Raw genomic sequence first — 144179 nt, 5'->3', positions numbered from 1 at the left:
CGCGGTAGTTTCGAATGGGGCGACTTTTAAGAAACGGGACTTCTTATTTTTTCCCTATTTTTACAGCGAGATATCATTGATAGCTGGACCGAAACAGGCGCGAAAATGAGTATTCAAAATTATTCAAGTCCAGCTAATAGTGCTCTCAGGTGAGAGAATTTGGCAACTTAAACTGCCAAACGAAAAATTAAAATCGGCGCCGCGCACAGGCCTTGATTAACGTAGGCAACGCTTAGCGGATAGGCAGTTTATCCGATATACACTCTGTTCCATAACGTAGCTTTGCGCGTGCTCACAAGATTCACAGTATCTGAAATCTCCGCGACTTTTTTTATTCAAAGGCACTGACCTCTAGGCCTTAGTTTCAAATACGTTTTGTAGCCACACATCATATGAAGATTGTATAAATTGACGAATATTTCAAACTGAAACCATGTTCTAAAAACCTAAAAATTATTTTATTGAAAACCCTAAAAAAATGAAATCGTTAAATATCATTTAAAAATAACGTGGGAAATGCGTTTTTAACTAAAACCTAAATGGGGACAAAATTAACAGAGGCAGAAGCTGTGATAAATTCACCTCCCGTAAGTTATTGTTATAAAGATCACTAATTAAACCGAGTAAATTCATTCCCCCATTTCAAAATGAAAATCGGCTACTAGATTAGAATTAAACAAAATACTCAAATATTGATTAAATATAGCAAGTAAACTTCGGAAATGTTATAACAGCAAATACTTAATAGCACTGCAGACTATGGATTAAAATTTAGTGATTTAAAGTGCCTGACTAAAAATTGAAAAATAAAACAAGCAACTGTTGAAAAATGTAACTAAAACTGAAAAGTAAGCTAATACCTCGGAATACTTCTAATAACCAGCCACAGTGCTAAGAAACTAAACACTGGACTCTTTAAACTTAAAAATAATAAAAAAAATCAAAATAATCCTAACCCTAGAAATTATTGTCACGAACTTTCACCTCTTTATAATACATCTCCACCTTTTCGATGAGAAAAATATTATTCTAAACTATTGTTCTAATTTTAAAACAATATGTGAACCCCAACTTCTATCTTATCGAGCCTTAAGGACCCATAACTTCACCAAAAAACCAGCACACCATAAAAATTAATAAAAAAAAATTAAAACCTGAAATCTATTGACTCTCTCCTGCAAAAAGGAGCCTCAAGAAAAATTGGTGGACTAAGCACCGAAAAGAGAGGTTGGAGGCAACCCAAAATAATTTTACATTAGTATAACTTTTGGTTGACTTGGTTCAACCCTAAACATTGGCAGATTTTCATTGGTAATATTTTATTGAACCATAGGATTCAAATATACAGAGTGGCATAGTTATTTGAGGAACCTATCGTAAGTCTTGGCTCTAAGAGACAGCATTTCTACTTCTTGAAGCTTGGGGAAATAAATTTCACAGCGTGATTGATGTCGTTATATAACAGAATTTATATCGGCAATAGCTGTCTAATCTCTGGGTAAGATTTGGGTGAGACTCAGTCAATAACGACATCAGTCAAGTGGTGAAATTTTATTTTCCAAGCTCAAACAAGAAGCAGTCTCTTTAAAGCCAAGGCTAACGATTTCGCGAACGATAGAAAATGGATAGATTGATGATTATAGACGCTATTGGGCCTCCTCAAAAAACTATGCCACTCTGTAGTATTTGAATGCCATGGCTCACCCCAATATTAACAATGAAAACCCGCCAATGTTTAGGGTTGAACCAAGTCAACCAATGATCATACTATTGTAAAATTATTTAGCATTAATTGTAACACACTCTTCTTTAAAGCAATTAAAAATCATGATAACATCTTTTTTGGAAATAATTCGACAAAAACAAATGGCAGCCAACACTTTTGTTTGGTGTGCTAAGTATTTTTACGTATCCTATTTATACAGTATTTCATAATCACACTATAGTCTGTCAAACGAAAGACGAGCCCTGAGAAATTTGTCCCAATTGGTGTCGCCACCATCGACCCCATAGTACTTTATCAACTTGTTTTGTTTTGTCAATAGTCGTCTGTAATATAGTCTGCTATATGACAAGTACTTTAACTTATGTCATTAAAATATATTGCAATGCTAATTCAACAAAGATAAAACTGGTGTCTTGTCGTTAATTTTATTTTATATTCTTTAATACTCGATGATCGTTAAAAACCATGAAACATAAACATATTAAATATATATTGCAAAATGTATTGGTTCTATTGCGATTAAGCCTATCTGTTTATAGCAGACTATATTACAGACGACTATTGACAAAACAAAACAAGTTGATTAAGTACTATGGGGTCGATGGTGGCGACACCAATTTGGACAAATTTCTCAGGGCTCTTCTTTCGTTTGACAGACTATAAGATGATTTTAGATTGAACAAGTTGGGAAAACCAAAATATTACCTCTCCGAGTCAAGAGGTCTACTATTACAAACTGATTTACCTAGATATGGAATTATTTCTCTTTTTTGAAGTAAAAATTTACGAAATATTGAAGCAGTATTCCAAGCATAGCGAATAATACAGTAAAGCAGACGACATTTTACATCCAATAAGGAGAAATCTTGGACACATGGAAATCAGTCAATGGGGAAAAGAACAGGGAATGAAGTCTACGCTTCAGCTGTTTACCGTATATTCTGATAGCTACATTCACAACTGGTTTGCAATGTAAACACTATCGTCTCGTCTCACCTCAACAATATTCTTAGTTTGCCAACATGAATGTTAACGTTAAATAACACCAAAGCTAAATTGTAGCTAGACGCACTAATAGTCAATGCGCACCATAAAGAGAATAAAAAGTCTGTAGCTACTACCCGTTTACCATTAGCCCTTTTACTATTCTAATTGCCACTATGATCTTTTCCTCTGTTATAAAATCTTCACCTGATTATTTAATAGTATATTTAACTATCGGCTAACTCTGAACCGTTGATGTCTCTTCATTTCAGACACGAAAATCAAAGCCCAAAGTTTACTTCACCTCAGGCCTCAATTATTTACTATTTGTTTCACAAAGCCTATTGCAGATAGTACTTGATATACCCGACGGAGTCTAGGACTTAGTTTTCTTCATGTAATCACTAAACCAAGGACTATTCTATATACAGATGTAGTATAGCTTAAGTAATATATAAACAGCCATTTCAAATAACAATATTAAAAAAATCTTTGGAATATCAAAATGAAACAGAGCTTTAAAGCTACAAAAGTACTAAATGCATCATAATTACGAAAAATACTTCCACATATTCACTTTATATTATGGAAAAAGGGAATATTAAGGTTCTGTATGATTTCTTAACACATCAACACAAGGCTAACTGCTAACGCGACGCACTAGTGTAACAATGGACGGACACACACAGACAAAAACATAGACTGCTTTTTAACTCTTTCCGTATTAATTTTGAGTTGAGAAACAAGATTATCTTTAATATTTAAATAAATATAATTATTTTTAATTATTTTAATCTTCAATAATTAACATTAATAATAGTTAAATTGTTTAAAATAAAGTTATATCTATTATCATCTCAAACTTTGCTAATGTTGACGTATAAAGGGAAGGGTACCCCTCTTGCCCGCTTTCTTCAAATTTTGGGGTATATATACGATTCGTTTCCATTACAATAGTAAGGAAAAAGCGCAATTGCGAAAACCTTTGGTGGTGATCCCACCTTAGACGTTTCTCGTAACCCTAGCTGATCGCCGCGTATATCCTAAAACCAAACGATGATAATGGAGTAGAAGCCAATGATACAGATTGGTGTCTATGTGGAATAGACGGAAGACCAGTAGATGGTGGTGTTAGAAGCCAGAATGTACAGACTGGTGTCCAAGTGGGATGGACAAAGACCAGAAGATGGTGGTGATTAGAAGCCAGTATGTACAGACTGGTGTCCAAGTGAAATGGACGAAGACCAGAAGATGGTGGTGATTAAAAGCCAGTATGTAAAGACTGGTGTCCATGTGGGATGGACGAAGACCATAAGATGGTGGTGATTAGAAGCCAGTATGTACAGACTGGTGTCCATGTGGGATGGACGAAGACCAAAAGATGGTGTTGACTAGAAGCCAGTATGTACAGACTGGTGTCCAAGTGGAATGGACGAAGACCAGAAGATGGTGGTGATTAGAAGCCAGTATGTAAAGACTGGTGTCCATGTGGGATGGACGAAGACCAAAAGATGGTGATGATTAGAAGCCAGTAAGTACAGACTGGTGTCCGTGTGGGATGGGCAAAGACCAGAAGATGGTGGTGTGTGAACTCAAGTAGAGGAGCCATTTCCGTGACTGTGATTGCAGATCGGAAATGGCGAACACGTTTGCTCCGATTTGGAAACTGCGAACGCGGTCACGTGGGTGTAACAACAGACACACAAACACACAGACAGACACACACAGACACACACACCGACAGACACGGCCGTTACAGAACCTCTCCTGGACTACGTCACACGGAGAGGTAAAAATTACCACATAACGTAATATGTGTAAGGAATTATGCTTAAAATGTAATATTATGGACTTCTGTCTTTAAGAAACTTCGTTATATTTTTTATTTTGAGAGAGAACCCGAGAGCGTTAGAGCCCAAAAGAAGGAAAGTAACCAACCCCCGGGGCTTTAAATCCCCCTTAAAATACAACAAAGGTAGCGTGAAAAACGGGAAATCACCTCTTCGAACGAAAAGAACGACTCTCGCGTTCTCTCTTTTTCAGTGTCAATTTAGTTTTCGTAGCGAAAGGATAAGCGAATAGCGTTGTAGTTTTTTTGGATACTAAAAAGGTTTTGTTGTCGTTCAAAATACTTTGTTCCACTAACTTAGCGTCTCCCACACAATTAAAGTGAGAGTTATTTCAATATGTAAGCTTATCTATAGGTAATGTAACTTACTCAACGTTTATCCGAATGGATACAGTTGATTGATATGGGCTTGCAAACAGTACATTTTTCAACCTACAACCGCTTAGGCCAACTTATAAAATAGAAGCTACTATATTTTATATCTGGTTAAATTAAAAGCAAATAATTTGTAGACATAAAGGTGAATAACAAACGATAATGGATATCCAATTCCGAGCTCTACTTGTAAGTCCATTGTATATTTCGCTTGCCGCCGGGACTGTCAATCCTAGCTATAGTTTTCAAATTTCAAGTTCCTACCATTTATACTTTTCGAAATATCGAGGGTGAAATTTACCTTATTTTATCACTCACTCAATCACCGATCATCAAAATTCTAAGGTACAGTCAGCCTAAATGAAAACTTTCTCTCTTGCGACAACTCGTTCATTAATAAGCAGTCCAAATATTGGGTGTGATATCAATGAATTAAAACATTGCTGTAATATTTTTTAAAATATTCGAATAAACCCTGTTTTTTGACCTAGTCAACTAAGAGTAGTATGTTTCCAACTATAGTGGAGGGTTGCCAATGATGACATGGATAAACACAACATGAATGTTACGAATAATGTTTAGAAACCATAATTTTCTCTAGTAGTGGCGTCAAACCTCCATTCCAAGGCTGTCATTTAACTTAAAGGTTGAATGACATTTTTTTTGCTCCGTTGTGTATGACGAGCTAGGGCTTTACAAAGCCTTACAGCTCCAAATCCGTGGGGAGATAAATTATAGACCTAAGAATTTTTTGGTAGCCAATTTGAATTGAGAAATCGAACGTAGGGAAACGACTTCTTCAGGAAGGGAGTTCCAAACGGGTATAGTTCTCCTGAAGAAAGAGTGCTTTAGTGGGTCTTTGCAGGATGGCGGGAGAAAGAGTTGGCGACTGTGACCGCCGGTATAGTGCGTGTGAGGGGAGAAAATAAAGTAGGTCTGATCGGAGGAGTGTAGGACACGAAAGAGGCTTATTAGATCCATGTAGGTGCGCCGACTGGACAGGGGGGCCCAACCGAGGGAAGCGAGTCTGCTTTTGCGAGGTAAAGTTGCGTAGAGACTTAGGGATTTTTGAAGCGCGACCCTGCACGTCGTTATGGAGTTTTATATCACCACTAGAGGAGGGGTTCCATAGTTGGCAACCAAATTCAAGGGTCGGACGAACATAGCAGTTGAAAAGACTCGTAAGAAATCGGTGGGAGAGATTTGTAAAATTGGCTTTGATGGTCGCGAGTAGCCCATTGGCGCGACTACATGTCCTAGCAATATGGGTGTGGAATTTAAGGTTATGGGAGACTTGCACTCCTAAATCACGACATTCGTTTACTCGACGGATAGGTTGACCACTAAGGTAGTATGGAGAGGGTAGGTCTTCATCAGATTTAGTATACGGTTAATGGTTAGCAATAAGGACTTTTGGCTGTTGAAAGAGAGGCCATTACGCAAGGTCAAAGCCTCAAGCCGAGTTAGGTCGGACTGGAGGGTTTGGATACATCGTCGTAAGAGTGGATCACACGAAAGATTTTGAGATCGTCCGCAAAGAGGCACAACTTAGAGGATAATTGAGAGGGGAGGTCATTTATGAAGATAAGGAACAGGAGAGGGCCAAGAACGCTACCCTGAGGGACGCCACTAGTAACTGGTAGGAAAGTATACATAGGGAATCGCCAACGCGGACTGACTGAGTGCGAGCAAGTAAGTAGGATTTAATCCACTGGTAGATATTATTATTTATACCCAAAACCCTAAGTTTGGCCAACAAACGTTGGTGGGGAACCGAGTCAAAGGCCTTAGCTATGTCTAGATAGATGACGTCAACCCTATGTCCCTCATCAAAAGCTGAGAGCCACGTAGAAAACGCCGAAAGGAGGTTTGACTCTACAGATCTGTTGTTTAGAAAACCATGTTGGAACTTGCTTAGATGGGGGGTTATAAACTGTAAGAGAGGCGTACGGATGCTTTTTCAAGGACTTTGCAAACCGTAGATGTTAAGCTGATGGGTCTGTAATTGATGGCATCGCTTTTGCTATACCTTTACCTTTGTATATGGGTGTGACGTGGGCAACACGCCAGTCCGAGGGGAGGGTCCATTCAGTTAAGGTGAGAGAAAAAAGGATTAGAAGAGGTTTGGCAAGCGAGGAGGCACAATTCTTCAGGAGGCGGTTTGGAATTCCATCAGGACCCGAAGCACGTTTTGAATCAAGGTTGCGGAGAAAACGCTTAAGATCGACTAAGTTTGGTAGGAAATCAGGCATTTGAGCTATAAGACTTTGGGGTAATACAGTTAGATCAGTGGGATTTGTATTAAATTTTTTGGTTAAAGTGTCATTTAAAGTGTTCGCCATGGCTTCATCCGAGTCGGTTTGTGCACCATTACTGAGCCGAATATTTAGACGAGTCGGGAGGGAACGTATTTGACGGCGTACGAAACGGTAGAAGGCACGTGGGTGTGTCTTGATTGTGGATAGTTTACGAGCATGGGACTGCGAAGTTGCTTTGCGTAACAGAGATTTGACTAGGCAGACTTGAGATTTATAGAGGGGTCGGAGACGGAGTTGTGCGTGACTGTGGTTAGTGGAAATGGCGTGGCTTAGTTTCTTCCATAGTCGTTCTTTTTTGCGTATGGCACGTTTCGTAGAACGAGTAATCCAAGACCGGAGTGGCGCGACACAGAGTGATCGTAAAGCGGAATTGCCTGAGAGACACAAGCAAAGAGTTTTTCCTTAAAAAGCAACCAAGCCTCTTCGGTAGGCAGCTGAGAGAGAGTGGACCAGTCCGTAGCTGCCAACAGGGTGTTTAGTTTGATAAAGTCTCCCCGACTATAGTCGAAGTCACGAGTAAATTTGATAGGAGATAGTCGTGGGCTAGTCAATGGGTATACTGCGCAGAGCGTGACATGGTCACTACCACCAACTGGTGGTAATGAAGATATATTCGGGGTGACGTTAGCCTTGGTTAAGATTAAGTCCAGGGTGTTGTGAGATAGAGAGTTGCTTTGGCTAAATCTGGTCGGGAAATTGACATGCTTTCTCAGAGCCGAAGAGTGAAGTAGTTCGAGAAAGTCATTATGGACTGACGAGGCACTGAGAGTGGGGGTAATGGTTGTCCAACAGATTGAAGGCAGGTTAAAGTCCCCGGTGATAATGATTTCAGAGCGTTGCGCAGATATTAGTGTGAGATCTTGGAAGAGTTTGGATGTTTCAGTCGGGGACGTGTTTGGGGGGCGGTAAATGCAGCCTAGCGTTATCCAAGTGCGAGAAGATTCTGGCTTGAAGTCAATCCATAAGGATTCTGGGTAGGTCGTTGGAACGGGTAATAAGTGGTGAACAAGAATATGACGAATATAGACGATAATACCGCCACCCGCGCGATTTGCACGATCTTGACGTAAAAGTGTGTAACCTGGAAGATTAAAGATGGCGTCATTTTGTGAGGGAGAAGCCCAGGTCTCCGTAATGCAAATACAGTCAGCATTCCAGGTCGGGGAGAGGGAAATAAGTTCATCGCGTTTGCCAAAAAGATGCTGTGCCATTAAAGAGGATGACGGTGAGACCCGGGGCTGAAGTTATTTTGTTTGGGCAGAACAAGCATGAGGTTGTTGCACGTTGGCAGAGTAAACCAAATGTGAGACTGGGATGTTGTTGGGATTTGAGAGGACTTGAGGTCCACCCTGGACAGAATAGCTAGTAGACATATAGACAAAGAAGGACTGAAAGATCAAGATATGTTTATCTGTTAAACCTTCTGGGCGCTTTAAGTGTAAAATATTGCACTTCCGGCGAAGCCATCGTCACGTCGTCGACATAGTGCCGTGGTGTGTCTAGGCAGATATAACCAACATAACCTTAAAACTTTTGTGTGTATTATCTACGACAATTGCCTTTACAAGAATCCGTGCATTTGTTGGTTACATCCGTGAAACAGGAAATCACCATGTCTCATTTTCCAAACTGTGTTCACCTTCATTAATCAAGATAACGATAACAGTGGTCAAGTATAACATTATTTATTGACTTAATTTGACACGTATGTTATTGAAATATCATTTGAAAAATGAAAGCTTATTGTTATTTTGAAAGTAATTATTATATTTATTAAGTAATATAGCTAGATTTAGATAAATTATTAACTGGTATAGTTATAATACTCGCTAATTATCGTTATATTTTTATCGCACTCAGTATTTAGTCATCTTCCCATTGGCGTCGATGACCTTTTGCATTCTGGAGGGCATGGAGGAATAGAGATTTTGCGTATAATTTTCCTTCTCGTCCAACATTTCCCAAGCGGCCTGTATCAGGTTCCACAAGTCATCTGCGTCATCCGGCGTAACGTTGGCCTTCGCCATCTCTTTCTTCATTTCGGCCCACACGTTCTCTATTGGGGACAAGTCCGGTGAGGTGGATGGTCATCTTAAAAGTTCCATGTATGGATGGCGTTCTTGTAAGAATTCCATGGTGGCTCTTGACGTGTGATTTCGTGAATTATCTTGCTGAAAAATAAATAGGCCCTCTGGAAAGTAATTGTCCAGAACGTGAGGGAAAAACGTGTGTTCGAGAATGTCAATATATTTTTCGGAGTTTAGGTGGCCGTTGATTCGCGTTAAAGATCCCAGACCTTCTTTGCAAATATACCCCCATACAGGAACTGAAAGCGCCCACTGTTCCTCAGGGACTGTATGTTTTGAGATTCAAACCGACAACCTTTTTGACGCCAAACCTTGCGCTTGTGGGTAATACTAGAACAGAAACTGGACTCGTCGCTGATGATGACCGAGTCCCATTCATTGTTCCAGTGCAGATGGTCTTGGGCGAACACCATTCTTACATGTTCTTGTTCTTCCTTTAAATAGGGTTTCTGAGCGGCGACACGACTGCTGAAACCAGCTTCGCGAACTCTGTTGGCGATGGTGCTTTCACAGGCCTGGAGTTCCATGATAGATTTGATCGAACGCATTGTAGTGGTGGGATGGTTAACAATAAGAGATCCAATTATCTTGTCCTCGTCTCTCGTTGTGGCACGTTCGGCTCCTGGTCTTGGCTTGTCAACTAGTCGTCCATTTTCTGCATACGCCGCCAACCACGAACGAACAATTGGCTTTGAGCATCTCAGATGTTGCGAAATATATTGGACACTTCGCCCAGCATCGTTGAGTGCTATTAACTTCGCACCGTTCCAACGACCTACCCAGAATCCATATGGATTGACTTCAAGCCAGAATCTTCTCGCACTTGGATAACGCTAAGCTGCATTTACCGCCCCCCAAACACGTCCCCGACTGAAACATCCAAACTCTTCCAAGATCTCACACTAATATCTGCGCAACGCTCTGAAATCATTATCACCGGGGACTTTAACCTGCCTTCAATCTGTTGGACAATCATTACCCCCACTCTCAGTGCCTCGTCAGTCCATAATGACTTTCTCGAACTACTTCACTCTTCGGCTCTGAGCCAGCATGTCAATTTCCCGACCAGATTTAGCCAAAGCAACTCTCTATCTCACAACACCCTGGACTTAATCTTAACCAAGGCTAACGTCACCCCGAATATATCTTCATTACCACCAGTTGGTGGTAGTGACCATGTCACGCTCTGCGCAGTATACCCATTGACTAGCCCACGACTATCTCCTATCAAATTTACTCGTGACTTCGACTATAGTCGGGGAGACATTATCAAACTAAACACCCTGTTGGCAGCTACGGACTGGTCCACTCTCTCTCAGCTGCCTACCGAAGAGGCTTGGTTGCTTTTTAAGGAAAAACTCTTTGCTTGTGTCTCTCAGGCAATTCCGCTTTACGATCACTCTGTGTCGCGCCATTCCCGGTCTTGGATTACTCGTTCTACGAAACGTGCCATACGCAAAAAAGAACGACTATGGAAGAAACTGAGCCACGCCATTTCCACTAACCACAGTCACGCACAACTCCGTCTCCGACCCCTCTACAAATCTCAGGTCTGCGTAGTCAAATCTCTGTTACGCAAAGCAACTTCGCAGTCCCATGCTCGTAAACTATCCACAATCAAGACACACCCACGTGCCTTCTACCGTTTCGTACGCCGTCAAATACGTTCCCTCCCGACTCGTCTCAATATTCGGCTCAGTAATGGTGCACAAACCGACTCGGATGAAGCCATGGCGAACACTTTAAATGACACTTTAACCAAAAACTTTAATACAAATCCCACTGATCTAACTGTATTACCCCAAAGTCTTATAGCTCAAATGCCTGATTTCCTACCAAACTTAGTCGATCTTAAGCGTATTCTCCGCAACCTTGATTCAAAACGTGCTTCGGGTCCTGATGGAATTCCAAACCGCCTCCTGAAGAATTGTGCCTCCTCGCTTGCCAAACCTCTTCTAATCCTTTTTTTCTCTCACCTTAACTGAAGGGACCCTCCCCTCGGACTGGCGTTTTGCCCACGTCACACCCATATACAAAGGTAAAGGTATAGCAAAAGCGATGCCATCAATTACAGACCCATCAGCTTAACATCTACGGTTTGCAAAGTCCTTGAAAAGTGCATCCGTACGCCTCTCTTACAGTTTATAACCCCCCATCTAAGCAAGTTCCAACATGGTTTTCTAAACAACAGATCTGTAGAGTCAAACCTCCTTTCGGCGTTTTCTACGTGGCTCTCAGCTTTTGATGAGGGACATAGGGTTGACGTCATCTATCTAGACATAGCTAAGGCCTTTGACTCGGTTCCCCACCAACGTTTGTTGGCCAAACTTAGGGTTTTGGGTATAAATAATAATATCTACCAGTGGATTAAATCCTACTTACTTGCTCGCACTCAGTCAGTCCGCGTTGGCGATTCTCTAAGTATACTTTCCTACCAGTTACTAGTGGCGTCCCTCAGGGTAGCGTTCTTGGCCCTCTCCTGTTCCTTATCTTCATAAATGACCTCCCCTCTCAATTATCCTCTAAGTTGTGCCTCTTTGCGGACGATCTCAAAATCTTTCGTGTGATCCACTCTTATGACGATGTATCCAAACCCTCCAGTCCGACCTAACTCGGCTTGAGGCTTGGACCTCGCGTAATGGCCTCTCTTTCAACAGCCAAAAGTACTTATTGCTAACCATTAACCGTATACTAAATCTGATGAAGACCTACCCTCTCCATACTACCTTAGTGGTCAACCTATCCGTCGAGTAAATGAATGTCGTGATTTGGGAGTGCAAGTCTCCCATAACCTTAAATTCCACACCCATATTGCTAGGACATGTAGTCGCGCCAATGGGCTACTCGCGACCATCAAAGCCAATTTTCCAAATCTCTCCCACCGATTTCTTACGCGTCTTTTCAACTGCTATGTTCGTCCGACCCTTGAATTTGGTTGCCAACTATGGAACCCCTCCTCTAGTGGTGATATAAAACTCCTTAACGACGTGCAGGGTCGCGCTTCAAAAATCCCTAAGTCTCTACGCAACTTTACCTCGCGAAAGCAGACTCGCTTCCCTCAGGGCCGTCTTAAGGCATGGGCTATATGGGCTATAGCCCAGGGCCCCGCGTGAATTGGGGGCCCCAAAATTCTTGTTCAAAAAGTAGGCAATAAATAATTATGGCCTTCACCCTTCGAAGAACAAACTTTCTAACCAAAATCTCTGCGAACCCACTTTCAAAAGAGGTTCATAGCCTACACTAGGTTTCATGTCCACAACCACCCTTTTCAGATAGATTCGCACATGTGTACAGAGAGAAAAGTATACCAAGCCCAAGCTGCAGCCATGTCATCGTCCTATTCTCTTACTACTTTGGCATTAATTTGGGAGAGCTAAACTTTTTTATTGTTCCAACCGACTGAAAAATCAAAACCTTAGTTCCCGTTCGTCACATCAAAGAAACACTCTGATTAGTAACAAGTTACCTAATTTTGATTTAGCGGTTAGCCAAATTCAAACGGTTTATTATATCTAATCAACTCAATGTCTTTCAATCTAAACTGTATTTTCACTTTACTTAATCTGTTACTTTATATGTTTACTACGTTCATCAAGGCCTGTGCACGGCTTCGATTTTCACTTCTCGTTTGGCAATTTAAGTTATCGGATTCCCTCATCGGATTCCGAGAGCGCTGTTAGCTAGACTTAAGGAATTTGAAATGTTCATTTTCTCGCTCTTCGAATTAGAAATGCTAATTTCTCGCGGTAAAATAGATAAAAAGCCCCAATTCTTTCCGAAGTCGATGCTCACAAGTTTTATTCTCGTGAGAACCGGTCCCTTCGGTCATGGCCAACTTAGATTACCGGTGGTAGAAGGCCTGCCAGCTTTACCCGAGCCCATGTTAAAAAACGACGAGCAAAATCGCCCATAGTTCCGACTTTCGCCGTTAGGTGCGCTACCAACCCAGTTTTCGTCATAATGCTTTTTCTATGGGAAAAAAAATTCGGAAGTGGACTCGGTTTAAGAGCATTTTTAATATATTTACCGATTTGTTTCGTGGCCGAATTTTAAATGAGAAGTCAGGAAGGTTTTAATTTATATTTTGAGACAAATTTCATAGTTTTCCGTCCGTTATTTGACGAGTAATCAACATTCAAAGTTGGGGTTGTTTTTAAGGCGGAAAAATTGAATTTCTCGGAAAACCTAAGCCTTCGTCCAACGGCGCCACTAAATTTTAATGTAAACTTCCTTCAAGACCGAGGCTTAACTCTAAACGGCGTATTTCTCCGCCTTAAAAACAACCCCAACTTTGAATGTTGATTACTCGTCAAATAACGGACGGAAAATTGTGAAATAGGTCTTTAAAGGGTATGAGAATCTACAATTTCATATCATATTTTAGCACGAAAGTGGTATTATATTACACTTTCAAGTCTCTACTTTCAAAATATAAAGTTTTTAATATAATTGAACCAAAGTTTCTATTTTTAAAATCCATTTGAAAATAACGAAAACTCAGCTTCGATATATAAATTATTTTGTCTTGTCAACTTGTTCGGTTGGTTTATGACATCACACGGGGAGACCTATACGCCCGAGCGCGAGCGCGAGCTATACCCGTCTCGTGCTCTGTCTATGCTTTGATAGCGGAGAGAGTGGCACCATCTCGCGTGTGTGACGTCAAAAACAAGAAAACGTTGTAGCCTTTCTTAAAAACTTTTAACAAGTGGATTTTTAATAATTTCATATGAAGCATTTTCAAATGCATATTGCCAAATAACTAGAAATCGGAGAATTAAAAGCTTGATATTTTTGAATTCACAGTAATTAATTCTACCTTTTGCTATATAAATCAGAGGTTTTTCAAACGAAGCTTCTCATACCCTTTAAATATAAATTAAAACTAACTTGACTTCTCATTCAAAATTCGGCCACGAAAAAAATCGGTAAACATATTAAAAATGCTCTTAAACCGAGTCCACTGCCGAATTTTTTCCCATAGAAAAAGCATTATGACGAAAACTGGGTTGGTAGCGCACCTAACGGCGAAAGTCGGAACTAGGGGCGATTTTGCTTGTCGTTTTTTAACATGGGGCTCGGGTAAAGCTGGCAGGCCTTCTACCACCGGTAATCTAAGTTGGCCATGCTTCGGTCAAAGATTCTGTTTTAATTGTCATGATTACTCACATCTCCTCAAGCAGGCAGTTAAAGATATTTTACTATGGAAATTAATGAATTTTTTTTTTCACAATACCGGGGACATCATCATCGGATTCTCATTTACACCAAAAGGTTAATGTATCTCAGTAAGAGCCCTGATTAGCGTGAAATTGAAAGAGAATCAGAACTTATGAAAAGGCTAGAAAGAAAATGTTTTAAGCTTATCGCTACTGTATTAGAACATCATCTTGACGCTCTTCCTGGAATGTGTATATTTTTTATGAGTCTGATGACATGAAGTTATTTTGTTAAATGCTGTCTCAAGTGTTTTACAACTAAATACTTATTTTTTATGTTCCTGAAATAATTAGCCCTGGGCCCCATGACGCCTTAAGACGGCCCTGGCTTCCTTCGGTTGGGTCCCCCTGTCCAGTCGGCGCACCTACATGGATCTAATAAGCCTCTTTCGTGTCCTACACTCCTCCGATCAGACCTACTTTATTTTCTCCCCTCACACGCACTATACCCGCGGTCACAGTCGCCAACTCTTTCTCCCGCCATCCTGCAAAGACCCACTAAAGCACTCTTTCTTCAGGAGAACTATACCCGTTTGGAACTCCCTTCCTGAAGAAGTCGTTTCCCTACGTTCGATTTCTCAATTCAAATTGGCTACCAAAAAATTCTTAGGTCTATAATTTATCTCCCCACGGATTTGGAGCTGTAAGGCTTTGTAAAGCCCTAGCTCGTCATACACAACGGAGCAAAAAAAATGTCATTCAACCTTTAAGTTAAATGACAGCCTTGGAATGGAGGTTTGACGCCACTACTAGAGAAAATTATGGTTTCTAAACATTATTCGTAACATTCATGTTGTGTTTATCCATGTCATCATTGGCAACCCTCCACTATAGTTGGAAACATACTACTCTTAGTTGACTAGGTCAAAAAACAGGGTTTATTCGAATGTTTTAAGAAATATTACAGCAATGTTTTAATTCATTGATATCACACCCAATATTTGGACTGCTTATTAATGAACAAGTTGTCGCGAGAGAGAAAGTTTTCATTTAGGCTGACTGTACTTAATTAAGGGGAGATAGAAACTTAAAATTTATGATTAAATTTTCGTTTATTTTATAAAACACAGAAAAATTAAAACATCCTGAAATTTTTATAAAATATTTCTTTGGGATTTTGAAACTTTTCAACAGAAATATAGTGGGTTCTTGACGAAAGGTCGTAACGGTCCAGAGTGAACCGAATGTTAAATACATATTAAAGCTAATAACAGTATTAGTTTAACAGAAATGTTTCATAACTGATGCTAGAATATAAATTATTGAGATATAGCGTAAATCTTTTCTGCATATTCTCTGGGGTCGAAAGGGAAATTCAGCGTAAATATGGACAAACGTTAGCAATTATACTGGCAAAGGAATCGTAACGAGAGGGTCTTGTTTTAATTTAATTACTTAAGTATAACGAGAGAGTCTTGTTTTCCGATGTCGCCAAAAAAGGAGGGCTTCCTGAAAAAAAGTGAGAACCTATGAAAAACATTAACATGTACAAAATTGGGCCAAGCCTCGCTTCGTGTCCTCTCCGCCGTAAAACGTTCTGAGATCCCATGTAGAGCCAAGTCTGTCATTTTCATCTTATTCAATCGCCAATTGAACAATTATGTTATAAATTAAGTCCTTTTCCAAATTAATAACCAATATTCTTTGACTCTATCATTATTATACATCTTTGTTCGTATCAAAAATATCCTGACTTGGCAACCGCAGGTCAGTAATATTAAAAGTGAGTCGAGGGTGTTATAATAGGCCTAACTCAATAATAGAACTTAGATAAAAAAAGCAATGTTAGATAAGGAGCGGGTATATAAACTAGGCCCGCAGCGTCGAGTGCCACTCTTATCATGTTAGACTGAACTTAAATAAAGTGCTTACGTTTTAAACTACTTGTTGACCAACTTCAATTTATAACATGGTGATAAAGGTGGGATCTGACTACATCCTAGCCTCACTACTTATAAATTGCAACATTCCACATCAAGCACTAAAGACTTAGCATGACATCATTTAAGAGTCCCGCCCAGTTCGTACCAGGTGCCAACCCATCAGCCATCTGGCGTGAGTACAAGGAAGGATATGAAATCTATGCCATCGCAGCGAAATTAGCCGAGGAGGACATCGCAACACAACGAGCCACATTCTTGCACATCCTAGGACCAGCAGGACCCCACAAAGATGTGGGACGTGAGTATTCTGAAAAGCGACAACATTACCGCTTTTGGATGTTTCAATTTTTGTGACCAAAGTATTTTTATAGTTCGCACTGAATTTCCTAGATGTGGGATTATTATTCCAGCCACCTCTCTAACGAATGGTGTTAAAATATATTTCTAGGTGGTCCTGAGAAAGTTTGAAAGTCAAGATGTACCTTAAGAAATATATCTTAATTTACAAAACGTGGTTACAAAAGCTTAAAATAGTAAAAATAACTTTATACTTAATTGAAGCATCAAAGGGTGCAACATATTTATCCGCGATTCACAATACGCTTTGAATAGTCTTACCAAAATCCAAGATGGCCGTTTTCCTAACATTATGAAATATCAAGTTTCTTTCTAGGTGCGTTAAATGAAATAGGTAGCACAATGGCTAATCCCAAAATTTGGGGAACAAATACAACCGAAGGAGGACTGGTCCTATTAAAGAATCAAAAATGAAATATTTTATATCTAACTGTGATAGAACAATCACTGTGGAAGATATTAAAGAACATCTTTGTGATATTGGCTTAACGGTTCCTTTTACTATAACACCTCTATGAAAGCATTCAAGCCGGACTCAAAATTTTATCGTTGAAAGTGAAAGCCCCCTTAATAATACACTTGATCTAAAAAACTGGCCAAACCCTATTCGAGATCGTCGATATAGGGAAAGACCAAATGCAAACAATTGACTGCGACGTTCTTCGATACTGAGCTCCTTTGAAATATCTTGTAATAGTAACAGCAACCTTGATGGACGTAATAAAGGCCTATATATCACGCATGTTAACTTAAGGAGCTTAAAGGTCCACACAACTGACATTGCTAATATTCTATTTAGCAATGACATTGATGTAACGATTTTAGAAACATGGCTGAATCCCCCTTATGCCAGACATACTTTTTGCTATTAATGGTTCGAGAGTATAGACGCCTGTATACCAAACCAAGTTCGGTATACCGGCGTCAGCTGTGTGAGGGGGGATTTCGTTATTTCCCCCCTCTCTCTCTCTCCTCCTTAATTAACGAAGTATTCTACTAATCTCTTTAATTTATGTAGTATTCAACTAATCTCTTGAATTATTCCCGGAGTCAACGAATCTCTTAAATTTTAGCAGGCTACAACTACCTAATCTGTTTAGTTTTTCAAGGATTCAAGAAAGTTTTAAGGACAACACTAATCCCTTTCATTTTTCAAGATTCATGTTTCAACTAATTTCTATTTCGAATGGTTGGCGCTATGGCTCGTGTCTTGCTTGCTCAAGTAGCGGTGGAGCTAGAAGAACGGCGAAAAAGATATCGTCGAACGAGAGAGGAAGGGCGCGCATTTCTTATGCCAGATGCCGAGTTTTTGCGCCAATATCACATGACGAAGGCGAAAGTCACCGAGTTGTGCAATTTGTTAAGACCGGAGTTACACAAAAAATTAGAAGGCCGTAACCAATATGTTTTTCTGTCGAGGATGAAGTGCTAGTGACGTTACTCTTTTATGGTTCTGGTGGCTTCCAACATAGCCTCGCAAGTAATAACGAGCACGGAATGAGCCAGTCCTCCGTAAGCAGAGCTATTGAAAGAGTGACGAATGCCATTAATACCAGAATGAGGAACTTCATACGCTTCCCTACTGGTGATGCTGAAGTCGTTGAGGTTAAGGTTAGTGTCATATTAAATCATTGTACCGAATGTTGTGTGTTATATCTCTTATTTCCAAATGTCTTAGGAGTCACTCAGGCTTACTTGCTCTTTCCCTGAGGTACGCCATTGACTGCACGCATGTTGGAATTAGAGCCCCAGCTACAGATCCTAATGCATTCTTGGACAGGAAAGGAAATTATTCCATTAATGTGCAACTAGTAAGTAATATTTCATACTTGTCTAACAATATGCATATTAACAAGATTATCAACAGATTTGCGACAATGAATGCAAAATTACTGATGTCGTATCCATGTGGCCTGGTGGTACACATGATGCATTCATTTGGCGTTTCAGTGGAGTGTTGGAGCGATTTAAGGCTGGGGACATGCCGCGTGGCTATTTGCTTGGAGATAGTGGGTACCCGCTGCAATCATTTTTAATGACTCATCTGCTGCGAGCTGTTACACCCAATGAACAGCGTTATAATGAACGCCATATGTCAGGTATTAGAACATTTATTATTCCACAATGTTATACATAAATAATATTGTGCAGATAATTCTCTTATGATAAAGCATATAAAAGTACAAGAGTGTTAAGCAAATCTTATACCCAATTAGAAGATTTATAGACTAATAAGCTGTTAAAGGGAATCCAAAGAATACAGCGGCAGGTGCGTAAGAATTATTTGAAGGCACAACTTGAAACCAAGACTAAAAGACTGAAATTAAGTCGGACTGGACACTTCTTCCTTGTCTTCATGAGATTGCAGTGCCAAATCCCTAAGTCGAATAAAAACAACCTAAGTTTCTTTTAATCACGCCTCTCCTCGCTCACATGCCTCTGACGTATGTCAAATAATTTATATCCACCCACCATTGCATTCCTTGTAGTCCCTTTAAGTATGCATATGTTACACAAAGTGAGTTTTTTACATTCCCCCATGTTGCTCGGCCATTGATGAAGTGGAGACTTCAGAGAGAAGGATACAGTTTGATCCAGTACTTGACTAACCAGCCTCACCAAGGGCCTGACAACACTTAACTAAAATTAATGAAGAGAGAGAGGGGAGAAATATTCTGTAGCCCCTTTAGTGAAAACTATCAGTAGCAATGCCACAACTCTTTTTTTATCTCTTAAGTTGACTGATATGACGCTTTTTGATGAACCAAAACTAAAATAAATATGAGAGCGATTGAAATATCCGGATGGAATTGAATAAGGAAGATATTTTCCCACTTCTTGTAGGAAATTTTTCTTATTTTCTGTGCAAATTTTAAACTTTGTTTGTAAAACAGCGATTAGGACTTGACGTTGATTATCTCCAAGTCCGTCAAGACTTTGATTAACCTATACCTGTATAAGTGAAAGTCCCGACTGACTGGCAGATAATCAACTCCAAGCCCGAATCACTGTTCTACGAACAAAGTTTAAATTTTGCATAGACAATAGAAAGATGTTCGTAATCCACGTACATTTGGACAAATAGCGGACAGAAGGGGGAAATATCTTCATTATTCAATTCCGTCCCCATGTTTCAAACTCTGTCATTCATATTTGTTTACTTCGTGGTTTCATCCTATTGACAAAGTACTCCATTAGTTTTTTTTTTGGTTGAATATTCCACCAGGAAAAGTAAAAAAAGTGGCCTCACGGGAGTCATTTATTTATGGGATCATATTGGTATATTCCACTCAAAACCATAAACTGGTGTAAGCGCAATCATATTGATGTCACATACCAAACTAATATTGGGTTGTTCGCAGCGCTACATAATTCTTGTATTCAAAAGCCAATTTGCAACGCTTATCTAACCATTGTATTGCCCCTCTAAGATAATGTGACTTCTAAATGACCTAGGTTTTACTTAAGCCGTTGATTGATTATCTTTACCATTTAGGGCGCAATGTCATTGAACGTGTCAATGGCTTTTTAAAATGCGGTTCCGCTGCTTGGACACGACTGGAGGGACCCTTTGCTACATACCTGAAAAGGTATGCACGATCATTAGGGCTTGTTGTATTCTGCACAATTTCTGCGTGGAGCAGCCAATGCCTGCCAAGGGAGGTAGAATAAATGATTTTGAAATGTTAATTTGGCCATGAGGGCTTGAATCCAAACTTTCTCATTGTAGCTGCACCAAATCCAAATATAGGAGGTCCAATGAATGATGCTGAGCCTCCTAATTATAATGAGCTGCTTCAAGCTGAACGTTTGACTAGACAAGTCTTAATTTACCTTCCATGTAAGGCCCTTGAATATCTTTTACTAACGTGTAGTACCTGGTAGGGCTTTCCATAACATAACGACCAGCAAATTCAAACAAATCTTTATAAAAACAGACAGGGCCGTCGAGAGAGGGTGGCAATTCGATTCATTTTCCCAGGGCCCGTACGTCTCAGGGGGCCCTGCTGGGCCTCGACCTTTGTTAATTCTATTCGATAATGGTTGTGAAAATTTAAATATAATACTTTTAAAAAATGTTATCTTCAACTAGAGCTTTAACAGTAAAAGTAATAAATTGAATGAAAAGTGGTAGTTTCATAACTTGAGCCTTCTCTGAAAATGCTCTCAGTTCCTAATTCCCCCCCCCCTTTTCCCACTAAGCATGAATTACTGAAAGTAAAATATAAACTGAGGACCAAGTTTTGTTTCTCACAGGAATCACCCTAGGCCAAGAAAAAACATTTTTGCAGTTATTTCTTTTCTATGAACGATCGGTTAGGCATAAATAGTTCATAAGCCAATTAGTCATATACCAACAGCTTTCTGACTTCAGAGTTAATGGTTATGGGTTTAGGTAAAGAAGTTTGATAATTTAACAACACAACAAGTCTCGCAGTTTATCGTAAATGGTTTGCTTAGTTGTAAACCTAAAAAATATCATAATTTTAAGTATAATGAACTTTTAAACTAATTATCCGTACAAAAAAAACATGTAAAAGTATGACAAGCTTCGCCTTGAACCTGCTACACCGCAAAATGTTCTGACATGCAATTGACAGCCAAGTTACAAATAAAATTTTGTACACTTCGTTTATATAATGCATATCTTTAATTGTTTATAATATTGGTAATATTATTATTATCTCATTTTAGCTGTGCTAAAACATATTGCAAGTGACAATATGTTTCATAAAAAAGTGTATAAAATTCAAAAATATTTATATGAAACTTCGCTGTACATGGGTTTTCAGAACTTATGATGTAGCAGATCCAAAACGAAGCTTTTCATATTTTTGCACGTTAGTTTTTTTTTGGTTAGGATTTCACTTCTTTTTATAGTTAGTTTTTAAAGTGAGAACTAAAACACAATTTAAAGAAATTTCAGAATTTATAAATATTCTCTTACTTTATAAATTACAAGCTAAATAAATCCCAAATTTTAGGTTACTAGCACTTGCAGAAGTACCTTAGAATTTTCATAAATGAAATAGTAAAAATTTTACCTTCGTAAACTATATAAGGGACAAAATAGTAATTTGGCGATAGAAGTAGCCAAGTAAGTACTATTAGTTAATGAAATTTCAAACTTTTAACTTTAACCAAAACGAAGATACCGGGCTTTAAAGTGCCTAAGTTGATACGAGAAAAGCGTGTTTGAAATGCTTTTCACGAATGTACGGAGTGATTAATTTGGCAGACCCGCTGCTGTGCACCAGGATTAGGGTTTGAAAATTACGGTAGTTTTGGACAAGGGTAAATTACGCCGTAAATTTCAGCGTAAATTACCGTTCAAGGTAATTTATCAAAGATCAAAAATAAATTATATTGATAGGTTTTAAGCTAATCAATGGAAAATACATCAACTTTTCATAGCATTTTTGTTTCCTTTTTCAAATAAGAACGCATGCGCGGGTACAGCAAAATTTATAAGTGTAACACGATTTAAAACATTTAGCTTTTACACGATATTCTCTGCAAAAGAATTCCGTGGTAAATTACCACCCTATTTTCGTAATTTACAGGAGAAAATCGTAAATTACTATTACCCTGGTAAATTACCATGCCAATTTACCGATTAGAACCTTAAAAACGATATTTTGCATCCCAATGAGTTGGTGAATTTTTCTATGTATAAATATACCTAAGTGTAACACAAAACTGTGGTCAGACTTTTATTTGGATAAACTTGTAAAACTTAATCCTCTAGCACCCATACAAATAACTGCCAACAGATATAGAGATATCGACTTATTATTTCATTCTTTACTATTTATAAAAAACTATTTCAAAAAGAGGAAAAAGTGTTATCCTCATTCTATTTGTAATGTTGAACACATGATGAAAATGCTAAATTTAACTTAATTCCCAAATTGTTATATACAATCATGGAATATTTTTAATTGTACAGTTAGCTGTATATCTTAATTTAAGACACCGTGACCCATTGTGAAAAGCCTTCGGGTGTTATGAACACGTGATAAAGATTGATTTGATTATCAAATCTTCAATTAAATATTTTAGAAGCAATATATTCAATATATTAATTGGATCTTGGCAGGTGCTATTAATTGGATCTTGGCAGGTGTTATTAATTGGATCTCGGCGAGGGTTATTCATTGGATCTCGGCGGGGGTTATTCGTTGGATCTCGGCAAAGGTTATTCGTTGGATCTCGGCAGGGGTTATTCGTTGGATCTCGGCAGGGGTTATTCATTGGACCTCGGCAGGAGTTATTCATTGGATCTGGGCAGGGGTTATTCATTGGATCTCGGCAGGGTATATATTCATTGGATCTGGGCAGGGGTTATTCATTGGATCTCGGCAGGGGTTATTCGTTGGATCTCGGCAGGAGTTATTCAATGGATCTTGGCAGGGGTAATTCATTGGATCTCGGCAGGGGTTATAAATTGGATCTCGGCAGGGGTTATACATTGGATCTCGTCAGGGGTTATACATTGGACATCGGCAGGCGTTATTCATTGGATCTCGGCAGGGGTTATTCATTGGATCTCGGCAGGGGTTATTCATTGGATCTCGGCAGGGGTTATTCATTGGATCTCGGAAGGGGTTATTCATTGGATCTCGGCAGGGGTTATTCATTGGATCTCGGAAGGGGTTATTCATTGGATCTGGGCATGGGTTATTCATTGGATCTCGGCAGAAGTTATTCGTTGGGTCTCGGCAGGGGTTATTCAATGGATCTCGGCAGGGGTTATTCAATGGATCTCGGCAGGGGTTTGTCATTGGATCTCGGCAGGGGTTATTCATTGGATCTCGGCAGGGGTTATTCATTGGATCTCGGCAGGGGTTATACATTGGAACTCGTCAGTGGTTATACATTGGACCTCGGAAGGGGTTATTCATTGGATCTGGGCATGGGTTATTCATTGGATCTCGGCAGAAGTTATTCGTTGGGTCTCGGCAGGGGTTATTCAATGGATCTCGGCAGGGGTTATTCAATGGATCTCGGCAGGGGTTATTCATTGGATCTCGGCAGGGGTTATTCATTGGATCTCGGCAGGGGTTATTCATTGGATCTCGGCAGGGGTTATACATTGGAACTCGTCAGTGGTTATACATTGGACCTCGGCAGGGGTTATTCAATGGATCTCGGCAGGGGTTATTCATTGGATCTCGGCAGGGGTTATTCATTGGATCTCGGCAGGGGTTATTCATTGGACCTCGGCGGGGGTTATTCATTGGATCTCGGAAGGGGTTATTCATTGGATCTCGGCAGGGGTTATTCATTGGATCTCAGCAGGGGTTATTCATTGAATCTCGGCAGGGGTTATTCATTGGACCTCGGCAGGGGTTATTCATTGGATCTCGGCAGGGGTTATTCATTGGATCTCGGCAGGGGTTATTCAATGGATCTCGGCAGGGGTTATTCACTGGATCTCGGCAGGGGTTATACATTGGACCTCGGCAGGCGTTATTCATTGGATCTCGGCAGGGGTTATTCATTGGACCTGGGCAGGGGTTATTCATTGGATTTCGGCAGGGGTTATTCATTGGATCTCGGCAGGCGCTATCCGTTGGTACTTAGCTGAGAGGCATTTCGCGATTAAAGCTATTAACTTCATTAGGGTTTCCACAAATTATTTCTTAATTGAACATATATCGTATGTCTGAAGCAATTGTTTCAGGTTCATTAGAAGTAGAAATAGCAGAACCCGATAACTACAATTCATTTAAAAATTAGGAAATTTTTTTAAACCAGAAAAAAAAACAAATTGAACTCGCATGTGAACTGCCAATTTCGCTTGAGTCAACAAAATATTGGGCATACTGAAAATTGATTTCCTTATATCTGCATGTGCCTTTGATGTTATTGTCTCATTTTTTCTTTCTTCCTTTTGTCTGGCATTGCGTTGCTTATATCAACAACTTTCCGTTTCTTAGATTTATTTTCATTTGACAGTTCGTCACAAATTTTCACTCCAACAGCCAATTCTTCTTTCACTAGTTCTTCATGATCATCTATGTAATATTTATTAAATAAATACCTTCAGTACTGTTACAGGTATAGAATAGGATATGGTCTATCTATAGAAATTACCTAAAACATTATTAAGCTGTGAAAAAGGGAGCAAACATATTAATGTACGCCCCTATAGGCTGACTAATGTATTGTAGTTGCTAATTAATAGCAACCTAATATAAAACAAATTTAATGTAGACGTAATCCTCAATTACAAGTAATTTCAGAAGTAAATGAACCTGGTAATATTTATGACAAAGTTTAATAATATAATCAAAGTTTGCAAACCTGAAATCTGTACTTCTTCTCCATCGTAGAGTTTATTGTTATACATAATTTTAGTCCTTGCTCCTTCGTATCTTTTTGACTTATTTTAACCTCTGTAAGTGGCATAATTGTTGTATTCTTCTCTTCGATCCAGTATATAATGGCTTCCACTTCTTAAGGATGAGTTTTCTTCATGGTAGCTTTTGAAGAGTTACATTTTTTTTGCTGGAGCCATGGCTTCCCACACTCACCCCAGAAGTTTTGTTTTTGTTCAACTTTTCTTTGTTACTTATGTCTATCAAATTCTTAACATTAACGGGTACTCTTTCCATTTTTAAAAAGAGTTAAAATTAACCAAGAACGCAATTTTTGAATGACCGAAAAAACAAATAAGAATTAACATTAACAACTGAAGAACCTTCGAGATTATTCACAGGCAACGATCGTTAATTAGTAGCTACTAAACCAATTTAGAACCAGACAGGGAAAAATGTAAAAAGGGAGTAACTTTCCACCTCTTTGCTTTCTCGATGTCCCAGTGCAAAATATGAAGAGTGTTATAAGAGTATTCCCTCACAAACGTTGCTTGCAACAAGTGTTGTAACGCCTCGATTCCGTATAGGGAATTTATCCTACAGTCCCCGCGAACGCAAAACTGTCCCTGGGCCATCCCAAGTATAATAGCTGGGGACATAGATTTAGTCCCTGGGATGTTCCTATATCTGTTATATTTAGTTGTCGGATGTCCCTGGGATAGTCCGATGTCTTATAATACGATATACCCTGGTGATCCCCCGGATAAAACAAGGGATACCTCTAGGATATGTTAGGGATATACATTTAGCATCCGTGGAATATCCGAAGAACATTCATAAAATATACCCTGGTGATCCCCAGATAAAACAAGGGATACCTCTAGGATATGTTAGGGACATCCGTGGAATATCCGAAGAATATCCATAAAATATTCGCGCCCACATCCTAGGGTTATGAGCTGGAGATGTACGGGCAATATTTTAGGACGTTCATTGTATATTAATATCCGTTCTTCAATGAAATTAAAAATTATGAATTAATTAAAAATTCAAAATATGTTTAAACATTTATCGTCCATGGGTTTTAAAATTTAGCAATTTCGATTGCATAAAAAGATCACTTTTTCTAGTTAAATGTTTTTGAGATCCATTTTTAGCTAATTGATCATTCTTTAATTTTTTAAAATAATTGCATTTATGGTTTTTTTTTCTTGTCAATGTTTCCCTGGGCATGGCGAAGCCGAGATTTTATTTCGTCCTCAATATCCTTTTTGGTTGCCGATTTGTCAGATGACATCCCTGCCACTGTAAATTAAAAAACAAACAGGCTCAGAATTCTCACAGACCTATTATGAATATTTGATCAATCTCCCCCGTCATCCGCAGACTTTTAAACATAAGTTTCGTTTTGCGTCCCTCCCAATTGTAAAGCACGCAAACCTCGTCAGTTAAAATAGTTAAGAACACTCTCCTCACTGTGTTTTTTACATTTGACCCTCCAATTTTTTTCAGATATTGGAGCTTAAAATTTTACAACTCAAATTAGGTTAATGCAATGTAAAAGGCTCGTTAGGTTGCGTTATAAATTTACTTACAAATTGCGCCCTCAACTCGTCACTTTTCAGTTTTTCTTCAAGTTCCTGAAGGTCATCATTTGATGTTAAAGGTAATGAGAAGTCAAATTCCACCGCAGGTTCTTCAGACGTCAAGACATTTTTATCATTTTGAATGTGCCTCATTAAACTTTCCAACATGGACAACATTTCGATAGAGTTTACTTTTAAAATTTCAAAATTTCGGTTCACATTTCGATACCAATCTTGATCGAATAATAAAAAATTAAATATTTTTAGCCGTGTGGAGAATTAGTTAAAATTTATTATGTTTACCTTCTTTAACCAAAACCATTCCAAGTGGCAAATCTCGAGAACAGAATTTTTGCTTCTCGTTGCTATCTTCAGTGGGTCTTTTCATTCCAGGGTTTCGTCGCAGGTGACCTGTATAAAATTAAATATATTCTCAATCAACGAAGGTAAACATAATAAACAAATGAGTAAGAAAACTCGTTTTTGCATGATTTTCACTCACTATTTTTACTTCCTGAGCCAAACTCTTGATTATTGACGCACGTCACTCCTAAAAACGAAAGTGCATTAGTTAATTGTTTAAATTCAACATTACTTGAACCTTCAATTTGCCGTACTTAATGGAGACGAGTTGGAGTCTTTGCTAAGGTCTAGTCACAGGCTGAAGTTCTTGACATTTCAGATATTGTCGTATTAAGTAGAGTACCAGCAGGTACATTGTCAGAATTTTTATTTGAAGAATTACGCAGATCGACATTAAGTTCATTTTCAGATACACTTCCTCCTTTTTGACTTAAATGCGTTGGTGAATTGACTTGAAAATTAAAATAAAACTCATTATGAAAATGATTTGCAGGGTAAAACAATGAAAACTCACCAAGATTTAGGTTCTTAGTGTGAGGAGAAAATACAGGCATTTCAGGAATGGGTGAACAATGCGTTTGGTTTCCTCAGAACTTGAATAGGCTTGAGAAAAACGTTTTGATGGCTTCTTGTTTCTTAAGCCTCTACCCTTATCTACACCGCTGCTTGATTCATTATTCTCAACGCATTTCATTTTCTTTACAGCAACCTCGTATGTATCTGTATTTAACCAGAATGAAAAGAACATTTAAATTATAGTTATAAATGTTTGGAAAAGATGAGGACTAACCACAGCGATAAAGTATCCTAATATTATATGTTGGCTAATTTTCATTTGGCGATGCGTTTCGCTTTGCCAATTTTGATCCGTTACTTTTCGGAAACGAACAAACTTCGATTTCTTCATCAACCCAAGCCTTTGGTACGACAGCGACACTAGCCGTTCCCAAGAAATCCACAACAAGAAATTTGTCACCTGTATTAGTCATTTTCCTGGAAAGAATTGCGAAAAATGACTTTAAATAGTGGAAACAGAAGCATAAATATAGAATAATAAAAGCAAATGAATTTAGGTGGAAAAAGCTATAATGGTTTGTAGGAATGCTTCAAACCCATAGCTATATCCCTACCATTCTGATGCAAAAGATCGATGAGGAGCCACTCCTCAGCAGCACCGATAATTTGGTACTTCTGGACTTTTCGCAATACGTTGGAAACTTTCCACGGCTTTAAACTTGATGAAAGACCACTAGCCTTCAAAACACCAACAAGAGATGAGGCGCAAGGTTTTGAATAAAAGTCCTAAATTTTTTCAAATGTTCGGCCAATAATAACACTGACACCATCTTCATTCTTAGCAATGTTCTCTACTACAACATATGACTTATCTTCCACCACGCAACAGTTATCACATTCACGCACGCCTATGTCAAAGCCATTCAATTCGACGTTTTTAAATTGTGGACCACCACACCCAGGGAGAAGGGGACCATTACTGTGCCCCATTTTAAAAGCTGGACTTGCATCTTTAGGGACGTAATGCTTCTCTATGTTTCTTTCTTCGTGTATTCGGTTAATTATTTGTTTTAAAGGTCGACCTGAATTGCTCATTTTCTTTTTAATCGATTGTAAATAGTTCTCAAATACGAAGGCGCTAAACGTGTCTAGTGAGCCGTATGTTTTAACATCATTTGTTATGTGAGTAGGGCATTGAACGTTGTAGGAAACTAAATGTCTCCCATAGATGACTCCAAAGGTTTTGACAAAGTAATCCAACAGTTTTCTAGCGAAGTTCATCATAGCAACTGATAAAGTTGCAGATGCTAAAATACGAATTGCAACATGGAGACAAATATAGTGCTCATAGTATTTTTTCGGAAGTATATCTGCTAGAACTAAAGGTCCTGAGTACAGCAAGAACTGTCTGAATTCGGTGGCTTTCCAATAATTAATCTCCGTTAAAGAACTAGGCTTTCTAACGAACTCTGAACAAGTTATTCCAGAAAGTGACAGAAGCCGTAAAGATATCTCCAATATCTGAGCAGGCGTCAATTTAAAGATGGTACTTTTTCCTTTAATCCATAAGGTTAGCAACTTACGCATAACCCCAAGGCAAACCAAATGCATATAGTCTAACGTAAATCCTGATACCATTTTCAAGTCTGGTATTTCTTCTAATATTGAATAACCTACATGGTGTTCCTCCTGAGTCTTAGCTCGAAAATTATCATTTGTTCTAAGTTCAGCATTTATATGAGGGAAAGATAATCTTCCTTCCAAATGCTCCCCTCTAACCATACATTTATCGCAACCAAAATAACCCGAATGACCGTTAGTTTGGCAAATGAAAGAGCGCGCTGCGGTGTCACAAATAAACCCTGAAATGTTTAGAGGAAACGGTGCATTTTCATTGTTGATGCATTTTTCACAAAGCAACTTAACTTCTTCTACGAAGCGAGATAGAAAGGCGTTGCAATCGTCTGGCTTAGAACTCCCTTGGTGATACCAATTACAAAAGGCTTACTATTTTTAATAGATGCCAGCAGACCCAATATAGGCCAGAACTGACTGTTCGAACTATTTGTGATTGGCAATCCATCAAAATTTACTAATATTTCAACCCTTTCAAGGACAGAAGCAGTTTTCTCAATGGAGTGAATAATCCCCAATTCTACCCCAAAATTAAAATACCCTCCAGGAGAAACATCTTCTACGTTCAATTGTCTTGGTGTACCTAACAAGGAACGATAGTCGTCGGGCAAATCTGTATGGCAGTCTTGAGTCTTAAGCAAAGCTAATAACTTGTTTAGAGAAAATTTACTAATTCTACTTTCTGTTGCCCATTTTGCTAAACTAAAACAAAAGCTATTGTTGCTTTCTGCAGTTTAGTCTCGGCCGGTTAATTGTTCTGTACGATCAATTTCATTGTTTATTGGATTATTCTGCTCTAGATCACTTATGTTTCCATGCTTTAGTACAGTTTCAACCTCTAAAATATCACTATGATCAATGACAATTTCCTCCAAAAAAGTTTCATCAACAGAGTCGTTAGCATTTTCCTTTTTATCAAATTGCAGTTCATAATTTTGAATTAAGTCTGTGTCACGGACAATGGTTTGATGTAAATGGTTTTTAACAATTCTTGAGCGTTGACGAGTAGAAATAAATCTGTGTCGCTTACACTTGTGTCTATAAGACATGTTCAAATGTGTCCTAGAAACCAAAATAGTATATTTTAATAAATTTGCACCTATACGCGATTTACGAGGTTACCTCCCATTTCTTAATTGTTAGTAGTTTTTGGTACGGCTTTAGAAACCGACGTTTAAAGGCAAGCGCACACCTACCGTCATCGGACGTATCGCACGCATTGGATTTTATTATTATTACCACTGTTTCAAATAAGAACGCACTCATCTGTCCGCATCATACGTATCGAAGGTCGGCAATTCCGACGAGGATTACCGGTAGTGGCATACTTTCCGTATATAAGACAAAATCGCTCCGTGAATGCTGAAATTATATGTAGATGAAACATAAAATGGCGCTCTTTTAAGATTAGTCACATTTGCTAGGTTTACCAAATTTTTCCAAAAAAACACACCAAAATAATACTACTTTAAAAGTTGAAAGGTGTTTCCGGTAAGGTATTTAATATGGGAAAATCAGACAAAATGCTTATTTTCTAAACCAATAACAAAAAAACACTACTAGTCACTATGTTAAGCCTACTTTGAAATTTTGCGCATTTTGAAAATTCCCGAGTATTCCGTCGCGCATGTTCAATTGCTCATACGCGCGTTCGGAATTTCGGAAATCCGAATGCTCCGAATTTAGTGTGCGCAGTTGAAGAAAATTGTCCGATGCGTGCAATCCGTTCGATTTCGTTAGGTGTGCGCTTACCTTTAAGGGACGAAAATACAGAATTTTACGCTTTACATTTACGCTAGATGGTGGTTTTAGAAACTAGACTAACAATTTAGCAGTCTTGGAAATAAAGATTTTTTTTAAAAACTAGTCCTCGGGACCAGCGACACCCCTAGCGTCCACAATATTAAACTGGTCCTTAGAACTTGTCCCCCCTTATAGTTAACCAATAGATTAGCAATTAATAAATTGGTCCCGAGGACCAGTAACCCCCACTTCGTGAATTTAAAAACTAGTCCAAGCAATTAATAAACTGGGTTTTGATTATTTCACTTGTACGTGCTATTTCCAAGACTGCTAACAAGCAATGGCAGCACCCCTGGAATTTGCCTCGTAAACCGCGTATAGATAAAAACGTAAGTATGCAGCAAGGGGGCGGGAAAAACTGCAATGTTTTTTAATTTACTAATGTTTAACCAAGGCTTAGCTTAAAGGGATAGTCCAATAGAAAAGGCAATTTTTAATCGTAAAGTATGCATAAAAACATTAAAGGCAAGCGCACACCTAACGTCATCGGACGGACCGCCCGGATCGCACGCATCGGATAATTTTCTTCAACTGCGCACACTAAATTCGGAGTGTCATGTATGGGTTCAAAGTTGACTATTAGGGCTGCGCGCGCAACACCACTGTATGTATATAAACCGGTGTTATCAGTAACCCGGGGGTCAGATATGCTTATCGCGCTTTTGGAAACAGTTAATAAAAAGCTCAGTTGCAACTACTATTGTTATAATTTCCGGACTTGACATGGTGTCAGAAGTGGGGTCGAGGTTCATCGCCGCGTGTTACGCGTAGTTTTATTACCGTTTTTATATACCTACCATCGGTGGCATAAAGTCGTGTAGTTTTCGTCGTGATATCGGTAAATACCATCGTAATATAAGCATCGTAATATAAACATCGTAATATAAACATCGTAATATAAACATCGTAATATAAACATCGTAATATAAACATCGTAATATAAGCATCGTAATATAAACATCGTAATATAAACATCGACAGTGAATTAGTACATCGGACATTTCCCGCGTTTCGGAGTATATCAATTGTACATCAATAGTTAATCTTGTCATGGCTTTCTCAACATTATGCACACCGCCGCCACCCTTCGAACCAACTGCTACGCCAGCGGAAGACTGGGATGCTTGGAAATCTTCATTTACCTTGTATCAAAAAGCTATTGGAATTGGAACTTTACCAATAGCGCAACAGCGAGCCATTTTTCTCCATACCGCTGGTAAGCATGTGACTGATATTTACAAGTCCTTTGAGTTGGTCGAAACGGCCGTGGCCCCAACACTAGAGACTATTATTGATCGAATTGATAAACATTTCCTGCCACTAAAAAACGCTCATTTTTGGCGTAATGTATTTTTTACTACGGATCAAAAACCGGGGCAAACTATTGATGATTATGTCGTCGAGCTAAAGAATAAGGCTTCGGCCTGCGCGTTCGGGACTCTCAAGGATACCTTAATATTAGACAGACTTATAATTGGCATTGCGGATAAATCGGTAAAAGAAAAATTGCTAATGGATCCGTCCATTACACTAACTAAAGCAATAAACATCGCGCGTTCGTCCGCTTCGTCTAGAGAACTGGTTAAACGGTTAGACATGTTGCAAGCGCCCGCGCAGAACCCTCTTGTACAGGCTATAAATACTAATTACGCACCCCAGAGAGGTTTTACGCCAGGTTCTAACCGTAGCTATAACAATGCACTATCTTCACGCCCGGACTTCGGTACGCGACGGTTTCCAAGGCCCTTTCATGCTACTTATCAACCTAATAGCGGGAATTACGTACAGAGACAGTCGTGCTCTCGGTGTGGTACTCAACATGTCCCGCGACAATGTCCAGCTTTTGGAAAGGAATGTGTAAAATGTAGGCGCCTTCATCATTTCGCGAGAGTCTGCCGTCAAACTATGGGTGTCGAGGCAATTCATATGGCAGATCACGACCAACCCCAGCAACATGGTTATCCTCCGGATCAGTATTATAACTATAGCTATGTCCCGGGCGAGTTAGGAGCTTCGGTAACTATAGACACTACTCAAGATACTCCCTCCGCAACTTTAACCTCGTTGCAGAACGGGCCAGACACAGATGTCTTGTTCATTGGTACCCTCACAACGCATACAATAACTCCCCAACCAGAAAGTGAAGTTAAGGAATGGCTAGTAACAATGAGGATAGCAGGCGTACATGTTTCGTTGAAGATAGATACTGGTGCGCAGGCAAACGTCATCCCCTATAGTAAATTTCTTATCTTCGATTCTTCAATACAAGCGAGTCTGCAGCGTCCTACCACCAATTTATTTGTTTATAATGGCGATCCATTGCCTTTAGTGGGGTATTGCCACTTACCATGTACTTATAAGGGGGAAACATTGACAGTGCTTTTCTATATAGTGGACATTAACGCGTCTCCAATATTGGGCATACAGTCTAGCATTAACTTCAACCTCATTACAAGATTGGATAACATTAACACCACAACCAGTAATCTGGGGACAACTTCAGCGCGGATTGTAGCGGCGAACCAGGATGTCATTGACGGGCTGGGTTGTTTCGCAACCGAATATTCCATTAAATTGAAGGAGAACGCTGTTCCATGCATTCAAGCGGCCAGAAGGATTCCAAAAGCATTGCAAGAACCAGTCCGGAAGGAGCTTGACCGTATGGAGAAAATAGAATTGTCAGCCGGACAGTCGGTTTGGCCGCGAACTGACGAAGGATGGGTTCCGGCAACGGTTCGTTCAACATTGGCGTCACCGCCCCGATCATATGAGATCATCACTTCCACAGGGGCCTCTTATAGAAGAAACAGAAAGGATCTTCGGGTCCGCCTGGGCCGGAAGATAAATGCGGATGGTAGTATGCCTAGAGCGGTTCAGAATCCCTATTACAATCAGCCTATTGAGGTCATGAGCGGTGCTGTCTGTGGTGATGAAAGGTCCGCAGAAAAGGAGAACACTGAGCCCCAATCCCCCAGGAAAGGCATGGTCCGTGAAGTCAACCCGTACGTCACCAAGAGTAAGCCGAACCAGCGGTATTTACCTCGCTAAGTCAGGATTGCTGTTATATTGTTTAGATCCAAATTTAATGGGTTTCGTTTCCAATGTTATAGTTTTTGCTTAATACATGTTTAAAATATTTTAATTTATTTTACTCCATTGTGGAAAGGAGATGTCATGTATGGGTTCAAAGTTGACTATTAGGGCTGCGCCCGCAACACCACTGTATGTATATAAACCGGTGTTATCAGTAACCCGGGGGTCAGATATGCTTATCGCGCTTTTGGAAACAGTTAATAAAAAGCTCAGTTGCAACTACTATTGTTATAATTTCCGGACTTGGCACGGAGCATTCGGATTTCCAAGGTTCCGAACGCGCGTATGAGCAATTGAACATGCGCGACGGAATACTCGGGAATTTTCAAAATGCGCGAAAATTCAAAGTAGGCTTAACATAGTGGCTAGTAGTGTTTTTGGTTGTTGTTGGTTTAGAAAATAAGCATTTTTCCTGATTTTCCCATATTAAATTACTTACCGGAAACACCTTTCAACTTTCAAACTAGTATTATTTTGGTGGTTTTTTTGGGAAAAATGTGGTAAACCTTTCAAATTTGCCTAATCTTAAAAGAGCGCCATTTTATGTTTCATCTACATATAATCTGAGCATTGGCGGAGCGATTTTTTTCTTAGCTCCGTACGGACTATACGGAAAGTATAATCTCTATGGTAATTACACGGGATGCCATCCCGCGGAACACAAATATCTAGTGCAATTTTTACCATACGGTGCCGTTAAATAATAAATACATATTTCAAATTACTTTTAGGTCTTTTTAAATTTTCACAGATTTCAACTTACTTTTAGGTCTTTTTAAATTTTCACAGATCCTATGAAATGTTGATTTGCAGAATTAACGTGGGAGTCGAGAATATAGAACGCGACTTATCGTGTCAGGACGGAGAGTTTTGTTTTTAAATGGAGATCATTTAATATGTCAGTATGACAATATGATGATGATAATTACAATGTATGACTATGAGTTACAAATTTAGAAGTCAGAATAAACAATTTAAATTAAGAATTTAAAACTAAGGGGTTGTCTGGTTTTTTTAAATATAAACAATTGAAAAGGGGTAAAATAGTTACTAGGGGAAAGGAACTGGCGAACAGAAAAATCCCACGTGAAATTCCATGGATGTTAAGAAATTCAGGATCGTCACTCCCAGAGCGTAGAGCAGAAACTCTATCAATGGTAAGGCGACGATGCTTGGAAACAAGGCGGTCAACAAAAATTTCATAGTCCAAGGGGTTCAGGGTATTGTGCGGGATGGCGCTGTAGAACTCGTAAAAATCGCGTTTTAGTAAAATAAAGGCTAGGTTGCAAAAGTCGTGTTTCTTGCCTAAGGGAAGGAACCAGATATCAGCATCATCGTGAGCGTGATGTCGGACGTCGTGAACCCAAAAAAGGACGCGAGAGGAGACTGTCTCATAAAGCGGGCAAGTGAGATACATGTGATCTAATGACCCAACACATGGACAGAACGGGCACAAGGGCGTGGCGTAATCAGCATGGACATGGTACATAAGCGGAGGACAAGGTAAACTACCATGCATTAGGCGCCATTGAAGGGAGTTCTCCATTCGAGTGGTAAACTTCGAACGGCGTGACGGTTGCCATACTTCAAATATGTTAAAATGTGGTAAGCGTGTTGTAACCGTAAAATAAAACTGTAGGAAAGGGGGCCTAATTTCACGGCTCACAAAGAAATTTAAATAACAAGTTGGGAAACCAAAATAAACCTCTCCGAGCCGAGACGAATTTACTTTCCAAACACAGATCCGCCAGCCAATGAGACAAACCGGAAATACATAGTTCTAATCGGCGAGATATTGCCGTGATCATTTGTAAAGTCTAAAGCGTTTAATAGTTTCCTGCGTATCCTCAATAATTCTAATGAGGACCTAATATCTATCACTTAAATGTGTATTTAACTTTCGGCCCACTCTGAACCGTTAAGACCTCCTATAAGAGGTCATGAAACAAGGTCAATTCTGGTTAAAATCTAGGTTATCTTATCTCATAGACCCAGTCGTTTCAACACGTAAGGAGAGATGAAGTATTAACATCCTTATTATTTAATGAAGCTAAAAGTTACGTTTACACTATATATAAATGTAGTAAAGATGAATTAAAAAGTAAACACCAAATTTTAAATGTTAATATCAAAATATGTTCTTGGAATATTGAGATGAAACAGAGCTTTATACCTACACAACTACTATAAGAATAGTAATGCCGAAAAATATCTAAGTATTTCCATTTAATATTCTGCAAAAAGAAAATGTTATCGTTTTGTAAGAGATCTTTTCATCCTACTCGCTTTATATTAACTTTGATATGCGTGTAGTGTTTCGATTCAGATGCAATCTTCATTGCTCGTTCTATATTAACTCTCACTTGTGTCAGTACATAGAAATAAGTTTATCTTAAATAATTAATTAAATATAAATGATATTAATTATTTTAATCGCCAGTAAATAACTTTAAAAATAGTTAAATTGTTTAAAATAAAGTTGTTCCTATTATCTTTCGAAACTTTGCTAATATTGTCGTTTAAAGTGGAGGGTGCTCCTCCTGCCCGCTTTCTTCAAATTTTGGGGTATATATACGATTCGTTTCCATTATAATAATAGATAAAAACGCATTCTCGTGAACCGATGGTGGAAGCCCTGCCATTGGGAGGGTAGACGTTTCTCGTAACCCTAGCCGCTCGCCGCGTACATCTTAAGCCTAACGACGACGATGGAGTAGAAGCCAATGTTACGGATTGGTGTCTATGTGGTATAGACGAAAGACCAGTAGATGGTGGTGTTAGAAGCCAATGCTGCAGATTGGTGTCTATGTGGTATAGACGAAAGATCAGTAGATGGTGGTTGTTAGACGCCAATGAGGATAGATTAGTGTGTATGTGGTATACACAAACTAGTGCCCATGGGGAGTGGACGAAAACCAAAACTGGTGGTGTGGGAACTCAAGTAGAATAGCCAGAGGAGACAAACTCAAATTTCCGTGAACTGTCAATGCAGTCCGGAAATTGGGAACACGTTTGCTCCGATTCGCAAACTACGAACGCGGTCACGTGGGGCGTGACAGACAGACACACAGACACGTCCTGTGTAATACTCTCCGTGACGTCATCGTCACTCGGAGAGGTAAAATCTAGCAATTTAAGAGAACACTCAGAAGTTCCCAGGTCACCCGTTTAAAGGACTTATTGTCCATGACTAGCAATATTTACCAGGTAGTCCATCGTAGCAAGAATAACGCATTCGTAATAGAAATAATACTGGGTATCTTTATTTAACAAAAATAAACACGTCCAGACCGGAGCGCGAATAGAAAAGAACTACCTGCAACTGACAACTGACTACTGACAGATTGTAGGCGAGGGTTTTTATTCCCGCGACAAGATGTTTTTTTAATAGTTTGAACTGCAGTGGCGCTTAAGGCGCCACTTCGGGACTATTTGACATTATACAAAAATTAGTATAAAAAATAGAAAATGAGGTAAGCAGACGACGCGGTTTTTCTCCCGGCAAGGAGGTGCTTGGTGTGGACGGTTACATCCTCCCCCCAAAGAAAAGTCGTGTGCTGCGGCTCTCTTGTTCCCAATCCGCTGAGTCTTGAGCAGGCGGCGAGGAGGGCCTCTTGGCCTCGGCAGCAGTCTTCCCTCGCCGCTAATTCTCGCGATGGCGAATCCCATGGGCTGCGTCAAAACGTTATGTTGCGTTCCGAACAGTCTTCCATGGTTCTCGCGAGATTGCTTGACGGGCAAAATTAAAATCACTAGACGTCACATCTGTGATTGAATTCATGCGTAGATACTGTTCTACGTCTGAGAGAGACTTCAGAGTCCTATGCGGATATGTTGCTGGAGGGTGATAAAAAATGTCCAGTTCAGGGCCTCCAGGCTTTGGATTCTTCCTCAGCACTATCTCCCGTTTCCATCCTTTGCGAAAAGGATTGACAAATCTCATCGGATTTATGGGAACAGGGTTGGACAATTCCGTATCGTCTTCCTCAGATTCAGAGGAAGAACTGGAATCGTCGGGGTGAGATAGAGGAGAGGTTGGAGGGAGAGACTTCTCCCTCGAGCTCCTATCAGGAGTGGAAGGTGGAGAAAGGTCTGGCGGCATCCGATTCACTCGGAAGACCGCGGGAGGATCTGAGAATAAGGCGAATGCGTCTGGCTCAGACTCCTCGGGTAGATCAGAGACTTCTGGGAAGGACTCTGGAACATCTTCCGACGGGGAAACAGAGGATCCATAAGTGGATGAAGATGAGGTTGGATTGCCCCTCAGTTCTTCTCCAGACGACTCGGTCTGCACTTCTTGGTCTCTCAACAGTCGTTGTCTTCGTTCTCGTCGAGTCTCACGACGTTCGTCACCAGTACTGACTCCAGCGTCCCGAAGTTAAGGTACGAACTGTGACGTTGTAGAACTAGAAGAGGAACTGCTTGAAGTTGAGGATGACTGGCTTCCGTCCGGTTGGCAGACATCTTTGTTTGACCAATACAGCTTTAAATGAGCGATATTCTCGATCCCTTTAGTTTCTCCAGTCTCTGGGTCTTCTAATTGATATCGCAATCGATGTATCTTCTTTGCGATCTTGTAGGGACCATCCCACTTGGGACATAACTTAGCGGCGACATGACGTGCCGCTTGAGACAAGGGATGCGTCTCCTTCCAGACAAGCACACCAACGGGAAATTCAATTCCTTCCCGCCTTTGATCGTAGTAGCGTTTCTGGTGTGCTTGCGCTTTCTTGGCAAGCTCTCTAGACAAAGCAAATTGCTTCGCTAACGCTGAGAGCGATGCGGACCTTTCAACAAAGTCCGCTACTGGCATCCCCACGTCTAAGTCCCAGGGAAATCTCGGTTCCCTACCCATGTTTAGGTAGAAAGGAGTTCTTCCCGTTGTCGTGTGTGTAGTCGAGTTGATGGCGAACTGGATAAATGGCAAGTTCTCGTCCCATCTTCGGTGATCTCGACCAACGAACATCGAAATGATTTCGCCCAGAACTCTGTTTGTGCGCTCCACGATGTTACTCTGTGGATGATACGGAGTGATGTATCGTGGTTTGACTTTGAACATCTTAAGAATGTCCTTCCAAAGTTGAGAAACGAATTGAGTCCCATTGTCGCTTACGATGGCTTTCGGACATCCATAGCGAACTATCATGGAGATGAGTTTCTTCGCACACGTTCTGGCTGTGATGTTCTTCATTGGGTATAGTTCGACAAATTTGGTGGCATAGTCCGTAAATACCAGGAGGTATTTGTGATGGTGACGGCTTCTTGGTAGAGGTCCCATTATGTCCACTCCCAGCAAATCAAATGGCTCAAAAATGGGCGTAGGCTGCATGAGACCTGGACGTTTTCTATTGCGGGCCTTGTGCATTTGGCAAAAAGGACATCCGCGGACGTACTCGGTAACGTCCTGCCGGAACGATGGCCACCAGTATCTGGCTCGTACTTTGTCGAAGGTACGATCTCGACCTCGATGTCCAGATAGAGGGTGGTCGTGAAATAAGCGGATGGCGTCCCGCCGGAACCGCTGTGGCAAATAGATTTTTGCTGGTTGTCTACCATAGGCCTTTCGGTATAAGACATCGTTCTTCAGTTCGTAGTACCGATGTCTTTGAGGATTATCTCCTGATAACTGGACTATGATGTCATTTGTGGCTTGTTCATCTTGTTGGGCTTTCCGCACTTCTTCTAGCGTGAAAGAGTGGTACAATGCGTGATTGGCGGGAGGAGCTAATCCGCTACTGGATGAGGACTAGGTCAACGTCATTGAAGAGGACTACGCTGGACTAGAATCTTCTGACGAGGACGGCGAAGTCATGTCTTCCCACGACATGGCTAATAGCGAGACAGGCGCTCTTGATAACGCGTCCGCAACCTTATTCTCAACTCCCTTTTTGTGTAAGATCTTGAAGTCATACGTCTGCAACTACATTGCCCAACGAACAAGTCGAAAATTTGGTTCCTTTAAAGTGAACAACCACTGGAGAGCCTTGTGATTTGTGATCACAGTGAACGGGATATTCTCCAAGTATGGCCGGAACTTTCCAACTCCCCAATAGATGGCAAGACATTCCTTTTCCGTGGTTGTATATCGCTTCTGGACGTCGGTCAGTTGTTTACTGGCATAGGCAATAGGTACCTCGACTACATCTTGAATTTGCGACAGGAAAGCTCCAAGTCCGGCGTCGCTAGCATCCGTTGTCAGGATACACGGCAACCTTGGATTGTAAGCCGCTAACGGAGGCGCCATACAGATCGCATCCTTGATGGCCTGGAACGCTTCCTGCTCCTCTTCTTCCCACTGGAACGGAACGTCTTTCTTCTTGAGATGGTTTAACGGGGCAACGATCTTTGAATACTGCGGGATGAATCGTGAGTGCCATCCCGCCATGCCCAGAAATCTTTGGATTTCTTTCACGTTTTTCGGGATTGGAAAGTCTACTATAGCCCTAGTCTTAAATAAACAAAAATAAACACGTCCAGACCGGAGCGCGAATACAAAAGCACTACCCGCAACTGACAACTGACTACTGAAAGATTGTAGGCGGGGGTTTTTATTCCCGCGACAAGATGTTTTTTTAATAGTTTGAACTGCAGCGCCACTTCGGGACTATTTGACATTATACAAAAATTAGTATAAAAAATAGAAAATGAGGTAAGCAGACGACGCGGTTTTTCTCCCGGCAAAGAGGTGCTTGGTGTGGACGGTTACAGTGTTACCAAGGGAAGTGAGGCAAACGGTGTAGGGAGGTCAATGTTATGGTGAACCATAGATTGGTAGATTGTTTTTGTGACAGTGAAATCTATTGGCGGGACAACATTTCGGCTAAAACGAAGGTCGGGTTTAAGATTAAAAACTGAGTCACTAGAACCCCCAAAAATGTGTCCATGATCAATTCCATACTTATTTAACATGTGAGGTAATGATAATGTAATTGACTCTTTAATAGTGTCAAACGTTTTAAGAAAACGGGAGGGTCGATCAGATTGAATAACTTCATCAAAGTTCTTCCAATGGAGTGAACGATTGTGAAGCAGGTCACCAATCGAGCTATACCACAAAGGGTAAAACAGGAATGTAGAATTCCGCTGAGCGTTTCACCATCCCTATCCCGAATAAAAGATTGTCAAAAATCGGAAAAGAGAAAACCGTTTCCGAAGACATATGTAACCCTCTATAGAATAATCTAAAGAAGGGAGATTCTCCCGAGGGTCATAAAAAGAATTTAAGACAACTTACAGTTTAATCCAACAATAGAAGAAAATCTTCTAGACTTTTATTAATATTTGAAAAACAGAGGGATAAACCCAAACTTGTACACTTGACAGTTTAAATGAAAATATCTGCTCTCTCGGAGAGCTGACTACCGACTAACAAAAATTATATTGAAAAATCACGTAAGATTTTGATGGGAGGAGGAGCATGTAACATGGAGGCATACCCTGCCAGATCCAAGGAGTCGAAACTCCAAGGAATCTGGCAGCCATGTTACATCCCCCCTCTTTAGGAACTCTTTTTATCATGAATACTAACAATATGAAAAGGAAGGTTAGCCCAAGGAACCTTAAATGTTTTTAGCAGGGTTGAGGTAATTATTTAATTATCACAAAAATATTTTTTTTTTCTTTTCTATTTCTTGCTTTCTTCTTTCTTGTGTTTTTCTTCCAAACGGGCTTGTCTTCTGGCTTCCCTTCGTTGCTCCGCGGCTTTACTCCTTCTTCCGGGACAATCCGACACTACATGATCTCCCTGTTTATGGCATCTCCAACAGATAACTGTATTCCGAATTAACGGGTGCTTAGCGTCAGGAACTGCGGATGGGACTAGCGGTTTAGGGAAGTTTCTTTTTGGTACCCAACCCATTGCACCAAAACGTTCCCAATTTTCTTTATCTTCGCCAAGGGTTTCCGTTAAAGGTTGCCATTTATGAGCAGAAGGAAGTGGGAGAGGATTTGGAGATTCATATAGTCGGATTCGGTACGCGACAATTTGGCCTCGCCGTTATGGTCTTGCCGATTTGGTCTCGCTGTTTTGGTCTCACCGTTTTGGTCTCGCTGTTTTGGTCTCGTTGTTTTGGTCTCGCTGTTTTGGTCTCACCGTTTTGGTCTCGGGACAAATGGGTCTCGGGACAATTGGGTCTCGCGACAAATTGGTCTCGGGACAATTGGGTCTGGCGACAAATGGGTCTCGGGACAATTGGGTCTTGGGACAAATGGGTCTCGGGAAAATTGGGTCTCGGGGCAATTGGGTCTCGGGACAAATGGGTCTCGGGACAAATGAGTCTCGGGACCTAACTCAACCCAACCTAGCTTGTTTGGAGGTAAGAAGATTATTTATATGAGTATTAAAAGCCCGCCTCTTACCACGAACAATTTATTAGCAATAATAGAAATATTTTGGAAGGTGTCAGACAATTAATAGGAGAATATTTTGGAAGGTGTCAGACAATTAATAGGAGAATATTTTGGAAAAGGTGGCAGCTAATTAATTGGAGAATATTTTGGAAAAGGTGGCAGCTAATTAATTGGAAAATATTTTGGAAAAGGTGGCAGCTAACTATTAGGAGAACATTTTGGAAAAGGTGGCAGCTAATTAGTAGGAGAATGTTTTGGAAAAGGTGTCAAATAATTATTAGGAGAATATTTTGGAAATGGCGGCAGCTAATTAGTAGGAGAATGTTTTGGAAAAAGTGGCAGCTAATTAATAGGAGAATATTTGGGAAAAGTTGGCAGCTAGTTAATAGCAGAATATTTTGGAAAAGGTGGCAGCTAGTTAATAGGAGAATATTTAGGAAAAAGTGGCAGCTAATTAATTGGAGAATATTTTGGAAAAGGTGGCAGCTAACTAATAGGAGAATATTTTGGAAAAGGTGGCAGCTAATTAGTAGGAGAATGTTTTGGAAAAGGTGGTAGCTAATTAGTAGGAGAATGTTTTGGAAAAGGTGGCAGCTAATTAATAGCAGAATATTTTGGAAAAGGTGGCAGCTAACTATTAGGAGAAAATTTTGGAAAATTTGGCAGCTAATTAGTAGGAGAATGTTTTGGAAAAGGTGTCAGATAATTAATAGAATATTTTGGAAATGGTGGCAGCTAATTAATTATAGAATATTTTGTAAAAGGTGGCAGCTAACTATTAGGAGAACATTTTGGAAAAGGTGGCAGCTAACTATTAGGAGAACATTTTGGAAAAGGTGGCAGCTAACTATTAGGAGAACATTTTGGAAATGGTGGCAGCTAATTAATTATAGAATATTTTGGAAAAGGTGGCAGCTAACTATTAGGAGAATATTTTGGAAAAGGTGGCAGCTAATTAATAGGAGAATGTTTTGGAAAAGGTGTCAGCTAACTATTAGGAGAATGTTTTGGAAAAGGTGTCAGATAATTAATAGGAGAATATTTTGGAAAAGGTGGCAGCTAATTAATAGGAGAATGTTTTGGAAAAGGTGTCAGCTAACTATTAGGAGAATGTTTTGGAAAAGGTGTCAGATAATTAATAGGAGAATATTTTGGAAAAGGCGGCAGCTAATTAATTGGAGAAAATTTTGGAAAAGGTGGCAGCTAACTATTTGGAGAACATTTTGGAAAAGGTGGCAGCTAATTAGTAGGAGAATGTTTTGAAAAAGGTGTCAAATAATTAATAGGAGAATATTTTGGAAAAGGTGGCAGCTAACTATTAGGAGAATATTTTGGAAAAGGTGGCAGCTAATTAGTAGGAGAATGTTGTGGAAAAGGTGGTAGCTAATTAGTAGGAGAATGTTTTGGAAAAGGTGGCAGCTAATTAATAGCAGAATATTTTGGAAAAGGTGGCAGCTAACTATTAGGAGAAAATTTTGGAAAATTTGGCAGCTAATTACTAGGAGAATGTTTTGGAAAAGGTGTCAGATAATTAATAGAATATTTTGGAAATGGTGGCAGCTAATTAATTATAGAATATTTTGGAAAAGGTGGCAGCTAACTATTAGGAGAACATTTTGGAAATGGTGGCAGCTAATTAATTATAGAATATTTTGGAAAAGGTGGCAGCTAACTATTAGGAGAATATTTTGGAAAAGGTGGCAGCTAATTAATAGGAGAATGTTTTGGAAAAGGTGTCAGCTAACTATTAGGAGAATGTTTTGGAAAAGGTGTCAGATAATTAATAGGAGAATATTTTGGAAAAGGCGGCAGCTAATTAATTGGAGAATATTTTGGAAAAGGCGGCAGCTAACTATTTGGAGAATATTTTGGAAAAGGTGGCAGCTTACTATTAGGAGAATATTTTGGAAAAGGTGGCAGCTAACTATTAAAAGAATATTTTGGAAAAGGTGGCAGCTAATTAGTAGAATGTTTTGGAAAAGGTGTCAGATAATTAATAGGATAATATTTTGGAAAAGGTGGCAGCTAATTAATAGGAGAATATTTTGGAAAAGGTGGCAGCTAATTAGTAGGAGAATGTTTTGGAAAAGGTGTCAGATAATTAATAGGATAATTTTTTGGAAAACGTGGCAGCTAATTAATAGGAGAATATTTTGGAAAGGGTGGCAGCTAATTTATTGGAGAATATTTTGGAAAAGGTGGCAGATAATTAGTAGGAGAATGTTTTGGAAAAGGTGGCAACGAATTATTGGAACCATTGTTTTGGAAAAGGTGGCAACGAATTATTGGGACCATTGCTTTGGAAAAGGAGGTAACTAATTAGGTAACCAAATAATCACGAGACCAAACCGTCCCGAGACCAAATAATCACGATACCAAATAGTCCCGAGACCAAATAATCACGATACCAAATAGTCCCGAGACCAAATAATCACGATACCAAATAGTCCCGAGACCAAATAATCACGATACCAAATAGTCCCGAGACCAAATAATCAGGATACCAAATAGTCCCGAGACCAAATAATCACGATACCAAATAGTCCCGAGACCAAATAATCACGATACCAAATAGTACCGAGACCAAATAATCACTATACCAAATAGTACCAAGACCAAATAGCCCCGAGACCAAATAGTACCGAGACCAAATAGTACCGAGACCAAATAGTCCCGAGACCAAATAGGTGAGACCAATGAGTCCCGCGACCAAATAGGCAAGACCAAAATGGCGAGACCAATTCGGCGAGACCAAATTTTCCTGTTCCGAGTCGGATTGGACCCGGGTTAGCAAGAGCTAGCGCCCTAAATTTTTTGTAGGCCGTTTCTGGTTCAGGAACTTTAGGTAGTAGAGTAGCTGGAGGCAGCTATGTTGTTAGTGAAAAAGGATCCACGGCTGTGCCTGTGTTAGGGATCACTTCTGGTATAGGGTTAAACCCGGACGTATCTTCTTGACAGGAAGAAGAAGAAGACGACACACTTAATGGGATAATCCCACTAGGCTCGAACAATTCTTGCATTTCTTCCAGGGAACGTCCACAACCAATGACTCTTCCTCATCAAAAGGACAATTGTCTGCCAAATGCCCCTGGGTGTAACACCTTGAGCACGAATCCTTGGAGTTTGTGAACCGATTAAGAATATAACAGTCGCTTGCTTTATGTCCGATGACATTACAATTTCGACATTGTTCTACCCTTTTTTTGTCCGTTGGACAATACTTCTCCAATATTTCGATCGACTTTCCCGTCAAGCTTGTCGGCTTTGATGTCGTACACTCTTTCCTTTTAATTTCCCTACGCAATTCAAAACACCACGGAGCCGCCTCATATTTCTTCACCATCTATAAAGATATGTTCATAAGGTCTCTTATTAGCTTGGGAGATAAACTCCCATGGGAATATAGAGATTGGCTCTCGGGAAAAACAGAAATGTTCCCTTGTTAGGTTCGGGATCTTATCATTTTGGAGGTAAACTTGGACCTCATATTTCGACCGTAATCGTTTATTATCAGGAGGTCGGTAATAGATGTCAACTTCATTACCTCCTGGCTGAACCGTCGCCCTCTTACACACTTCTCTTCGCCAACCCAATCGAAAAGGTTCTAAATAAATATCGGGTAAGGTAGCCCTGTTTAATCTCGGTACGCGACAATTTGGTCTCGCCGTTTTGGTCTCGCGACAAATGGGTCTCGGGACAATTGGGTCTCGGGACAAATGGGTCTCGGGACAATTGGGTCTCGGGACAAATGGGTCTCGGGACAATTGGGTCTCGGGACAAATGGGTCTCGGGACAAATGGGTCTCCTTGACAAATGGGTCTCGGGACAAATGGGTCTCGGGACATTTGGGTCTCGGGACATTTGGGTCTCGGGACAAATGGGTCTCGGGACAAATGGGTCTCGGGACAATTGGGTCTCGGGACAATTGGGTCTCGGGACAATTGGGTCTCGGGACAATTGGGTCTCGGGACCTAACCCAACCCAACATTGTTTTGGGGTAAGAAGATTATTTATATGAGTATTAAAAGTCCACGAACAATTTATTAGCAATAATAGAAATATTTTGGAAAATGTGTCAGATAATTAATAGGAGAATATTTTGGAAAAGGTGGCAGCTAACTATTAGAAGAATATTTTGGAAAAGATGGGAGCTAACTATTAGAAGAATATTTTGGAAAAGGTGGGAGCTAATTAGTAGGAGAATGTTTTGGAAAGGGTGGTAGCTAATTAGTAGGAGAATGTTTTGGAAAAAGTGGCAGCTAATTAATAGGAGAATATTTTGGAAAAGTTGGCAGCTAGTTAATAGCAGAATATTTTGGAAAAGGTGGGAGCTAATTAATAGGAGAATATTTAGGAAAAAGTGGCAGCTAATTAATTGGAGAATATTTTGGAAAAGGTGGTAGCTAACTATTAGGAGAATATTTTGCAAAAAGGTGGCAGCTAATTAGTAGGAGAATGTTTTGGAAAAGGTGGCAGCTAATTAATAGCAGAATATTTTGGAAAAGGTGGCAGCTAATTAATAGGAGAATATTTAGGAAAAGGTGGCAACTAATTAATAGGAGAATATTTTTGAAAAGGTGGCGACGAATTATTGGGACCATTGCTTTGGAAAAGGAGGCAACTAATTAGGTAACCAAATACTCACGAGACCAAACCGTCCCGAGACCAAATAATCACGATACCAAATAGTCCCGAGACCAAATAATCACGATACCAAATAGTCCCGAGACCAAATAATCACGATACCAAATAGTCCCGAGACCAAATAATCACGATACCAAATAGTCCCGAGACCAAATAATCACGATACCAAATAGTCCCGATACCAAATAATCACGATACCAAATAGTCCTGAGACCAAATAATCACGATACCAAATAGTCCCGAGACCAAATCGGTGAGACCAATTAGTCCCGCGACCAAAATGGCGAGACCAAATTGTCCTGCTCCGGTTTAATCTAGGAGTTCTCATAGATTCTGATAACGTGGTCGATGAACTATCAGACGCAAGCAGCGATTGGGATTGCGATTGAGGAATCTGTTCAGGAGCCAAAATCTTCCCCGAAAAGCCAGAAGAAGGAGAATGGTGTAACGCCGGTTCCGATACTGATTTTTCAGAAGGTTGCTCAGGCGTTAGAATCTCTTCCGAAAAACTAGACGTTGATTTGTGTTCCGGCGTTAGAATTTCTTCCGTAAAACTGGAAGATGACTTGTGTAGCTCTGGTTCCGCGACTGATTTTTCAGACGGGGAAGCCTCCCCTGCCGCAGAAGGCGGACTATCATTAGTGGGATGAATGAGCTGGAAAGCTCTCATATCGTGGTTAATACGGAGTAGGTGAGGAGGGTCTTCGAGAAGGGCCATGCCCGGTTCACTATCAGAGTCTGTAGGTTGATGTGAATCATCTGGAATTGCAGGAGGGATCTGTTGATCCGCTGCTTGATCTTCTAGACTACTTGATGTCGACGTATGAGGGACATCTAGAATAGCAGGAATGATCTGTTGATCTACTTCCTGACCGTCCTGATCGAGTTGACGGTGAAGTAGAAGAAGATGATGATTCAGATGAAATAGTTGAGGAAGTCGCCGTAGGAGGGTGGTTCAGGGTACCACCGTTCGTTGTGGGACTAGGCTTAGGATCATCTGCAGCGTTTGATAGAGAAGAGGGGGCTTTTCCGGCATTATCGAAGACAGCTACGTTTGTCCAGTAGTTTCAAATGCTCTTGGTTAACTTTTCCTACATTCTGCCCAGTGGCGGTTTTAACGGTAAGCGGACTAAGCGGCCGCTTGGGGCCCCGGGATGCCATGGGGCCCCGAATTGAGCAGAATTAATTTTCTTCCATTAACAATTTTTTTTCATAGTAAAAAATGGAAGAGACTAAAAGTTTTAAAAGGAGATAAATGACGAATATTTTCCCTTTCAGTATTATACCAAGAAGGGATTTATATAAGAAGACCTAAGATTTTACACTTGTACTCTTACGCCGGTGTCAGTGGACAAGTAAGCCCCACAACTTTCATGCCCGTCATTGCTCTGTGCTTTCCCATTGGATCCCATGGGGATAGGTCATACGGACGCGAATGATTCCGACTAGAGAAAAAGGAAACCTCGAGCAAAGAAAACAGAAAATGGAGGCTGCCCGCGGTGCTGAAACCAAAGAGGAGAGAGAGAGGGAGATAGAAACACGCTTTTTAAAATCCGCCGAAAAATGGGAAAATAGGGGGTAGTAAAACAATTTTCGGTACGTTTAGTTTTAGGACGCACATCCTTTGCGCATGGGGGGATTGACCTCCTCGCCATATCTCTGTCATCCCCTACGTCAACTATGCGCGAAAAGATACGCATGGATCACGGCTGCCTATACCGATTCTCTCTCTGTCTTTCTCTCCTCTTTGCTGAAACTTTACGCCGGTTGCTTTTATTTGCCATGAACATGTTAGTTAAAGGTTTTGATCATACATAACTTGATGAATTTTGAATGTGTCTCTACGTGAAAATCGTTCGTTCTGTAATTGTTTCTAAATCGAATCAAGTGTACCTATGATTTCGCGAGTTCGAAAAACCAAACCATGGCTTAACGAAAAGGTAAAAGAAATAGATGGTGGAAAACATATAGCGTTTTTCTTTGGTAAAAACGAGCTGATTCGAGACGGCGGTGCGTCTTACAATGACCCAATCGCTCACTCCCGGTTTTCTCCCGGATTGATCCCAACCGCCTTAAGACCTCACCAAACCGCTCTGAAAAAACTTTTGTCTTTCAATCGGAGCAACTACATTCGGTCCTCCGAGCTAGAGCGATGACGTAACACGTAAATTTGGAGCGATCTCGGGACCCTCTCAGGCGACCCAAAAAAAACGGTATAAGATAAAATATTAAGTCCCGGCTCCTTTTCCACCCCCCACCCATTAAGGGGGATTGTCGACTATCACTATTTTAGGCCTTCTTATATAAATTCCTTCTTACAACTACTATTTAATTTTAATATCTTGAGTTTGGGGGCCCCAAAATGTTTACCGCTTGGGGCCTCCACTTGACTTGAGCCGCCACTGATTCTGCCCCGAGTTAGCATCTTCTAACTCATAGACAACGGGAAAATGTTTTGCAACTATTTTAAAGGGACCTGCCCATTTGAGACTGAGCTTTTTCTGAAGCTGACCTGTCGTACTTGACAAAGGATGCGTTTCCATCCATACTAATGTTCCTACCTCAAACTCTAGAGGGTCATGGCGGAGGTCATAGCACTTCTTTTGGTGAGCTTTGGCTAACTTAGATAATTCATTACTGAATTCTAATTGTTCCTTAAGAACTTTTAAAGCTTCTGTACGACTGGGGTCATCAGGGTCCTGAAGGGGGTTCTTCAATTTCTAAATCCCAAGGGAGACGTGGCTCCCGCCCTAAATTTAAAAAGAAAGGGGATCTGCCGTGATTTCATCGGGTGCAGAATTGATAGCAAACTGAAGAAGGTCAAGGGATTCATCCCATCTATCATGATGATTCCCTACATAAAATGATATAAGCTCGCCTATTGCTCTATTTACTCTTTCAGTGGGATTTCCCTTAGGTGTGTAGTGGGTGGTAAACTTTGGGTTAATTCTAAAAGCTCTGCAAGTCTACAGCCAAAGTTTCGAGGTAAATTGTACCCCTCTATCTCTGAGAATAGCTTTAGGAGCTCCCCACCTAGAAATAATAGACTTGAAAGCTTGGACACAAGTCTTTGCGGTAATGGTTTTAAGTGGTATCATTTCCACGAATTTTGTCATATAATCAACTAAGACTATAAGGTATTTGTAATGGTGTCTACTTTGGGGAAAAGGTCCCATAATATCGACACTGATCTGGTCCCAAGGACTTGTTATTTCAGAGGGTTGCATTAGCCCTGGCTTTTTTCTGTTCCTAGCCTTAAACTGTTGGCATAAAGTGCATTCTCTAACATAATCCTGGACATCACTGACTATGGTAGGCCACCAATATCTAAATGTAACTTTGCTAAGGGTCTTATCCTTGCCCCTGTGAGCTGACAATGGGTGGTCATGTAATAATCGCATGGCTTCTAGCCTTAAGCGCGGTGGTAAATAAATCTTTTCAGGATAATTCCTGTAAGGTCTTCTATAGAGAAGATTATTTTTTAGTTCGAACATTTTATGCCTAACTGGGTTAGGTCCTTGCAAGGAATTAATTATAGGGGAAGCAAAAGGGTCTTCCCTTTGAGATGTCCTTACATCTTCTAATGTAAATACAGAATATAAGATTCTAGGACCTGGAGGACGTATCTGACCTGCAACAGAATCGCTAGAGGATGTTGATGAACTACTACTACTACTGGTTGGATCCTGGTTACTAGTAGAATTTGATGTAGAGGAGCTAAAGTTTATGCTTAGGACGTTTATCGGAGCTCTCGGTAAAGCGTCAGCTACAATATTTTCTACTCCTTTCTTATGTTTAATGGTAAAATCAAATGTTTGAAGGTACATAGCCCATTTAACAAGTCGAGAATTGGGTTCCCTGATATTAAATAACCACTGTAGAGCCTGATGGTCAGTAAGGACAGTGAATTTACGACCTTCTAGAAAGAGCCTAAACTTCTTAACTTCCCAACAAATGGCTAAACACTCTTTCTTCAATTTCTAAATCCCAAGGGAGTCCTGGCTCCCGCCCTAAATTTAAAAGTTTTCTTTTTGCAGCGGAAATGCTACACTGGAATATAATCAAGGCCCGGTACGCAAAGACTGGAAGCTGTAAATTGAAAGTAAGCCAGCAGCCTTTAATAATAAGCTACGCGGTGTTGTATTTCAAGAAAAACACTTCGCAAACGCTAATCAAGACCGTCAACAGAAGGTTAGTGTCTCCTTCGAAGTTGTATGTTTATGGTGGAAATAATTTAATCATATTTGTCAGGCTGCGCAAATTGACCGAGGGCGATTGCTTGATGGATCTGAACCCGTCCTTGAAGAACGAATTGCATCCTTGTCAGAGAATGGAAACCCCTGATTCGTTCGTCGTCATCAACGTCTCCGCTTTCATGGTCATTTTCCTTGTCTGTCTCTTTGGATTCTCAGCATCCTTCGTAACTGTCGGTCTCGAAATATACGTTGACATGTTGCAAGTTAACATGGTAGCGCTTTAGCTTATCGGTGTAATATCTGGGATCGACTAATCTGCTGAATGTCTGAACGTCTGAACTGCTGAAAATAGTAGAATTCTTACTATAAAATTCTCCCATCCTACCAAACCGTAAACTGTCTGAACCTTTTTGACTATTTTGCTGAAATGCTGAATTCTGAACCGTGAACTTTGAAATTAATGTAAGATAAAGACCGTCTGAACTTTTTTGACTCTTTTGCTGAAATGCTGAATTCTGAACCGAAATTAATGTAAGATAGAGACCGTCTGAACTTTTTTGACTATTTTGCTGAAATGCTGAATTCTGAACCGTGAATTTTGAAAATGAAGTAGAATGGAGACCGTCTGAACTTTTTTGACTATTTTGCTGAAATGCCGAATTCTGAACCGAAATTAATGTAAGATAGAGACCGTCTGAACTTTTTTGACTATTTTGCTGAAATGCCGAATTCTCAACCGAAATTAATGTAAGATAGAGACCGTCTGAACCTTTTTACTATTTTGCTGAAATGCTGAATTCTAGATCTCACTAATAAAAGCAGAATCTACAAAAATTATGAAATTTATGCTAATAATATTTGAAAAGGTGGGCTTTAATTGAGAAAAAATTAGGAAAGGGTCCCATTTTATTTGTGTTGTAAATGAAGTAATCATCTAAATTCTGGAAAAGGTGGATTTTAATCGAGAAAAATTTCAGAAAAGGTCTCAATTTATTTTGTTATAAAAATTTTGGAAAAGGCAAATTTTAGTTGAGAAAGCCTAGTTACTTAAAAACCAATTAGTGCCATTTTACCAAAATATTGGTTTAATGCTTTTTTTAGAAACTAAAATATCACTAATAATTAATGTAATTTTCGCAATTTCCAGCTTATATTCTCCTTTTCCTTATTTTTGGAATTTCTAAAATTTTCTTCACACAATAATTTGGAAATTTCTCAGATTACTATACCAAAAATGAATGGTTTTGGTAAATTCTGTATGTCCTAAATATATCATAGCTATACTTCTGTCGCCAGTCCTTGAAGTTCATTTAGTTGCCCTCCCCCCGGCATATTATCAATTCAGCATTTCAGTAAAATAGTCCAAAAAATTCAGACGGTCTCTATCTTACATTAATTTCAAAGTTCACGATTCAGAATTCAGCATTTCAGCAAAATAGTCAAAAAGTTCAGACGGTCTCTATCTTACATTAATTTCGGTTCAGTATTCGGCATTACAGCAAAATAGTCAAAAACGTTCAGACGGTCTTTATCTTGCATTAATTTCGGTTCAGAATTCGGCATTTCAGCAAAATAGTCAAAAAAGTTCAGACGGTCTCCATTCTACTTCATTTTCAAAATTCACGGTTCAGAATTCAGCATTTCAGCAAAATAGTCCAAAAATTTCACACGGTCTCCATTTTTTGGACTATTTTACTGAAATGCTGAATTGATAATATGCCGGGGGGAGGGCAACTAAATGAACTTCAAGGACTGGCGACAGAAGTATAGCTATGATATATTTAGGACATACAGAATTTACCAAAACCATTCATTTTTGGTATAGTAATCTGAGAAATTTCCAAATTATTGTGTGAAGAAAATTTTAGAAATTCCAAAATTAAGGAAAAGGAGAATATAAGCTGGAAATTGCGAAAATTACATTAGTGATATTTTAGTTTCTAAAAAAAGCATTAAACCAATATTTTGGTAAAATGGCACTAATTGGTTTTTAAGTAACTAGGCTTTCTCAACTAAAATTTGCCTTTTCCAAAATTTTTATAACAAAATAAATTGAGACCTTTTCTGAAATTTTTCTCGATTAAAATCCACCTTTTCCAGAATTTAGATGATTACTTCATTTACAACACAAATAAAATGGGACCTTTTCCTAATTTTTTCTCAATTAAAGCCCACCTTTTCAAATATTATTAGCATAAATTTCATAATTTTTGTAGATTCTGCTTTTATTAGTGAGATCTAGAATTCAGCATTTCAGCAAAATAGTAAAAAGGTTCAGACGGTCTCTATCTAACATTAATTTCGGTTCAGAATTCGGCATTTCAGCAAAATAGTCAAAAAAGTTCAGACGGTCTCCATTCTACTTCATTTTCAAAATTCACGGTTCAGAATTCAGCATTTCAGAAAATTAGTCAAAAAAGCTCAGACGGTCTCTATCTTACATTAATTTCAAAGTTCACGGTTCAGAATTCAGCATTTCAGCAAAATAGTCAAAAAGGTTCAGACAGTTTACGGTTTGGTAGGATGGGAGAATTTTATAGTAGGAATTCTACTATTTTCAGCAGTTCAGACGTTCAGACATTCAGCAGATTAGTCTATCCCGTAATATCTTTATACCGACATCACTCCTTCAAAAGAAAGTATACCAAATTGAACAGTGTCTGCAAAACCATATCCATCACTTACAGAATCACTTTCTAACCCTTACCGAATATTTTCAAATACTGCAAGAGTTGTAATTTGGCCCTACATGGTCCCCCACAGAGATACAACGAAATTTAAATTAATTCTAGTTGACCAAAGCATCATCAACAATCGCGTTCGCAACAAAAGAAAACCGTTTTTCATTCTCCGCGTCTTTTATCACTCTCGTTCTTGAAATATGCGTTCACATGTTGAAAAGTAACACGGTAGCACCTTAGCTTATAGGAAATATTTTAAAGCACAAGGTGCAATTCGACAGCTTCCATTGTCCACCAGAGAAAATGATACAAGAAAAAGAATTTCATTGAAGGTCCTTCAACTCAATTACTGAGAAGTTCAGAGAGTGAAAAAAGGGGAAAGCAACAAGAAATGGGCTAAGCATTAACTTCAGTCAAACTATGGTGTACTGGCGTATGCAGTCTTTCCGGTGTATTGCATTGGACTATCTGTATCACCATAAGCATATCAAACTACCCGTAAGCGTGAATCGGCGGGAAACTAGCCACAGGCATTGCCTATGGAAAACTCTGGAGACAAGTCTTCCTGGTGGCACTAAAGGGAAACTTTATTCAAATCGCGCAAGGGATGCTACCGAAAGCTTGGGAATAAATACAAGGATTAATATATATCTTATTCTTACCTATTATAAGCTCTACCTCTATTAATACTTGTAATCATAACAAACATTGTCGTCTGCTAGTGGGGCTAAAACGTGGATTTTGAAGTTCGCGTAATAAAGGCATGCGGCAACCTACACTTTTATCTTTTGTACTTATCCTATTCGTAAGAAACCAATTGTACTGTGTACACTTATCACTAAGAGTTTTTCCCATTTTCTTTAAAAATTCGAGATAATTTGTTGTTCCTAATCTTAAACAAACAACTTAAGTCTTAAAAGCCCGTACTAAACCGATTACCGCTGCCATTTATTGCTGAAGCAGACGACTGCTTAGATTTCGGGTTATAAGGTGGAAGCGGGAATCGGGAAGGAGAGAATTGCTTCGTTTTCCCTCTAGGTGGCGTAGTGCCTCAAATTTTTCTCTGGCTCCCTTGTACAATGGTGATTACCCGTGGTCTTATTATGAATTCACGCTTACGGGTGGTTTGATATGCTTATGGTAAAACTTTAATAAGAACTGTCATTTCTTAATTTTTGAAAGCATTAAATAACTAAATATTTTTAAAACAATTTTTTCGATTTTAAATGTATCACAGATATTTTCTTTGGACTATTTTGATCACAAATTAAACCAGAAATTTTAAGCAAAACGCGTTCTTGTACTTCATTTAAATGACTAGGTTGACTTTAGTTACATTTTGGTTTAGTTTTCAATATTGATGGGTTGCCAGTTTGGTTTTCAGCCTTCTTATTGACAGCTACCTTTGGGGTTTTCTTTCCAGCCTTCTTATTTACAGCAACTTTTGAGGTTTTCTTTTCAGCCTTCTATGAAACTTCCGTTTTAATTTTTGGAGCTTTCCTTTGACTTAACTTTGATGTTTTCGTGGTACATTCTTGACTATCTAATTTTTCGGGTGATTTTCTTTTCCCTTTACCAATTTTAACTTTTTCCTCTTTTTTCTCCCTTTGGTTTCATTAGAGTCTTCTTATTTACAGCAACCTTTGGGTTTTTCTTTTCAGCCTTCTTATTTACATACCAACAAATACTTTATTTAATAAATCCTTAAATCGGTATCTTTTAGAAGGGCAAGAAATTGAAATATTCTGAACAATCGTGCCAGCTTTCATACTAATTTTTATCGCTTTCCCATCATTACAAATCTTATACTTAAGCTGGGGTTTTCTTACCAGCCTTCTTTGAAACTTCCGTTTTAATTTTTGGAGCTTTCCTTTGATTTATCTTTGGGGTTTTCGTGGTACATTCTTGATTACCTAATTTTTTCGGGTGATTTTCTTTTCCCTTTACAAATTTTTTGAAAGCTTTAGTTTTGGCATAAAGCTTCTTCAGTTGACTGTAAAATTTTTCTCAGAGATTGTGGCCCCCTTTACTAATACTTCCACTGCAAACCCTGATGAATTCCCGAATTCTTGCATGCGCCAATTTTCTCAGCCAGATCTTATAAAAGAAGATTAAACTCTCTTGGTCAAATTGCGTCAACAAGTCATGAATGTACTCTACTCCTTCCCGGAATAACATTTAAATTTTTTTTATTTTCTTTAACTTCAGATACACACACATTTTATAAAAGTAAAAATAAAATTAACTAGCTGCTTGTAATCAATAGTCTAAGTATTTATTTCATCTACCTTGATCATGTCTTTTCCGTGTTCACTTAAAGCGTCAGAGTTTGCAAATAAACGAACAGTGTTATTTACTTCATTTACAGAATCTCTCAAACTCTCTTTTGTAAAAAACGTTCCACCTCTATCTTTTTCTTTCAATTCGATTGGTAGTTGCTGTTCTTTCTCTTCATCGTCTAGTGAAATTTTGAAACACAGTCTGTAGACATTCTGATATAGAATTTTAGTTTACATATTGTAGTGATCTGAACTCCTTAATCGTTTAGACACCCTCCTTATCTCCCCCAAAGTTCCTCCGCCAAGTCTCAAAATTCCACATAAACTTTCTTGTAAGAAGTTTGAAGGTCTAACTTTAATTTCTTCATTCTTTTCAAAAACTTTTGTCTCTCCTTTGGTATATTTTTCATCGTCACAGCTCTCCAAATCGACGGTTTCATTATCACAGTTTTCACCAATATTTTTTTCACAACGGGCAAATCTAATAGGATAATCTAATAAGCTTCGATACCTTTCCATGCACAACAATAAAGAAAAGATCTTAAAACAATAAATACCTGTATACACTACACAAGTAAAAGTTGAATAATGCTTGCACATCTTTACTGTTCATTTCATCAATTTCAAAATTAAATTCTTTTCTTAATGTATTTGCTATTATAAGGAACTGAAGTACTTCTGCTTTATCATTAGCATAAGTATAAATATTTTGAAGAAAATACTCAAAACTTTGAGACTCAATAATTTTGTTATGAATTGACATTCGCTTGTCACTTAAAGCTATGTGAAGCTCTTTTTAGATTCTTCTTTAATGTGCTCAATAAGTTCTTTCACATTTATATCCATTTCGAATGAAATTTATTCAAAACTTGGGCTAGGAACTCATTACCAAATAACAAATATCAAATATACACAACAACATGCTTTCTAGACCTTCGCGTGATTGAAGAAGCAGACGACGGGACGAAATAGGCCACGCCCTCAAATAGTTTTAGGTCTGATCGTCAGGTAGCGACACTAAAATTTGTTCTCTCTTTCGCGTTTAGCCGCCACTAGGTGGAGAGAAGTCGCCTAGAATGGCTGAGCTTTCTACGTGAGAGGTACTATGCCAAGCGCATAGTCCTTCACTTCCTATAGTGATAAATTTCTGGTAATAGTTATCGAGTTCGCCTATTTGCTTCGATTAGGGCACTAGAGTGTGGTTTCGCACATGAAATTTCGTCTGAAAAATATGGCTGCTTTTGTTCATTTAGGTCGACTAGATTTAGTTAATTTAGCTAGAGAAATTGATCTTCAAAATTAAAGAAGGCAACGGGTTATTAGGGATAAATCTAAAGCTTTTGAGCTGTCGGATATAAATTTTCCGCGCTTTTATCGCCTGGAAAAATGTATAGTGCTAGAGCTATGTTAGGATCACCGTGGGCGTTTGTCAAGCGAAAGACGGCTTTGCCTGTAGATTGCAAGGTAGGTAACTTGGTTAAAGTGATATAATTAATAATTAGGTTTTATCCTAAATGCTATTAAACACTGATTTTAATATCGATACTTTCAATTTAGATCTTAATTGCGCTACGTTTCTATGCGGTTGGTTCTTATCAGCTTTGTCTTGGCCAAGACTTATTCCTTCAAGTTAGTCAAAATTTTAGATGTTTTGGCCCCCTAATGGATTAAATTTACAAGTAGCGAGGTTGAAAGAGTAGCTACACAGACTAGGTTAGTATTAACGTGAAAAGTTTAGTATTTCAAGGTTTATGGAGAAATCCGATTTTCCTGGTGTAATTGGCGCCATTGATTGCACTCATATAGCCATTGTACCCCCTTCCAAAGTTAATGACGAAAATTGGGAGTATCTTTATGTAAATCGGAAAAGTTATCATTCCATAAACGTTCAATTAGTAATGCTCAAACGTTTTATATAAGATTGGATATATATTACCATTGATTTCTACAAACAGATTTGTGATTATGATTTAGTAATTTTGCAAGTAAATGCAAAATTCCCACGATCTTCCCATGACACTTTCATATACAAAACCTCAAATATCTCTAGTTATTTAGAATGAAAATTTGAAGAAGGTATTTTAAAAGGATCTTGGCTACTTGGAAGGGTACAAATTTGAATTTATATATGTGAGAAAATGTTATTCATAAATGATAATTTAGGAGATGGTGGCTACCCGCTTCTTCCATGGCTACTCACTCATATTTCTAAACCACTGGTTGGATCTCCACAAGAACGATTTTCTCTAAGTCAGCAATCTGCGAGATGCGTTACCGAACGTTGTAATGGTGTTTTAAAACAGCGCTTTCGCTGCTTACTTAAGGACCGCGTTCTTCATTATTTCCCCAAAATGCAGGAAAAATTATCAACGCATGTGTCGTTTTGCATAACATTTGTATATTGCGGGGTGTACCAAGTGATTTTAACAGATTAGAACCATTGGACGATTTTGAACATGGGCCAGATGATAGACTATGGGTGGATGATCAACCATGGGAAGATGTTGCGCCACCAGTAGTAAACCAAGCGCATAAATGTAAGTTGGCTGGCCAACATATCCCTGATCAGATAATTAGAAGATTTACTTAACAAAGTTTACACGTGTATATTTTTATGAACTGTTGTTTAATGTTTTTAAACTGAATAAATTATTTTGGTTATTTATACAGAATAAATTGTTTTGGTTATTTATACAGAATAAATTGTTTTGGTTATTTATACAGAATAAATTGTTTTGGTTATTTATACAGAATAAATTGTTTTGGTTATTTATACAGAATAAATTATATTAGTTCTTTAAAGGAATGGTTCACCCATAAACGTTTTTGCTGTAATCCCTTTAAATACACCCAAAACTAAGATTTCGAGAGTTATAATAATAATAATAATAGCTTTATTTGAGAGGATATCACCATCAGCCTAGGCTGGTTTACATGGGGGTCCGATAACAATAACAATAAAACAAAATATAAAAAACAAAATAAGTAATTATTATAGATAAGATTATTGTAAATAAGATTAAGATCACAGTAGGGGTCAATAATTTTGTTTTATAAATGGAATGATATCTTTCTTAAAAATGCTCAATGTCCGAGACTGTTTTATTGTATTGGGCAGGTAATTCCAGAGTCTAGAACCCTGCATACGTATACTTTTATTTCCATGTGTGGAGGTAGATCTAGTCACGGGGAAGTTAAGAGCTGCCCCACGAGTATTATAACTATGTGTAGTGTCAGCTTTAAAGATGGTGGCGATATAGGGTGGGACCATACCGGAAAACACTTTGTACATGCAAATAGCCAGATGCATTGTTTGTCGTTGCGTTAGGGTAAGCCAACCAAGATCAGTGAGGGTCTGAGTAGCCGAATCTCTCTGTCGTCTATTTAGTAATATTTTCGCGCACTTATGATACAGCGTCACAAGGCTCCTCATATGCACCTTAGGGCAACCAACATAGAAATTATCACCATAATCGAACAGCGGTTTTATCAGTGCAGCCTGAACGATTTTGGCAGAATGTAAATCAAGCGAAGATAGATAAGGGAACGTTAACCATAATCTTCTTCGTATTTTCCCGATTACGGAATCTATTTGAGCCTGTAGGGATAGGTTTTCCATAATATTGAAACCCAGGTATACATAGGTGCTTACACGTTTAATATTTAGGGAGCCTAAGGTGTTTATATGGCTTAGCTTTGTATTTTTGGATTTTGATGTAAAGAGCATGAAAACTGTTTTGGTTTCATTGAAGATGAGGCCTTTTTCAATTAGGGAATTTTTAAGGGAGATTACGTCAGTTTCTAGTTTAGTCATAAGAGCTGAAGGGCAATGGTCCATGGCTATTATCGCATTATCATCCGCATATTCACAGGACACTGAATGTGCTAAACATTTATGTATGTTTCTGGTATATAGTGTATATTAAATAGTAACGGGCCAAGAATACTGCCCTGGGGGACACCCGAGGTGATATTAGCCTTGTAAGATAGGGTACTCTCAATAGCCACTACGTGTGTCCTGTTTCGCAAATAAGAACGGAACCAGTCTATTACGCTTCCGGATAAGTTGCATTCTGCAAGCGTTTCGATAAGTATATTATGTTGGACACAGTCAAAAGCCTTGGAGAGGTCCACAAAGACAACCCCGACTATTAGATTCTTCTCAAGCCCAGCAATTATCCCCTCATATAGGTTAATAATTCCCGTTAGGGTCGAGTGCTTTGGTAAAAATCCTGCCTGATTTGAGTGCAGAAGATTGTTTTGGACTGCCAAAGTTTGTAACTGAGAGTTTACTATTTTTTCAGGTATTTTAGACAGGGTTGGTAGGATAGAAATGCCCCGATACTTGTCGGGGTTAGTCTTATCTCCAGTCTTATGGACTGGCACAACCTTAGCCTCTTTCCATTTATCTGGAAAAGTTCCCTGTTTTATCGTGAGGTTCACTATATCAGTTAAAATTGGTGCAAGAATTAATGCCATCCATTTAATTAAAAACATCGGGATTTTGTCTGTGCCCATAGCTCTGGTTAGACGTAGATTTTTAATTATACGTAGTGTGTCCGGTATGGTTACCTCCTCTAACGTAAAATTGGTTTTTGGGGCAGGTATTAAAGGGTCCCTGTCTCGTGGCTGCCTGGACGGCTGAGTGTATGTTTGATTGTTAGTGAAATGTGAATTAAATAACTCAGCTATTTGCTTATGGTCAGTTATGATAGTATCATCTACTTTTAGTTGAATTTTAGGTTTTACTTTGGAACCAGAGGATTTTTTAATGGCTGCCCAAATACCAGCGCAATTTGGTTGAGTTGAAATAATTTTACATAAAGTATATTTTAAATTAAATCAGAAAAACTAATTGCATTGAGGACCTTATAGCGCCTGTATGGTGCTTTTCCGCAAAGCAAGAGAGAGTGCGATACGTCACTCGCATATATTAATTCAGTCCTCCATCTTATTGGCCGAGGTATCACTAGGACAAGCTTCTACTAAAAAGTAAACTCGACTATTACGCGCTTGAGCGCTAGAGCGGCGACAAGGTACGTTGGCAGCGCCGATAGAGCAGTAGTCAAGCCTGCTCGTAAACGGCCGTAGCAAAGGCCTAGCTAGTACGCTAGCGAATCGTGGCATATCGTAACCATTTTGATGCACTATAAGGGTACTTACAGTGATCGGGAACAGTATAAAAACTAACCGCACACCTAGAGTTAACACTCTGACAGTCTTTTATAATACAAATTTGGCATTTTGGCAATAAATTTTGATTCAAATTGATCAACGAAACGACTAACAAGAGCTAAACATACTTGAAGACGAAGTTGTCCGACTCAAAAAAAATACCCGTTCCAAATTCTTCTGCTTGGAGTGCTAAAATCTCGTTGGCTAAACGTCTATTTAAACCAGTCAGTCATCTGGCAGGTCAGGCCAAGCACGACAGTGAAGTTTAGAGATAGGGGATAATGGTGATGTCCTTATAAAATTTTATTTTAATTATAAAATGAAAACTATCGCTAATAATTTAATTTCGGTAGTACCACTATCTTTATAAAAGTACTATTGAGTTGAGAGACAAAAAAGTTTATGGGTAAACCAATCCTTTAAAATATTTCTGTAAATGAAATTTTCTTCTAGAAGTACCATTGAGAACAATATACTTCTGCAAAAAATGGGGAAAAATATTTTGAGAGTTTGGAATTTTGGTGTAAAAAATTAAGATAAGAAATGTTTTTAAATAATTGATATTTAAAGGTCATGTCTTTAAAAATGAATATTTCAATATCTGTACTTCAGGCATTTAATTTTCTACTCTTATCTTTTACTTTTTGGGGTCGTTGTCTACACAGACAGTTTTCATTTATATCAGAAGTTCATTAAATTAGCCTAGGAAGTAACCAAAAGTGGTGATTGGGACTTTACCTTCTCTTGTGTAGCAATACTGAAAAAAGCGACACATTCACCACCTCGCGATAATTTTTCTCAGATCTTCGGTTTAGGTGCGACTTGTACTCCAAAGTTTGCCCTATTGGGAGAGAAAAAACTATTGGCTGAAAATGAACACTGTATCTCTACGGGGCCGGAAAACGCCCCCTTCCACTGTGAAACCGAGCCCTCTTTAGCATCGAATCAGGAGAAGGGATTGAGGGTGTGAATTTTGGAACAATCAAGGTCATTCAGTTTTTTATGACTCTTCATAAACTTATTGAAAAAAACTATTTAACGACCTTGGCCGTTCCTTGTTTTATTTTTTTATAAAGCAAACAATCTACCCTTTAGAGATTCAGCATTCATGGGCTGAAGAAGTCACGCCCCGCTGACGTCCAGAAAGACTTCCTAGAGAGGAGTTCGGGAATTCTAACAACGTTAGGAAAGGGGAAAATCTTTAACCCCATATCCATGGAGTTAAAAGAAATCTTTCCCCATCAGAGACGTACGATATGCCAGCTATTGTAATTGTTTACTTCCTAGGCTAATTTAATGGACTTCTGGTGTTACTGATATCAACCATTGAGATTGGTTAGTGAAATTCGGGAATTAACGAATTGTGACTTTCCATAAAGAAGAACTTTCTATGTTGGAGCTTGTTTTCTAGTTTAACAAGGTTTTCAATAATTTTAACACGACAACTAGAGAATATAATATTTAAGGCAAAGTTGCGCAAAATTGGAATGCTCGTTTCCTTTGCTTTAAAGGGATTTTTGAGTTACATTTTTTGAAAAACCAAATAAAAACAAAAGTGACCTACTAATTTTGTTCTGTTATTGGAAAATCGTAGTTATTTCGAAGCGGAATATAAAAAATAGGAAATCATTCCACCGTTTTAATTATGATGTTGCCTTCTGTCGCCAAAACGTCTGTCGCTCGCGAGCCGTGACAGGTAATTTGCTCCATAGAGCGTGTTGCATGCGACACCGTTACTATGCCAACAGGGACACGTCTAACTTAAATTCTTCGATAAGGGCAACATTTTTCATTTGAACTGTAGGCTCAGACTGTCAGAAAACTATTTTCAAATTTTGATGCTGAGAATTATATTAGTCTACGTACCCTCGAATCATTTCACCCGTGATTAGGTAAAGGCAATTGCATTTCAGAGCAAAGAACTTTTGAAGTGTGAATAAAAAATGGAAATGCAATGGAAAATAGGACAGTCAGAGGACCTGATTAGGTGCTTCTCCTGAGCGCGGGGGCATCTACGGCGTCCCCAAATTGTCGCTCATCATTGCAAATAGGAGCCACGATTATGGTAATTTAAAAATGGGTGATCATTTCAAAGATTACATACTTTCTTTTTATTGAGAACGAGATAATCCGCCCAGTGTTCTGGACTGGTCAATAAATACGGGATTTACGTTCATTTTTTTATAGAACGTTACACCATTCAATGCATAAGGAAAAAGACTGTATTCTTTTATTCAAATTAATGTGTTTTGCAAACCGAAAACTTAACTTGCGTAGGAATTTATAGAAAGTTATTAGTAATAACCACAATAGGCGGAGATTAGTCCGCTATATACTAGTCAATAAGATACTTTTACATTATCACGAATTTAAATCCACTATAGTCACTCACTATACATACCATCATTTGGAGCTGGGTTCCAAGCCTCAACGACCATTCCTAAGGAGTAATATCAATACATTCCGGTTAATGAGAGTAACTTCCCGAATGACTAATTGTTGAATGTTAACACTAGAAGTTGCCACTCTCATTGTTTCTATAGCGGAACAGGAAAATTTGGTCTCGCCGAATTGGTCTCGCCATTTTGGTCTTGCCGATTTGGTCGCGGGACTAATTGGTCTCACCGATTTGGTCTCGGTACTATTTGGTCTCGGGACTATTTGGTATCGTGATTATTTGGTCTCGGGACTATTTGGTATCGTGATTATTTGGTCTCGGGACTATTTGGTATCGTGATTATTTGGTCTCGGGACTATTTGGTATCGTGATTATTTGGTCTCGGGACTATTTGGTATCGTGATTATTTGGTCTCGGGACTATTTGGTATCGTGATTATTTGGTCTCGGGACTATTTGGTATCGTGATTATTTGGTCTCGGGACTATTTGGTATCGTGATTATTTGGTCTCGGGACTATTTGGTATCGTGATTATTTGGTCTCGGGACTATTTTGTATCGTGATTATTTTGTATCGTGATTATTTGGTCTCGGGACTATTTTGTATCGTGATTATTTGGTCTCGGGACTATTTTGTATCGTGATTATTTGGTCTCGGGACTATTTTGTATCGTGATTATTTGGTTTCGGGACGGTTTGGTCTCGTGATTATTTGGTTACCTAATTAGTTACCTCCTTTTCCAAAGCAATGGTCCCAATAATTCGTTGCCACCTTTTCCAAAGCAATGGTCCCAATAATTCGTTGCCACCTTTTCCAAAACAATGGTTCCAATAATTCGTTGCCACCTTTTCCAAAACAATGGTTCCAATAATTCGTTGCCACCTTTTCCAAAACATTCTCCTGCCAATTAGCTGCCACCTTTTCCAAAATATTCTCCTATTAATTAGCTGCCACCTTTTCCAAAATACTCTCCTATTAATTAGCTGCCACCTTTTCCAAAATACTCTCCTATTAATTAGCTGCCACCTTTTCCAAAATACTCTCCTATTAATTAGCTGCCACCTTTTCCAAAATATTATCCTAATAGTTAGCTGCCACCTTTTCCAAAATATTCTCCTAATAGTAAGCTGCCACCTTTTCCAAAATATTCTCCTAATAGTAAGCTGCCACCTTTTCCAAAATATTATCCAAATAGTTAGCTGCCACCTTTTCTAAAATATTCTCCAATTAATTAGCTGCCGCCTTTTCCAAAATATTCTCCTATTAATTATCTGACACCTTTTCCAAAACATTCTCCTACTAATTAGCTGCCAAATTTTCCAAAATGTTCTCCTAATAGTTAGCTGCCACCTTTTCCAAAATATTCTATAATTAATTAGCTGCCGCCATTTCCAAAATATTCTCCTATTAATTATCTGACACCTTTTCCAAAACATTCTCCTACTAATTAGCTGCCACCTTTTCCAAAATGTTCTCCTAATAGTTAGCTGCCACCTTTTCCAAAATATTCTCCAATTAATTAGCTGCCACCTTTTCCAAAATATTCTCCAATTAATTAGCTGCCACCTTTTCCAAAATATTCTCCTACTAATTGTCTGACACCTTCCAAAATATTTCTATTATTGCTAATAAATTGTTCGTGGTAAGAGGCGGACTTTTAATACTCATATAAATAATCCCAATTGTCCCGAGACCCAATTGTCCCGAGACCCGATTGTCCCGAGACCCGATTGTCCCGAGACCCACTTGTCCCGAGACCCGATTGTCCCGAGACCCGATTGTCCCGTGACCCACTTGTCCCGAGACCCACTTGTCCCGAGACCCATTTGTCCCGAGACCCATTTGTCCCGAGACCCATTTGTCCCGAGACCCAATTGTCCCGAGACCCAATTGTCCCGAGACCCATTTGTCGCGAGACCAAAACGGCGAGACCAAAACTGCGAGACCAAAGCGGCAAGACCATAACGGCGAGACCAAAGCGGCAAGACCATAACGGCGAGACCAAATTGTCGCGTACCGTTTCTATAGAGTCATCAGGCGAGTTTCCCTTAATGTTCTAGAATCTAGAGAATTTCAAGTTAACTGTAATTTTTCAGTACTGCATAACGATTTAGTTCTCTTTTCCTCTTCGCCTATTGTTTGTCTTATTTACTTTAACGTCAGCGATTAATCGTCTTGTTTGTGTATTGTTTGAAATATTGAATTGTTCAATGGGTTATGGTTCGAGAATTCACTGAATGACAAAAACTATTTTAATTTGGCTGTAATACTTAAACTAAGATAATTGCTACTAAAATGTTCATTATTTTAAGATTTTAAATCAAGTAAAAAAGTGACAATAATCATTTTGAAAATTGTAATAATTTTTGAACTATGTGACTAAATGGATTTCTTCACATTATCACTCGTGAATCAAACCCTTATTGCCGCAATCGAAAAGGCAAGACATTATTTAAATAATATTCTATTGAATGGTGGTTGCCCGCGTTTCAGCAGAGTTTCATTTTTCACACCTTAATAACGTATCTTAAGACTACACAAGGCTGCACAAATAATACGGCCCATTTGCTCGTTCTATTATGTCCTCTGCTTCTAATCTTTCCAGTTCCTTTTCCACGACGTCCCTCATCGCAAAAGGAATTCTTCTGTGAGGCTGGATTTTCCCCGGTACCAATTCATCGATGTGGAGATGCGCCTGGTACCCTTTCAGTTTGCCAATTCCGGTGAATAGATCCGGAAATACCGCATTCCAATCAATTGTTTCCGAGATTGTTCCAATTTCCTTGACTTCGTCCGTCAATATCTTGATCAACCCAAGGCGTATCGAACTACACCCCATATGACAACGGGGAAGTCACCAGGAGAGATCTTGTTTGGACGGAAAGTAAGATCATGGCTTCCCGAGATGAACCCTATAAGACCAGACGCTATATTCCGGAAAGCTGAGAAAGAGAAGAAAGACGCCATGAAAGTGTACGCAGACAAGAAACGCCATGCGACTCCTCATGATTTCCTTGCCTCCTCTCGCCTAGGCCCCCTGAACTTGTTGTGAGTGATTGCCTCGACTCTTTCTTTACCAGTCTCTGGTCCCGACCTTTCCATTGCAGCTGCTTGACGATCCGTTGCTTCGTCCAGACGACCTTGTTTCAAGATATCTTCCATGGACAAATTTGGGTCTCGAAGCGCAGCTCTCCTCAACCGCTTGGAGTTGACTCCCATTATGAACTGAGACTTGACTTCGCGTGATACGTCGTTGAAATCGCAATGCGTTGATAATTTTCTAAATCGAATATGGAAGTCGTCGAGTGATTCATCTTCGCCTTGCTTGGCTTGTTTGAAGACGAAGACTTTGTACTCCGTATTGCGTTGACGAGCGAAATGTAGCGCGAGCGTGGCCTTGGCTTCATCAATGGTAGTCCCGGTCTGCGTCAAAGCCGAAAAGATATCAAATACGTCATCCCCCGCCGTGTGAAGTAACAGTGCACCAGGAGTCCATAATAACCCGAAGTACGAAACTGGTTAAAAAGCCCGTAACAACAAAGTTTCGCCGTAAAGCTCAGCGGATTCAAACACCGCTTAACTCGCAAAGAAATAGTTACGCCATTTTTAGCGCCCACGCGCATTAATTTACACACTTCCGGTTTAGCACTATTTTTATCTTGTGATTTTGGGAGCGAAAATGGTTCTGTCGGAACGTCTGCTTCTGTCGGAACGGTGTAAATTAAGCCTTGGCTAAGAAATTGGCTTTTAGTCGGAGTTTCTAGTTTTCTACAAAACATTTAAACGATCGTCAATGATGTTTTGTTGTGCTATGTGTAAGTGAGAATTCCGTGGTTAAATTAAAACGGTTTGGACAAATTTATCCCCAGTATCTTTAATATAAGAATTGCAACGTGTTTCTACGTCCACCATATCGACATTGTTCTTTTCGACGGAAATCCCAGCCAACGGAAGTTTTGGAACGAAAACCAAGGAGCATAGATACCACTACGATATACTGTAAGGTTGTATGTCCATAAACAGGCTAATCCTTTCTATGCGCAACGACAGAATCTTGTTGTTTGCGATTTTTACCATTAGCTCTAAGGCCAGTTTCATACTTCCCCCCGAAGGGGGGTTATTATGAACTCCTGATTCAACAAAGAAAAGTATATTTTACATATTTAATGCAATATTTTTGGTTATTTATGCTTGAAAGTTAATTTTTAAACAGTTTAAATCAGGTAAATTACAATATGCAACTCATAAAAAGTTCAAATGAGCAAAAGTCTCTTCTTCAATATTTTGAATAATTTTTCTGTTACGACATGATTCGTTGCAACTACAAAGGTCTGTACAGTTCAATTTGTTCTTGAAGCAACCACATCTACCATGACAGCCTTTCTTGCTAGAACATTTTCGCAAAGCTAAAAGAGCTTCTGGTGCTGGAGGCAACGTACACCGCTGTGGATGGAAAACACCATTCCTTTCCTCCCAACCGAACTCCGTTGGTTTGGGAAAGTTTGGCGTTGTTGTGTTAGATTTTTTAACCACTAAGCTTTTTAAATAAGCTCTCTTAATGTGTGGTATCAAGGAAGCCATTGTTGGTGGAAGTTGCCTTCCTTCCTTTCCGGATTTGGCAAACATATCCCAACGAAGGTCTTTCAAATACTCAAAGGAATGATCTGCATTCGTTTTGTCGAGAAGGCAGACGTACCTTTCCATTTGTGCAACGATTTCATGACATATAAGGGCATTGGTTCCAAAAAGGGCAAATGCCTCCAAGATGCTGTCATCACATGCCATTTAGGTTTTGAAGTGGGATTTAAGAGCTTTGGTTGCGAAACATCCATTACTATCACAGCCTTTAAAGCAATACCAACCGATCAACGCTGAGGCTTTTTTTGATCCTAGTCTGTAGTAGAAGTCGTTAATTTTATATTGGTCTTTGTTTCGGATCATCGTTGTACTAGTTGGTATATCTTTGTAAAATCCTGTGAAGAACACTAGTACATCAGTGTCTAGCGAATATACATCCAGTTGAGTGCCTCTGGGACTTATTCTCGCAACGTCTTGGGCGTGAAGAATAATTTGTTGATCTGCTTCTTCCAATGATTGACCACCGTGTCTCATCTCTTGGCCTGCAAAAACATCTTCCAATGGATGATTCGCCGAAATCAGATTATGATGAGAAACTACTAAGATCGTCTCACTGTCTTTAAAATAAGACAATAATTTATCCGAAAGATAAGAAATCAATTCGGACTTCGTTTCAGAATGGAGAAGAAATTTTTTCACGTTATGAAATTTGGTTGCGTCGTTTACGTGGTAGTGGACGGCTGTATTTTTCCCAATTCTCTTAGAACGTGTTTCATCTTTCAAAGAAGCCACAACGTATTGATCAAACAGTACCCTTATTTCGTCGTACATAAAACCCATGCGCTCAACTTTTTCTAAGTAGTGCACGTGGACGGTATGAATAGAAAGAATTTACTCGAGATTTTAAGTGATTTTACTCGGGGGTATTATTAAGCATTTTTGGTGTTTTTGAACTATTTTTTCATTCTTTGGATTATTAAACATTTAATAAGATAGTTATTCACTTAATTTCAGTTTAGTTAAAGTATAATGTATCATATTAGTTGTTTGATTAGCTGAAATATAATTGTAAGATAGGCGTGGAAAGTTGTTCGTATTGTGTGCAAAATAAAAAATGTTGAAAAATATTCCAAACTTAAACACTGAGCTCTTGAGTTCACAAAGTTCCAGCAACAAAAAAGTGAATTTTTGTTTAATTGAAAGCGTTAAAACTAATTAATTTCAGCTGATGAAATTTTGAAAACAAGTCTAAATCGATAGCTTATCATGTTTTTAACATATTTCACTTATAAAATCAAACTTGGCTAATTCCGCCAAGTAACACCGAAACATTAACAACTATACCCTGACTATATGTTATTATCACGCTAATTAAATGTTTTTTTGATTTAAAATCCGATTCGTAATAATAATAAGCCAGCCTAAAAATAACCTAGCATAAGCCTATCTTTCAGGATCAACAATAGCATAAGCCTAGCACAAACCTATCTCTACAGGAACCAGCCACGTGACGTCTTCAAGAAAACCACCACAAGTGGCGCAATAATTCAAATTTCCCGCCAACAACATCAAGTGACGTCATCAATTCCCCCACTCCCCCGCCAACACCATCACGTGACGTCATCATTTCCCAATCTCCAACCATGTCCCCCCCAACGCCTTTGAAGTCCCTATAACACCAAATCATTGTACCCCTCCCCCTTTTAGGGGGGAAGGAAGGGGGGTAAAATTTTTGGTGTTATAGGGACATCCTTACTCTCTAATCTTGAGTGTTTAAAGGACGACCCTTAAAATTCACACGCGAAACTGAACGACAATGCAAATTTAATAAAGGGGTCATCCGTAAAACACTCCTATCTTAACCTCAAAACGGTGGCCCGGACAGTAAAATGTCATAGAACATTTTAGACTCAAAGTCGCCCATAGAACATAACCCTTCATTTGTGCCAGCCATTTCGGAACCACCCTGTATATTTTTATGAACACCTCGTGCTATGATTTCACGTTTCGTTCCGAGCTATTGGAAAAATATTCTATACTCGAAGAATCAGCCATCTGTTGATGGAACAGAAAGCGAAAAACAAAAATCATGTATTTTTAGAGTCGGATTTGCCATCAATTCGATATGATGCGACCGGGCTCTTCGCAGTCTAAAATGCTCGGGGCCCATTCCTCTCCACAATATACCTAGAGAAGTACTCACAACCTATGTTAGCGGTGCTGGGTGCGGCATCGCGCCACCACTCTAAACAATGCAATGATAACTTACATGGTTATAAATACTAGGCAGTATTTATTCATTTTCTTCCTGAAAACGAGGGTAAGAGATACTGTGACTAATATGTACACCACCAATAAGACAAAAAACTAAAAATCTTGTTCATATCAAAATTTATTTACGTGTTTTGCAGTCTAGTGGTTTTTGACTGTAATTTAACTGAAGGTTTTTAATTTTTAACACATTCTTTATTTGAATTCAGTTGGGAATGGGCGGTGAGAAACACTAGATTATAATAGACAGTAATGCCGTGAAATAAAATAAATTTTAAGAAGTAATTAATTGCCATTAAAGTTTGTTCTACACATTATAATAGGCATTGTTAAAGGGCTAGAATATTCCCAGTATGGGTAATAAAACTGAAACTATACTGAGACCACATTACCTGACAGTCATCTGGTGGAAAAGATCCGTAGCCCAGGGCACGCTCCATGGAGCCCCAGGCTTATAATAGATCATTCCATTAATTAGAGAAGAGAAGCAAACACTAAAGAGGCGGAATCGCCGCCCTCCTTGCACCAAGGAGTACCGCTAGAGGCAGCACGAATTAGCTAGCTTCCCGCGTGCAGTGAAGTAAGGCTCCGCCTGGCGGTGCCTCTTTTAAATAACCCTAGAGGACAGCCTAGCCCCTGCAAGTTGGTTTCTCCGTAAGTAATTAAAGGAATGCTCTTTAACAATCCGAAGTTAATTTATTTGAGTATCTTGATATCTTGAAGCAAATTCCTATAGTCCAAGGCTTCAAAAAATATAGTTAATATAAATACTAGTCCAAACTGAACATATCACTTCGAAAATTTTCAGACTACAGGAGTGCTTTTTAAAGGTTTCCACGTTATTTTGCACTTGGAAATAAATATTAAATTGATACAGTTTGGTAGTTATCTATTCATAATTAAACATTTTTGGTTGCGAAAATGAGAAAAACATAAATGAACATTTTAAGAGTCACAAAGCAAATATAACATTTACAATGAGCTCATATGTATTTCAGGCACGTATCTTTCAAGTTGACAAAACGTGTATATTTACTTCGATACCATGACACCAGACAAACTAGAACGGTGAATTTAATGAACCAAATACCAAGCAGAGTAGAAATTCACTTCTATCGTGGCACATCTAGATGTACAACACTGAGAATGTAAAGAGCAGAATCCTTTTTTGGTTGGAAAAGGTAAGTTATCATTTTCAAAAGTACCGACTTCCAAAAAAACATTAGTTACAGCAGAGAAGCAAACACCACCTCGCACCAAGAAGCATCACTAGAAGCAGCCCTAATCCGCTAGCCCCCTCTAAAGTATAGTGAACTCTGGCTCCGTCTGGCGTTCCCTCTTGGCGCGGTGGTGTCTTGTTTTATCTGCATGTATTTAATGGAATGGTCCATATAAAAATGTAATTACGTACCTGTAATTAAAAAAATGTCGAAACTATAACAGTAAGAAGGCGATAGATTATAAAAGAAGTTTAATTATTAAAACATTAAAGTGAAACTCGAATAAATTATTCAATCTAAAAATCATCTTAGTGTGATTATGAAATACTGTATAAATAGGATACGTAAAAACATGCAGCACACCAAACAAAAATATTGGCTACCATTTGTTATTGTCGAATTATTTCGGCAAAAGACGTTATCATGATTTTTAATTGCTTTAAAGAAGAGTGTGTTACAATTAATTTTAAATAATTTTACAATCGTATAACCATTAGTTGACTTGGTTCAACGTTAAATATTGATGGGTTTTCATTGTTAATGTTGGGGCCAACTAAGGCACTGAAATACTACCAGGGAGCACAAATATTTGTGCTCACTTATACTGCAGAGTAGTACAGAGTGGCAAAGCTATTTGAGTGTCTATAATCATGAATCTATCCATCCTTTATCGTTCACGAAATAGTAAGCCTTGGCTCTAAAGAACCAGAAGTGACTGCTTCTTGTTTGGGCTCGGGGAAATAAATTTCAATACGTGACTGATGTCACCATTGATTGAGTCTCACCCAAATCTTACATAGAGATTAGACGGCTATTGACAATATGAATTCATATTACGTGGTGAAATTTCTTTCACCAAGCATGAAGAAGAAGCACGCAGGTTGGCTTATACGATTTCGCGAACGATAGATCCATGATTATAGACGCTATTGGTCGTACTCAAATAGCTAAGCCAGTCTCCAGTGTTATTTGAGTGCCATAGTTCACCCCAATATTAACAATGAAAATCCGCCAATATTTTAGGGTTGAAGCAAGTTAACCAATGGTTGTATTATTGTTAAATTATTTTGGGTTGCCTCCAACATCTATCTTTTTAAGGTCGAGCTAAAGCCAACTTGGGAAGGGGGGAGGGGTTGTTCATATGCCTTTAGTTTCTGCTCATATCAATTAAAAAATTTCAAGACTATACAAACCGAAAGACAACATTTCAAAGATTACAACAAAATTGTGAAAAACTTTTATTTTTGAAATTACATTAAGTTAAATAACATTAAATTTAAAGTTACTAATTCCAATATTTCTTGTCTTTCCGTCGTTTAAATTGCATAAAATTTTGCATACACGCGCATTTACAGCTACGCTAGTGGTTAATCGAGACAGTTTTGGAAAATGACAATTATTTAACCTGTTAATTCACTAATTAAATTAATTTATTCGCTTAATTAGTTACATAATTGAAATTTTGCAAAAGTGTCTCGATTAACCATTAGCGTAGGTGTAAATGCGCGTGTATGCAAAATTTTATGCAATTTAAACGACGGAAAGACAAGCAATATTGAAATTAGTAACTTTAAATTTAATGTCATTTAACTTAATGTAATTTCAAAAATAAAAGTTATTCACAATTTTGTTGTAATCTTTGAAATTTTGTCTTTTGGTTTGTAAAGTCTTGAAATTTTTTATTTGAAACACTTGCTTGGAAATGAGCAGAAACTAAAGGCATATGAAAAACCCCTCCCCTTCCCAAGTTGGCTTTAGCTCGACCTTAAAGGCCTTCTCTATTCGGTGCATAGTCAACCTATTTTTATTGGGGCTCCTTTTCACATTGATAGAGCCAATAGTTAGGGACCAGGTTTTTTGTTTTTTTTTTCACCAATTTTCAATGGTTTGCTTTTTTTTGGTGAAGAAGGTTTTAAGGCTCGATAAGATAGAAGTTTAGGGTTTACATATTAAAATTTAAAATTACAACAATAGTTTTGAAAAATATTTTTCTCATCGAAAAGGTATAGATATATTATAAAGAGTTAAAGTTCGTGAAAATTATTTCTAGGACTAGGATTATTTTGTTATTATTATTTATACATTTTTTAATTTAAAGTGTTCAGTGCTCAGTTTCTTAGCTATTTGTATTGATTTTTTTTTAGTTTTTTTTGTATCTACAATCTGATTTTAATTGAAACGGGTCAAAGAAGTTGCTCATCTACCTGTCAGAAAATCAGTGAGTATAATTATGATTTGTGATCTTTATAGCAATAAATTTCGGGACGAGAATTTATCTTGGTTATTACGTCTGTTAATGACAATGATTTCTAGGGCTAGGATTATTTTGTTATTATTTTTCATATATTTTTTATAGTTTAAAGTGTTTTTTGTTCAGTTTCTTAGCACTGTGGCCGGTTATCATTATTCCGACGTATAACCTTATTCTTCAGTTTTAATTACATTTTTCAAGAGTTGTAGTTTTTAGGTGGCGACTTTTAATCACAAATTTCTAAACCATAATCAGCTCTGCACTGTTGCATTAAGTATCGTGAAAATGTTTCTAAAGTTTATTGGTAACATTTTATAAATATTGGATTTTTTTTTAAATTCTAATATACAAGCTGATTTTCATGGACATTTTGAAATAGGTCAACTCATGTACCTATCAGAAAATCAGCGTGTGTAATAAGTGATCTTTATAACAATAAATTACGGGGCGAGAATTTATCGAGGCTACTGCCTCTGTTAATCCTGTCCCCATTTAGATATAATTTAAAAATTCTTTTCATAAGTTTTTTTTCAGTGTTATTTTATTTTAGTGGATTTCACTCGTAACTTTTTATATTTGAATTTATTTATTTATTATTATTTTTTTTAGGTTTTTAATATAAATCATTTTTTACGGTTCTTAGCACATCGTTCCAATTTTAAAAAGGCGTTAATTTGTATGTTCTTGCGAGTAAAACAAGTTGGAAAAACCAAATTATTACCTCTCCGTGTCAAGAATAGGACTACTACTACAAACTTATCAACCTAGATATAGAATTATTTCTCTTTTTCGAAGTAAAAAATTTACGAATTATTAAAGCAGTATTCCAAGCATATCGAATATACAGTAAAGCAGCCGACATTTACATCCAATAAAGATATGTCTTGGACACATGGAAATAAGTAAATGAAAAAAAAACAGGAAATGAAGCGTATAGATTTTGGAGAGATATAACCTTTATGTGTTTGAAAAGGCCCAATTGTCTAGGCCTCAACTGTTAGCGCTATATTCTCATATCTACATTCACAACTGGTTTGCAGTATAAACACTATTGTCTCGTTTGACCTAAACGATATTCTTAGTTTGCCAACATGAGTGTTAAAATTAAATATCACTAAAGCTGACTTGTGGTTAGACGCAATGAAAGTCAATCCGCACCATAACAAGAATGAAAACTCCGAAGCAATTACCCGATTACGATTAACCCTTTCGGTGATCTAATTGACACCATGATACTTTCTTCTTTTATAAAATCTAAGCCTTATTATTTAAACGTGTATTTAACTTTCGGCTCATTCCCAACCGTTAATGCCAATTCATTACAGACACGCAAATCAAAACCCATAGTTTACTTCACCTCAGGTCTCAATTATATTATCTTTGGTTCACTAAGCCAATTACTGATAATACTTGATTTATAAGACAGCATCTAGGCCTTAGCTTTCTTCATGTAATCACTAAAGCGAGAATTATTCTATATACAGATGTAGTATAGCTCAAGTAATATAAAAAGCCATTTCAAATAATAATATTAAAAAATATCCGTGGCATATCAAAATGAAACAGCCTTAAAGCTACAAAGCATCGTAATTACAAAAAATATTTCCCCATATTCACTTTGTATTATGGAAAAAGGAAAATATTAAGATTTTGTAGGATTTCTTTAAAAGGCGAACTGCTAAAGCGGTGCACTAGTAATCGACGGACACACACACACAGGCACACCCCTAGCCGAGCCGACTTTGTTATTCTTTGTGTCTAAGTTGACAAACAAGATTATATTAATATTTAATTAATATTATACATTTTCTTTGATAGTTATTCAGCTTATTGAGCGTTTCATCGTTTTAAAAATAACTATTGAACATTCTTGAGGGACTAGACTAATACTAATGTTTCGCCTTACTCACATATGTAGTATATAAAGGTTTCAAATCTTAGCTATGGATCAGAACAGCGCAATTGCGTGGACTTTTGTGGAAGCCCCACCGTTGGGAGGCTAGAAGTTTCTCGTAACCCTAACCGTTCGCCGCGTATGTCTTAACCTTAACGAAGATGATGGAGATAGATGCCAGAATGTAACACATTTAATATGTATTGGATTGCTAACTAATGTTACACTCAATTGCAATTAAATTATCAATGAGTTCGTGATTACCACCTATAAGTTAAAGGGAACATTTAAAGTTAAGTAAAATGGAGCAATTATGTTCGTGCCCTTGATTTAAGTGGAAAACATATGGTGGATAATAGAAAAATTCGATTTCATTTCGTCACTTATAAAATTTCTTACGTCTAACCAAAGGGGTTGAAGATCATTTCGGTAGTTACCACGGCTACTGTTCCGGACAACAGCGTGAGAATTAAGTAGAAAGGAGCACTAACGCTACCCAGGTCCAAATCAGCAGCGCTTTTCATCGGTCTCTTCCAAGTAACCTCTCCAAATAAATGATGCACCTCGAGATCCAGATAGTCCAACGCTTGCGTTTCGAATAATGGTTCCAAGCTGTAATAGAACATTCCTCAAGCTCATTTATGATTTTATTATATAATTCATACCGACATCAGTTGGGCGAGCTCGTGCACGATGGGGCTGCTTTTCATCCAAGAGGTGTTGTACATGACATGTAAGTAGTCGAAGGCAAGTTCTTGTTGCGAAAAATAAAGTCCTCCGTTGCTCAGAAAGAATTCTTTATTTTCATAATCTGATAGCAAAAATTGTCCCAAGAACCAAATAAGAAAAGTGTCTCTCGAGATAAGAGCTTTTTCTCCAGAAAGTAGAGGAATGTATCCATCGAGAGATAGATATTCCACAGGGTTGGTGAAAATATTGTCCATGTCGAGTTTGTCTAGCCACCCCTTAACAATTGGGTCTTGCGCTGCCTACATATACGCAAAAATGGTCTTTGTAGAATATCATAACTTAACACGGAAATGCTTATCTACCAATATTTTCAGACAGTCGAGAGTTCCAGATTCTTCGAACATTGTAGGTGGAATTCCCGATTTGATCAAGTCCGAGAGAGTATCGATGCAATTGTAACTTTCCGTCGTGAACTCCGTACTCAAGAAACAACCCAAGAAAAACAGAATGAAAGTCACTCCGATTAGCCACGACGAAGCGAGCAGACGACAAGTAATGTGTGGCAAAATGAAGGGAATTGCTATGGAATGTTATTGTGTTTGATTGAAACGCTATCCACTTTTCGTAAGGGGAACATAATCTGTGCATCGTTCAATTCTCCATACGGAGCGGTTTTGTGCTACAATCTCACATATTGAGGAATTCTTTTTAAATAAAAGTCATCACTTACGTTCGGCGCACAAAAGCGACGCGTTGTCCCAGACATTTTCTATGGTTTCTTGCGCAATTTTCTTGATAACTTTCTTGGTAGTCATCGACTTGTATTTGTTGGTTACGATGGAGTGAATGGCGAGCAAAAGCGACAGAAGCACCAATGTAAATCCAATAAAAATCACCACCTAATTAAGCGAATAATGTAAGTATTTAAATGAATTGGATTGTTATTCAGCCATGTGTACATTCTTGTCCATATTTAAGAAGGACAAGGACGTGGACAAGACTCTTTTCGGGGCGGCTGACACTATAATAATCCTGGCAGTTTCGAACACCGGAGACGGAGTGAAATTTTCTTGTCGGCCATTGAAAATCGACAGTGGAAAGGGAATCATGATAATATTTGATTTCTTAAACCAGAGTTAAGAAGCATCATTAAAACTTTGTTTACTTTCGGTCTGATTTCTTTCCGTTTCACTTACATTGAAAGCATCAGGCTCATCGTATATTGTGGTAATGTCCGAAAAGTCAACTTTATGCACATCGAAAGAGACCCTATAATAAATTATCGACAGTATAGAGTATACTGATATATAAAAATAAGTCCATAAGTTAGCTAATATTCCATTATGAGACGTGGTTAACAATAGAAAGTATACAAGAGACTATTTTGTTAATTGCGCGATTAATAGTTTTTGACTGCGATTTAAAAAGTAGTTGAAATCCGACTTGATTTCTCGAATTTCTAACGTACAAACGCTTCTCGATTAATAGTTTAAATTTCCAAATTAATCGTGTCGAACAAGGCAAAGAATTTATTGACATTCTCGAACATTCGCGCACTCATTTGACCGAACGTGCGAGCGAGGACTATCGCGCAATACTATCTCGTTCGGCCCAATTTTTAATTCAAACCAGTATACTTAATGTTGTAGGATCGTTTTAGATATTCTGCTACGAATTTGTAAGTTGACCCCGCACGCTCTAAATCCCACGATTCCTGACAAGAAATAAACGTTTATTTCCATCAGAAAAAGCCATTCTCCGAGTCTCGATACCAATGTTGACATGAACTCACCGTAACTGTCGTCACGTTTATTCCAGTTTCCTGGGCGTACCTATGAAGAAAAGTTATTTTTGTAATCCCCACATCATCACGATCTGAAAATGCAGAAGATTACCTGTATTTAAAATATCGGTTATTTCCAAGAAATTTGAATGGGTTCAATGCCATTTTGGGTTCTACGTTAATACTTGCAAGAATTCAATGTGAAACTTTCGAAGTCATTAAAGAGTTGCTGATAATTTTACAATTATTAACAAATAAATACTATTAAAAAACAGGAGTGTTTAATAGTAGTAAAATAGAAAATCAGTGGAGGTAATAGCTCAGACCGAGGGGTTTGTCATTCACGAAATCCCGCAAGCAGCTCGCGAAATCCAACTTACGAAATCTGAAATCAGTAACAAAATCAGAAATCCGGAAGGAAATCAAAAACATTTTTCTTGCTCATTTCGAAAAATTCAAAAGCAATAAATAAATCACGAAATCCTTTAAACAATTCAAAAAATAAAAAGTAAAATGTAATTTTTGAAAAATTTCTATCCACATCCCAAAAAATTTTGTTTTTAGTAAGTAGGATAGGAATAAGTCCTTCACGTCAGTGACGCCCAGTTTACGCCTGACACTGAGTTGACACCTGACACCAAGATGGCGTCCTCAAAATTGACGTCAGATTTTTGGCGGGTGAAAATCCGTCACCCCTTGGCACCATGTTGACTTTGTGACTTGCGTGGAAATTTGTAGGGAAAATGCCATGACGTGGATAGGGTAATACAAGAAGAAGTACATGGTTGGTAGGGACGTCATGTTGAAGGGAGTGCATTGTCAACTTAGCGCTATATTTTTTTTGACGACATGGTCGGTAGGGAAATTTAAAGAGGGAGGGAGAATATGTGTTAGGACTTTGTCAACGTGAAAGATTCTCTTATCTGTTCAAACACAAGAAGATAATCTAACATCAAGGTCATATCTCGGATTTTTACCGTAGCCTTTAGTTCTGAAAGTTGTGACGATGAGCTCGGCCAGGACCGAGAAAGAACTTTTGAAGCAGCGCTCTACAGCGGTGGAGAATGAAGTAACATAGGTGGGGCTAATTTTAGCCTGAGAATGGAGGGTTCATCCACGTTGACGGTTTTTACTATTTTACGGCGACGTTGTATTGTGTGGCGTGCTAATGTTTTTTAAAGACGGTATTTAATTAAATATAATGGATAAATTCGTAGCCTTATCTCTAACGAGATTAAAGATAAAGCAAAATTCGTAATTTATATTAAAAAACTTTAAAGGAAGGGTGAAGTGGAAAATCAAGTGATTTTTTATCGATTCATCTTCTAATTATAAGACCAGTCTGCATAGTGAAACATTCATGAAACACTTCTGAATGATTTTAAAATTCAAATTAGTTTCAGATATTAAGGATAATTTCAAATTAGGACCTCTTACCAATCGCGTAACGCACTGTCTTTCTGTTAAAAAAATTCTCGTGGCACGCTCCATGCCGAATGAAAGTTAGCTGTAGATTTGAAAAAATTTGGGCGCAATGTGACAATCGTGGTGCGAGACATTGAGAGAATTTTGCCAACAAAAAGGCAGGGCGTTACGCGACTGGTCGGAGGTCCTAATTTCAAATTATCCTTAAAATCTGAAGCAAATTTGAATTTTAAAATCATTCAGAAGTGTTTCCTGAATGTTTTACTATGCAGACTGGCCTTATAATTAGAAGATGAATCAGCAAAAAATCACTTAAGTTTCCACTTCACCCTCCCTTTAAGAAATGAAAAGTTTTGTCCGAGTAGCTCATCACGTGCGGAACAAACCTGCTTTCAAAAATATTGAATTTTCATCTCATTAAGGGAGGGGGGGGGTTGAATTCTTTTTATGGAGAATCAATTTTCAGTTTACAGACAAGGACTGCTACGCGGGTATAAGATAAGGGCGCCATGTTGATTTTGTCAACCTGGAGCAATATGGTTGAAAAATGCACCGGTCAATTTAAAATTAACCTTCAATTTGCTTAATTTCTTCTTCAGCAGCTATTAATCTAGTTAATTTTTCCGTCATCTGCGAAATTTTTATTTCATCTAGTTGATTTTCCCGTCATATGCTAAATTTGTAAATCATCTACTTAATTGTTCCTTCATCTGCTGAATTTTCCCATCATCTGCTTAGTTTTTCCCATCATCTGCTTAGTTTTTCCCATCATCTGCTTAGTTTTTCCCATCATCTGCTTAGTTTTTCCCATCATCTGCTTAGTTTTTCCCATCATCTGCTTACTTTTTCCCATCATCTGCTTAGTTTTTCCCATCATCTGCTTAGTTTTTGTTATTGTTCTTAGAGTTTTCTTATTTAGGTTCGAACTGTTGTAACTAGTGCTGAAAATTTTCATATTTTTATTCCAACCTTCCTTATTATTCTTCAAAATTTCCTCATTTCCGTTCAAACATTTCTTAAATCTGTTCAATATTTACTTAATTCTGCTCAAATTTTTCTTAATTCTGTTCAAAGATTTCTTTTTTCAGTTCAGACATTTCTTATTTCAGTTCAAATATTTTTTATTTCAGTTCAAACTTTTCCTATTTCAGTTCAAAAAATTTCCTATTTCAGTTCAAACATTTCTTATTTCAGTTATTTTTTCTGATTTCAGTTCTAACATTTCTTTTTTTGTTTAAACAATTGCAATTTCGCTTCAAGCATTCCTTATTTCTGTTCAAACATTTCTTTTTTTGTTTAAACAATTGTAATTTCGCTTCAAGAATTCCTTGTTTCTGTTCAAACATTCAATATCTCTGTGCAAACTTTCACTATTGCTGTTCAAATTTTCACTAGTTCTGTTCAAATGTTTACTAGTTCTGTTAAAACTTCCCCATTTCTGTTCACTTTTCCCTAATTCTGTTGAAGCTTTCCCTAATTCTGTTGAAGCTTTCCCTAATTCTGTTGAAGCTTTCCCTAATTCTGTTGAAGCTTTCCCTAATTCTGTTGAAGCTTTCCCTAATTCTGTTGAAGCTTTCCCTAATTCTGTTGAAGCTTTCCCTATTTCTGATCAAACTTTCGCCATTTCAGTTCAATTCTTCTCTATACCTTTCAGACATTTCTGTTGACACCTTTGTTATTTCTGCTGAAACCTTTTTCTACCAATGTTCAAACTTTTCTTATTTTTGTTGAAAATTTTTTATTTTTCTAAGCTTTTCAGGTTTTTGTTCAAATTTTCATAATTTCTGTTCAAACTTTTCTATTTCGGTACAAACATTTCTCTTTTATGTTAAAAATTTTATTATTTCTGATTGAACCTCTTGGAACTCCTCCAATACAGCAAAAATATTCTACTAATATGTTGCCTGTTTCTTACCCTTATCACATGTTTTTTAGGTTCTGTATATATATATATCAAATCTTAACTATGGAAAAGGACATTCGGTCTGATAGAGTTCTAATAATAAAGTTGTTTTATTGTTTATCTCTTAAGTTTCTCTTCAAGAGCCGTTATAATAGTGGTGAGAGAGGTGGGATGTCGCATTAGGCGTCAACTGGGCGTCACTGACGTGAAAGACTCATTACTATCTTACTTTATTATATAAAGAAGCTAAGTTTAAAAAGGTTTTTGGGAGAAAGCCTAGTGTTGAAAAGAACTAGGAACGTTTGCCGAAAAACAAGGGTACGAGGAACTACAGCCGAATGCTTTTCCACCATCCCTCTCGCTTCAACCTAAGACCATTAATCACAGATGGACTTGAATGATAAACTAAAACCCCTATTTTAAACTTCAGGCAAGTGTTAGTATTTAATAAAACGCTATGATTCGTGATTTAAGTTAGTGCCTAGAAAGAAATTGTAAGGGCGCTGTTTAGAGCTGTATTGTATTACTGTCAAGGGCAGCCAACGTTCTTTATTTGATGACGCCAATTAATTGTTCATAAATATAGCCCTTAAAGTTAAGGATAAAGTGAAATAAATGTAACAAACCTATAATCCGTAATATTTTGAGTTGAAAGAATGTTTTGCACTATTATTTAAGCACAGCTATGGCATCAAGTAATTCTTGACTCGTTCCTTGGAATTAACTCGCAGTTTTGGTGTAACGCGTCATTGCGAGCGCTTGAATCATTCCTGCTCTTAACGAATCAATCCTGCTTTCTAAACTCTAATGCTGTGCTTTAAACGAAGCGCGGAAAATGGTTTAGCGAAATCACGAGTCTAATTTAGACATTAAAGTTAAATTGGTTTATATTACTATTATTAAACGACGCTTTAAACAAGTAAATTTTATTTCTGAAAGTTTTATTAATCCGAGATTGGATAGAGGTGGACATAAAGAGGATCCGCTGCCAACGGGAATATTCACCCTTTCTAAGATTGAATTCAGTTAGAAGCAGGCCCGCATTACACGCCATTTAAATGATATTACGGTTGGATGACTTTTGAACAAAGTTTGTTAAAGACTTCGGGTAATTATACTCGTAATGAGAATAGTATAGAGTTTAACATAACGCTTCAAATCTTCGTTAAAATTGAATTTGAACTTTGAGGAAATTCGATATCTGAAAGCAAGACTTTCTTCGCTCGAGCTTTTCTATTTATGGTATTGTCAAAGCTTCCCGACGTTAAGTGTTAGGCCAAAGTTTCAGAGCACTGTTTAAAGGTAGGTGCGGGAGGGCAGTGCTATCCAACTTAATTATCGACATGATGAGTGGACTTTCGTGCGCGTATCTATAAAAAGAAAAGGTTATTGTTCAAATCGATCACATAATTACGATTTAAAACGCAAAAATTGCCTGTATTTAATATATCGATAACTTCCCATTAGTTAAATTTCATTTTGGGTGCCACGATATATAAACCTTTACCTGCCTTTCTTCATTTTGTTTTTATGGGGTGGGGTGGGGTGTTCGACGTCTTACTAGAGAGGTAAAGATGCAAGACAAACACCTACCTCTTTTCACTTATGATTCAACCTCGCTAACGCTAGACAAGATGTTAGAATGCAGTCAGTTGTGGAGAGTTAAGGCCTTTTAACGGGAACGAGGGGCTTATAAAATTTCTGTATCAAAAGTGACCGCGTTTGATGGTATGTGTGAATTAAGAGTCAAAATAGATTCTAATCCAAATTTTAATATTCAACATAATATTCAATCTTGTTCATAAATTTTCACAAACAACTATAGGGGTAAAAATAGGAAATTAAACAAAAAAATCAAACTTATATTTAAGACAGGTTTGCAATTTATAACCTCTATGGAATGTCTCCTTTTAAGTTTCAAATTTAAAATTTTGGGGTGTTTAGGTTAAAATTGTGCAGTTATGCACTAAAATAATAATGTTCAAAAATAGAAAGTTAAGATTTTAAAAAATGAATCAATCCGTCAACCTTAATCTTAGTTCTTTAACCATAGTTTCAAGTCAGTTTATCAAAAATTTTGAAGTATTTTAATTTCTTACGACAAGTTGCTCCTCTTCCATATTCTTCTTAAGGGTTCTTTTTTCTTCTTTCTCGATTTAAGAGATAATAATGAATTTTTTCTTTTCTCGCGATTTAAGGGTTAATTATAATTTTTATTTTAATAATTCGCGCACTCGCGCTCCTTCTCTTCTTCAACTTAGGGGTCAAAAAAAATATCTCCCGAGTTTCTTTTCCGAAAAATTAAGGATTCAAATTGATGAAAAATAAAGGTACCAAAATGAATAAAATAAAATCTCCGATTCTCTTCCGAAAAATGAAGGATTCAAATTGATTAAAAATAAAAGTATGAAAATGAATAAAATAAAAGTTTCGATTTAAAATTTACTCCGTAGTTCTAAGGGTTTCTTAAGGGTGAGCCGACAGGGTTTCGTTTAGACAGTTCAGGTGTAGACTGAGGATGGGACAGGAGGGACTTCGTATATATAACTTCTTGTTTTCGCGAGGATCTCTGGGACAATGACGTTTGTTGATTGACTTCCATTTGGCGAATAATGGACCATATTTATTACGTAGCTGGGTGGATTCAGGTTATCAGCGAATAGGCAAAACTTTTACATCTGGGACCAAATACGGATTGGTCAGTTTAAGGGTTTTAAAAAATGTTCTAGAAGTTTCACGGGCCAGGTACCAGGATAGTGACTCAAGGTCTTGTTGCTTGGGGGTCTAAATAAGCGTAGTATTTCTCTGGTTTCTTGGAAAAAGTTTTCGTTGCTAGGTATTCTAGAGGGCCGGTAGGCCCTTCTAGATAAGATCCCACACCCTCCCGTAATGTTAAATGAAAATTCACAGATTTTCGCCGATTTCCCCATAGGAATAACATGGGGTTTTTGGTGCTCCTGTACATCGAATCATTTAGAAACTACATGGAAGTTAGCTTTCGGAATACTTTTAAATTAACAAGTAACTATTCAAGGTGTGCCTTTTTCAAGTTTCATCAAATTTAATTAAGTCTAAGTATGTTAATTTAATTAAAAATGTAAGAACCTCAAAAGATTATTCTACAGCAGACGACGCTAATTGTTCGTTACTCTACAGTAGACGACGCTAATTTGCCATTTCACCGCCTTGAAACTTTAACTTTATATTTTTCAATAAATATAACACTATATTTATTAAAAACTTCTCTGACGGGACTAATTTTCGTTTAATTATGTGTCTCGGTTGAAATTCTATACTTAAGATACCTTTTTAATTTATATTTTAGATGTTAGTTTCGTCCAAGGCTTAAGTTGCCTTACTTAGGCCATGGATTTATAATAGAAGCTTACGCTTCATGGATATTTCCCTGTAGCCTTCAGTAAGGCATTTTGATTTTAAACACATTTATGTCACAAAAATTCGCGCGGGTGGGGACTGGGGGGCTGATGACGTAGAAATTGAGGCAAACTTTTTTCTTTTGGCGCGCGTGCGCGCGCGCTATTCAAAATTAGAACTCGATCACGTGAAAAACTTCAACCCCCCTCTGAATTTGCCTCAAATTCTACGTCACAAACGCGCGTGCCAGGCTGGTACTATTTCAGACGAGGAATAAATGTTGTGCGCGTTTTAAGGTGAGTGAAATATCCAGGAAGCGTAAGCTTCTATTATAAATCCATGCTTAGGCAGACTATTGAGTGAGTCTATGCAATGGGTGATTGTAAAAGCTGGAAGTATAGATGGATCAGTGTTGGAAATAAGGATATTTTTAAAACTGGACCTGTGGCCTAGGTACAGGCCCGTAGCCACGGGGGGGGAACCAGGGGGCAATGCCCCCTCAAAAATATATCCTGCCCCCTCAAATAAGATTTCGGTTTGCCCCTAAATGCCCCCTCAAAATTTTCCAATGCCCCCTTAACAAACTAACTTTGCCCCTGTAATGAATATTTTCATTTTGGTACACAAATATTAAAACTATTTTGAATGTATATCAACATATTTTAGACTTTATTGTCTTTACCTGTGTATATTCCTGATACACTTGGATTTTTTTAATTGATATATCTCTGATTCATTTGTATGTTTTAAATTCACTTTTGATATGTATCCCTGATACACTGGAATAGCCTTTTGTCGTTATCCTTGATATATATCGCTGGTTTTGTCACCCAGGACCGAAATATTATGTCGGGGTACAGCGAGGGGTCGGACGTTTTGGATAAAGTGTTCGGGATTTTGAAATCCAATTTGATTTCTTCGGATGCCGTTTGATTTCGTCGGATTTCGTTTGATTTCAGAATTCGATAAAATCCAATGAATTTCATCGAATTTTGAGATTTTTCCCGTGATTCCGTCGGATTTTGCTATTTTTCCCATGATTTCGACGAATTTTGCGATATTTCCCGTGATTCCGTCGGATTTTGCTATTTTACCCGTGATTTCGACGAATTTTGCGATATTTCCCCTGATTTCGTTGGATTTTGAGGTTTTTCACGTGATTTACTCGGATTTTAAGATTTTCCCCTTGATTCCGTCGGATTTTGTGATTTCTTTGGATTTTGGATTTCGTGAATTTTCAATTTTGTAATGGATTTCACGATTTCTTTACTGATTTTGTGATTTCGCTTCTGATTTCGTGACTTTTATGTTTATTTCGTGATTTCTTTGTTGATTTTGTGTTTTTTTCCTGATTTTATGATTTCTTTAATGTTTTGTGATTTCGTTGCTGATTTCGGATTTTTTATTTGATTTCGAAATCAGCATTGATTTCGGATTTCTTAAGTTTGATTTCACGGGTAGCGTACGGGAGTTCATGAATGACCGACCCCTCGGGGTACAGACTTACATTTGACGCCTCAACAGCGACTTGTGAAGTTGCGAGGCAAGCTTTTCCTGCCCTACTCGGGTATTTTCACTTTAACGACGAGTTATGTCACTTGAAAGAAAGTGAAACTTAACCTCCCTAGCCTACGAAAAAGATCTGACTACAAATTTAGATTTAGAATTGTTTACTAACAATTTATTTATTATTAAACTTTTTAAAAAAAGTTTGATTTTCAAGTGTTAAATGAGTGTCAATAATGAAATACCTGCGGAAATATTGTCTGACATTTTGATATTTATGTTATTCTATAAAAAAAATTCCATTTGCCATGCCCCCTCACAGAAAGATACTGCCCCCTCTGCGTAACATTTCTGGCTACGGGCCTGCCTAGGTATTTTAATTAAAATAACTGTCCACGGTGCCAATCACTGTAAACGTACAAGGGCAGTGCACGCAATGTCATGGATAATTGCAATCGTAAAGTGGACTGTAAAAGATACGGCTTTGATAGGTAAAATCGTGGCAGGTTTGTTTTGAAGTTGACTATAAAGCTCGGGTTCTAAAACGAATTGTGAGCCGTATCATATAAGAATTAGTAGAAGTGTAGAACCATTTTTAACCTCGTCCTAGAAGTGAAAAATTTCGCATTTCAGGCAAATATTATTTTATAATAGATTAATACAAATAAAGACTGAAGGAACAGATATTATATAAAAAAGGACTTGGTTTGCCCAAGCCTAAAAAACAAAACGATAAGAGTTTTTTCCAGTTGACTGAAGCGCGGATATTTTATTTTTCTATATAATTTTAAAGACAATCTGTATTTTACTACTCTTTAATTCAATCTCCTGATTTTACTGGTAATGGATTTATTTCCTATAAATTAATTGAAATAAAATATTACTTATCTCAGATTTTTCATGATAAAAGTTTTACGAAAATGGAATTGTTGTTGAAAAATCTGAGATAAGATATTTTATTTCAATTAATTTATAGGAAATAAATCCATTACCAGTAAAATCAGGAGATTGAATTAAAGAGTAGTAAAATACAGATTGTCTTTAAAATTATATAGAAAAATAAAATATCCGCGCTTCAGTCAACTGGAAAAAACTCTTATCGTTTTGTTTTTTAGGCTTGGGCAAACCAAGTCCTTTTTTATATAATTTCGTTTTGCACTGTGGATATAAGGGTATAGGATAGTTCTAGAAAGTTCTGTGTCAACATTTATGGGCTAGTTCCTCTTCTATTGTACGAAAGAATTTCTTTTGAGTTTACTTTAAAGGGATAGGTTTAAGTTTAAAGAGCTAGTAATATCTTTATAATGTTAATTTAGGGTATTTCGTTATTAATTTAATGATTAATTGTAAATTTAATTTTTGAGTAAGATGGTTATAAAAATTATTGCCTATAGACTGAAATCTTTGACGTGCAAGCAAATTGAATTTATGAAGCTCTCGATATGATGCTGGGCCAAGACCTTTACAAAAAGTCCGACAGCACTAGATTTATTAACACTAACTTGAAAGAAAACCGATCGAGAGTTTTGAAACGTTACAAGGAACTCGCTCGTTTGAGGGAAACTGACCCCGAAAACAAGGACACTTGTCAAAAAGGGTTCGTCGACGACAAGTATCCGAATCGTCCCGACAGCTTGGAAAATCTTAGTTTGCGGGAATTTGGTCCGTTTTACGATTATACGAAGCACTCTGATGGTGTCGAGACAAATGCGAATGTAATCGAGTTGAAAAACAATCTGGGTTTCATGAGAAAGAGAATTAAGCCCTACATAGTGGAGCACTACATTCACGACCCGATAGAGGAGAAAGAAAAGTATTGTCACGTTCTACTGATCCACTTCAAACCGTGGCGTGACGAAAATGAGCTATTAGGCGAGTTTGAAACCTACGCGGATGCTTTCGAAAACTCGCTTTCGGTGTTAAAAGACATGAGAGATTATCACGAGAAACTCTCGGTTTCGAAAGAAGTTGAAAAGAAACGGACGGCTTCTAAAAAGGCGAAAGAGCCAGAAACCATAATTTCGGAGGCAGAAAGTGAGGACGATGAAAATGCGCTGCAAGGGAAAGAAATTGTTATCGAAACCGAACACGCGATGGCTGATGTGGAAAATGCCATGGAAATGAATTTCGAGACTGATGTTGACAATGTGGCGTCACTAAACTCGGATCAAAAGAGAATTTATGATCAGATCATGAATCACTTCTCCCAAGAGGGAGAAAAATCTAGAAACAAGTGCCTTTTTGTGTCGGGACCTGGTGGAACTGGCAAATCGTTTCTTATCGACACTCTCGCCAGCGTTGTAAGGCGACGCTTTCAAAATCCTGCTAGCGTGGCCATTGCCGCGCCAACGGGTTTGGCAGCGTTGAATGTTAATGGCGTAACGTTACACAGATTACCAACGTTGCCGGTAGATCATGGGCGTATCGCCGAATACCATTCCCTGAGTTCTTAGAATATAAGCATTATGAAAGAAACTTTGGGTAATTTAAAACTGTTAATTATTGATGAAATTTCTATGGTCTCATCGGTTTTACGTTCACTTGAGGCTGAACGAATTTTGGGAAATGAACCAACCATTTGGTGGAGTTGTATTTATTCTTGTTTTGGGAGACTTTTTCCAATTGCCACCGGTTCAAGGAAATCCCGCGTTTATCAAAATCACTTCCGAAGAAGCCAGACTTAGATTCAATTGCATCGGAGGAAGTGATCTTTGGAAGTTTTTTAAATACGATGAACTAACGCAAAATGTTAGACAAGCCAACGACCAAAGTTACAGCGACATTTTAAGCAGAGTTAGAATTGGAAATATTTCCGAAGCTGATGTTGCAACTTTAAAAAGTAGATTGGTTGCTGGAGGAAATAACATCGAGGTGGCTATGGTAAACGTTTTACTAGGACGCGATCACCACTTTTTCAACCCACCCCGTTCAACCGTTCTGGGAGTTCACATCACAGCTACCTACTATTTCTACTCTTCAAAACTACTCCGTACCCCATTCTCCTTGGCCCCGGTGAAGGAGAATTTCAAGTAACGAGTGACGCAAATTCAATTATAAGTAATAATTATTGGATGAAAGATTACATGCTTACAAATTCTCTTTAATAGCGTTACTAATGAAGATCCCAACAAATAAATTTACTGGTGAAGAACTCTACCAGCAAGTGCTGAACAAGCAAAAAAAGAGATACGGCAGCGAGAAACGGCGCGAGGCAAAAAGGAGACTCAAGCAAGCACCCACTGCGCCTGCGACCGGATCGCCAGCACCCATTTTGCCCGCCACCGGATCGCCAACATCTTCTGCGCCTGCCACCGGATCGCCAACACCCATTTTGCTGCCACCGCATCGCCAACAACTTCTTAGCCTGCCACCGGATCGCAGACACCCATTTCGCCTGCCACAGCATCGCCAACATCTTCTTAGCCTGCCACCGGATCGCCAACATCTTCTTCGCCTGCCACCGGATCGACAGCCCCCATTACGCCTGCCACCGCCTTCTTAGCCTGCCACAGCATCGCCAGCCACAGCATCGCCAGTACCCATTTTGCCTGCCACCGGACCGCCAATACCTATTTTGCCTGCCACCGGATCGCCAGCACCCATTTCGCCTGCCACCGCATCGCCAACATCTTCTTCGCCTGCCACCGGATCGACAGCCCCCATTTTGCTCGCCACAGGATCGCCAGTACCCATTTCGCCTGCCACTGGATAGCCAGCACCCATTTCGCCTGCCACCGGATCGCCAACTTCCATTTTGCCTGCCACCGGATCGCCAGGCACCCATTTTGCCTGCCAACGGATCGCCAACATCTTCTTCGCCTGCCATCGGATCGCCAGCCCCCATTTTGCCTGCCACCGCATCGCCAGCACCCACTCCGCCTGCCACCGCATCGCCAGCACCCATTTCGCCTGCCACCGCATCGCCAACAACTTCTACGCCTGCCACCGCATTTGCCAACATCTTCTCCTGCCACCGCATCGCCAACATCTTCTTCATCCGCCACTGCATCGCCAGCACCCATTTCGCCTACCACAGAATCGCCAACATCCATTTTGCCTACCACTGCATCGCTTATATCTTCGCCTGCCACCAGATCGCCAGCACCCATTCCACCTGCCACCGCATCGCCAGCACCCATTTCGCCTGCCACCGCATCGCCAGCACCCACTCCGCCTGCCACCGTATCGCCAGCACCCATTTCGCCCGCCACCGCATCGCCAGCACCCATTTCGCCTGCCACCACATCGCCAGCACCCATTTCGCCTGCCACCGCATCGCCAACATCTTCTCCGCCTGCCACCGCATCGCCAACATCTTCTCCGCCTGCCACCGCAACGCCAACATCTTCTCCGCCTGCCACCGCATCGCCAACATCTTCTCCTGCCACCGCATCGCCAACATCTTCTTCGCCCGCCACCGCATCGCCAGCACCCATTTTGCCTGCCAACGGATCGCCAACATCTTCTTCGCCTGCCATCGGATCGCCAGCCCCCATTTTGCCTGCCACCGCATCGCCAGCACCCACTCCGCCTGCCACCGCATCGCCAGCACCCATTTCGCCTGCCACCGCATCGCCAACAACTTCTACGCCTGCCACCGCATTTGCCAACATCTTCTCCTGCCACCGCATCGCCAACATCTTCTTCATCCGCCACTGCATCGCCAGCACCCATTTCGCCTACCACAGAATCGCCAACATCCATTTTGCCTACCACTGCATCGCTTATATCTTCGCCTGCCACCAGATCGCCAGCACCCATTTCGCCTGCCACCGCATCGCCAGCACCCATTTCGCCTGCCACCGCATCGCCAGCACCCACTCCGCCTGCCACCGTATCGCCAGCACCCATTTCGCCTGCCACCGCATCGCCAGCACCCATTTCGCCTGCCACCACATCGCCAGCACCCATTTCGCCTGCCACCGCATCGCCAACATCTTCTCCGCCTGCCACCGCATCGCCAACATCTTCTCCGCCTGCCACCGCAACGCCAACATCTTCTCCGCCTGCCACCGCATCGCCAACATCTTCTCCTGCCACCGCATCGCCAACATCTTCTTCGCCCGCCACCGCATCGCCAGCACCCATTTTGCCTGCCAACGGATCGCCAACATCTTCTTCGCCTGCCATCGGATCGCCAGCCCCCATTTTGCCTGCCACCAGATCGCCAGCCCCCATTTTGCCTGCCACCAGGTCGCCAGCACCCACTCCGCCTGCCACCGCATCGCCAGCACCCACTCCGCCTGCCACCGCATCGCCAGCACCCACTCCGCCTGCCACCGCATCGCCAGCACCCATTTCGCCTGCCACCGCATCGCCAGCACCCATTGTTCAGTCGAACAACATCACTTATTCGTTGTAATGCAGAGTCAGCTACATTATTATGATATACTCCATGTTTTTCATTATTCAAAAAGTACCTGTAGTTAATTCTATACCAAGCCTTATACCTATCCTATCGGGGGATATTTTGTAAAAATGGGGGTAAATGTCAATCGGGGGCTTCTTACACACAATAGAGGACTGGTTTTTCGAGCAAAACATCTTTGAAAGAGAATTTTTAGTATAACGTTCGGCACCTTACTGGAAAGATCACAATTTTTGTTTTTTGATTTTAAATAAAGTTAGTTTGTTACTTTGGTCATTTCTTTCTACATATAATTCACGAACATTTAATGGTCCGTCGAGCCGGATATTCAAAGCGGTTTATAAGAACAATTAGTCGGTCAAGACATTTTGTTTGTTGTCATCAAACCCGAACTGGATAAATAATCGTGATCAAATTGTGTGTATGGCAACGTAGTGACTCTAGTTCAACAACATTTCAACTTGAGTGCATTCCTTAACATTTAACTATGGATCAACTGTTAAACAAAAGGAAAATCATTAAAGGACAAATCACCAGAACTGAGACTATAGTAGCAAATCATGCTACCACACCTTTAAGTGATGCAGCTTTACAAATCTACAACAACAAGGTGGAACATTACACCAAGGAGCTGGACACACTTCAAAATAGTATCATCTCAATATGTCCTCCCGAAGATTTTGATGCTCATGCAGAAGAATACCATTATCAAAGCACAAGGTTAGAAGACTTAATGATCTTTTTCACTGACGTTAATACTCTAAGAGCAGCAGCTCTTAGTACACAACCAACTAGCTCAGGGAGTGTAGCAGGGTCAACTCTTGGGGACATCAAATTACCCAAGTTAGAAATACCAACTTTTAGTGGAGCATATACAGAATGGATCCCATTTCATGACTTATACGTGACAACAGAACACGCTAATGCAAAACTATCTGATGTGCAAAAGTTTCATTACCTCAAACAAGCGGTACGGAATGAGGCAGCACAATTAATACAGTCCATCCCAGCTACCGAGGCCAACTACAAGGAAGCGTGGGACATACTGTTGAATAGATTCAATAATGAAAAGGAAATAATCGATGCACATCTCAAGCGTCTCTTTACACAACCCAATATTACATCTGAATCTGCCACAATGATTCGTCGTCTCATCGACACAACAGTAGAATGCGTAAGATCTTTGAAGGTTTTAAAACAACCAGTAGACTACTGGGACGCAATACTAGTGTATACAGTCAAAGGGAAGTTAGATAATGAGTCTCGCAGACAATGGGAGCTCTCTCAAACGGGTAGTTCATTACCCACATTCGATCAATTAAAGCTGTTTCTTGAAACACGAGCAAGAGCGTTATCGGCAGCTCAACCAACAGGTACACAAGCCAAACAGAAGCACATTCAAGAAACATTCAAGAAATCAGCAGTTGCTCATTATGGAACAGCTCGAGGCAAATGCAGCATTTTTCAAATGGAGGACACGCCATTTACAAATGTAATGTCTTTTTGAAAGCATCAAATGAAGATCGTTGGAACTTAGTCAAGAAGAATGCCTTATGTAGTACTTGCTTGCGATCAGATCACCAAACGCGTGATTGCAAGGGTGGAAATTGTCGAAAATGTTCTTCAAAACATAACACTCTTCTACATCCAACTGAAACAAGAGAAACATTAGAAGAAAAGGATCAGTCAACCAATACTATCGTTTCTCATATTTCACAATCAGGTGGCAAAGCAAATGTCCTCTTAGCCACTGCAGTCATTCACGTTAAAGATGCAGCTGGAAGATATCAAAAGGCAAGAGCTCTTTTGGATCAAGCTTCTCAAACAAGTTTTATCAGTGAATCCTGCGTACAGAAATTGCAACTGAAGAGATTAAGGATATCCATATCAATAGGAAGCATTGGAGACAAAGAAATTGACTATTGTCACAACAGCGTCAGTCTACACATAAGGACAAGCTCAACTAGCAACGAGGACTTAATAGTCGAAGCACTTCTTCTCAAGAGAGTCACAGGACTGATGCCCCTAAAACCATGTGATCCTAGCAAGTGGTCACATATCAAAGGATTGCAATTAGCTGATCCAGCATTTCACATACCAAGTGAAGTTGACATCTTACTTGGAGCTGACATTTACATTGACATAATGGAAAATGGAATAGTAAAAGGACCACCTAACACACCAGGAGCATTTAACACTATTTTCGGATGGGTCATATCAGGGCAATCAACCTCGTTTGACAATCAAGCCCACAAACAAGTCCATCACTGCTCACTCAACAATCAAGTTGAAAATTTCTGCACCTTAGAAGAACTTTCAAATAGAAAACCACTTTCCGCAACAGAAGCCGAGTGTGAGAAAATCTTCACTGATACCCATTCAAGAGACAAATCTGGAAGATACGTGGTGCGACTACCATTCAAAACAAACCCAAACGTATTGGGTGATTCAAGAAAAACAGCAATTCGAAGATTCAAATGTGTGGAAAGACAATTAGAAAAAGATCCCGCCAAAAGCGAAAAATATCAACAGTTCATGACTGAATATCTTGCTCTCGGACATATGGAACTGGTGAATGAGGAATCAGAGAGGACAACATCTGGTCCTACTTTCTACCTACCACATCATGCAGTCATGAGCGCATCAAGTACAACTACAAGTCTACGAACTGTTTTTGATGGCTCAGCCAAATCATCAACAGGAGTCTCACTCAATGACATTCTTCTTGTTGGACCCAAGCTGCAGGAAGATCTGATTAATCTTCTCATTTGATTTCGTTTGCATTCCATTGCAATAGTCGCAGATCTTGCAAAAATGTACAGACAAATTTTAGTACATCCAGATGATACTGACTTTCAAAGAATAGTCTGGAGATCAAACATGAATGATGCCATTCAGACATACAGATTACTCACAGTAACATATGGAACATCTGCAGCTCCTTATTTGGCAGTAAAAGTATTGAAACAATTGGCTCATGACGAGAAAGAAGAGTTTTCTTTGGCGTCACCAGTTCTTGCAAATGACTTTTATGTGGATAATCTAATGTCAGGAGGAGAAACATTGTCTGCAATCTTAGACCTGCAAGCAGAATTGCTGAAGTTAACCAAAAAAGGAGGATTCGAACTCAGAAAATGGGCGTCAAACAATCCCGCATTAATGGAATCGTTACCTCCAGAATTCAGAGAATTACAAGGTCCAATGAAGATAGACAACGAAGACACGGTCCAAACTTTTGGATTATATTGGCAACCGTCAGCTGATCATTTCATATTCTAAGTTACGTTGCCAAAGACAACAAATCTTGTCACGAAGAAAACTATTTTGTCTGATACGTCAAGGATATTCGATCCTCTGGGTTTTCTAGCTCCGATCATAATCATCGCAAAAATTATTCTTCAACAACTTTGGTCGTGCAAGCTAGATTGGGATCAACCTTTATCGGCAAACAAAGAAAACGAGTGGTTATTGAACAAATGGACCTCATACAGAAAGGAATTGCCAGAAATTCAAAACATCACTATACAGCGTCACATATCTCAACCAGAGGTACAAGAAATCAGTTTACATGGGTTTTGTGATGCTTCTGAACAAGCATATGCCGCTGCTGTGTATCTTAAAACCATATTAATAAAAACTGTCATTGTAGACAAAGACGGGAAAGTGTAAAAGATAAGTGTAGAAAATGAATTGCCTGAAATAACAGATATTAAAATTTTCACTTTTGAAGACATGATCATAAAACATCGATTATTTGAAAAAATTCTTATCTTAGTTTTTTTTACCAAAATTAGTCAAAATATTTTGTCATGAAACATGAGGTTCATTTTAAAAGTAGTACGCGTGAACATTTTATTTTATATCAAAAATTTACAATTAGTTTTGAGTATTCGGTCCCTTAAGGAGAATTAAATAGTCAGAAAATGGTTGAACAAAAAACTGTGTGAAATCTTGAAAAATCGTAGTCGTTAATTTGAAAGTTTTAAAAATATCAAAATTAACGTGATGTATAGCTCCCAAAATATCTTTTGAACATTAATAACTACATCACAGTCAAACGGCCTTTGTAATTTTTTGCTTGGCAATATTTCCAATTATAAAATATAAAAATTGGAGTATTTGAACTAAAACGTAGTATCATGCCAGTATCCCTCAAAAAACTTGAAGATACCATTTTTTCTGGACTACTATATAGAGAAAAATACTTGTGTAAATAATGTAGAAAAATATTTTTAGTTTAATGAAAATTTAGTGAAAAAACTAAGATAAGAATTTTTTCAAATAATCGATGTTTTATGATCATGTCTTCAAAAGTGAAAATTTTAATATCTGTTACTTCAGGCAATTCATTTTCTACACTTATCTTTTACACTTTCCCGTCTTTGTCTACAATGACAGTTTTTATTAATATCTGTCACTTCAGTCTTAATATTAATTCAAATTGTTCAGAAACCTTAGGAGAGTAAAAGTATTAGGGCATTGTGCATATATTAGTTAACTCGTTTGAAACTAACCAACCATCTATTATAAAACTGTCATTCCTGACTGCTTGACTTGACAATGAACGTCCGGTCAAACTCAAATTGCTTTCCCGTCATTTTCACATGCAAATACAGAGGAAGCTGTACATAGTTATACCACAAAAAGATTCCGTATACCTGAGCGCCAACACATGTCATATACTTATCAAGTTCAATTACCAGTCGTCGGTAATCTGGCTTAATTACCAGTCGTCGGTAATCTAGCTTAATTACCAGTCGTCGGTAATCTAGCTTAATTACCAGTCGTTGGTAATCTAGCTTAATTACCAGCCGTCGGTAATCTAGCTTAATTACCAGCCGTCGGTAATCTAGCTTAATTACCAGCCGTCTTTAATATAGCTTAATTACCAGTCGTCGGTAATCTAGCTTAATTACCAGCCGTCTTTAATATAGCTTAATTACCAGCCGTCTTTAATATAGCTTAATTACCAGCCGTCTTTAATATAGCTTAATTACCAGCCGTCGGTAATATAGCTTAATTACCAGTCGTCGGTAATCTAGCTTAATTACCAGCCGTCGGTAATCTAGCTTAATTACCAGCCGTCGGTAATCTAGCTTAATTACCAGCCGTCGGTAATATAGCTTAATTACCAGCCGTCTTTAATATAGCTTAATTACCAGCCGTCGGTAATATAGCTTAATTACCAGCCGTCGGTAATATAGCTTAATAACCAGCCGTCGGTAATCTAGCTTAATAACCAGCCGTCGGTAATCTAGCTTAATTACCAGTCGTCGGTAATCTAGCTAAATTACCAGTCGTCGGTAATCTAGCTTAATTACCAGTCGTCGGTAATCTAGCTAAATTACCAGTCGTCGGTAATCTAGCTAAATTACCAGTCGTCGGTAATCTAGCTTAATTACCCGTCGTCGCTAATCTAGCTAAATTACCCGTCGTCGGTAATCTAGCTTAATTAACAGTCGTCGGTAATCTAGCTTAATTAACAGTCGTCGCCAATCTAGCTTAATTACCAGTCGTCGGTAATCTAGCTTAATTACTAGTCGTCGGTAATCTAGCTTAATTACCAGTCGTCGGTAATCTAGCTAAATTACCAGTCGTCGCTAATCTAGCTAAATTACCAGTCGTCGCTAATCTAGCTTAATTACGAGTCGTCGCTAATCTAGCTTAATTACCAGTCGTCGCTGATCTAGCTTAATTACCAGTCGTAGGTAATCTAGCTTAATTACCTGTCGTCGGTAATCTAGCTTAATTTCCAGTCGTCGGTAATCTAGCTTAATTTCCAGTCGTAGGTATTCTAGCTTAATTACCAGTCGTAGGTAATCTTGTTAAATCACCTTTGTTGTTACTGTCTCTAAGGCAGTTGGTAACTTAATATATATGTGTGGGGTCCTTTTCCAACTTAACTTGTTAGCTAACACAAGCTTAGGTTCTCTTGTTTTTTACCACTACGAAAAATTGGACCAAATAGCCTTAACCGTGCTAACATCATAAACTGACTCTTATCCATGCTTAAATATCGCAGATTGGAATGGTTTTGAAAATGTGAAATTAAACACACTTTAACTTAAATCTAATTAATGAAAATTGGAAAGCACAAAATCTAAATACCAGGCTTTCGTTCAAAACCGTTTTCAAGTCTAACAACCGAATAGTTATTGCATTACGGCTGCCACAAAATGGTTATTTGTAAAATATTTTCCCATGTTATTTCTATGGGAAAATTTTATGTTTTTCATCAAAATATCGTAAAAGTTTTATGGAAATGAAAACCACCCTTAGCAACTTTATTTTTTATAAAATAAACTATTAAATGAATCTTTTTGAAATTTTAACCACATATTGAGGGTCCGAATTGTAGTTCTGTGGAATTTTTTCAAAACAGTTAATACAAAACAAAAAAAGTTATATCCAATCAAAAAACCATCCTTATACATTAAAGTCAGTCAATGATTGACCACCGTGTCTCATCTCTTGGCCTGCAAAAACATCTTCCAATGGATGATTCGCCGAAATCAGATTATGATGAGAAACTACTAAGATCGTCTCACTGTCTTTAAAATAAGACAATAATTTATCCGAAAGATAAGAAATCAATTCGGACTTCGTTTCAGAATGGAGAAGAAATTTTTTCACGTTATGAAATTTGGTTGCGTCGTTTACGTGGTAGTGGACGGCTGTATTTTTCCCAATTCTCTTAGAACGTGTTTCATCTTTCAAAGAAGCCACAACGTATTGATCAAACAGTACCCTTATTTCGTCGTACATAAAACCCATGCGCTCAACTTTTTCTAAGTAGTGCACGTGGACGGTATGAATAGAAAGAATTTACTCGAGATTTTAAGTGATTTTACTCGGGGGTATTATTAAGCATTTTTGGTGTTTTTGAACTATTTTTTCATTCTTTGGATTATTAAACATTTAATAAGATAGTTATTCACTTAATTTCAGTTTAGTTAAAGTATAATGTATCATATTAGTTGTTTGATTAGCTGAAATATAATTGTAAGATAGGCGTGGAAAGTTGTTCGTATTGTGTGCAAAATAAAAAATGTTGAAAAATATTCCAAACTTAAACACTGAGCTCTTGAGTTCACAAAGTTCCAGCAACAAAAAAGTGAATTTTTGTTTAATTGAAAGCGTTAAAACTAATTAATTTCAGCTGATGAAATTTTGAAAACAAGTCTAAATCGATAGCTTATCATGTTTTTAACATATTTCACTTATAAAATCAAACTTGGCTAATTCCGCCAAGTAACACCGAAACATTAACAACTATACCCTGACTATATGTTATTATCACGCTAATTAAATGTTTTTTTGATTTAAAATCCGATTCGTAATAATAATAAGCCAGCCTAAAAATAACCTAGCATAAGCCTATCTTTCAGGATCAACAATAGCATAAGCCTAGCACAAACCTATCTCTACAGGAACCAGCCACGTGACGTCTTCAAGAAAACCACCACAAGTGGCGCAATAATTCAAATTTCCCGCCAACAACATCAAGTGACGTCATCAATTCCCCCACTCCCCCGCCAACACCATCACGTGACGTCATCATTTCCCAATCTCCAACCATGTCCCCCCCAACGCCTTTGAAGTCCCTATAACACCAAATCATTGTACCCCTCCCCCTTTTAGGGGGGAAGGAAGGGGGGTAAAATTTTTGGTGTTATAGGGACATCCTTACTCTCTAATCTTGAGTGTTTAAAGGACGACCCTTAAAATTCACACGCGAAACTGAACGACAATGCAAATTTAATAAAGGGGTCATCCGTAAAACACTCCTATCTTAACCTCAAAACGGTGGCCCGGACAGTAAAATGTCATAGAACATTTTAGACTCAAAGTCGCCCATAGAACATAACCCTTCATTTGTGCCAGCCATTTCGGAACCACCCTGTATATTTTTATGAACACCTCGTGCTATGATTTCACGTTTCGTTCCGAGCTATTGGAAAAATATTCTATACTCGAAGAATCAGCCATCTGTTGATGGAACAGAAAGCGAAAAACAAAAATCATGTATTTTTAGAGTCGGATTTGCCATCAATTCGATATGATGCGACCGGGCTCTTCGCAGTCTAAAATGCTCGGGGCCCATTCCTCTCCACAATATACCTAGAGAAGTACTCACAACCTATGTTAGCGGTGCTGGGTGCGGCATCGCGCCACCACTCTAAACAATGCAATGATAACTTACATGGTTATAAATACTAGGCAGTATTTATTCATTTTCTTCCTGAAAACGAGGGTAAGAGATACTGTGACTAATATGTACACCACCAATAAGACAAAAAACTAAAAATCTTGTTCATATCAAAATTTATTTACGTGTTTTGCAGTCTAGTGGTTTTTGACTGTAATTTAACTGAAGGTTTTTAATTTTTAACACATTCTTTATTTGAATTCAGTTGGGAATGGGCGGTGAGAAACACTAGATTATAATAGACAGTAATGCCGTGAAATAAAATAAATTTTAAGAAGTAATTAATTGCCATTAAAGTTTGTTCTACACATTATAATAGGCATTGTTAAAGGGCTAGAATATTCCCAGTATGGGTAATAAAACTGAAACTATACTGAGACCACATTACCTGACAGTCATCTGGTGGAAAAGATCCGTAGCCCAGGGCACGCTCCATGGAGCCCCAGGCTTATAATAGATCATTCCATTAATTAGAGAAGAGAAGCAAACACTAAAGAGGCGGAATCGCCGCCCTCCTTGCACCAAGGAGTACCGCTAGAGGCAGCACGAATTAGCTAGCTTCCCGCGTGCAGTGAAGTAAGGCTCCGCCTGGCGGTGCCTCTTTTAAATAACCCTAGAGGACAGCCTAGCCCCTGCAAGTTGGTTTCTCCGTAAGTAATTAAAGGAATGCTCTTTAACAATCCGAAGTTAATTTATTTGAGTATCTTGATATCTTGAAGCAAATTCCTATAGTCCAAGGCTTCAAAAAATATAGTTAATATAAATACTAGTCCAAACTGAACATATCACTTCGAAAATTTTCAGACTACAGGAGTGCTTTTTAAAGGTTTCCACGTTATTTTGCACTTGGAAATAAATATTAAATTGATACAGTTTGGTAGTTATCTATTCATAATTAAACATTTTTGGTTGCGAAAATGAGAAAAACATAAATGAACATTTTAAGAGTCACAAAGCAAATATAACATTTACAATGAGCTCATATGTATTTCAGGCACGTATCTTTCAAGTTGACAAAACGTGTATATTTACTTCGATACCATGACACCAGACAAACTAGAACGGTGAATTTAATGAACCAAATACCAAGCAGAGTAGAAATTCACTTCTATCGTGGCACATCTAGATGTACAACACTGAGAATGTAAAGAGCAGAATCCTTTTTTGGTTGGAAAAGGTAAGTTATCATTTTCAAAAGTACCGACTTCCAAAAAAACATTAGTTACAGCAGAGAAGCAAACACCACCTCGCACCAAGAAGCATCACTAGAAGCAGCCCTAATCCGCTAGCCCCCTCTAAAGTATAGTGAACTCTGGCTCCGTCTGGCGTTCCCTCTTGGCGCGGTGGTGTCTTGTTTTATCTGCATGTATTTAATGGAATGGTCCATATAAAAATGTAATTACGTACCTGTAATTAAAAAAATGTCGAAACTATAACAGTAAGAAGGCGATAGATTATAAAAGAAGTTTAATTATTAAAACATTAAAGTGAAACTCGAATAAATTATTCAATCTAAAAATCATCTTAGTGTGATTATGAAATACTGTATAAATAGGATACGTAAAAACATGCAGCACACCAAACAAAAATATTGGCTACCATTTGTTATTGTCGAATTATTTCGGCAAAAGACGTTATCATGATTTTTAATTGCTTTAAAGAAGAGTGTGTTACAATTAATTTTAAATAATTTTACAATCGTATAACCATTAGTTGACTTGGTTCAACGTTAAATATTGATGGGTTTTCATTGTTAATGTTGGGGCCAACTAAGGCACTGAAATACTACCAGGGAGCACAAATATTTGTGCTCACTTATACTGCAGAGTAGTACAGAGTGGCAAAGCTATTTGAGTGTCTATAATCATGAATCTATCCATCCTTTATCGTTCACGAAATAGTAAGCCTTGGCTCTAAAGAACCAGAAGTGACTGCTTCTTGTTTGGGCTCGGGGAAATAAATTTCAATACGTGACTGATGTCACCATTGATTGAGTCTCACCCAAATCTTACATAGAGATTAGACGGCTATTGACAATATGAATTCATATTACGTGGTGAAATTTCTTTCACCAAGCATGAAGAAGAAGCACGCAGGTTGGCTTATACGATTTCGCGAACGATAGATCCATGATTATAGACGCTATTGGTCGTACTCAAATAGCTAAGCCAGTCTCCAGTGTTATTTGAGTGCCATAGTTCACCCCAATATTAACAATGAAAATCCGCCAATATTTTAGGGTTGAAGCAAGTTAACCAATGGTTGTATTATTGTTAAATTATTTTGGGTTGCCTCCAACATCTATCTTTTTAAGGTCGAGCTAAAGCCAACTTGGGAAGGGGGGAGGGGTTGTTCATATGCCTTTAGTTTCTGCTCATATCAATTAAAAAATTTCAAGACTATACAAACCGAAAGACAACATTTCAAAGATTACAACAAAATTGTGAAAAACTTTTATTTTTGAAATTACATTAAGTTAAATAACATTAAATTTAAAGTTACTAATTCCAATATTTCTTGTCTTTCCGTCGTTTAAATTGCATAAAATTTTGCATACACGCGCATTTACAGCTACGCTAGTGGTTAATCGAGACAGTTTTGGAAAATGACAATTATTTAACCTGTTAATTCACTAATTAAATTAATTTATTCGCTTAATTAGTTACATAATTGAAATTTTGCAAAAGTGTCTCGATTAACCATTAGCGTAGGTGTAAATGCGCGTGTATGCAAAATTTTATGCAATTTAAACGACGGAAAGACAAGCAATATTGAAATTAGTAACTTTAAATTTAATGTCATTTAACTTAATGTAATTTCAAAAATAAAAGTTATTCACAATTTTGTTGTAATCTTTGAAATTTTGTCTTTTGGTTTGTAAAGTCTTGAAATTTTTTATTTGAAACACTTGCTTGGAAATGAGCAGAAACTAAAGGCATATGAAAAACCCCTCCCCTTCCCAAGTTGGCTTTAGCTCGACCTTAAAGGCCTTCTCTATTCGGTGCATAGTCAACCTATTTTTATTGGGGCTCCTTTTCACATTGATAGAGCCAATAGTTAGGGACCAGGTTTTTTGTTTTTTTTTTCACCAATTTTCAATGGTTTGCTTTTTTTTGGTGAAGAAGGTTTTAAGGCTCGATAAGATAGAAGTTTAGGGTTTACATATTAAAATTTAAAATTACAACAATAGTTTTGAAAAATATTTTTCTCATCGAAAAGGTATAGATATATTATAAAGAGTTAAAGTTCGTGAAAATTATTTCTAGGACTAGGATTATTTTGTTATTATTATTTATACATTTTTTAATTTAAAGTGTTCAGTGCTCAGTTTCTTAGCTATTTGTATTGATTTTTTTTTAGTTTTTTTTGTATCTACAATCTGATTTTAATTGAAACGGGTCAAAGAAGTTGCTCATCTACCTGTCAGAAAATCAGTGAGTATAATTATGATTTGTGATCTTTATAGCAATAAATTTCGGGACGAGAATTTATCTTGGTTATTACGTCTGTTAATGACAATGATTTCTAGGGCTAGGATTATTTTGTTATTATTTTTCATATATTTTTTATAGTTTAAAGTGTTTTTTGTTCAGTTTCTTAGCACTGTGGCCGGTTATCATTATTCCGACGTATAACCTTATTCTTCAGTTTTAATTACATTTTTCAAGAGTTGTAGTTTTTAGGTGGCGACTTTTAATCACAAATTTCTAAACCATAATCAGCTCTGCACTGTTGCATTAAGTATCGTGAAAATGTTTCTAAAGTTTATTGGTAACATTTTATAAATATTGGATTTTTTTTTAAATTCTAATATACAAGCTGATTTTCATGGACATTTTGAAATAGGTCAACTCATGTACCTATCAGAAAATCAGCGTGTGTAATAAGTGATCTTTATAACAATAAATTACGGGGCGAGAATTTATCGAGGCTACTGCCTCTGTTAATCCTGTCCCCATTTAGATATAATTTAAAAATTCTTTTCATAAGTTTTTTTTCAGTGTTATTTTATTTTAGTGGATTTCACTCGTAACTTTTTATATTTGAATTTATTTATTTATTATTATTTTTTTTAGGTTTTTAATATAAATCATTTTTTACGGTTCTTAGCACATCGTTCCAATTTTAAAAAGGCGTTAATTTGTATGTTCTTGCGAGTAAAACAAGTTGGAAAAACCAAATTATTACCTCTCCGTGTCAAGAATAGGACTACTACTACAAACTTATCAACCTAGATATAGAATTATTTCTCTTTTTCGAAGTAAAAAATTTACGAATTATTAAAGCAGTATTCCAAGCATATCGAATATACAGTAAAGCAGCCGACATTTACATCCAATAAAGATATGTCTTGGACACATGGAAATAAGTAAATGAAAAAAAAACAGGAAATGAAGCGTATAGATTTTGGAGAGATATAACCTTTATGTGTTTGAAAAGGCCCAATTGTCTAGGCCTCAACTGTTAGCGCTATATTCTCATATCTACATTCACAACTGGTTTGCAGTATAAACACTATTGTCTCGTTTGACCTAAACGATATTCTTAGTTTGCCAACATGAGTGTTAAAATTAAATATCACTAAAGCTGACTTGTGGTTAGACGCAATGAAAGTCAATCCGCACCATAACAAGAATGAAAACTCCGAAGCAATTACCCGATTACGATTAACCCTTTCGGTGATCTAATTGACACCATGATACTTTCTTCTTTTATAAAATCTAAGCCTTATTATTTAAACGTGTATTTAACTTTCGGCTCATTCCCAACCGTTAATGCCAATTCATTACAGACACGCAAATCAAAACCCATAGTTTACTTCACCTCAGGTCTCAATTATATTATCTTTGGTTCACTAAGCCAATTACTGATAATACTTGATTTATAAGACAGCATCTAGGCCTTAGCTTTCTTCATGTAATCACTAAAGCGAGAATTATTCTATATACAGATGTAGTATAGCTCAAGTAATATAAAAAGCCATTTCAAATAATAATATTAAAAAATATCCGTGGCATATCAAAATGAAACAGCCTTAAAGCTACAAAGCATCGTAATTACAAAAAATATTTCCCCATATTCACTTTGTATTATGGAAAAAGGAAAATATTAAGATTTTGTAGGATTTCTTTAAAAGGCGAACTGCTAAAGCGGTGCACTAGTAATCGACGGACACACACACACAGGCACACCCCTAGCCGAGCCGACTTTGTTATTCTTTGTGTCTAAGTTGACAAACAAGATTATATTAATATTTAATTAATATTATACATTTTCTTTGATAGTTATTCAGCTTATTGAGCGTTTCATCGTTTTAAAAATAACTATTGAACATTCTTGAGGGACTAGACTAATACTAATGTTTCGCCTTACTCACATATGTAGTATATAAAGGTTTCAAATCTTAGCTATGGATCAGAACAGCGCAATTGCGTGGACTTTTGTGGAAGCCCCACCGTTGGGAGGCTAGAAGTTTCTCGTAACCCTAACCGTTCGCCGCGTATGTCTTAACCTTAACGAAGATGATGGAGATAGATGCCAGAATGTAACACATTTAATATGTATTGGATTGCTAACTAAATTTACACTCAATTGCAATTAAATTATCAATGAGTTCGTGATTACCACCTATAAGTTAAAGGGAACATTTAAAGTTAAGTAAAATGGAGCAATTATGTTCGTGCCCTTGATTTAAGTGGAAAACATATGGTGGATAATAGAAAAATTCGATTTCATTTCGTCACTTATAAAATTTCTTACGTCTAACCAAAGGGGTTGAAGATCATTTCGGTAATTACCACGGCTACTGTTCCGGACAACAGCGTGAGAATTAAGTAGAAAGGAGCACTAACGCTACCCAGGTCCAAATCAGCAGCGCTTTTCATCGGTCTCTTCCAAGTAACCTCTCCAAATAAATGATGCACCTCGAGATCCAGATAGTCCAACGCTTGCGTTTCGAATAATGGTTCCAAGCTGTAATAGAACATTCCTCAAGCTCATTTATGATTTTATTATATAATTCATACCGACATCAGTTGGGCGAGCTCGTGCACGATGGGGCTGCTTTTCATCCAAGAGGTGTTGTACATGACATGTAAGTAGTCGAAGGCAAGTTCTTGTTGCGAAAAATAAAGTCCTCCGTTGCTCAGAAAGAATTCTTTATTTTCATAATCTGATAGCAAAAATTGTCCCAAGAACCAAATAAGAAAAGTGTCTCTCGAGATAAGAGCTTTTTCTCCAGAAAGTAGAGGAATGTATCCATCGAGAGATAGATATTCCACAGGGTTGGTGAAAATATTGTCCATGTCGAGTTTGTCTAGCCACCCCTTAACAATTGGGTCTTGCGCTGCCTACATATACGCAAAAATGGTCTTTGTAGAATATCATAACTTAACACGGAAATGCTTATCTACCAATATTTTCAGACAGTCGAGAGTTCCAGATTCTTCGAACATTGTAGGTGGAATTCCCGATTTGATCAAGTCCGAGAGAGTATCGATGCAATTGTAACTTTCCGTCGTGAACTCCGTACTCAAGAAACAACCCAAGAAAAACAGAATGAAAGTCACTCCGATTAGCCACGACGAAGCGAGCAGACGACAAGTAATGTGTGGCAAAATGAAGGGAATTGCTATGGAATGTTATTGTGTTTGATTGAAACGCTATCCACTTTTCGTAAGGGGAACATAATCTGTGCATCGTTCAATTCTCCATACGGAGCGGTTTTGTGCTACAATCTCACATATTGAGGAATTCTTTTTAAATAAAAGTCATCACTTACGTTCGGCGCACAAAAGCGACGCGTTGTCCCAGACATTTTCTATGGTTTCTTGCGCAATTTTCTTGATAACTTTCTTGGTAGTCATCGACTTGTATTTGTTGGTTACGATGGAGTGAATGGCGAGCAAAAGCGACAGAAGCACCAATGTAAATCCAATAAAAATCACCACCTAATTAAGCGAATAATGTAAGTATTTAAATGAATTGGATTGTTATTCAGCCATGTGTACATTCTTGTCCATATTTAAGAAGGACAAGGACGTGGACAAGACTCTTTTCGGGGCGGCTGACACTATAATAATCCTGGCAGTTTCGAACACCGGAGACGGAGTGAAATTTTCTTGTCGGCCATTGAAAATCGACAGTGGAAAGGGAATCATGATAATATTTGATTTCTTAAACCAGAGTTAAGAAGCATCATTAAAACTTTGTTTACTTTCGGTCTGATTTCTTTCCGTTTCACTTACATTGAAAGCATCAGGCTCATCGTATATATTGTGGTAATGTCCGAAAAGTCAACTTTATGCACATCGAAAGAGACCCTATAATAAATTATCGACAGTATAGAGTATACTGATATATAAAAATAAGTCCATAAGTTAGCTAATATTCCATTATGAGACGTGGTTAACAATAGAAAGTATACAAGAGACTATTTTGTTAATTGCGCGATTAATAGTTTTTGACTGCGATTTAAAAAGTAGTTGAAATCCGACTTGATTTCTCGAATTTCTAACGTACAAACGCTTCTCGATTAATAGTTTAAATTTCCAAATTAATCGTGTCGAACAAGGCAAAGAATTTATTGACATTCTCGAACATTCGCGCACTCATTTGACCGAACGTGCGAGCGAGGACTATCGCGCAATACTATCTCGTTCGGCCCAATTTTTAATTCAAACCAGTATACTTAATGTTGTAGGATCGTTTTAGATATTCTGCTACGAATTTGTAAGTTGACCCCGCACGCTCTAAATCCCACGATTCCTGACAAGAAATAAACGTTTATTTCCATCAGAAAAAGCCATTCTCCGAGTCTCGATACCAATGTTGACATGAACTCACCGTAACTGTCGTCACGTTTATTCCAGTTTCCTGGGCGTACCTATGAAGAAAAGTTATTTTTGTAATCCCCACATCATCACGATCTGAAAATGCAGAAGATTACCTGTATTTAAAATATCGGTTATTTCCAAGAAATTTGAATGGGTTCAATGCCATTTTGGGTTCTACGTTAATACTTGCAAGAATTCAATGTGAAACTTTCGAAGTCATTAAAGAGTTGCTGATAATTTTACAATTATTAACAAATAAATACTATTAAAAAACAGGAGTGTTTAATAGTAGTAAAATAGAAAATCAGTGGAGGTAATAGCTCAGACCGAGGGGTTTGTCATTCACGAAATCCCGCAAGCAGCTCGCGAAATCCAACTTACGAAATCTGAAATCAGTAACAAAATCAGAAATCCGGAAGGAAATCAAAAACATTTTTCTTGCTCATTTCGAAAAATTCAAAAGCAATAAATAAATCACGAAATCCTTTAAACAATTCAAAAAATAAAAAGTAAAATGTAATTTTTGAAAAATTTCTATCCACATCCCAAAAAATTTTGTTTTTAGTAAGTAGGATAGGAATAAGTCCTTCACGTCAGTGACGCCCAGTTTACGCCTGACACTGAGTTGACACCTGACACCAAGATGGCGTCCTCAAAATTGACGTCAGATTTTTGGCGGGTGAAAATCCGTCACCCCTTGGCACCATGTTGACTTTGTGACTTGCGTGGAAATTTGTAGGGAAAATGCCATGACGTGGATAGGGTAATACAAGAAGAAGTACATGGTTGGTAGGGACGTCATGTTGAAGGGAGTGCATTGTCAACTTAGCGCTATATTTTTTTTGACGACATGGTCGGTAGGGAAATTTAAAGAGGGAGGGAGAATATGTGTTAGGACTTTGTCAACGTGAAAGATTCTCTTATCTGTTCAAACACAAGAAGATAATCTAACATCAAGGTCATATCTCGGATTTTTACCGTAGCCTTTAGTTCTGAAAGTTGTGACGATGAGCTCGGCCAGGACCGAGAAAGAACTTTTGAAGCAGCGCTCTACAGCGGTGGAGAATGAAGTAACATAGGTGGGGCTAATTTTAGCCTGAGAATGGAGGGTTCATCCACGTTGACGGTTTTTACTATTTTACGGCGACGTTGTATTGTGTGGCGTGCTAATGTTTTTTAAAGACGGTATTTAATTAAATATAATGGATAAATTCGTAGCCTTATCTCTAACGAGATTAAAGATAAAGCAAAATTCGTAATTTATATTAAAAAACTTTAAAGGAAGGGTGAAGTGGAAAATCAAGTGATTTTTTATCGATTCATCTTCTAATTATAAGACCAGTCTGCATAGTGAAACATTCATGAAACACTTCTGAATGATTTTAAAATTCAAATTAGTTTCAGATATTAAGGATAATTTCAAATTAGGACCTCTTACCAATCGCGTAACGCACTGTCTTTCTGTTAAAAAAATTCTCGTGGCACGCTCCATGCCGAATGAAAGTTAGCTGTAGATTTGAAAAAATTTGGGCGCAATGTGACAATCGTGGTGCGAGACATTGAGAGAATTTTGCCAACAAAAAGGCAGGGCGTTACGCGACTGGTCGGAGGTCCTAATTTCAAATTATCCTTAAAATCTGAAGCAAATTTGAATTTTAAAATCATTCAGAAGTGTTTCCTGAATGTTTTACTATGCAGACTGGCCTTATAATTAGAAGATGAATCAGCAAAAAATCACTTAAGTTTCCACTTCACCCTCCCTTTAAGAAATGAAAAGTTTTGTCCGAGTAGCTCATCACGTGCGGAACAAACCTGCTTTCAAAAATATTGAATTTTCATCTCATTAAGGGAGGGGGGGGGGTTGAATTCTTTTTATGGAGAATCAATTTTCAGTTTACAGACAAGGACTGCTACGCGGGTATAAGATAAGGGCGCCATGTTGATTTTGTCAACCTGGAGCAATATGGTTGAAAAATGCACCGGTCAATTTAAAATTAACCTTCAATTTGCTTAATTTCTTCTTCAGCAGCTATTAATCTAGTTAATTTTTCCGTCATCTGCGAAATTTTTATTTCATCTAGTTGATTTTCCCGTCATATGCTAAATTTGTAAATCATCTACTTAATTGTTCCTTCATCTGCTGAATTTTCCCATCATCTGCTTAGTTTTTCCCATCATCTGCTTAGTTTTTCCCATCATCTGCTTAGTTTTTCCCATCATCTGCTTACTTTTTCCCATCATCTGCTTAGTTTTTCCCATCATCTGCTTAGTTTTTGTTATTGTTCTTAGAGTTTTCTTATTTAGGTTCGAACTGTTGTAACTAGTGCTGAAAATTTTCATATTTTTATTCCAACCTTCCTTATTATTCTTCAAAATTTCCTCATTTCCGTTCAAACATTTCTTAAATCTGTTCAATATTTACTTAATTCTGCTCAAATTTTTCTTAATTCTGTTCAAAGATTTCTTTTTTCAGTTCAGACATTTCTTATTTCAGTTCAAATATTTTTTATTTCAGTTCAAACTTTTCTTATTTCAGTTCAAAAAATTTCCTATTTCAGTTCAAACATTTCTTATTTCAGTTATTTTTTCTTATTTCAGTTCTAACATTTCTTTTTTTGTTTAAACAATTGTAATTTCGCTTCAAGCATTCCTTATTTCTGTTCAAACATTTCTTTTTTTGTTTAAACAATTGTAATTTCGCTTCAAGAATTCCTTGTTTCTGTTCAAACATTCAATATCTCTGTGCAAACTTTCACTATTGCTGTTCAAATTTTCACTAGTTCTGTTCAAATGTTTACTAGTTCTGTTAAAACTTCCCCATTTCTGTTCACTTTTCCCTAATTCTGTTGAAGCTTTCCCTAATTCTGTTGAAGCTTTCCCTAATTCTGTTGAAGCTTTCCCTAATTCTGTTGAAGCTTTCCCTAATTCTGTTGAAGCTTTCCCTAATTCTGTTGAAGCTTTCCCTAATTCTGTTGAAGCTTTCCCTAATTCTGTTGAAGCTTTCCCTAATTCTGTTGAAGCTTTCCCTAATTCTGTTGAAGCTTTCCCTATTTCTGATCAAACTTTCGCCATTTCAGTTCAATTCTTCTCTATACCTTTCAGACATTTCTGTTGACACCTTTGTTATTTCTGCTGAAACCTTTTTCTACCAATGTTCAAACTTTTCTTATTTTTGTTGAAAATTTTTTATTTTTCTAAGCTTTTCAGGTTTTTGTTCAAATTTTCATAATTTCTGTTCAAACTTTTCTATTTCGGTACAAACATTTCTCTTTTATGTTAAAAATTTTATTATTTCTGATTGAACCTCTTGGAACTCCTCCAATACAGCAAAAATATTCTACTAATATGTTGCCTGTTTCTTACCCTTATCACATGTTTTTTAGGTTCTGTATATATATATATCAAATCTTAACTATGGAAAAGGACATTCGGTCTGATAGAGTTCTAATAATAAAGTTGTTTTATTGTTTATCTCTTAAGTTTCTCTTCAAGAGCCGTTATAATAGTGGTGAGAGAGGTGGGATGTCGCATTAGGCGTCAACTGGGCGTCACTGACGTGAAAGACTCATTACTATCTTACTTTATTATATAAAGAAGCTAAGTTTAAAAAGGTTTTTGGGAGAAAGCCTAGTGTTGAAAAGAACTAGGAACGTTTGCCGAAAAACAAGGGTACGAGGAACTACAGCCGAATGCTTTTCCACCATCCCTCTCGCTTCAACCTAAGACCATTAATCACAGATGGACTTGAATGATAAACTAAAACCCCTATTTTAAACTTCAGGCAAGTGTTAGTATTTAATAAAACGCTATGATTCGTGATTTAAGTTAGTGCCTAGAAAGAAATTGTAAGGGCGCTGTTTAGAGCTGTATTGTATTACTGTCAAGGGCAGCCAACGTTCTTTATTTGATGACGCCAATTAATTGTTCATAAATATAGCCCTTAAAGTTAAGGATAAAGTGAAATAAATGTAACAAACCTATAATCCGTAATATTTTGAGTTGAAAGAATGTTTTGCACTATTATTTAAGCACAGCTATGGCATCAAGTAATTCTTGACTCGTTCCTTGGAATTAACTCGCAGTTTTGGTGTAACGCGTCATTGCGAGCGCTTGAATCATTCCTGCTCTTAACGAATCAATCCTGCTTTCTAAACTCTAATGCTGTGCTTTAAACGAAGCGCGGAAAATGGTTTAGCGAAATCACGAGTCTAATTTAGACATTAAAGTTAAATTGGTTTATATTACTATTATTAAACGACGCTTTAAACAAGTAAATTTTATTTCTGAAAGTTTTATTAATCCGAGATTGGATAGAGGTGGACATAAAGAGGATCCGCTGCCAACGGGAATATTCACCCTTTCTAAGATTGAATTCAGTTAGAAGCAGGCCCGCATTACACGCCATTTAAATGATATTACGGTTGGATGACTTTTGAACAAAGTTTGTTAAAGACTTCGGGTAATTATACTCGTAATGAGAATAGTATAGAGTTTAACATAACGCTTCAAATCTTCGTTAAAATTGAATTTGAACTTTGAGGAAATTCGATATCTGAAAGCAAGACTTTCTTCGCTCGAGCTTTTCTATTTATGGTATTGTCAAAGCTTCCCGACGTTAAGTGTTAGGCCAAAGTTTCAGAGCACTGTTTAAAGGTAGGTGCGGGAGGGCAGTGCTATCCAACTTAATTATCGACATGATGAGTGGACTTTCGTGCGCGTATCTATAAAAAGAAAAGGTTATTGTTCAAATCGATCACATAATTACGATTTAAAACGCAAAAATTGCCTGTATTTAATATATCGATAACTTCCCATTAGTTAAATTTCATTTTGGGTGCCACGATATATAAACCTTTACCTGCCTTTCTTCATTTTGTTTTTATGGGGTGGGGTGGGGTGTTCGACGTCTTACTAGAGAGGTAAAGATGCAAGACAAACACCTACCTCTTTTCACTTATGATTCAACCTCGCTAACGCTAGACAAGATGTTAGAATGCAGTCAGTTGTGGAGAGTTAAGGCCTTTTAACGGGAACGAGGGGCTTATAAAATTTCTGTATCAAAAGTGACCGCGTTTGATGGTATGTGTGAATTAAGAGTCAAAATAGATTCTAATCCAAATTTTAATATTCAACATAATATTCAATCTTGTTCATAAATTTTCACAAACAACTATAGGGGTAAAAATAGGAAATTAAACAAAAAAATCAAACTTATATTTAAGACAGGTTTGCAATTTATAACCTCTATGGAATGTCTCCTTTTAAGTTTCAAATTTAAAATTTTGGGGTGTTTAGGTTAAAATTGTGCAGTTATGCACTAAAATAATAATGTTCAAAAATAGAAAGTTAAGATTTTAAAAAATGAATCAATCCGTCAACCTTAATCTTAGTTCTTTAACCATAGTTTCAAGTCAGTTTATCAAAAATTTTGAAGTATTTTAATTTCTTACGACAAGTTGCTCCTCTTCCATATTCTTCTTAAGGGTTCTTTTTTCTTCTTTCTCGATTTAAGAGATAATAATGAATTTTTTCTTTTCTCGCGATTTAAGGGTTAATTATAATTTTTATTTTAATAATTCGCGCACTCGCGCTCCTTCTCTTCTTCAACTTAGGGGTCAAAAAAAATATCTCCCGGGTTTCTTTTCCGAAAAATTAAGGATTCAAATTGATGAAAAATAAAGGTACCAAAATGAATAAAATAAAATCTCCGATTCTCTTCCGAAAAATGAAGGATTCAAATTGATTAAAAATAAAAGTATGAAAATGAATAAAATAAAAGTTTCGATTTAAAATTTACTCCGTAGTTCTAAGGGTTTCTTAAGGGTGAGCCGACAGGGTTTCGTTTAGACAGTTCAGGTGTAGACTGAGGATGGGACAGGAGGGACTTCGTATATATAACTTCTTGTTTTCGCGAGGATCTCTGGGACAATGACGTTTGTTGATTGACTTCCATTTGGCGAATAATGGACCATATTTATTACGTAGCTGGGTGGATTCAGGTTATCAGCGAATAGGCAAAACTTTTACATCTGGGACCAAATACGGATTGGTCAGTTTAAGGGTTTTAAAAAATGTTCTAGAAGTTTCACGGGCCAGGTACCAGGATAGTGACTCAAGGTCTTGTTGCTTGGGGGTCTAAATAAGCGTAGTATTTCTCTGGTTTCTTGGAAAAAGTTTTCGTTGCTAGGTATTCTAGAGGGCCGGTAGGCCCTTCTAGATAAGATCCCACACCCTCCCGTAATGTTAAATGAAAATTCACAGATTTTCGCCGATTTCCCCATAGGAATAACATGGGGTTTTTGGTGCTCCTGTACATCGAATCATTTAGAAACTACATGGAAGTTAGCTTTCGGAATACTTTTAAATTAACAAGTAACTATTCAAGGTGTGCCTTTTTCAAGTTTCATCAAATTTAATTAAGTCTAAGTATGTTAATTTAATTAAAAATGTAAGAACCTCAAAAGATTATTCTACAGCAGACGACGCTAATTGTTCGTTACTCTACAGTAGACGACGCTAATTTGCCATTTCACCGCCTTGAAACTTTAACTTTATATTTTTCAATAAATATAACACTATATTTATTAAAAACTTCTCTGACGGGACTAATTTTCGTTTAATTATGTGTCTCGGTTGAAATTCTATACTTAAGATACCTTTTTAATTTATATTTTAGATGTTAGTTTCGTCCAAGGCTTAAGTTGCCTTACTTAGGCCATGGATTTATAATAGAAGCTTACGCTTCATGGATATTTCCCTGTAGCCTTCAGTAAGGCATTTTGATTTTAAACACATTTATGTCACAAAAATTCGCGCGGGTGGGGACTGGGGGGCTGATGACGTAGAAATTGAGGCAAACTTTTTTCTTTTGGCGCGCGTGCGCGCGCGCTATTCAAAATTAGAACTCGATCACGTGAAAAACTTCAACCCCCCTCTGAATTTGCCTCAAATTCTACGTCACAAACGCGCGTGCCAGGCTGGTACTATTTCAGACGAGGAATAAATGTTGTGCGCGTTTTAAGGTGAGTGAAATATCCAGGAAGCGTAAGCTTCTATTATAAATCCATGCTTAGGCAGACTATTGAGTGAGTCTATGCAATGGGTGATTGTAAAAGCTGGAAGTATAGATGGATCAGTGTTGGAAATAAGGATATTTTTAAAACTGGACCTGTGGCCTAGGTACAGGCCCGTAGCCACGGGGGGGGAACCAGGGGGCAATGCCCCCTCAAAAATATATCCTGCCCCCTCAAATAAGATTTCGGTTTGCCCCTAAATGCCCCCTCAAAATTTTCCAATGCCCCCTTAACAAACTAACTTTGCCCCTGTAATGAATATTTTCATTTTGGTACACAAATATTAAAACTATTTTGAATGTATATCAACATATTTTAGACTTTATTGTCTTTACCTGTGTATATTCCTGATACACTTGGATTTTTTTAATTGATATATCTCTGATTCATTTGTATGTTTTAAATTCACTTTTGATATGTATCCCTGATACACTGGAATAGCCTTTTGTCGTTATCCTTGATATATATCGCTGGTTTTGTCACCCAGGACCGAAATATTATGTCGGGGTACAGCGAGGGGTCGGACGTTTTGGATAAAGTGTTCGGGATTTTGAAATCCAATTTGATTTCTTCGGATGCCGTTTGATTTCGTCGGATTTCGTTTGATTTCAGAATTCGATAAAATCCAATGAATTTCATCGAATTTTGAGATTTTTCCCGTGATTCCGTCGGATTTTGCTATTTTTCCCATGATTTCGACGAATTTTGCGATATTTCCCGTGATTCCGTCGGATTTTGCTATTTTACCCGTGATTTCGACGAATTTTGCGATATTTCCCCTGATTTCGTTGGATTTTGAGGTTTTTCACGTGATTTACTCGGATTTTAAGATTTTCCCCTTGATTCCGTCGGATTTTGTGATTTCTTTGGATTTTGGATTTCGTGAATTTTCAATTTTGTAATGGATTTCACGATTTCTTTACTGATTTTGTGATTTCGCTTCTGATTTCGTGACTTTTATGTTTATTTCGTGATTTCTTTGTTGATTTTGTGTTTTTTTCCTGATTTTATGATTTCTTTAATGTTTTGTGATTTCGTTGCTGATTTCGGATTTTTTATTTGATTTCGAAATCAGCATTGATTTCGGATTTCTTAAGTTTGATTTCACGGGTAGCGTACGGGAGTTCATGAATGACCGACCCCTCGGGGTACAGACTTACATTTGACGCCTCAACAGCGACTTGTGAAGTTGCGAGGCAAGCTTTTCCTGCCCTACTCGGGTATTTTCACTTTAACGACGAGTTATGTCACTTGAAAGAAAGTGAAACTTAACCTCCCTAGCCTACGAAAAAGATCTGACTACAAATTTAGATTTAGAATTGTTTACTAACAATTTATTTATTATTAAACTTTTTAAAAAAAGTTTGATTTTCAAGTGTTAAATGAGTGTCAATAATGAAATACCTGCGGAAATATTGTCTGACATTTTGATATTTATGTTATTCTATAAAAAAAATTCCATTTGCCATGCCCCCTCACAGAAAGATACTGCCCCCTCTGCGTAACATTTCTGGCTACGGGCCTGCCTAGGTATTTTAATTAAAATAACTGTCCACGGTGCCAATCACTGTAAACGTACAAGGGCAGTGCACGCAATGTCATGGATAATTGCAATCGTAAAGTGGACTGTAAAAGATACGGCTTTGATAGGTAAAATCGTGGCAGGTTTGTTTTGAAGTTGACTATAAAGCTCGGGTTCTAAAACGAATTGTGAGCCGTATCATATAAGAATTAGTAGAAGTGTAGAACCATTTTTAACCTCGTCCTAGAAGTGAAAAATTTCGCATTTCAGGCAAATATTATTTTATAATAGATTAATACAAATAAAGACTGAAGGAACAGATATTATATAAAAAAGGACTTGGTTTGCCCAAGCCTAAAAAACAAAACGATAAGAGTTTTTTCCAGTTGACTGAAGCGCGGATATTTTATTTTTCTATATAATTTTAAAGACAATCTGTATTTTACTACTCTTTAATTCAATCTCCTGATTTTACTGGTAATGGATTTATTTCCTATAAATTAATTGAAATAAAATATTACTTATCTCAGATTTTTCATGATAAAAGTTTTACGAAAATGGAATTGTTGTTGAAAAATCTGAGATAAGATATTTTATTTCAATTAATTTATAGGAAATAAATCCATTACCAGTAAAATCAGGAGATTGAATTAAAGAGTAGTAAAATACAGATTGTCTTTAAAATTATATAGAAAAATAAAATATCCGCGCTTCAGTCAACTGGAAAAAACTCTTATCGTTTTGTTTTTTAGGCTTGGGCAAACCAAGTCCTTTTTTATATAATTTCGTTTTGCACTGTGGATATAAGGGTATAGGATAGTTCTAGAAAGTTCTGTGTCAACATTTATGGGCTAGTTCCTCTTCTATTGTACGAAAGAATTTCTTTTGAGTTTACTTTAAAGGGATAGGTTTAAGTTTAAAGAGCTAGTAATATCTTTATAATGTTAATTTAGGGTATTTCGTTATTAATTTAATGATTAATTGTAAATTTAATTCGATTTTTGAGTAAGATGGTTATAAAAATTATTGCCTATAGACTGAAATCTTTGACGTGCAAGCAAATTGAATTTATGAAGCTCTCGATATGATGCTGGGCCAAGACCTTTACAAAAAGTCCGACAGCACTAGATTTATTAACACTAACTTGAAAGAAAACCGATCGAGAGTTTTGAAACGTTACAAGGAACTCGCTCGTTTGAGGGAAACTGACCCCGAAAACAAGGACACTTGTCAAAAAGGGTTCGTCGACGACAAGTATCCGAATCGTCCCGACAGCTTGGAAAATCTTAGTTTGCGGGAATTTGGTCCGTTTTACGATTATACGAAGCACTCTGATGGTGTCGAGACAAATGCGAATGTAATCGAGTTGAAAAACAATCTGGGTTTCATGAGAAAGAGAATTAAGCCCTACATAGTGGAGCACTACATTCACGACCCGATAGAGGAGAAAGAAAAGTATTGTCACGTTCTACTGATCCACTTCAAACCGTGGCGTGACGAAAATGAGCTATTAGGCGAGTTTGAAACCTACGCGGATGCTTTCGAAAACTCGCTTTCGGTGTTAAAAGACATGAGAGATTATCACGAGAAACTCTCGGTTTCGAAAGAAGTTGAAAAGAAACGGACGGCTTCTAAAAAGGCGAAAGAGCCAGAAACCATAATTTCGGAGGCAGAAAGTGAGGACGATGAAAATGCGCTGCAAGGGAAAGAAATTGTTATCGAAACCGAACACGCGATGGCTGATGTGGAAAATGCCATGGAAATGAATTTCGAGACTGATGTTGACAATGTGGCGTCACTAAACTCGGATCAAAAGAGAATTTATGATCAGATCATGAATCACTTCTCCCAAGAGGGAGAAAAATCTAGAAACAAGTGCCTTTTTGTGTCGGGACCTGGTGGAACTGGCAAATCGTTTCTTATCGACACTCTCGCCAGCGTTGTAAGGCGACGCTTTCAAAATCCTGCTAGCGTGGCCATTGCCGCGCCAACGGGTTTGGCAGCGTTGAATGTTAATGGCGTAACGTTACACAGATTACCAACGTTGCCGGTAGATCATGGGCGTATCGCCGAATACCATTCCCTGAGTTCTTAGAATATAAGCATTATGAAAGAAACTTTGGGTAATTTAAAACTGTTAATTATTGATGAAATTTCTATGGTCTCATCGGTTTTACGTTCACTTGAGGCTGAACGAATTTTGGGAAATGAACCAACCATTTGGTGGAGTTGTATTTATTCTTGTTTTGGGAGACTTTTTCCAATTGCCACCGGTTCAAGGAAATCCCGCGTTTATCAAAATCACTTCCGAAGAAGCCAGACTTAGATTCAATTGCATCGGAGGAAGTGATCTTTGGAAGTTTTTTAAATACGATGAACTAACGCAAAATGTTAGACAAGCCAACGACCAAAGTTACAGCGACATTTTAAGCAGAGTTAGAATTGGAAATATTTCCGAAGCTGATGTTGCAACTTTAAAAAGTAGATTGGTTGCTGGAGGAAATAACATCGAGGTGGCTATGGTAAACGTTTTACTAGGACGCGATCACCACTTTTTCAACCCACCCCGTTCAACCGTTCTGGGAGTTCACATCACAGCTACCTACTATTTCTACTCTTCAAAACTACTCCGTACCCCATTCTCCTTGGCCCCGGTGAAGGAGAATTTCAAGTAACGAGTGACGCAAATTCAATTATAAGTAATAATTATTGGATGAAAGATTACATGCTTACAAATTCTCTTTAATAGCGTTACTAATGAAGATCCCAACAAATAAATTTACTGGTGAAGAACTCTACCAGCAAGTGCTGAACAAGCAAAAAAAGAGATACGGCAGCGAGAAACGGCGCGAGGCAAAAAGGAGACTCAAGCAAGCACCCACTGCGCCTGCGACCGGATCGCCAGCACCCATTTTGCCCGCCACCGGATCGCCAACATCTTCTGCGCCTGCCACCGGATCGCCAACACCCATTTTGCTGCCACCGCATCGCCAACAACTTCTTAGCCTGCCACCGGATCGCAGACACCCATTTCGCCTGCCACAGCATCGCCAACATCTTCTTAGCCTGCCACCGGATCGCCAACATCTTCTTCGCCTGCCACCGGATCGACAGCCCCCATTACGCCTGCCACCGCCTTCTTAGCCTGCCACAGCATCGCCAGCCACAGCATCGCCAGTACCCATTTTGCCTGCCACCGGACCGCCAATACCTATTTTGCCTGCCACCGGATCGCCAGCACCCATTTCGCCTGCCACCGCATCGCCAACATCTTCTTCGCCTGCCACCGGATCGACAGCCCCCATTTTGCTCGCCACAGGATCGCCAGTACCCATTTCGCCTGCCACTGGATAGCCAGCACCCATTTCGCCTGCCACCGGATCGCCAACTTCCATTTTGCCTGCCACCGGATCGCCAGGCACCCATTTTGCCTGCCAACGGATCGCCAACATCTTCTTCGCCTGCCATCGGATCGCCAGCCCCCATTTTGCCTGCCACCGCATCGCCAGCACCCACTCCGCCTGCCACCGCATCGCCAGCACCCATTTCGCCTGCCACCGCATCGCCAACAACTTCTACGCCTGCCACCGCATTTGCCAACATCTTCTCCTGCCACCGCATCGCCAACATCTTCTTCATCCGCCACTGCATCGCCAGCACCCATTTCGCCTACCACAGAATCGCCAACATCCATTTTGCCTACCACTGCATCGCTTATATCTTCGCCTGCCACCAGATCGCCAGCACCCATTCCACCTGCCACCGCATCGCCAGCACCCATTTCGCCTGCCACCGCATCGCCAGCACCCACTCCGCCTGCCACCGTATCGCCAGCACCCATTTCGCCTGCCACCGCATCGCCAGCACCCATTTCGCCTGCCACCACATCGCCAGCACCCATTTCGCCTGCCACCGCATCGCCAACATCTTCTCCGCCTGCCACCGCATCGCCAACATCTTCTCCGCCTGCCACCGCAACGCCAACATCTTCTCCGCCTGCCACCGCATCGCCAACATCTTCTCCTGCCACCGCATCGCCAACATCTTCTTCGCCCGCCACCGCATCGCCAGCACCCATTTTGCCTGCCAACGGATCGCCAACATCTTCTTCGCCTGCCATCGGATCGCCAGCCCCCATTTTGCCTGCCACCGCATCGCCAGCACCCACTCCGCCTGCCACCGCATCGCCAGCACCCATTTCGCCTGCCACCGCATCGCCAACAACTTCTACGCCTGCCACCGCATTTGCCAACATCTTCTCCTGCCACCGCATCGCCAACATCTTCTTCATCCGCCACTGCATCGCCAGCACCCATTTCGCCTACCACAGAATCGCCAACATCCATTTTGCCTACCACTGCATCGCTTATATCTTCGCCTGCCACCAGATCGCCAGCACCCATTTCGCCTGCCACCGCATCGCCAGCACCCATTTCGCCTGCCACCGCATCGCCAGCACCCACTCCGCCTGCCACCGTATCGCCAGCACCCATTTCGCCTGCCACCGCATCGCCAGCACCCATTTCGCCTGCCACCACATCGCCAGCACCCATTTCGCCTGCCACCGCATCGCCAACATCTTCTCCGCCTGCCACCGCATCGCCAACATCTTCTCCGCCTGCCACCGCAACGCCAACATCTTCTCCGCCTGCCACCGCATCGCCAACATCTTCTCCTGCCACCGCATCGCCAACATCTTCTTCGCCCGCCACCGCATCGCCAGCACCCATTTTGCCTGCCAACGGATCGCCAACATCTTCTTCGCCTGCCATCGGATCGCCAGCCCCCATTTTGCCTGCCACCAGATCGCCAGCCCCCATTTTGCCTGCCACCAGATCGCCAGCACCCACTCCGCCTGCCACCGCATCGCCAGCACCCACTCCGCCTGCCACCGCATCGCCAGCACCCACTCCGCCTGCCACCGCATCGCCAGCACCCATTTCGCCTGCCACCGCATCGCCAGCACCCATTGTTCAGTCGAACAACATCACTTATTCGTTGTAATGCAGAGTCAGCTACATTATTATGATATACTCCATGTTTTTCATTATTCAAAAAGTACCTGTAGTTAATTCTATAACAAGCCTTATACCTATCCTATCGGGGGATATTTTGTAAAAATGGGGGTAAATGTCAATCGGGGGCTTCTTACACACAATAGAGGACTGGTTTTTCGAGCAAAACATCTTTGAAAGAGAATTTTTAGTATAACGTTCGGCACCTTACTGGAAAGATCACAATTTTTGTTTTTTGATTTTAAATAAAGTTAGTTTGTTACTTTGGTCATTTCTTTCTACATATAATTCACGAACATTTAATGGTCCGTCGAGCCGGATATTCAAAGCGGTTTATAAGAACAATTAGTCGGTCAAGACATTTTGTTTGTTGTCATCAAACCCGAACTGGATAAATAATCGTGATCAAATTGTGTGTATGGCAACGTAGTGACTCTAGTTCAACAACATTTCAACTTGAGTGCATTCCTTAACATTTAACTATGGATCAACTGTTAAACAAAAGGAAAATCATTAAAGGACAAATCACCAGAACTGAGACTATAGTAGCAAATCATGCTACCACACCTTTAAGTGATGCAGCTTTACAAATCTACAACAACAAGGTGGAACATTACACCAAGGAGCTGGACACACTTCAAAATAGTATCATCTCAATATGTCCTCCCGAAGATTTTGATGCTCATGCAGAAGAATACCATTATCAAAGCACAAGGTTAGAAGACTTAATGATCTTTTTCACTGACGTTAATACTCTAAGAGCAGCAGCTCTTAGTACACAACCAACTAGCTCAGGGAGTGTAGCAGGGTCAACTCTTGGGGACATCAAATTACCCAAGTTAGAAATACCAACTTTTAGTGGAGCATATACAGAATGGATCCCATTTCATGACTTATACGTGACAACAGAACACGCTAATGCAAAACTATCTGATGTGCAAAAGTTTCATTACCTCAAACAAGCGGTACGGAATGAGGCAGCACAATTAATACAGTCCATCCCAGCTACCGAGGCCAACTACAAGGAAGCGTGGGACATACTGTTGAATAGATTCAATAATGAAAAGGAAATAATCGATGCACATCTCAAGCGTCTCTTTACACAACCCAATATTACATCTGAATCTGCCACAATGATTCGTCGTCTCATCGACACAACAGTAGAATGCGTAAGATCTTTGAAGGTTTTAAAACAACCAGTAGACTACTGGGACGCAATACTAGTGTATACAGTCAAAGGGAAGTTAGATAATGAGTCTCGCAGACAATGGGAGCTCTCTCAAACGGGTAGTTCATTACCCACATTCGATCAATTAAAGCTGTTTCTTGAAACACGAGCAAGAGCGTTATCGGCAGCTCAACCAACAGGTACACAAGCCAAACAGAAGCACATTCAAGAAACATTCAAGAAATCAGCAGTTGCTCATTATGGAACAGCTCGAGGCAAATGCAGCATTTTTCAAATGGAGGACACGCCATTTACAAATGTAATGTCTTTTTGAAAGCATCAAATGAAGATCGTTGGAACTTAGTCAAGAAGAATGCCTTATGTAGTACTTGCTTGCGATCAGATCACCAAACGCGTGATTGCAAGGGTGGAAATTGTCGAAAATGTTCTTCAAAACATAACACTCTTCTACATCCAACTGAAACAAGAGAAACATTAGAAGAAAAGGATCAGTCAACCAATACTATCGTTTCTCATATTTCACAATCAGGTGGCAAAGCAAATGTCCTCTTAGCCACTGCAGTCATTCACGTTAAAGATGCAGCTGGAAGATATCAAAAGGCAAGAGCTCTTTTGGATCAAGCTTCTCAAACAAGTTTTATCAGTGAATCCTGCGTACAGAAATTGCAACTGAAGAGATCAAGGATATCCATATCAATAGGAAGCATTGGAGACAAAGAAATTGACTATTGTCACAACAGCGTCAGTCTACACATAAGGACAAGCTCAACTAGCAACGAGGACTTAATAGTCGAAGCACTTCTTCTCAAGAGAGTCACAGGACTGATGCCCCTAAAACCATGTGATCCTAGCAAGTGGTCACATATCAAAGGATTGCAATTAGCTGATCCAGCATTTCACATACCAAGTGAAGTTGACATCTTACTTGGAGCTGACATTTACATTGACATAATGGAAAATGGAATAGTAAAAGGACCACCTAACACACCAGGAGCATTTAACACTATTTTCGGATGGGTCATATCAGGGCAATCAACCTCGTTTGACAATCAAGCCCACAAACAAGTCCATCACTGCTCACTCAACAATCAAGTTGAAAATTTCTGCACCTTAGAAGAACTTTCAAATAGAAAACCACTTTCCGCAACAGAAGCCGAGTGTGAGAAAATCTTCACTGATACCCATTCAAGAGACAAATCTGGAAGATACGTGGTGCGACTACCATTCAAAACAAACCCAAACGTATTGGGTGATTCAAGAAAAACAGCAATTCGAAGATTCAAATGTGTGGAAAGACAATTAGAAAAAGATCCCGCCAAAAGCGAAAAATATCAACAGTTCATGACTGAATATCTTGCTCTCGGACATATGGAACTGGTGAATGAGGAATCAGAGAGGACAACATCTGGTCCTACTTTCTACCTACCACATCATGCAGTCATGAGCGCATCAAGTACAACTACAAGTCTACGAACTGTTTTTGATGGCTCAGCCAAATCATCAACAGGAGTCTCACTCAATGACATTCTTCTTGTTGGACCCAAGCTGCAGGAAGATCTGATTAATCTTCTCATTTGATTTCGTTTGCATTCCATTGCAATAGTCGCAGATCTTGCAAAAATGTACAGACAAATTTTAGTACATCCAGATGATACTGACTTTCAAAGAATAGTCTGGAGATCAAACATGAATGATGCCATTCAGACATACAGATTACTCACAGTAACATATGGAACATCTGCAGCTCCTTATTTGGCAGTAAAAGTATTGAAACAATTGGCTCATGACGAGAAAGAAGAGTTTTCTTTGGCGTCACCAGTTCTTGCAAATGACTTTTATGTGGATAATCTAATGTCAGGAGGAGAAACATTGTCTGCAATCTTAGACCTGCAAGCAGAATTGCTGAAGTTAACCAAAAAAGGAGGATTCGAACTCAGAAAATGGGCGTCAAACAATCCCGCATTAATGGAATCGTTACCTCCAGAATTCAGAGAATTACAAGGTCCAATGAAGATAGACAACGAAGACACGGTCCAAACTTTTGGATTATATTGGCAACCGTCAGCTGATCATTTCATATTCTAAGTTACGTTGCCAAAGACAACAAATCTTGTCACGAAGAAAACTATTTTGTCTGATACGTCAAGGATATTCGATCCTCTGGGTTTTCTAGCTCCGATCATAATCATCGCAAAAATTATTCTTCAACAACTTTGGTCGTGCAAGCTAGATTGGGATCAACCTTTATCGGCAAACAAAGAAAACGAGTGGTTATTGAACAAATGGACCTCATACAGAAAGGAATTGCCAGAAATTCAAAACATCACTATACAGCGTCACATATCTCAACCAGAGGTACAAGAAATCAGTTTACATGGGTTTTGTGATGCTTCTGAACAAGCATATGCCGCTGCTGTGTATCTTAAAACCATATTAATAAAAACTGTCATTGTAGACAAAGACGGGAAAGTGTAAAAGATAAGTGTAGAAAATGAATTGCCTGAAGTAACAGATATTAAAATTTTCACTTTTGAAGACATGATCATAAAACATCGATTATTTGAAAAAATTCTTATCTTAGTTTTTTTTACCAAAATTAGTCAAAATATTTTGTCATGAAACATGAGGTTCATTTTAAAAGTAGTACGCGTGAACATTTTATTTTATATCAAAAATTTACAATTAGTTTTGAGTATTCGGTCCCTTAAGGAGAATTAAATAGTCAGAAAATGGTTGAACAAAAAACTGTGTGAAATCTTGAAAAATCGTAGTCGTTAATTTGAAAGTTTTAAAAATATCAAAATTAACGTGATGTATAGCTCCCAAAATATCTTTTGAACATTAATAACTACATCACAGTCAAACGGCCTTTGTAATTTTTTGCTTGGCAATATTTCCAATTATAAAATATAAAAATTGGAGTATTTGAACTAAAACGTAGTATCATGCCAGTATCCCTCAAAAAACTTGAAGATACCATTTTTTCTGGACTACTATATAGAGAAAAATACTTGTGTAAATAATGTAGAAAAATATTTTTAGTTTAATGAAAATTTAGTGAAAAAACTAAGATAAGAATTTTTTCAAATAATCGATGTTTTATGATCATGTCTTCAAAAGTGAAAATTTTAATATCTGTTACTTCAGGCAATTCATTTTCTACACTTATCTTTTACACTTTCCCGTCTTTGTCTACAATGACAGTTTTTATTAATATCTGTCACTTCAGTCTTAATATTAATTCAAATTGTTCAGAAACCTTAGGAGAGTAAAAGTATTAGGGCATTGTGCATATATTAGTTAACTCGTTTGAAACTAACCAACCATCTATTATAAAACTGTCATTCCTGACTGCTTGACTTGACAATGAACGTCCGGTCAAACTCAAATTGCTTTCCCGTCATTTTCACATGCAAATACAGAGGAAGCTGTACATAGTTATACCACAAAAAGATTCCGTATACCTGAGCGCCAACACATGTCATATACTTATCAAGTTCAATTACCAGTCGTCGGTAATCTGGCTTAATTACCAGTCGTCGGTAATCTAGCTTAATTACCAGTCGTCGGTAATCTAGCTTAATTACCAGTCGTTGGTAATCTAGCTTAATTACCAGCCGTCGGTAATCTAGCTTAATTACCAGCCGTCGGTAATCTAGCTTAATTACCAGCCGTCTTTAATATAGCTTAATTACCAGTCGTCGGTAATCTAGCTTAATTACCAGCCGTCTTTAATATAGCTTAATTACCAGCCGTCTTTAATATAGCTTAATTACCAGCCGTCTTTAATATAGCTTAATTACCAGCCGTCGGTAATATAGCTTAATTACCAGTCGTCGGTAATCTAGCTTAATTACCAGCCGTCGGTAATCTAGCTTAATTACCAGCCGTCGGTAATCTAGCTTAATTACCAGCCGTCGGTAATATAGCTTAATTACCAGCCGTCTTTAATATAGCTTAATTACCAGCCGTCGGTAATATAGCTTAATTACCAGCCGTCGGTAATATAGCTTAATAACCAGCCGTCGGTAATCTAGCTTAATAACCAGCCGTCGGTAATCTAGCTTAATTACCAGTCGTCGGTAATCTAGCTAAATTACCAGTCGTCGGTAATCTAGCTTAATTACCAGTCGTCGGTAATCTAGCTAAATTACCAGTCGTCGGTAATCTAGCTAAATTACCAGTCGTCGGTAATCTAGCTTAATTACCCGTCGTCGCTAATCTAGCTAAATTACCCGTCGTCGGTAATCTAGCTTAATTAACAGTCGTCGGTAATCTAGCTTAATTAACAGTCGTCGCCAATCTAGCTTAATTACCAGTCGTCGGTAATCTAGCTTAATTACTAGTCGTCGGTAATCTAGCTTAATTACCAGTCGTCGGTAATCTAGCTAAATTACCAGTCGTCGCTAATCTAGCTAAATTACCAGTCGTCGCTAATCTAGCTTAATTACGAGTCGTCGCTAATCTAGCTTAATTACCAGTCGTCGCTGATCTAGCTTAATTACCAGTCGTAGGTAATCTAGCTTAATTACCTGTCGTCGGTAATCTAGCTTAATTTCCAGTCGTCGGTAATCTAGCTTAATTTCCAGTCGTAGGTATTCTAGCTTAATTACCAGTCGTAGGTAATCTTGTTAAATCACCTTTGTTGTTACTGTCTCTAAGGCAGTTGGTAACTTAATATATATGTGTGGGGTCCTTTTCCAACTTAACTTGTTAGCTAACACAAGCTTAGGTTCTCTTGTTTTTTACCACTACGAAAAATTGGACCAAATAGCCTTAACCGTGCTAACATCATAAACTGACTCTTATCCATGCTTAAATATCGCAGATTGGAATGGTTTTGAAAATGTGAAATTAAACACACTTTAACTTAAATCTAATTAATGAAAATTGGAAAGCACAAAATCTAAATACCAGGCTTTCGTTCAAAACCGTTTTCAAGTCTAACAACCGAATAGTTATTGCATTACGGCTGCCACAAAATGGTTATTTGTAAAATATTTTCCCATGTTATTTCTATGGGAAAATTTTATGTTTTTCATCAAAATATCGTAAAAGTTTTATGGAAATGAAAACCACCCTTAGCAACTTTATTTTTTATAAAATAAACTATTAAATGAATCTTTTTGAAATTTTAACCACATATTGAGGGTCCGAATTGTAGTTCTGTGGAATTTTTTCAAAACAGTTAATACAAAACAAAAAAAGTTATATCCAATCAAAAAACCATCCTTATACATTAAAGTCAGTATGAAGTCTTATCTAAGAGAGCTACCGCTCTCCTAGAATAGATATCAAAGGCCAAGTACAAGTTACACTTGTAGCAGCAAAAACAAGGGTTTCACCATTAAACTCAGAATCAATTCCCAGATTAGAACTTTGCGGAGCGTTATTATTAACACGATTGATGAAGATAATTCAAGAATCACTCAAGATTGACATCCAAGAAATACATGGATGGACTGATTCAACAATAGTCCTAGCATGGATATCATCAACTCCACAAAGATGGAAAACATTTGTAGCAAACAGAGTTTCTCAGATTCAGCAGACCATTCCAAACATGAAATGGCACCACGTCTCAGGAAATTCTAACCCATGTGATTGTGCATCAAGAGGCATATCTGTGGCGGAAATGAGAATTCACGACTTATGGTGGCATGGACCGCAATGGTTAAAACAACAAACACCAATTGACGCAAATGACAGCACACCAGAGTCAGAAGAGTGTTTGAAAGAAGAAAAAAAGAGCAAGCACATAGCAACTCACTTTCACTACGACACTTCTCTCTTAACATCTATTTCATCATTCAGAAAGCTGATCCATGTCACGGCTTACTTATTGAGATTTGTACATAATCTGAAGATAGCAGTTAAGGAAAAACAGAAAGCACCTCTTCTGGATAACAAAAGAAAAGGAACATTAACTACATTTGAATTGGATAACGCCTTAACGCATTGGATTAAAGTAGTACAATCGGAACATTACTTAGAGGAGATTCAACGAATTAAAACCAACAAGCAACTAAAGAAGACAAGCAAATTGCTATGTTTAAATCCATATCTAGATAAGGACCAGGTTCTACGTGTTGGTGGAAGATTGCGCCATGCTAACATACCAGGAAGTCAGAAAAATCCAATAATTCTACCAAAGAAAAGCCTTCTAATTGACCTTCTCATCAAACATGAACACGAGAAAAGTTTCCATGGAGGAGCTCAACTGCTTCTAGCCATACTGCAGAGAAAATATTGGATCATTGGCCTTAAAGATGCGGTTCGATTCCACATTAGAAAATGCATGCGCTGTGTAAGACAACAAGCGTCTACCATACAACAATTAATGGGAGACTTACCAGCACCAAGAGTAAACCCTTCACGAGCGTTTTTACATTGTGGAGTGGATTATGCGGGTCCTTTCCTTCTGCGCGTCATCAAAGGAAGAGGGAACAAAATGTTCAGGGCATACATTGCTGTATTTGTCTGCTTTTCCACACGCGCTTTACATCTGGAACTAGTCAGTGACATGACTACTGACGCATTCCTCGCTGCACTAAAGAGATTTGTATCTCGACGAGGAAAACCAGCAGAGATGAACAGTGATTGCGGAACCAATTTCATTGGTGCAAATCGAGAGATGAAAGAATTTTTGAAATTCATAACCACAACAACACACAATGATCAGGTGTCACTCTGGTGCACTGATGAACGAATTCAATGGAATTTTAATCCACCTGCAGCACCACATTTTGGTGGATTATTTGAAGCAGGGGTGAAGTCGGTAAAATTTCATCTAAAAAGAGTAATAGGAGCAACAAACTTGACGTTTGAAGAAATGCAAACATTGCTTTGCCAAATTGAAGCATGTGTAAATTCTCGACCACTGACTCCCCTCATTACAGACCCAACTAGTTTGGGAGCATTAATTCCAGGACACTTCCTGATAGGAGATGCCTTAACAGCAATTCCTGAACCAGATCTAACCACTACAAAACTCAACAGACTTTCCAAATGGCAGGTGGGCCAACAAATCCTACAACACTTTTGGAAACGGTGGAGCAGTGAATACCTTTCAAGGTTGCAACAAAGGCCCAAATGGGTCAAGAAAAAACCAAATCTAGCAGTTGGCGATCTTGTTCTCATTAAAGAATCTGATCTTCCTCCTACCAAATGGAAAATGGGACGTATCTTGCAACTACATCCAGGTGCTGATAATTGTGTTCGTGTGGTAACTTTAAAAACAGTTGACAAGGAACTCAGACCAATTACAAAACTTTGCCCGCTGCCGTTAGAGTAAAAACATTCAAATATTAGCAAAATCAAACATTTGTTATAAAAAAACTTAATTGAAAACAAGCATTTCAAGGCGGGCGGGATGTTCAGTCGAACAACATCACTTATTCGTTGTAATGCAGGGTCAGCTACATTATTATGATATACTCCATGTTTTTCATTATTCAAAAAGTACCTGTAGTTAATTCTATACCAAGCCTTGCTTTCCTATCGGGGGATATTTTGTAAAAATGGGGGTAAATGTCAATCGGGGGCTTCTTACACACAATAGAGGACTGGTTTTTCGAGCAAAACATCTTTGAAAGAGAATTTTTAGTATAACGTTCGGCACCTTACTGGAAAGATCACAATTTTTGTTTTTGGATTTTAAATAAAGTTAGTTTGTTCTTTTGGTCATTTCTTTCTACATATAATTCACGAACACCCATTTCGCCTGCCACCGCATCGCCAGCACCCATTTCGCCTGCCACCGCATCGCCAGCACCCATTTCGCCTGCCACCGCATCACCAACATCTTCTCCGCCTGCCACCGCATCACCAACATCTTCTCCGCCTGCCACCGCATCGCCAACATCTTCTCCTGCCACCGCATCGCCAACATCTTCTTCGCCCGCCACCGCATCGCCAACATCTTCTTCGCCCGCCACCGCATCGCCAGCATCTTCTTCGCCCGCCACCGCATCGCCAGCACCCATTTCGCCTGCCACCGCATCGCCAACATCTTCTTAGCCTGCCACCGGATCGCCAACTTCCATTTTGCCTGCCACCGGATCGACAACATCTTCTGCGCCTGCCACCGCATCGCCAACACCCATTACGCCTGCCACCGCATCGTCAACATCTTCTTAGCCTGCCACCGGATCGCCAACTTCCATTTTGCCTGCCATCGGATCGCCAACATCTTCTGCGCCTGCCACCGGATCGCCAGCACCCATTTTGCCTGCCAACGGATCGCCAACATCTTCTTCGCCTGCCATCGGATCGCCAGCCCCCATTTTGCCTGCCACCAGATCGCCAGCACCCACTCCGCCTGCCACCGCATCGCCAGCACCCACTCCGCCTGCCACCGCATCGGCAGCACCCATTTCGCCTGCCACCGCATCGCCAACATCTTCTTAGCCTGCCACGGGATCGCCAACTTCCATTTTGCCTGCCACCGGATCGCCAACATCTTCTGCGCCTGCCACCGCATCGCCAACACCCATTTCGCCTGCCACCGCATCGTCAACATCTTCTTAGCCTGCCACCGGATCGCCAACTTCCATTTTGCCTGCCACCGGATCGCCAACATCTTCTGCGCCTGCCACCGGATCGCCAGCACCCATTTTGCCTGCCAACGGATCGCCAACATCTTCTTCGCCTGCCATCGGATCGCCAGCCCCCATTTTGCCTGCCACCAGATCGCCAGCACCCACTCCGCCTGCCACCGCATCGCCAGCACCCACTCCGCCTGCCACCGCATCGGCAGCACCCATTTCGCCTGCCACCGCATCGCCAACATCTTCTCCGCCTGCCACCGCATCGCCGACATCTTCTCCTGCCACCGCATCGCCAACATCTTCTTTTCCCGCCACCGCATCGCCAGCACGCATTTCGCCTACCACAGAATCGCCAACATCCATTTTGCCTACCAGTGCATCGCTTACATCTTCGCCTGCCACCGGATCGCCAGCACCCATTTTGCCTGCCACCGGATCGCCAACATCCATTTTGCCTACCACCGCACCGCCAACATCATCTACGCCTGCCGCCGGATCGACGGCCTCCATTTTGACTGCCACCGGATCGTCAGCACCCATTTTTCCAGCCACCGGATCGCCAATACCCATTTCGCCTGCCACCGGATAGCCAGCACCCACTTGGATGTTGGCGATCCGTTGGCAGGCAAAATGGGTGCTGGCGATCCGGTGGTAGACGCAGAAGATGTTGCCGATCCGGTGGCAGGCAAAATGGAAGTTGGCGATCCGGTGGCAGGCAAAATGGAAGTTGGCGATCCGGTGGCAGGCTAAGAAGATGTTGACGATGCGGTGGCAGGCGAAATGGGTGTTGGCGATGCGGTGGCAGGCGCAGAAGATGTTGGCGATCCGGTGGCAGGCAAAATGGAAGTTGGCGATCCGGTGGCAGGCTAAGAAGATGTTGGCGATGCGGTGGCAGGCGAAATGGGTGTTGGCGATGCGGTGGCAGGAGAAGATGTCCAACATCCCACGCTGGCTCGAATTGCTTTGCGTTATCGAGTGCGTGATGGAGTTGGCTATGCCTGGAGTCCCTACCTTGAAGGAGAGAGGAATGGAGTAGAAACCCCCATACCTATAGCGTTGGCTGTGTACCCCCACCTACGGCAACATGGTCCTCTCAGCATCCTCAGCGGTTAGGTAGGGTTGTACTGGACGAAATTGTAAAAGGCGCTCCATCTATCTTCAAAATAGAAGCTAGTTCTCATACAAATAAAATGGCGCTCCGCGGCAGCACTTTGCAATCGCCTACCGAAGGGTAGGGGCGTGCGCGAGGTACATAGGGAGAGATACGGTGCCGCAGGTCTCCCATCATCATTTCCAATCCATCTCAACTCCCTTATCCCTGTCCCAACCCCCGCGACTTCCAACCACTAGCATAGCCCACTCGATCACGCTCTCTTTTCCCCGGCTACATATTTTGAAGATGGCACTTTTTTGGCGTATTAACAATCTTGGATCATCTTTGTGAACTTTTAGGGTAGCCCTGACTATATTTTGTTTAAGATTTTAAGCTTAATATCAAACAGACTTTAGTTTATGCTACAAAAAAGTTTGAAATTGACAATCTCGGATCGTCCTTATGAAATTTTAAGGATATCCGAATTTCATTTTGGGCTTATGACAAATTTTGTAAAATTGTCAATTTGGTCCTATTTCTGGAATTTTTAGGGAGGCGCCTCGCGTTTTAATAAATGATTGTAAAAAATTGTATTATGTTAATTACAATAAGAATACAAACTTTTATTGATTTTCGTTTTTTTTTGTAGTATCATTATAAATAAATGTCTGATTGAGCCAAAGTTATGGTCCCCTTTATATATGTTTCTGCTTAGTGCAGATTTGAAAATGTAAAACAGTTTCTTAACATTCTTAATTAAAATGAAGACTGAAGGAACAGATATTAATCAAAAATGTCTTGATTAGAATCAAGACCTAAAAAGTATCGATAAGACTGAAGGATCAGATATTAATTTTTCTTTTTAATTGAAACTTAAATGCAGGCTTAAGAAAAAACAACGTTCCATTACCGTTTTCCGTTGAAATAAATTATTTTACTGGTAATCAATTTCAAAAATTTACTTATCTCGGCTTTTCGACCACAATTCCATTCCCCGAAAACATTTTATCATTACATTAATTACTTTTGAGAGATAACGTGTCAAAATAAGCTGTAAAACAATAAAAAAACTGTAATAGCGGTCTGTTTAGCCATGACAACAACCTTTTAAAAGTTACAAGCACCATATAACCCTTTCGAGACTAACAGGACCTGAGCAAACTATAGCTTAACTTGCTACTAGTACGACCAGGGAGAATTGATGTAAACTGGTGTTGAAATTTCATCATGTACGACCTGCGGCCCAGAAACCCTCCCATAGTCCCAGTGTTTGTAGAAAATAATTTTTTCGCTGTTATCTGCCAAAATCAATCTTTCTAGGTAGTGCCGCCTCCTCACTTGAATTTTTCATGATATATTAAGGTTTGAACGAACAAAATTCTAGATTACTATTTTCACTACCATGTCCCTCTGCTACCTTGAAGCAAACTTTCCTCTCTTTTGGCTGCTCATTACCGGTGCCATTCTCTTGACGCTCTGTTCGTTATAACTACTATCATGAGTTTATTTATTTCAAACCAAAATATAAAAAAATGGATTATTTTTCCTTTTGTGCTACTTAGAATTTACAAATGTATATAACGTTGTGCCGTGCCATATCAAATAGTCTCTAACCATTGTTAGAAACTAGAGAGAGAAATTGGTCAGTAACACTGATCATGACCTGAACTATGAGAAAGAACAATAAGACGGTTCACTAAAGTACACTCGATATTACATCATTTTGCAAAACCGCGAGTAAAAATGTTACTGTCCCTATTGAATTTGGCGCCATTGGTTTTAGAATAATTAAAATGTACCACTGCGAAGCGTGCCGGTTACGAATGGGGATGTAACGTCTTTAGGAACCTTTTAAAACGCAAAACCATACACGTGCTCTCCCAAAAGTAATTAATGTAATGATAAAATGTTTTCGGGGAATGGAATTGTGGTCGAAAAGCCCAGATAAGTAAATTTTTGAAATTGATTACCAGTAAACTAATTTATTTCAACGGAAAACGGTAATGGAACGTTGTTTTTTCTTAAGCATGCATTTAAGTTTCAATTAAAAAGAAACATTAATATCTGATCCTTCAGACAAGTGATAACCTCAGTCTTATCGATACTTTTTAGGTCTTGATTCTAATCAAGACATTTTTGATTATTTACATCAGGCTTGATAGTCATTTCATTTAACAAAAGTGCAAAATATTTTTCGTGTTCCGGCAGATTGTCAAGGTCTGTTAATTCAACCATTTCGTTGAAAACGTCTTCTTGAAATCCAGATGTATTTTTAAAGTGTGATCATGTTTATATAATGTGCGAGTTGTTGGTAAGATTACAATTCCACTTTTCTTCAATGACTCATAAGCTGATTTTGGTTTACACATGTAAAAAAATAAATAAAGAATCTGGCTATTACAACCCCTATTTAATGCTCTAGAAAAGAAAGCATCATGCAACTTATATAGTGCACTAATTCAACCCCTATTTGACTACATGAATATATTCTACGCTGATGGAAATAAGTCATATATGAATCAACTGCAAGTCCTACAAAACAGTTGTGCGAGGCGAATCTTACATAGAGGGCGACGCTCATCCGCAACTGTCGCAAGGTCTGAGTTGAATTGGTTGGACGTGGCATGCAGATATGAGTTGCATCTTGCAACACTTATTTTTAATATCATAAAGGGAAATACTCCTCATTATATATTAAATATCTTTGATTGCGCTCTAAATGGACCTAAAATTATCAAACTAGAGGCAGCTCATATAACTTATACATGATGAATACCTCTAATAAATTTAATCAAAAACAAATAAAGACTAGAGGCGTAACACTATGGAACAATTTACCAGTGGGTATAAAACAAATAGAATCTAAACCATGTTTTGTAAAGCAAATGAAAATTTATTTGAAACAAAAATAGCTATTGTACAATATATAATTTAAAAGGCGGACTCCCTCGTAAACCAGAAAATTTCTGAACGGGAATATCCGATGAATAAAGCCCATTATTATTATTAATAAAAACTGTCTTTGTACACAAAGACGCGAAAAAGTATGAGATAAGTGTAGAAAATTAATTGTTTGAAGTAACAGATATTCAAATTTTCATTTTTGAAGACGTGATTATAAAACATCAATTATTTGAAAAAATTTCTTATCTTAGTTTTTTTCACCAAAATTCCTTAAGTAAAATATTTTATCCTTAAACATGTGCATCATTTTAAAAATAGAAAACGTATGCATTTTATTTTCTTTTCAAAATTTAGAGTTAGTTTGAGTATTCGGGCCTATAAGGAGAATAAAATGGGCAGAAAATTGTTGATATTGAAAAAATAAAACAAGCATGAAAACTTAACAAAACGTGTTCGTTTATTTTAAAGTTTTCGAGGTTTCAAAAATTGACGTGTTGTATATCTCTCAAAAGATCACGATCAAGCTAGAGATCCTTTGGACTCTAATAACTACATCACAGCCAAAGGGCGAATGTAATTTTCGGTTCGCAATATTTTCAATTTTAAAATATAAAAATAAATTCTTCTAGCTCAATTTTTCAGATATCCGAGTATTTGAACTTCCTCGAAGCAAATGTTTCTAGAAAACAAACAGTAGGATCAAGGTAGTTTCTCTGAAATTTTTGTGAAAAAAACTAAGATAAGAATTTTTTCAAATAATTGATGTTTTATAATCACGTCTTCAAAAATGAAAATTTGAATATCTGTTACTTCAAACAATTAATTTTCTACACTTATCTCATACTTTTTCGCGTCTTTGTGTACAAAGACAGTTTTTATTAATATCTGGCACTTCAGTCTTAATATGAATTAAAACTGTTTAGAAACTAGTATTTTAAAACGTATACTGAAAAGCAGGCGCTCCATTTAAGTCTTGTGGTGTTGCGCGTTTATTACGTAGACCTGTGTACAAAAACAATCTATACACCTGCGCTCAAACATATTCCATAGACCTGCGCTGGGTGACCACATTTCCTAAATTTTATAATTTTTCCTATTTTCGGATGTCTTCCTATTAGTTCCTATAATTGCTATAATTTTCCTATTTTTTGAAATTGTAGATATTTTGTGCGCTCTCTCTTTTGGTTTTGTTATATATCACCAAAGCTATGGAAGCCTCTAAAAATATTTGTCAGGGAAGTCTGTGATGTTTTAAAGTTATAGCATATGTTTCTAAGATTACGTTCCATAAGTATGACACTTCCTATATTTCGAAATGCTAGAGACTTATTGAGAGCTAGTTCGAGAACGACGCGAGAATTGACTACACGCGATTTTCTACTCCATCTTCCTATTTAGTCTGTATTAAGCCTTTGACAGGGCCTCATCAGGCGTCGCTTTACGAGAATCTATGACGTTTCATTTACGTCACTTCGAGACAAGCTCTCAGTTTCCAGTGACAAATTTATGTAACATATCTTACGAACTTATGGTTATTATTAAACCAAAGCTCCTTTGTAAATCTTGTCTTATTACTTTCAAAGCATTTGCAACCTATATTTTGCTATTTTTTCAAGAGTAGTTCTCTTGTCTTTTCCTGTTTTTTTAATTATACATCTATATCTATATAAATCAAAGTCCTGACTGACTGACAGACTGACTGATAATCATCGCCCAGCCCACACCGCTGGCCCCAGAAGGCTGAAAATTTGGAGGAACGTTACTCGTAAGTAGTAGGCGCGTACTAAGAAAGATTTTTCCAATCCGCCGCCATCTTCATAAATGGCGCCCAGAAATGTAACAAATCTTCTCTTTGTAAGAAAGTCCGTGATTTTCAACCGATTTCACAAATATTTAGTACACTGGATTCCTTTAACCTATAGACGGGTATTGGTCTTTCGGGATCGATTTGTTGCCATCATTTTAAATGGCGGCCAGATATTTAAAAACCTTTCTTTATAGAATATCTGCGTGTAAAGTAATAAAAAATGTCCCGACGAGCTGATGGGCGACGCCGAGTGCCTTCGCTCCTAGGATGCTACAAAAATATTAGTCGAATCAGTAAAATGTACCCATACTTGATGGAAGTTCTTACTACACTCAAGCGATGCCGCGGGTAACAGCTAGTCTCCTATAATTTCCTGTAAATCAATTGTAAATTTCCTATTTTCCTATAACTATTACAAGGTTATCTGTGGTTACCCTGAGTGCACAAACATATTTCGTAGATAACATAGACTTGTGAAAACACATGTCATATAATTGTGTACAAACAGATCCCGTAGACTTGTGCACAAACTGATCCCTTAGAATTGTACAAAAACAGATCCCTTAGAATTGAGCACAAACTGATGTCATAGACTTGCGCACAAAATTATGTCATAGACTTACGCACAAACAGATGTCATAAACTTGTGCAAAAAGAGATGTTATATACCTGTACACAAAACGATTCCATGGACCTCTGCACAAAAACATTCCATACCCCTATGCTCAAAAATATGCTCAAGAATATCTCGTACACCAGTGCACAAAAGTACTGCATATCCATTAGCACAAAAATATCCCGTATCCATTTGCAGAAAAATGTTCTTTAGACCTGTGCACAAACAAATGCAGTGGCCTTTGCAAAGACAGATTCCTTAGACCTCTGCACAAACCGATTCAGTAGGCTTGTGCACAAAAATATTCCGTAGACCTGTGCACAAAAATATTCCGTAGACCTGTGCACAAACAGATACCGTAGACATGTGCACAAACAGATTCCGGATACTTGGACACAAACGGAAGTCACAGGGTTGTGCACAAACAGATGTCATAGACTTGAACAAAAATACATCATAGACTTGCGCAATAAGAGATGTCAAGGATATGTGCACATCAGATTCCACGGACTAGTGCACAAACAGAAGTCTTAGACTTGTTTCCATAAAGATTCCATACCCATTTGCACAAAACAATTTCATACCCATTTGCACGAAACGATTCCATACCCATTTGCACAAAACGATTCCATAGACCTGTGCACAAAAATATTCCATAGACCTGTGCCCAAAGAGATTCCATAAAACTGTGCCCAAAGAGATTCCATAAAACTGTGCACAAAAGATTCCCTAGACCTGTGCTCAAAAAAAATGCCGTAGGCCTGTGCACAAACAGATGCCGTAGGCCTGTGCACAAACAGATGCCGTAGACCTGTAAAGAAACAGATTCCGTAAACCTGTGCACAAACAGATGCCGTAGGCCTGTGTACAAACAGATTCCGGAGATCTGTGCACAGATTCCGTAGCCATGTGCACAAACAAATTGCGTAGACTTGTACACAAGTGGAAAACACAGGCTTGTGCACAACAGATGTCATAGACATGTTCAAACCAGATTCCATAGTTTTGTGCACAAACAGAAGTCATAGACATGTGCACAAAAAACATTCTATAGACTTGTGCACATCAAGTTTCCATAGACCTGTGCACAAAAGATTTCATAGAGATGTGCACAAAATATTTCATGGAACTGTGCACAAAACATTATATATGCTTGTGCACATAAAGATTCCTTAGACCTGCGCGCTAAAGATTCCATAGACCTGTGTACATAAAGATTTCATACCCTTAGCACAAAACTATTCCATAACCATTTGCACAGAAATATTCCCTAGACCTGCGCACAAAATATTTCATAAAACTGTGCTGTGCACAAAAAGATTCCATTGACCTATGCACAAAATATTCTATTGGCTTTTGTATAAACAAGTGACATAGACCTGTGTACAAAAATATTCCATGGACCTGTGCACAAAAACATGCCTTGGACCTGTTCAGAAACATTCCATACCCCTATATGCTCAAAAGTATTCCACACCCATTTGCACAAACGTTTTCCGTAGACCCGTGCACAAACAGATGCCGTAGACTAGCGCATAAACAGATTCCATAGATTTGCGCACAAATATATTACGTAGACTCGTGCACAAATAGATTCCACAGACTTGTACACAAACAGAAGTCACACGGTTTTGCACAATCCGATGTTATAGACTTGTGCACAAACAGATGTCATATGCTTGTAAAAAAACTGATTTCATAGACTTCCTCAAAAAGAGAGGTCATCGACATTTGCTCAAGAGATTCCGTAGACTTGTGCACGTAAAGATTTTTCACACTTGTGCACAAACATATTTTGTAGGCCTGTACACACAGATACCATAGACTTGTGCAAAAATAGATGTCAAATATTTGTGCAAAAACACATACCTTAGACTTTTGCACAAACTGATGCCATAGACTTGTGCACAATCATATGTCATAGACCGGTGTACAAAACATTCTATAGATTTGTGCACAAACATGAGTCATATACCTGTACACAAAAATATTCCACGGACTTCTGCACAAAAACATTCCATATACCTGTACACAAAAATAATCCATGGACCTCTGCACAAAAACATTCCATATCCCTATGCTCAAAAATGTTCCTTACCCATTTGCACAAAAATATCACGTTCACCTGTGCACAAAAATATCATGTACACCTGTGCACAAAAATATTCGGTATTTATTTTCACAAAAATATTCCGTACACCTGAGCACAAAAATATTCCAAATCCATTTTCACCATAATATTCCATACACCTATGCACAAAAATATTCCGTACACCTGTGAACAAAAACAGTTCCTACACCTGTGCATAAAAATATTCCGTATAGTTGTGCATAAAAATATTCCTTACACCAATGCATAAAAATATTTCGTACACTTGTGCACAAATAGAATCACAGGCTTGTGCACAAAGAAATGTCGCAGACTCGCGCAAAAAGAGATGTCATAGACATGTGCACATCAGATTCCATAGAGTTATGCAGAAACATTTTCAATGCCCCTATGCTCAAACAGATTTCAAACCCTTATACTCAAAAAGATTCCATACCCATTTGCACAAAAATAATACGTAGACCCGTGCTCAAAAAATATTCCGTAGACCCTTGCTCAGACAGAAGTCACTCGCGTGTGCACAAACAGATGTCATAGACTTTTGAATAAAAAGATGTTATAGACTTGTGCACAAAGAGATGTTATAGACTTGTTCACACACAGGTGTTATAGAATTGATCACAAACAGGTGTTATAGACTTGTTCACAAACAGATGATTTAGACTTGTGCACAAACAGATGGAATAGACTTGTGCACAAACAGATGTTTTAGTCTTGTGTACAAACAGATGTTTTAGACTTGTGCACAAACAGATGTTTTAGACTTGTGCACAAACAGATGTTTTAGGCTTGTGTATAAACAGATGTTTTAGGCTTGTGTACAAACAGATGTTTTAGACTTGAGCATAAACAAATGTTTTAGACTTGAGCATAAACAAATGTTATTGACTTGCGCAAAAAGAGATGTCATAGAAATGAGCAAATCAGGTTCCATAGACCTGTGCACAAACAGAGGTCGTAGACCTGTGAACAAACAGAAGTCGTAGACCTGTGCACAAACAGAAGTCGTAGACCTGTGCAAATAAAGATTTTTCACTTGGACACAAAGATTCTTCAGACTTGTGTGTGCACATAATGATTCTTCAGACTTGTGTGTGCACATAATGATTCTTCAGACTTGTGTGCACATAATGATTCTTCAGACTTGTGTGCACATAAAGATTCTTCAGACTTGTGTGCACATAAAGATTCTTCAGACTTGTGTGCACATAAAGATTCTTCAGACTTGTGTGCACATAAAGATTCTTTAGACTTGTGTGCACATAATGATTATTCAGACTTGTGTGCACATAAAGATTCTTCAAACTTGTGCACATAAATATACCATAGACCCATGAACAAAAAATTCCATAGACCTGTGCACAGAAGATTCCATACTCCTATACTCAAAAGGATTCCATGCAGATTTGCACAAAAACATTCCGTAGACCTGTGTAAAACAATATTCCATAGGCCTGTGTAAAACAATATTCCATAGGCCTGTGTAAAACAATATTCCATAGGCCTGTGTAAAACAATATTCCATAGGCCTGTGTAAAACATTATTCCAAAGGCCTGTGTAAAACAATATTCCATAGGCCTCTGCACGAAATGATTGCTTAGGCCTTTTTTATACTCCTTTGCACAAAAATATTCTTTAGGTCTGCGCTTAAACAGATTCCGTAGACTTGTACACAAACATATGTTATAGTTTAGACTCGTGTAAAAATTTAATTACCTATAATTGGTAATTATCTTTAATTGCTTATTTTGTTTAATTATCTTTAATTGCTTATTTTGTTTAATTATCTTTAATTGCTTATTTTGTTAAATTAAGTTTAATCTGTACTTCGCAACTAAATTAGTTGGACGCGCAATAGTTATAATGACAATTAAGCTTGCTAATTGCCCTACCAATTTGATTATCCGCAGTAAAACGACGTAAGTCCTAGAATGACTTTCTTTATTATTTTACCCAAGCAAAAAAGTCTTAAGTTCCACAGTTTAAAGGTAAACCACGTAATTCGGAGCAGGTACTTAAAACTATTAAAAACAATACTTAAACTTTGTTTTTCTTAATGAAACAAAAATTGGCGCCCACTATAAAAATGGGGCTTTCATTTAAGACCGTTTTCAAATCTATCAAACGTATAGTTATTTTTGTAAGGGTAGTTACAAAATGGGTAAGTTTGGAAAATTTCCCATGTTATTTCTATGGAGATTCTCTAGTTTTTCGCCAAAATCTGTGATTAATTTTATGGAAATGAAAACTACCCTTAGCAACTTTATGCTTTATAAAATAAACTATTAGGTGGATCATCTTGAAATTTTTACCACATATTAAGGGCCCGGATGTTAGTTCAGTAGAAAAATTTCGAAACAATAAACTTAATACGAAAAAAGTTAAAACCAATCCAAAAACCTTCCTTATACATTAAAGCCGTCATCAGGCCTTATCTAAGGGAGCTACCGCTCCCTTAGAATTATTACTATTATTACTACTATTTATTTTTCATGTAAGAGCACCACTTAAGGAAGAAACTATCCCACCTCATGCCATATTTAGATCTTTCCAAAGCCCTTAATTGCTGTTTTATTAAAATTGACATAAAAGAGCCAGGGGTTTCGTTTTTCATTTTTTCTTTAAAAACCTGCTTTAGTGCGTCTTTTTTTCTTCCCTTTGGTAGATAAAATGAGGTTTGTTTTAAATTTTTTCTTGGGATGCTTAGCTTTTGAGTCAATTTGATAGGAAAGTGATTTGGTTAAGGTTTTGCTACGCAAACGCAGGGTTCGATACAAATGACAAGCAATACATCGCTTCTTATATACCGGAATAAGAGCTTGGCATTTGTCGCTATATATTGTTTTTAGGTGTTCTGAGTAATAGCTACTGGTTCGGTGATTATTTGGTTGTCTCGCTTTATAGAGCTTGATGAGATCTTCAACGTTATTTCCCAGGCAAATTTTGAAATGATTCATTCTTGATAAGAAGTTATATATGTCGTCATTAATAGTATTTTCAACAATTTGAAGGTTGTTCTCTATTGTATTTAGGGGTATATTTTTATCCAACGCAGTGATTATCACTGAACTCAATTCACTTCAAACAAATTTGCCTGATAGCACAATCTGTCTATTTATAAGCTTCATAAACACAACACCATCTTCGAGAGTTTCCATTGAGCATCCTCTTGGTGGAGATAAGGCTCTCAATTCCAAGTTTGATTTTGAATTATTCTCATCTATTATCTACAAAAACATCAAATTTAAGAAAGGACTACCATGGTTAAATGTTTCATTGTATTTACGTTAATTTGTTTTATGATTTGAAGATTTTCCTCCGGTTTCATGGCAACTGTAATTTCTTTCTATAAACACACGCAATATATTTTAATGTAGTTCAACATACTTCAAAAGCAAGGGAATCTTGAAATGAGATACTTACATTAGGATTTCTAAGACTAGCCAGTGAAATTGGGTCAGGATTTTCTTCAGTCGGTCCATTTAGATCATGAAAATGTCTTGAACAAATGTAGGTCCCACGAGAAACATCAGATATTTGGAAATCATTCCGCCCACAAGCCTGAACCCAACGTTGGCATTTTTCTGTCTCTTTTTTTTACAGAAGGAAACTTGATAAAACGTACTCCTGGGGCTCCATTAACTTGTCTATTTGTGGAATTTTGTTTAGAGATGCAAGAACCATATTTGCAGGCTATTCGTTGAGGCATTCCTGAAGTTAATGGATTAACGTAGGCAACGGGTGAACAGACCAATGCAGAACCGGACTAAACCAAAATTACACTTTCAATACAAATTTTCTTATATTCAAGCGTGATACATTTACTTTCGTTTAAATACTCTCTTTGAATATTTTCTTCTAATATTTTTTTAACGTAATTTTTAAAGTAATTTGAAATTTCCATGTTCAAAATTTTTCAAGCAAGCGCGCTTCCTTAACCTCCCATAACCGTTACGTTAGGCTCGTTAGCACTTGGCAGAAGCAGACGACAAAAAAAGTTATCTTTATTATTATTGGTTACTGTCAACCTCACGGTAACCAATAAAAATCTAGAGATTTTTATTCAAAGTGGTCATGTGACCGGAACTTAGCCTGGCCTGTTATTCGAGACGCGCCTGCTCGTTTGAGCTACATCCTGTTTTGCACTGCCAA

The 144179-nt window shown here is 38.4% G+C and overlaps 7 protein-coding genes across 7 annotated transcripts; 6 read left to right on the top strand and 1 right to left on the bottom strand.

Moving 5' to 3' along the window:
- Positions 1 to 6035: 6035 nt before the first annotated feature.
- Positions 6036 to 7276, bottom strand: LOC149704920 (uncharacterized). The gene is made up of 4 exons (XM_089865740.1): positions 6970 to 7276; positions 6669 to 6770; positions 6425 to 6612; positions 6036 to 6236 (listed from the first exon to the last, which is right to left on the bottom strand). The coding sequence occupies exons 1-4, from the start codon at positions 7274 to 7276 to the stop codon at positions 6036 to 6038; spliced, it is 798 nt and encodes a 265-aa protein (XP_089721866.1).
- Positions 7277 to 9864: 2588 nt separating this feature from the next.
- Positions 9865 to 11837, top strand: LOC149704919 (uncharacterized). Its single transcript, XM_089865739.1, has 4 exons — positions 9865 to 10027; positions 10123 to 11268; positions 11327 to 11377; positions 11578 to 11837. The coding sequence occupies exons 1-4, from the start codon at positions 9865 to 9867 to the stop codon at positions 11835 to 11837; spliced, it is 1620 nt and encodes a 539-aa protein (XP_089721865.1).
- An 80754-nt stretch (positions 11838 to 92591) lies between these two features.
- Positions 92592 to 94876, top strand: LOC149704918 (uncharacterized). The gene is made up of 2 exons (XM_089865738.1): positions 92592 to 93552; positions 93615 to 94876. The coding sequence occupies exons 1-2, from the start codon at positions 92592 to 92594 to the stop codon at positions 94874 to 94876; spliced, it is 2223 nt and encodes a 740-aa protein (XP_089721864.1).
- A 42-nt stretch (positions 94877 to 94918) lies between these two features.
- On the top strand, positions 94919 to 95383 carry LOC149704917 (uncharacterized). Its single transcript, XM_089865737.1, has one exon. It carries the CDS (start codon positions 94919 to 94921, stop codon positions 95381 to 95383), a length of 465 nt encoding a protein of 154 aa, XP_089721863.1.
- Positions 95384 to 122240: 26857 nt separating this feature from the next.
- Positions 122241 to 124525, top strand: LOC149704916 (uncharacterized). The gene is made up of 2 exons (XM_089865736.1): positions 122241 to 123201; positions 123264 to 124525. Exons 1-2 carry the CDS (start codon positions 122241 to 122243, stop codon positions 124523 to 124525), a joined length of 2223 nt encoding a protein of 740 aa, XP_089721862.1.
- A 42-nt stretch (positions 124526 to 124567) lies between these two features.
- LOC149704915 (uncharacterized) lies at positions 124568 to 125032 on the top strand. Its single transcript, XM_089865735.1, has one exon. The coding sequence runs from the start codon at positions 124568 to 124570 to the stop codon at positions 125030 to 125032; it is 465 nt and encodes a 154-aa protein (XP_089721861.1).
- A 3478-nt stretch (positions 125033 to 128510) lies between these two features.
- Positions 128511 to 130241, top strand: LOC149704914 (uncharacterized). The gene has a single exon (XM_089865734.1). The coding sequence runs from the start codon at positions 128511 to 128513 to the stop codon at positions 130239 to 130241; it is 1731 nt and encodes a 576-aa protein (XP_089721860.1).
- The last annotated feature ends 13938 nt before the right edge of the window (positions 130242 to 144179 follow it).

The sequence above is a fragment of the Phalangium opilio genome, unplaced genomic scaffold (assembly GCF_054372755.1).
Source record: "Phalangium opilio isolate 3A_F unplaced genomic scaffold, DU_Popi_V2 ptg000015l_1, whole genome shotgun sequence".
In the NCBI taxonomy this organism is placed as follows: Eukaryota; Metazoa; Arthropoda; class Arachnida; order Opiliones; family Phalangiidae; genus Phalangium; species Phalangium opilio.
Note: the sequence above shows the minus strand (reverse complement) of the source record. Positions and strands in the feature narration are given on the sequence as shown.

Bases quoted from the DNA above. Each gene is read 5' to 3' on its own strand.
- LOC149704920 (XM_089865740.1), bottom strand. From the start codon at position 7,276: ATGGCGAACACTTTAAATGACACTTTAACCAAAAAATTTAATACAAAT. The intron at 6,613-6,668 runs GTATAAATAATA...GCTCGCACTCAG, and splicing joins GGCCAAACTTAGGGTTTTGG to TCAGTCCGCGTTGGCGATTC. The intron at 6,237-6,424 runs GTATCCAAACCC...GTCGTGATTTAG, and splicing joins TGATCCACTCTTACGACGAT to GAGTGCAAGTCTCCCATAAC.
- LOC149704919 (XM_089865739.1), top strand. From the start codon at position 9,865: ATGATAGATTTGATCGAACGCATTGTAGTGGTGGGATGGTTAACAATA. The intron at 11,269-11,326 runs GTGCCTCCTCGC...CCTTAACTGAAG, and splicing joins AAACCGCCTCCTGAAGAATT to GGACCCTCCCCTCGGACTGG. The intron at 11,378-11,577 runs GTAAAGGTATAG...CGTGGCTCTCAG, and splicing joins CGTCACACCCATATACAAAG to CTTTTGATGAGGGACATAGG.
- LOC149704918 (XM_089865738.1), top strand. From the start codon at position 92,592: ATGGATCAACTGTTAAACAAAAGGAAAATCATTAAAGGACAAATCACC. The intron at 93,553-93,614 runs GCAAATGCAGCA...TCTTTTTGAAAG, and splicing joins TCATTATGGAACAGCTCGAG to CATCAAATGAAGATCGTTGG.
- LOC149704917 (XM_089865737.1), top strand. From the start codon at position 94,919: ATGTACAGACAAATTTTAGTACATCCAGATGATACTGACTTTCAAAGA.
- LOC149704916 (XM_089865736.1), top strand. From the start codon at position 122,241: ATGGATCAACTGTTAAACAAAAGGAAAATCATTAAAGGACAAATCACC. The intron at 123,202-123,263 runs GCAAATGCAGCA...TCTTTTTGAAAG, and splicing joins TCATTATGGAACAGCTCGAG to CATCAAATGAAGATCGTTGG.
- LOC149704915 (XM_089865735.1), top strand. From the start codon at position 124,568: ATGTACAGACAAATTTTAGTACATCCAGATGATACTGACTTTCAAAGA.
- LOC149704914 (XM_089865734.1), top strand. From the start codon at position 128,511: ATGAAATGGCACCACGTCTCAGGAAATTCTAACCCATGTGATTGTGCA.